Source organism: Calidris pugnax, unplaced genomic scaffold, assembly GCF_001431845.1.
Source record: "Calidris pugnax isolate Ruff unplaced genomic scaffold, ASM143184v1 scaffold516, whole genome shotgun sequence".
NCBI lineage: Eukaryota > Metazoa > Chordata > Aves > Charadriiformes > Scolopacidae > Calidris > Calidris pugnax.
Genome location: NW_015091408.1, coordinates 299078 through 403812, shown reverse-complemented (window position 1 = coordinate 403812; position 104735 = coordinate 299078). Strand labels below are relative to the sequence as shown.

The following is a 104735-nucleotide window of genomic DNA, read 5'->3' as shown; positions in this document are numbered from 1 at the left end:
ACTCAGATGTGCTTTGGGGGAAGTCCCTGGCCACCCTTTGCATACTCAGAAAACTCCATACAACCCACCAAGATCCCATGACTTTTCTAACAACCGTGGCCCCTGAGGGTTGTCAGCTCCTCTGAGCACAACAGAGTTCTACCATTCAACCTTGGCCACCCACCCTTTTTCCCTCCACAGAATCACATTTCTGCTGGACAGCTTGGCTGTGTGTATGAGGTGGGAAGGAGGACGAGGAGACAGCAGGTTACAATGCAACATTGACTTTAATGAGTATAAAGAGTGAAATAAAGCAGCACATGGTGGAAGGGACCTGGTCCAGGCTGCTACAAGGGCAGCTGGCAGTCAGGCACCCCTTCACAGCAGTGGGGAACACGGCTTCCTCACAGACACTTGAAGAGTGGAAGATGAGCTGGATGGCTCTCGACTTGCTTCAGGATGAACCCGTGGCACAGGACAGCAGGAGACAACAGGGACTCATGATGTGGAGAAGAAAGCAGGAGTAGTAGAAGACGTCAGCTGGCCATGTTTCCAGACAACACAGGCTGGCACCTCGCTTCCCTCCCTCCTTTGCAGGAGGGAACAAAGGGGCACAACCCATCTGGAAACCCTGGCCACCAGCTCCATCCTCAGTCCGGCACCTGGCTTTGGGCTTCCTGGTCGATGCACTCACTGGACGTCCAGCCCGGCTTTAGCAGGGCAGGCACCTTCTGCCGTAGTAGCGGCCACCAAGGCCAGAGAGGTTGAAGCCCCCAGAGTTGATGGGCACTCCCTCCTCATTCAGGATGCTGCCAACAGCAGCAGAGGTGGTGGATCCCACAGCGGTGTTCTGGGGGAAGGAGCTGAGGATGGGTCCGGGCAGGGTCACCACCACGGGAGAGGGCTGGATCACCACCCGGGAGTCCTGGCACTGCCTGACACAGGGCTCGTTGCAGCTGTTGGCCAGTGGGGTTGGGCCACAGGGACGGCACAGATCGTAGCAGGACATGGCTGTGGGATGGAGGTGCACCTGGGAGAGAGGGCAGGGAAAGCACAGGCAGTGTTTGAGGTGCAGCCTGACAACCTACTTGGTGAGAGAAAAGGCAGAGGCTGGTGAACAAGGACAAGCTGCACTGGGAGGAAGGGAGACTAAAGATCCCTGATCCCCAAGGTTTCCCTGCAGATAAAGTCCTACACATTCTACCATCTAAGCTGCACGGAGAGTAAGAAGAACAGAGATTATGGGAGCAGTATGAAGGAGTAAGGCTCTCAGCAGAATGTACTTTAAAAAAAAAGACTCTATCAAGTCCAGAAGACAAAGAGGAGAAAAAGAGAAAGAGAAGAGTTAGGCAAAGGCAATTGTAACTCACCTTGTTCACCGTGGAGGAGAAGGCAAGAGAAGTGGATGAGGAAGCCTACAGTTGGACTGCCTTTTATACTGGTCCAGGCCACCCCAGGCCCTAGAGGCACCCTTTGCAGATGGAATGTGTTTACCAACAAGCTCATTTTTCATGCAAATCACAATTAAAGAAATGGGGACGCTGCTTATGTTCTCTGCAACGCTGCCTTTTCATTTCCCTGTTCCTGACATGCTCAGTTCACCACACAGGCTCCTTTCAAGTGATAGAATTTGAGGCCAAAAATGTTTCCATGGAAATGACACAGCAATGAAGGAAGAAGATTAAGACAAAGAGAAGGAGATGGCCTGCCTTGCCATGTAATCACAGCCTCTCACCCTCCTGGGGCTTGTTTTGAGGTTTTCTCTTAATATATGGGTCCTCATTTCCTTCCAAACCTACCATTAAGAACCAGACTTCCAACAAGGTTCCTATGTGAGGACCAGCCGTGGCCTCAGCTGTCCCTATCAACCAGCTCAGGTTGTCTCAGACACCAGTTTTCCAAGCACGTCAGCTCTGCCCTTGGGCTTTAGCTCTTCTGTGATATCGAGCGTTGCTCTCCAGAGTAATGAACCAGGCTGTTTTCTCTCTTCCAAGGCACCCAGACACCAGCATGGGCAAGTTTTAGAAAGAAGGACTTTTCTCTGCCACAACCAAGTATTCCTTTGACACTCCACTGGGATTAAACTGGGATTGCCCCCACAAACCAAGGCACACACTGGGGACCTAACACACCTGCTTTCTTCCTCACCATGGCACATACCTCAGCTTCTGCTTTGGCTCTCCACACTGACAGGACAGCAAATACAGATTAGAAGACTCAGCAAGATTTCCATGCAACACACCACTCTCCCCAGAAGCAAGGGAGGGCTGTGCCAGCAAACACAGCCCGGAGAGCAGTAGGTGTCAGGATCTTCCCAGAGATGCATGCCAAGGGAAGGATTCAGTGCTCGACAATACATTTCCTGGGGCCAGACAGGGACTAAATGTCCCCAGGAGGAATGACAGCCCTGCTTGGGACTCCTCTGACACCCTAGCTGAGTCCTCATTTCAAAGGGTGGACAGAAGCACCTTATCCCATTAGGTTGGGACTCCACCAGAGACAAACATCTCTCTAATCACAGAGGTCGAGGCCAAATTCCTCATTCAGGAAGATGATAAGAAAGCTTAGAAAGTGCACAGTGTTAACTTGCTGATGACAGGAAAAGTCCATCCAAACAGAAACGCTGGCAGGGCTCAGTGAGAGACAACTGGTCCCTGCAGGGTGGGAGCCAGAAGATGAGCGTGATTACAGGGCAAGGAGGGCAGCTGTCTCACTAGCAGTGGCTCCATTGCACCATACCTGAGCAGGGAAAATGCAGGCATGGTAGACAGGAGCAGCCCAGAGTACAGCACAACCATCACATTCATGGTGATGAAGCAGGACATGATGACAAAGGAGGACATGGTGATCAAACAGGTCACTCAGCCCACAGGTCAGGAGCAGATTTAATGATGGTCACTTGGGTCAAGGGAGCCCACTGACTGCTCACCAGAGCCAGAATGACCAGACAGACCCAAGGAGAGGACAAGAAATCAGTGGGAAACTTAGGCTCCAGATTCAGGGGGCTCATGGTCAGGCAGAGGCAAACCTGCAGAAGAACTGGAGCCTTATGCTCCTGCCAGCCACCTGAAGAGAGGGTCAATACCTCAGGAGAGAGCTTAAATAGAGCCCTGGGTCAAGGGGAAGAGGGAGGTGTGAGAAACCCCAGGTGAGGCTCATCAGGGCCATTGGGCCTGTTGTTGCTGCACTCAGGCCACTGATGTGCCAAAAGAGGAAATCTGCTATGCTCCTGGGATGCAGGACACCAGCTCCATCCATCACAACAAAGTAAGGAAGGAATTCTTCCTGCAAGAAGGAAGCTTTCATGTATTTATGAGTAGAAAATCTGTCTTTCCCTCTGAGGCTCCTTTTCATAACATTCCTGCCCCAGAAAATCCACAGGCAGAGTCACGTACCAGACCTTGACAGTCCCTCGGTAAGTGCTTATGGTGGGCATCTGCCCAAAGGCTCCAATGCCCTGTCACTCCTTGCTCCCTCTAATCATGTCCTCAGTGCTGCCTTCCCTCCCTGGTATGAGCTTTTCACCCCACCGTCCTGCTGCTGCCAGCTCAGCACGGCTCATGAGTGAGGATAGAGAGTGCGTTTCCTGAGGGCCTTCTCCTGCAGAGCAGGACACATGGGGTTTGCTGACAGCAGCTGGCTTTCAGACAGGAATTTCACTCTGAGGAAAGGCACTGTAGGGGTTCCCACAGAGTATGGGACAGCACAGGAGGTGCCCCTCACTCTACCTGAAGAAGAACTGGGGGGAACAGGGCAAAACATCACCTGTGGAGGATGAGACCACGTGGGAGGACAGGACAGGCAGCTACATCCCCCGTGGCAGGAGCAACCAGCATGTCTCAGTGGAGTTTACCACACCAATTACATGACAACTCCACAAACAAATGAGTTTACATCCCTCCCTCACATTCGTGGTCTTGCAGTTGAGGGCAGAAAGGCAGGAAGACTCAACAGGTGCATCATGGAGGGTTCACTTCGCTCCTTTCTCTGTTATTCAAGGGAGAGAGAAGGAATTGATAAATTCCCTCACTTCAGTGTCATGGGCCACAGGCCTAGCAAAATCCCCAGCAGGGCTGTGGTGCTCTGCCAACATTGCTGAGTGGTTCAGAAAAGGGCCTGAGAGATACAAAGAGATGGTCTGGGAGAGAAGTGAAGGGATACAACTCCTTGGGCATCTGTCACACACCACACACGTGTCTTGGAGCCAAGGAAAGCGTGACAGAGGATTGCTAAGAGTCACAAGTCTGGCGTTCAGAACATAGGGATATGGGTGACTCTGGATTGCTTTGTCATATGTAAAGGACAGTCCAATCCAAGTGACCTTTTCAGTGAGACTCCCCTCCTCTGAGTCTCACAAGAAACACATGACTCCACCACATCCCTTCAGCCACCCCTTTGCCCTTTGTAGCATTTCATTTCCCCCTAGACAACTCGGCTGGACATTTCAATAAGGCTTTCATTTCCCCCTAGACAACTCGGCTGGACTTTTCAAGAGGGAAGGAAGACAAGGAGACATCAAGCTACAATGCAACATTGACTTTAATGAGTATAAAGAGTGAAATAAAGCAGCACATGGTGGAAGGGACCCGGTCCAGGCTGCTACAGGGGCATCTGGCAGTCAGGCACCCCTTCACAGCAATCGGATACACGGCTTCCTCACAGACATTTGAAGAGTGGGAGATGAGCTGGATGGCTCTCGACTTGCTTCAGGATGAACCCGTGGCACAGGACAGCAGGAGACAACAGGGACTCATGATGTGGAGAAGAAAGCAGGAGTAGTAGAAGACATCAGCTGGCCATGTTTCCAGACAAGACAGGCTGGCACCTCGCTTCCCTCCCTCCTTTGCAGGAGGGAACAAGGATGCTCAACCCATCTGGAAACCCTGGCCACCAGCTCCGTCCTCAGTCCGGCACCTGGCTTTGGGCTTCCTGGTCGATGCACTCACTGGACGTCCAGCCCGGCTTTAGCAGGGCAGGCACCTTCTGCCGTAGTAGCGGCCACCAAGGCCAGAGAGGTTGAAGCCCCCAGAGTTGATGGGCACTCCCTCCTCGTTCAGGATGCTGCCAACAGCAGCGGAGGTGGTGGATCCCACAGCGGTGTTCTGGGGGAAGGAGCTGAGGATGGGTCCGGGCAGGGTCACCACCACGGGAGAGGGCTGGATCACCACCCGGGAGTCCTGGCACTGCCTGACACAGGGCTCGTTGCAGCTGTTGGCCAGTGGGGTTGGGCCACAGGGACGGCACAGATCGTAGCAGGACATGGCTGTGGGATGGAGGTGCACCTGGGAGAGAGAAAAGAAAGCGTTCGGGGAACAGGGACAGGCTGCTTAGGCAGGAAAGGAGATTAAAGAGCCCTGATCCCTAAGCTTTTCTCTGCAAAGAAAGCCCAAGACCTTCTCCTGTCTAAGCTATGTGGAGAACAAGATAGACAAAAGACCATGGGATCAGTATGAAGGAGTAAAGCTCTCAGCAGAACCAACATCCAAATAAAGAAAAATACCCAATCAAGGCCAAAAGACAAAAAAGAGAACAACCAAAAGAGAAGAGTGAGGTAAAGATGGTTAGAGCTCACCTTGTTCACCGAGGAGGAGAAGGCAAGAGAAGTGGATGAGGGAGGCTGCAGCTGGACTGCCTTTTATACTGGTCCAGACCACCCCAGGCACAGAAACACTCTTTGCACATGTAATATTTTTACCAACAAGCTCATATTTCATGCTAAACATCCCACTTAGGCAAATGGGGTGGTTGTTTATGTTCCCTGCAACGCTGCCTTTTCATTTCCCTGTTCATGACATTCCCATTTTGCCACACAAGCTCATTCCAAGCGACACTATTAGAGGCCAAAATGTTTCCCGGAGTATTTACAATAAAAATCAGGCAAATGTTTCAGCCAACTGGGTGAAGTGCTGCCATATTTTCAGGTGATGTCAGCATCTCACCCTCCTGAGGCATGTTTTTAGCCTTTGTTGCAATGACTGCAGTTTTTTTTCATTATAAACCTAGGATTAAAGGGCAGAATTTCTTTACGCAGGGACTGACCAAATCCATTGCTCTCTGTGCCTCCAAGGCCTATTAAACTCTCTTAGACATCATTTTTTTCACAGAGGTGAATATGTTGTTGGGTTTTTCAACTTTCTTTGGTATCTTGCATTGCCCTTAGAACAAATTAGCCTGTCTGTTTTGCCTCCTCACCTCCTACAGCATTGCCTGGAGTTTCCCCATCACCAGAACAAGGATATTTCAGAAGAAATGACGTTTCTTTCCCACAAGTAAGTATTAGTTACCCACTAACTAAGCTTGCAGAAACCACTCCCTAGCCAGAACGTCCTCCGGCTTCAAAAGTCCATTCTTCCATTCCTCATGTCCATACCTCAGCTTCTGCTTTGGCTCTCCACACTGACAGGACAGCAAATACAGATTAGAAGACTCAGCAAGATTTCCATGCAACACACCACTCTCCCCAGAAGCAAGGGAGGGCTGTGCCAGCAAACACAGCCCGGAGAGCAGTAGGTGTCAGGATCTTCCCAGAGATGCATGCCAAGGGAAGGATTCAGTGCTCGACAATACATTTCCTGGGGCCAGACAGGGACTAAATGTCCCCAGGAGGAATGACAGCCCTGCTTGGGACTCCTCTGACACCCTAGCTGAGTCCTCATTTCAAAGGGTGGACAAAAGCACCTTCCCCCATTAGGTTGGGACTCCACCGGAGACAGACAGGTCTCTAATCACAGAGGCCAAGGCCAAATTCCTCATTCAGGAAGATGAAGGGAGCTTTTAGGTTGACAGGAAATGTTGATCTAATCAAATCTGCATGCAGAAGGAATCCCAAGTGTGACTGCAGCCCTGCATGTATGTAATAGATGGATTTCCTTAAAACACAAAAGAGTTTTCATTACTCTCAAGCTATACTGCAGCCCGGTTTCCTACCCATGGCACCTCCACTTGAAATCTTTCCACAAGCAAAACATTAAATGCAAAGAAAGCATTTCATAGAATCATAGAATCATATGGGGTTGGAAGGGACCTCCAGAGATCACCTAGCCCATCAGAGGGACCTCCAGAGATCACCAGAGTGGGCCTAGCTATAGCAGGTTGCACAGGAACTTGTCCAGGCGGGTTTTGAATGTTTCCAAAGAAGGAGACTCCACTGCCTCTATGGGCAGCTTGTTCCAGTGCTCTACCACTCTCACAGTAAAGAAGTTCCTCCTCACATTTAGGTGGAACTTCTTATACTCAAGTTTGTGCCCATTTCCTCTTGTCCTGTCACTGGGCACCACTGAAAAAAGACCAGCCCCATCCTCCTGATACCGTCCCTTTAAGTATTTGTAAGCATTGATTAGATCCCCCCCTAAGTCTTCTCTTCTCAAGACTAGAAAGACTCAAGTCCCTCAGCCTCTTCTCATAGGAGAGATGCTCCAAGCCCTTAATCATCTTTGTGGCCCTTTGCTGTACCCTCTCCAGCAGTTCCCTGTCCTTCTTGAAGTGGAGGGCCCAGAAGTGGACACAGTATTCCAGATGGGGTCTCATCAGGGCAGAGTAGAGGGGCAGGATAACCTTCCTCAACCTGCTGGCCATGCTCTTCTTGATGCACCCCAGGATGCCATTTGCCTTCTTGGCCACAAGGACACATTGCTGGTCATGGGCATCCTGCTGTCCACCAGGACTCCCAGATCTTTCTCCTCAGAGCTGCTCTCCAACAGGTCAGCCCCCAACCCATACTGGTGCTTGGGGTTATTTCTCCCCAGGTGCAGCACCCTACACTTGCCCTTGTTAAATTTCATTTAGGTTTCTCTCTGCCCAACTCTCCAGTCTGTCCAGGTCCCGCTGGATGGCAGCACAGCCTTCTGGGGTGTCATCAGCAAACTTGCTGAGGGTACATTCCATCCCTTCATCCAGGTCATTGATGAATATATTGAAGAGGACTGGACCTAGTACTGAGCCCTGGGGAATACCACTTGTTAAAAATTTCCTACCATCTTTCCATTTTCCCCAACTCAGCCCCCCATGCTGAGGGTCCACATAAAGGCTCAAGCATCCTGACACAGCCTGCACCCTCAGAGCATGTACGGAGGATGTTCTCTTCCTTCTCTCGTTTGATCTTGACTTTGCTTCTGCTAATGGCTCAGTGTGGCTTACAATGGATGGGAGTGCATTTCTACAGGACCTACCAGCAGATAAAAAGCCCCAGTGGTATTTTTGCAAGGACAGCTCTTTTCAGGGAAGACAAGGTAGATATCCGGTGCAAACATATAATTTTAACCACAGGATACTGCAAAAGACTACTTTTGTGCAGCAGCAGAATGGAAAGGCCAGGTGCAAAGCATTCCCCATGGAGAAACATGAAGACTACAGAAAGGAGGGAAAGCGAACAAAACTGAAAATTAGAACTCATGTTTCCTTTTACACAGTTGCTGTGGATGCCACGTGGCCCTTCGATTTCTTTGGGACTCCTTCCCTTTGGAACTCCAGGGTTTGGAAGATGTTCTTGGAGAAGTGCAGGAACACATTGCAAGGGGTAATGTGATCAGAGCCTGGGCCAGGTGGGCATTAGCCTGCAGTAAAATGTCTTGAAGCAGGTCAAAGACTTGCCCCTTCAACTGGAAGCCAGTATCCAACCACAGTTGTTACTCACATGTCATAGAATCATAGAATCATAGAATGGTTTGGGTTGGAAGGGACCTTAAAGATCATCTAGCTCCAATCCCCCTGCCATGGGCAGGGACATGTCCCACTAGGGCAGGTTGCTCAGAACCCTATCCAGCCTGGCCTTGAACACTTCCAGGGACACTTTCTGACAAAGAGTCCCTCTCCGGCTTGCCTATAGGCTCCCTTCAGATACTGAAAGGCCGCTATAAGGTCTCCCCGGAACCTTCTCTTCTCCAGGCTGAACAACCACCGTTCTTTCAGCCTGTCCTCACAGAGGACGGGCTCCATCCCTCTGATCATCTTCGTGGCCCTCCACTGGACCCGTTCCAACAGATCCATGTCCTTCCTCTGTTGAGGACTCCAAAGCTGGACACAGTACTTCAAGTGGAGTCTCCCGAGTGCAGAGTAGAGGGGCAGAATCACCTCCCGTGACCTGCTGGCCATGCTTCTCTTGATGCAGCCCAGGATGCAGTTGGGTTTCTGGGCTGCCAGTGCACATTGACGGCTCATGTTAAGCTTCTCATTCACCAATACCCCTAAGTCCTTCTCATCAGGGCTGCTTTCTAGCCATTCTCCACCCAACCTGTGTGGGTGCCAATATCTAACCACTGTTGTTACTCACATGTCCCTTGGAGGAGATCTTCTGGCCACCCTTTGCATATTCTGACAATGTCAAATAGTCCCCACCATCCCATGTCTCCTCCCATGACCATGAGCCTTGAGGGCACTCAGCTCATCAGGGCACAACAGAGCTCTGCCATTGGCCCTTATCCACCCACGCTTTTTCGCTCCACAGAATCACGTTTCCCCCTGGACAACTTGGCTGGGCTTCTCATGAGGGAAGAAACACAAGGAGACATCAAGCTACAATGCAACATTGACTTTAATGAGTATAAAGAATGAAATAAAGCAGCACATGGTGGAAGGGACCTGGTCCAGGCTGCTACAAGGGCAGCTGGCAGTCAGGCACCCCTTCACAGCAATCGGACACACGGCTTCCTCACAGACACTTGGAGATTGGAAGACGAGCTGAATGGCTCTCAACTTGCTTCAGGATGAACCCGTGGCACAGGACGGCAGGAGACAATAGGAACTCATGATGTGGAGAAGAAAGCAGGAGTAGTAGAAGCCCTCAGCTGGCCATGTTTCCAGACAACACAGGCTGGCACCTCGCTTCCCTCCCTCCTTTGCAGGAGGGAACAAGGATGCTCAACCCATCTGGAAATCATGACCACCAGCACCGTCCTCAGTCCGGCACCTGGCTTTGGGCTTCCTGGTCGATGCACTCACTGGACGTCCAGCCCGGCTTTAGCAGGGCAGGCACCTTCTGCCGTAGTAGCGGCCACCAAGGCCAGAGAGGTTGAAGCCCCCAGAGTTGATGGGCACTCCTTCAGCACTCAGGATGCTGCCAACAGCAGCGGAGGTGGTGGATCCCACAGCGGTGTTCTGGGGGAAGGAGCTGAGGATGGGTCCGGGCAGGGTCACCACCACGGGAGATGGTTCAATAATCACCCGGGAGTCCTGGCACTGCCTGACACAGGGCTCGTTGCAGCTGTTGGCCAGTGGGGTTGGGCCACAGGGACGGCACAGATCGTAGCAGGACATGGCTGTGGGATGGAGGTGCACCTGGGAGAGAGGGCAGAGAAAGCACAGGCATTATGTGCAGCACTGCCTGACAGCCAGCTCGGGGAATAAAAGGCAGAGGCTGGGGAGCAGGGACAGAGTTCATAGGGATGAAGAGAGTATTACAAGCCTTGGCCCCATGGTTTCCCTGCAAAGAGAGTCCAAGACCTTTTCCCATATCTCTCCAGTGTGGCAATAGAGATGCTGGGAGCAGGATAAAGGACCAAAATTTCAGCAAAATCTACTCCAAGGCAACAGCTCAGTTGAAGCCAGAAGAGAAAGAGAAAAGGAGAAAAATAAGAAACAGGGAAAGGCAGTTGCAGCTCACCTTGTTCACCGAGGAGGAGAAGGCAAGAGAAGTGGATGAGGGAGACTGCAGTTGGACTGCCTTTTATACTGGTTCAGACCACCCCAGGCCCACAGGCACCCTTGGCACAGTTAATGTTTTAGCCAACAAGCTCATCTTGCATGCAAAGCATCCCAATTAAAGAATGGGGACACTACTTATGTTCCCTGCAACGCTGCCTTTTCATTTCCCTGTTCATGACGTGCCTGTTCAGCCACACAGGCTCCTTTCAAGTGACTGTATTAGAGGCCATAACGTTTCCAGGAGAAATGACACGTCAGCACAGACAGATGATGCAGGCAATGTTGAGGAGTGTCCTACCTCACCAGGTGATGCCATCCCCTTGCCCTCCAGGCCTTCACTTTAAGAATTCTCATAATGAATGGGGCATGTTTTCTTGCAACTCTAAAATACAGGGCCAGACTTAAAAAGAATTTTCTGTGACAGGATTCCCCATATCCATTGAGTAATTTAATACCTAACTTAATCAAACTTAGTTATAAGCTTCCCGGTCAACGTGGATATCCTGTGAAGTTTCAGGTCCATCACTTTAACTTCAAGAATAATTCATATACTCTTTGCCCTTCCACACCTTTTCTGGGGAGCCTCCGGGAGCTTCCAATCAACAAGAGAAGGATGTTTGAAAAGCAGGGATACTCCTATGCAACACACACTATATCTACTATCCCCACCCTGTTACAGAACCAAAGGTCATTGTTGGAGCTTCCCAACTGTTCCTTCTTCATGCCCAAGGCTACCAGATGCTTCTTCTTTGAGCCTACACACCAGCTCAATAACAGGTGCTGCAAAAAGCTTGGAACGCTTTCCATGAGATATCAAAACTCATCAGAACTAATCATGATCTGAGAATGTCAGCAGGAACATGCTAGAGGCAAGTAGACATCAGGATCTCTGTGTCCTCCTTCCAAGCATCTCAATACATTCAGACAGGCAGCTTCCTGCTGCCCCTTTCCAGTCTCACACTCAGCACCTGTAATGAGGGTCTGCCCAAAGGCTCCAATGTCACTCCCTGCTCCCTCTAATCACGTCCTCAGTGCTGCCTTCCCTCCCTGGTATGAGCTTTTCACCCCACCGTCCTGCTGCTGCCAGCTCAGCACGGCTCATGAGTGAGGATAGAGAGTGCGTTTCCTGAGGGCCTTCTCCTGCAGAGCAGGACACATGGGGTTTGCTGACAGCAGCTGGCTTTCAGCATAGACAGGAATTGCACTCTGGGGAAAGGCCCAGAGTGGGTGCCCCTCACTCTGTCTGAAGCAGGGCTGGGGGCCATGGGGCAAAACATCACCTGTGGAGGACAAGAGTATAAAGGAGGAAGGGATAGGCAGCTTGTCTTCTCTTACATCCCCTGTGGCAGGAACAACCAGCATATCCCAGTGGGGTTTACCACACCAATTACATGACAATGCCACGAACAAACAAGGTTACATCCCTCCCTGATGTCTGTGGTCTTGCAATTGAGGGCAGAAAGGCAGGAAGACTCAACGGGTGCAGCCTGGAGGTTTCCCTTCCCTCCTTTCTCTGGTATGCAAGGAACTAAGAGGGACTTGATAAATTTCCTCACTTCAGTGTCACGGGTCACTATGCAAGGAACTAAGAGGGACTTACTAAATGCCCTCACTTCAGTGTCATGGGTCATGGGTCATGCAAACTCCCCAGCAGTGATTGTGGTCCTCTGCCAACATTGCTGAGTCGTTCAGAAAGGGGCCTGAGAGATACAAAGAGATGGTCTGGGAGAGAAGTGAAGGGATACAACTCCTTGGGCATCTGCCACACACCACACACATGTCTTGGAGCTATGGAAAGCTTTGAAGGGGATTGCTGAGAGACACAAGAAGTCTGGAGTTCAGGACAAGGGATGTGGCTGACTCTAGATTTCTTTGTCACATGTAAAGGACAGTCCCCTTTTGGTGACCATTTCAGTGGGGTGCCCTTAAATGGTGCACCTCAAATACAAGTCTGCCACGTACTTTCAGCCACCCCTTAACTGTGTAAGGAGTCATATTTGCTGATGCAGCTTAATATTGCACCCTGGGCTCCTTTAAACAACATATTTCCAGCAGATTGAAGTAGTTGAACCTTCTCCTTCACTATGCACTCATGAGGACACACTGGGGGTACTGCGTCCAGTTCTGGGCTTCTCAGTGCAAAGGAGACATGAACATATTGGAGAGAGTCAAATGAAAGGCCAAGCAGAAGATTAAGGGACATATACAAGAAAAGACTGAGAGCTGAGAATACCAGGCTCGTCGGAGGAGTGCCTCATTAATATATTTAAATCCCTGAAGGGAACTTGCAGTGAGGAAAGATCTAGGTTCTTCTCAGTGCTGCCCATTGAAAGGACCCGAAACAATGGGCAAAAAGGAAACATCATATGAACATCAGGGAAAACTTTTTCACTATGAGGGTCACCAAGCACTGCAATATGTTGCCCAGAGAGATTATAAAGTTTCCATCTTTGGAGATATCCAAAAACCATCTGTACCCAGAGCAACTGCCTCTACGTAAAGATCAATGAGAGAGGGTTGGACCACATGACCTTTAGAAGTTTCTTCCAACCACAATCAAGCTATTCTTCTCTGATTTCCCATTGAGCAGCTTTGCTGGGCATCCCAGCAGGGAAGGAACACGAGGAGACGTGAAGTTACAATGCAACATTGACTTTAATGAGTATAAAGAATGAAACAAAGCAGCACATGGTGGAAGGGACCTGGTCCAAGCTGCTACAAGGGCAGCTGGCAGTCAGGCACCCCTTCACAGCAGTGGGACACACGGCTTCCTCACACACACAGACAATAGGGCATGAGTGGGGACCCTCTTGACTTTCTTCAGGACAAAGCCATGGCACAGGACAGCAGGAGACAACAGGGACTCATGATGCAGAGAAGAAGGCAAGAGAAGTAGCAGACATAGGTGGCCATGTTTCCAGACAACACAGGCTGGCACCTCCATTCTCTCCCTCCTTTGCAGGAGGGAACAAAGGTGCTCAACCCATCTGGAAATCCTGGCCACCAGCTCCATCCTCAGTCCGGCACCTGGCTTTGGGCTTCCTGGTCGATGCACTCACTGGACGTCCAGCCCGGCTTTAGCAGGGCAGGCACCTTCTGCCGTAGTAGCGGCCACCAAGGCCAGAGAGGTTGAAGCCCCCAGAGTTGATGGGCACTCCTTCAGCATTCAGGATGCTGCCAACAGCAGCGGAGGTGGTGGATCCCACAGCGGTGTTCTGGGGGAAGGAGCTGAGGATGGGTCCGGGCAGGGTCACCACCACGGGAGAGGGCTGGATCACCACCCGGGAGTCCTGGCACTGCCTGACACAGGGCTCGTTGCAGCTGTTGGCCAGTGGGGTTGGGCCACAGGGACGGCACAGATCGTAGCAGGACATGGCTGTGGGATGGAGGTGCACCTGGGAGAGAAGGGAGGGAAAGAAAAGGCATTATGTGCGGCACAGCCTGACAGCCAGCTCAGGAAGAGAAAAGGCAGAAGCTGGGGTGCAAAGACAGGCTGCATTGGGATTAAGAGAGCCTTGGGAGCTGCAGACACCAAGAGCACCCTGCAAACACAGACAAGACCTTCTTCTATCTCCACTCAGTTTGGAAAAGAGAGCAGAGATGTGTGGCAGTGGTCTCAGCTAAGCATGACTGAGAGAAAGAAGCAGTTGAGGCCAGAAGAGAAAGAGAAAAAGGAGAAAGACAAGAAACAGGGAAAGGCAGTTGCAGCTTACCTTGTTCACCGAGGAGGAGAAGGCAAGAGAAGTGGATGAGGGAGACTGCAGTTGGACTGCCTTTTATACTGGTCCAGACCACCCCAGGCCCACAGGCACCCTTGGCACAGGTAATATTTTAGCCAACAAACTCATCTTGCATGCAAAACATTGCAATTAAAGAAATTGGTGCTTTTAACTGTGCCCTGCAACTCTGCCTTTTCATTTCCCTGTTCCACCACACAGGCTCCTTTCAAGTGAAAATATTAGAGGCCAAAATGTTTCCACAAGAAATGACACATCAGCACAGACAGATGACGCAGCCGGTGATGAGGAGTGTCCCACTCCACCAGGTGATGCCATCCCCTTGCCCTCCAGGGCCTCACTTTAAAGTGTTTCCTGATGAATGGGACAGGTCTCCTCACAGCCCTGAAGCTTCAGCCTGGACATGCACACACAAGGGTGGGCACCATCACTCGCTCACTCTCCTGCTCTGCTCACTCACACTGCACTAGGCATTGCCTTTCTATACAGGCCACCTCTGCTCTTGGGTTTCAGTATATTTCTCTTCAAGATTGAGCTTTGCTCTTGGCAGAAGTTTGCCTGGCTCCTTTTCCATCTTCCTTCTCTCCTTCATCCCTTCCTGCCTTAAGCAGCATCTACCAGTGATTAAGAATGAAGCCTATTACCCACCTAACTCTCTACTGGACACCTCTGGCAAAGTCAGAGGCACCCCAGTGACCAAGGCATGTGCTACCCAATCGATACATGTCCGTTTTCCTGCCCTTGTCTTTGCCACAACTGCTCCTTTGGCCACCCAGGCTGCTGGCACACTTGGTACCACCAAATACTTGGCAGGATTTCCACAGGACCCCTACCCCTGCTCAGCAGCAGGAAGGGTCCACAAGTCTTTGCAAGGGCAGTGGGAGGAGCCGAGCAGAAGACGTGCCTCCTACCCTACTTGAAGAGCAACCGGAGCAGACAATCAATGTATTGCCTGCATGGGACAGAGGGACTGAGAATAGAGCTGGCAGGGTACCCCTCCCTCGGTCTTCACACCGTGGGGCCTGATTGGAGGGACAAAAGGATCACTGTTTGGCACCTCTCCAGGAACAGCCTGCGTAGAACCTGAGTGTGGTTTCTGGAGGAATTGCTGTATGTCCACAGCAGTCACTTCCCTTCAGGACGTGGTGACACACAGAGAAAGTCTCCGCAACACTTAATGTTTTTGACCACAAGACTTCTCCAGTGAGGGCAAAGATGTTTTTCCCGCTCCCTTTTAGCCCTCCAGAGAGTTTTAAGGACACATCACAGACACTGCTAATCTCTTTCAGATGAAGGAGGACAATCCCTTTGTGACTTTGTCCCCCCCTTACCCATTTTATACACCTGTGATCAACCCATTCCCATTGTGGCAAAATCTAGCACGGGGCTCACATTTCCCTTTACACAGTTGCCCTGGCTGCCACATCTGGTGCAAACATACACTTTTTTTCCCCAGATAATTGTCATGGTTTTGTCTGGATTGGCCAATCAGAATGACAGATGGCCCCTCCCACCCTCTCTCCAAAGAGAGCAAAGGAAGAGATAAGGAGACTTACAAATTTAGAATGAATTAAACTACTTTAATGAAGTATTAATACTAAAATCAACAAGGAAATAATGAAATTGACACAATATATACAAAACAAGAACAAGTTGGTTCTGTTTTAACTCAAACCAGGACAATAGTTCACAAGAATAGTCTTTGACTCTGTCAGCAGTGGAAGTTCAGTACCAGACATAAGGCATTCCCCACGGAGAACCATGAAGACTACAGAAGGGAGGGAAAGGGAAGAAAATTGAAAATCAGAACTCATATTTCCTTTTACACAGTTGCCCTGGCTACCACAAGGCCCTTCAACTCCTTTGGGACTCCTTCCAGTTCCAGTCTTTAGGAGAATTGTTTGGTGGAGGGAAAGGCTGGGACACGTTGTGAGTGGTAACATGCAAACAGAGCCTTGGCCAGCTGGGCCTTAGCCTGCAGTAAAAGGTCTTGCAGCAGGTCAAAGGTTTGCCTCATCAACTGGAAGCCAGTACCCGACCTCAGCTGTTACTCACATGTCTTTGGGGGAAGTTCTTGGTCACCCTTTGCATACTCAGGCAATACCACACATCCTTACATTGTCCTATGTCTTTTCCAAAGGTCCTTGATGTACTCAGCTCCTCTGGGCACAACGGAGTTTGACCATTGGTCCTTTCCCGCCCACCTTTTTCCCCTCCACAGAATCACGTTTCCCCCTGGACAACTTGGCTGGGCTTCTCATGAGGGAAGAAACACAAGGAGACATCAAGCTACAATGCAACATTGACTTTAATGAGTATAAAGAGTGAAATAAAGCAGCACATGGTGGAAGGGACCTGGTCCAGGCTGCTACAAGGGCAGCTGGCAGTCAGGCACCCCTTCACAGCAATCAGACACATGGCTTCCTCACACACACGGAGAGTGGGGCATGAGTGGGGACCGTCTCGACTTGCTTCAGGATGAACCCATGGCACAGGACAGCAGGAGACAACAGGGACTCATGATGCAGAGAAGAAAGCAGAAGTAGAAGACGTTGGCTGGCCATGTTTCCAGACAACACAGGCTGGCACCTCACTTCCCTCCCTCCTTTGCAGGAGGGAAAAAGGATGCTCAACCCATCTGGAAACCCTGGCCACCAGCTCCATCCTCAGTCCGGCACCTGGCTTTAGGCTTCCTGGTCGATGCACTCACTGGACGTCCAGCCCGGCTTTAGCAGGGCAGGCACCTTCTGCCGTAGTAGCGGCCACCAAGGCCAGAGAGGTTGAAGCCTCCAGAGTTGATGGGCACTCCTTCAGCACTCAGGATGCTGCCAACAGCAGCAGAGGTGGTGGATCCCACAGCGGTGTTCTGGGGGAAGGAGCTGAGGATGGGTCCGGGCAGGGTCACCACCACAGGAGATGGTTCAATAATGACCCGGGAGTCCTGGCACTGCCTGACACAGGGCTCGTTGCAGCTGTTGGCCAGTGGGGTTGGGCCACAGGGACGGCACAGATCGTAGCAGGACATGGCTGTGGGATGGAGGTGCACCTGGGAGAGAAGGGAGGGAAAGAAAAGGCATTATGTGCGGCACAGCCTGACAGCCAGCTCAGGAAGAGAAAAGGCAGAAGCTGGGGAGCAGGGAAAGGGTTTGTAGGGAAGAGGAGAGTATTACAAGCCCTAGCCCCATGTTTTACCTGCAATGAGAGCCCAAACCTTCTCCCACCCCCCCAGGAGCAAGGAGCTTGTGTCTGGAACAGGACAAGGGAACATGGAGTTCGGCAAAATCTACACAGAGGCCAGAAGACAAAGAGAAAATCGCTGGAGAAGAGAAACAGACAAAATCACTTGCAACTTACCTTGTTCACCGAGGAGGAGAAGGCAAGAGAAGTGGATGAGGGAGACTGCAGTTGGACTGCCTTTTATACTGGTCCAGACCGCCCCCGGCACCCTTTACGCACATGATGTCTTACCAACAAGCTCATCTTGTATGGAAAGCACTTCTTGCTACCAAAGCACTTTGATTCGGTACCTGCAATGCTGTGTCCCCATTTTCTTGCTAATGGCACCCCCATTCCACCCTAGAGCCTTGTTTTATGTGACATAATTAGAGATCAAATGAATGCCATGCATAGTGTTCTCAATTCAGGTAATTTAGGCATTTATGGTGTTCTGCTTGGAAAGAAATGCATGTTTCCCCCTCTCTCTGTCATTTCTGTCAGTTGCTTGTCTTTCACAGGGTCATTTAAAAATTAGGATGATGCGAAACTCATCTGAGATAGTTACATACTTGGAAAATTTGCATGTTTTGGGCAAATTTCTTCCCAGTAATTTTCTCTCTTTCTTAGAATTGTGCCACATCTCTAGTTTGAATCTCTCATTAAGAGTGAAATATTTTTTTTTAAAGAAAAGCCTAATTAGGTCACATACCCTGCATAGTGGCACATTTTTGGTTTGTCAGTCATCATTAGCCATTTTATTTCAGAAACCCCACTCTGGTAGCTTACTGTGTCTCTACCTTCTAATCTTGTGGAATCTCCAGCTACTTTTAATTCCCATCAGAAAACATGAGGATGTTTAAAAAAAATCAGAATTTAAAAAAAAAAAAATCAGAATGTTTAAAAAAGTGTGTTTTCCAAGTCAACTTAACACTTCAAGCCATATTTAGAAAAAAATTGCCCCTTGACCAGAAGAAGGATTTCTGTAAGGGCTCAAAAGATGCTTTTTCCTTCCCTTCCTCCAGTAGTAAGCTGCGGTCTGCCTAGATGATATCTTGTGTTCTCACATGGAGTCAGGAAATGGAGCGAGTATTGTAAGGAGAATCCTCTCCTGACATCAACTGATGTTCAGCTTCTTCCTGCCCAGATATTGAATTGCACATTCACGCTATCAATTAAAATCCGTTGCACAACATCAGACAGTCCAGACACCCACAAAGTACAGACAAAACTGTTCTCACACCAGGACCTTGAACCATCCATGTACTGACAACAATGAAGACTGGGATAGTACAAGATACAGAAGCATCCCATCAAATATTTGAGATGAAACTCGATGGAGAGAGTGCTGCAGGCATTGAGAGACACTGATTTCAGAATTCAGCACAGCAAATCAGTGGGATTTTTAAAGCAAACCAGAATTGTTCTACAAAGCTTTTCTCAGTGGAAACGCACTGTTCAGCATCTGGTGGTGGATATGGGCTGTTGGACAAGTTGTTTCCCTGGTCTAATTAGGGGTGTAATATGCTATGGTTGTATGCACTGGCATAACAATTTAGTAACCAGACTGTCCACTTACAGTATTCAGACAACTCTCCTGTAGGAAAGAAATTAAAGCAATTGAGAACACATGAGAAGGTGGCATCAACGCAATTGCTTGGACACATACTTTCAGTCAATTTATTACCATACCCAAACACAGAAAACCAAATGCTTCATTCAGGTGGTGTAGCAAACAATCATTTCTATGACATTCAAATAATTTGAGTTGGTAATTTTGGCTAACCAAATTAAGAAAGACCAAAGCTTAAATTTTTACACCATTGCATGAAACATTTCTGAAGAGAGAAATGTCTAATTTAATTCACTAAAACTTCACGACTGTAGTAAAACAAGAATTAAACTAAACTGGACTAAAATTATCCACACAGCAGCACCTACAAAACATCCCTTCACGACTGTAGTAAAACAAGAATTAAACTGACTGTGATGGACTAAAATTATCCATGCAGCAGCACCTACAAAACATCCTACTCAGTATAGAGAAAAACCAAATTCATCCTGTCGTGATCATCGAGGTGGAATAAGTGATCGGTTCCAGGATGAATGGAAATATTTTTATAAAAACATTCTTTCATTAAAAAAAGTATGTTTCACTTAAAGTTTTCTGCCCAGCAATATCAGAACCTTGATCTTTCATTTACCTCCATTACATATTTAGAAGCCACTGAGGTGTGTCTGTCTGCAGATCCCTAGGGCTGCATAACAATATTGAAGCTTCTCCTTTGGATTCTTGAAAGGAAAGAACTTCAAAGGTAGTCCCAGATATTCATTAATGGTTGAGACATACAAAGTGTCTATACTATGTAAATACTGCAAGTATATGACAAAATTCAAATAGTTGTGTGACTTGGGTAATAACATCACTTTAAAATTGAGGTTCATGGTTACTCCCTAAGCAGGCAATATTTAATAGCTTCAGAAAACAGGTTTATTAATTTTTTCATTAAAAAGCATTTTTGTGTGTGTCATAATAATAACCTTTTATAGAACTTCTGGAGCAGATCCACAGCCACTCTAAGTTCTTATGACTATATAATGCAGCAGCTCTGGGCAACAAAATAAGGCTGGAATATAGAAATTTTGGAAATCACCAATGCAAACCATCCACTTTCTCAGGCATAAGGCTGATGCCACAAGTCCTGTGCCTGTCCCTGCTGTTACCACAAAACCAGGAAGGTTCCAAGTCTTGTCATGACACTTTATTGCACTGAATCACAGAATCACAGAAAGATATGGGGTTGGAAGGGACCTCTGGAGATCATATAGTCCAACCCCCCTGCCAAAGCAGGTCCACTTAGAGCAGGTTACACAGGAACACATCCAGGTGTGTCTTGAATGTCTCCAGAGACACCGGAGCCACCGCATCCCCGGCCTGCCATGCTGCGACCTACGGGGACGTAAAGATGGGGGTCACACATGCTCCACCGGACCCCCGAGGTCACCGCTCCCCCCTGCAGAGCTGCTTCTCTGGGATGTCCTGTAGGACCATAGCGGCAGGATGGTCCTACCGGATGGACCATGGGGTGCAGGGATGGCAGGATGGGGTTTCGTACCATCATAGACCGGTTGGGGTTGGAAGGGACTTCTGGAGATCACCCAGTCCCACCCCTGGCCAGAGCAGGGGCACCCAGAGCAGGTCCCACAGGAACGTGTCCAGGTGGGGTTTGAATGTCTGCAGAGACGGAGACCCCACCACCTCTCTGGGCAGCCTCTTCCAGGGCTTTGCCACCCTCACAGCAAACAAGTTCCTCCTCATGTTGAAATGGAACTTGCCCTGTTCCAGTTTGTGCCCGTTCCCTCTTGTCCTGTCACTGGGCACCACTGGAAAAAGCCTGGCCCCATCCTCCTGACACCCACCCTGGAAGGATTTCCAGGCGTTGATCAGATCCCCCCTCAGCCTTCTCTTCTCCAGACTAAAAAGACCCAAGTCCCTCAGCCTGTACTCATATGAAAAGACCAATATAGTGTAATCACTTCTATTTCAATGTGCTGTCCAGGCAGAAATTGATATTTTGTTTCTTATCCTTTAGAAAAGGACATTTCTGGCCATTCTTAAGCCTTTCTGTCATTCTGTGTCATTCTGCACTCAAGCATTGTTTGTTCCCTGGGACACGTATTTGGGCATCAACCCTGATTAAAGGGTCTGCCAGTAAGAATAAGGGCGAAAAGCTGCAGCCACCAAGATGACAAAGATCTTTTTGTTCCCACGTAGCTTGTCTTGGGGCTCTTGTGCCAAAAGCCATAAAGCCCACAGGAGGAACGAGTCAGGGAAAGTGTCTCTGCTACCCTGAGATCTGCCCTTCCCTACTGACAGATTTCCTGCCTGGAGTTGTTTACCTGCTACTTGTTTGCTTCTCTAATAGAGCAGTAAAAATTCTTCTCTGTAAATCCCTTCTAAATTATCAGGTGTGTTTGAGGCATCCCTAGGGCAATATATCTTATCAGGAAGCCCTGCGTCCTCCTTGGATCAAATGTCATATCACAAGTATTCATTAATGATTTATGCATGCAGAGTGCTGTGTTATTATCGTTGAAATGTGGTATTGGCTTCAGACACCCATGAATTGAGTAATAATATCCTTTTAAGATAAACAGATCAAAGTCACGAATGTCATTCTACTAATCTGCTCCTAAATCAGGTCATGATTCTTGGTCTCATAATGCTTTTTTTTTCCCCTACACTGCAGTTATATGAGATCCCACTCACTTCTTATAGTCTCAGGTGACCCTGGACCCCAGTAGATGCAAATAAACTCCATGCCATCAATTCGCATGTCATTGCAATGATTTCTACCATGAAGGGTAAAGCCTTATAATTTTAATCTTTTTTTTTTTTTTTTTTTACAGGAACCCAATCATCTCAGTGACAGATTATTTTCACAGAATCATGGAATGGTTGGTTTGGAAGGGACCTTAAAGACCATCTCGTTCCACACCTGTCCTGGGCAGGGACACCTGCCACCAGACCAGGTTGCTCAAAGTGCCATTCAGCCTGGCCTTGAACATTTCCGTGGAAGGGGCATCCCCTTTACTTTCTTTTTCTGTGAGCGTATTTCAAGACCCAGCTCCTCTTAGTGGCACAACTGCTAGGGGTTTTGGTTGGCTGCATGTCATTGGTCTGATGATCTTGTTCCCCAGTTATCTTTCCCCTCAAATCATATTTAGCTTTGATACTCGTAAGGACAGAAGACAGATATGATGGGAGCTGGAATGCTTTGCTTGGAAAGCATAAGCAGATTTTCAAAACTACCAGTTACTTCTGGCTTCAAATTTGGAAAAACTCTGATACACCTCATTTACAAGCCAAATGATTTCTAAAAACCTATATCCTTCCTTTGGCAACCAAAATCTCATCATTTTTCCATTGGAGTGAACCTTGGCTTTTGCTGTGAAGCAGGAGTGGTTTGGGTGACTTCTTTTTAATTCTGTCTCCCTGGATATCCCTCACAGCTCACCCAGCTCCAAAACTAGACTCACAGGGATCTCAGAGGAGGGATTACAGGGAATCACTAAGCTCTAGATGAAGCTCAAAAGATCACAGCTCTTACTTTAGTGACCACCATCATTGGCCATACCCAAGGAACTTGCATGCTTAGGAGAGCGAGTTCACATCACCTGATATATAGGGAGAAGAAATTTATTTCTCTGTTCCTTAATTTTGCTACTCCTATACTCAAAAAAAGCCTGATCCTGTCCTCAGAGAGGTGGTGTGATTTTGCAGCTGACAGTCTTAGCAGTTGGCTCTTTGGTCAAGGTCAAGGAGCAGCAAAGAGGACTCTCTCTCCCCTAATGCTGGGATTACGTTTGTAGCTGGGTGTAAAAAAAAATTCCTTTTGCGGATTAAATGTACAAACTGCTGTAACTCTGCAAAGAAATCTCTTTGGGCAAGGGGCTGCCACTGCTGGGTACCATCTTCTCGTGTGGAAGTTTTCAACATAAAAAGAATTCACCCTCCACCACCTTTCTCTGAAAACTAGTTCATTGTCTTAGCTGTGAGTATTTTCCTTTTAGTAATTCATTTAATATTTGATCCTCATCCTCTAAATAATTCCTGTAAAGTCAATGTCTCTCTAAAGATCCCAAAGCATTGACAGTCATTGGGAATAGCCTGCGGAAGTCTCAGATTAAAGGATTTCAAAGCACTTTGCAAACTCTCATTAATGATTTACACATGCAAAATGCTTATTATCATATTTTAAGTATCCAGCCTGATTGCAGTGTTTTAAAACAGAGTTACAAAGTCACCCTGAAATATGTGTCAAGGTTATTAATGTACATTCTCTAGTTATGTATTAAGGAGCTTGCATCATACTACATTTTTGTTTGATTTTCATTAGAAAACTGGTTTTGTGCTGCTGCCAGATTTCTCAGAACAAACAACAGATGAAACTTGCTGCAGAGAAAACCTGAACCTTCTAAGACAGTACTGATTTCTCAGATATTACACAAACGTGCACTTGCTCACAACCTGTGTGTGAAAACAGAAAATATTTGTATAAGCAAGCGCGACCTCCACATTGTGCTTAATTTTGTTTGCATTTAGGGGAGGGGGCTCAGAAAGAGCTGAACTAAAGACCCTTGATTAAGACCCTCCATAAAGACTCAGTGATCTTTTCAGAGGAGTTGGAAGATTGATTTAAACAAAGGATTAGGCTCTTGTCCATCTCTAAGGAAAGAACATGAAATAATGTGAAGGACAGAAAATGTGCAAATCAGGCTGGTGTGACACATGCAGACAGTATGAAGAACTTAGTTTTGGAAAAAAATCCAGACAACTGAGTAGCTATTTAGGACCTCACCCACAAAAGGCTTCTTTAAGCTTTCAAGCAGTTTAAGAAAGTTCACACAACACGGGCTTCCTATTTCTCTTATTCTTTCTTTTATTTCCTTTCTTTATTTTTCCTTCTTTAACTGTTCTCTTCAGAAAAGTAGAAAAATCCATCTTCAGCCTATTGTTCCTCAGTAACCAACCATTACCTAAGGGATGATTTTGATGTAGAATTTTAATTTAAAGGCTATTATTTTTTTAACAAAGATCATTACTGCATCATTAGTAATTTGCAGGTAATTGCAAATTTCTTAAGAGGCAGCTTAGGTTTCAAAATACATAAATGAAGCCATGGATTTTAACTAGGGGTGGTGTCTTAGATACTCTAAGCAGCTTTGAAAAACTTGGTACTTTTTTCTCTGGTTTGTGGAAAGAGAAAAAAATAATTAAAAAAAATAATCAACTTTCACTATTTATTTTAAATAGGGGGGGGGGAAACAACAAACCCACAGTTTGAGAATTTCCAGCCCTGTTGAATTGCTGTTTTGTTCAGACTAAGTGGATCCTCCACTAGGATCTCTTTGGATACCTATCTCGTCAGATTCCACTGCAGGTCTCTTATCCCTCCTCTAAACACGGTTGTCCCAGAAGGAAGGATGTCCTGGGGTCCAAACCCTTGGATCAGTCACAGTTGGGCTCAGTCCTATAGACTGAGCTGTGACACTAAACCCGTGGTTTATTGTGGAAACAGCACCAGGAGAATGTGAATATAATGGGTATTCTTAATATTAAATAATTTACTGTAGCTCAAGTCTGTGTTTACTTCCTGACTGCCACAGATTTCCTTTGTAAAACTGGAGAAGTCATTTCAGGGCATATCAAAAAGTGCTCGCTGTCGTTTTCCACACCGACAGCCCCTCCCTTAATCCCCGTGCATTAATATTGTATTCGTAAAAGAGATAGCAATCCCTTCTCTTTTGTTTCTCAGGTCTAATCAGTTGGAACGCTTGTTGCTCGGTGTGTGGGGACTTGCCCTTTATTTGCCCAATGCAATGCAATCTCAGTTAGGACTTCAAAGAGCCGTTGGAATTCCAATTATAAATAATATGATAAATACCAATGAGGAAAGCCTCTTTTACTCCAGGCTGTTCCATTTGCTCACCAAGTGACCTCTGACAATTCATTTAGCCACTGTGCTTCGCTATTAAACCTAGATAATAACTAGAATTAAAATTTGCCAAAGGCAATGAAAAATTCAGCTGCAAGGGAAGTTCGAGGTAGCATTTTATATAGTGCCCAAAAACTGCAAAAGCAGTAAAAGTCTCAAGGTGTCCCACGAGGGATAAGGGGCTGTAAAAAGAGGGTGGAATGAGTACAAAACACTGTCTCTGGGACAGTATTTAGAACAGAGAAGGAACACAGGCTACGCTAAGCCTGGATTAATGACACAAAAGGATTCAACTACAGAACGTGAGCATAGTTGGGAGCTAAGGTTTTTCCTGCCAGGCATTTCCAGCTACATTCCTGTAGTGTTTGTTAAAGATTGTATCTGATTTGCGATTGTGGAAAGGTCTCCATGGGGCATTGTCCTGGTTCAGGCGATGTCCGGAGCCACTCAGCTCACCCTGGTGCAGGGAAGGAGCTGCCACCTCAAAGCCACCAACCACTCCTGGGCTCCTTCACACCAACCCTCCCACTGCCAGGCTCCATGCCTGGACCATCACCAGGTGTCCCCCTGCTTTATCTATAAAATTGAGCTACTGGGGCGATCCCTGTAATTAGGGGATGTGGTAGCTTTCCTCCCCAAGAACAGTGCCTGTGGTGATTTACAGTCAGTAAAAAATTGGATTTTCCTTTTTTTTATCTACAAGTTTTTCAGGTTTATCTTCACTTGGCTTGTGAGCACCATGTCATGTGAATTTTATACTGATATAACCCATTGTTTTCTCTCACCGTGGTTAAATTGCAAGAACCGGAATCTTACTAAATGATTTCTGAAAGAAAATAAACATGTATGAATCTCCATATACATATATATATATATATGAGACTCTTCAGCCAAATGAATCCTGCAGCACAGCTTTAATGTTACATAGCTCCTCAGTGGCAGAGCAGTGTTTAGGCAGATTAATTAGACTTAAATCTTAGGACCTTCCCATCTGCCTTTACTCCCCTTTTGCTTGGGGCCCTGAAAATGGTCTACTTTAATCAGAAAACTCTACTAATTTTCCCCGTTTCTCACTTTGGCCCTAAAAAACAACCTGGTCAAGGTGCAATAACACTTGACTCAAAAAAGAAAAGTCCAAACATCGCTAAGAGTGAAACACAAATCCACCCTTTTAGTGCAGACTGGGGATTTTTGGCCACCTTCTGGCAAAAAGTGAAACACCTATTTCATTCCTTGGGTTTCCCCCCTAGATCCACATGCTCAAAATCAATAAGAGACAAAAGACAGAGCTCTTACTTTGCAAAATAAAAATAAAAATTATTTGCCTCCCTGAAGAACAGCTGCCTTCAGTGAATAGGAAAGGCTTTATCTGATGTTTCTTATGCAGAAGGAATAGGCAAATTTGTTCTCCATTGCTCTAAGCAGCCTGATTTAATCTTGAAATATTTTAGACAAATCTGTATAAATGCTCTGGTAACCCCCCAGAAGGGTTGAAGGTGTGAGGATGCACAGGAAGGAGCACAATATATCCAGCAGGTGGTCTAAACGTGAATTTTCCTAACTAGAACAGAGCAAAGAGAGGTGGAAAAGGGACCAAAACATGGGAAAAATCAGCTACAAATACATTACGCCAACTTGCACCAGCCTTGGCTCCAGTCATTCTGTGAGGCTGCGAAGTTTTAATGAAATTCTGTATTTCAGCCTTAGAGCTTTACCTTCTCCTGAGGCGCTGGTGCATCTCTGAACAGGGAAGTGCCCTCTGGAGTCCTGTCACCAGGGTCCCTTTTCTCAGTCACACCACTCCCAAAAAGCTTTTTAGTCCCACGCTGAACTTTACCAGCTTCAAGCAACCATCAGGCCTCAGAACCTCATGGCAAAGGCCATCAAAACTGTTATTTCTTTTTCATATTCAAAGTGAAGGGCAGCAGTTGCGCGGCGCTCAGAAGATGACATCCTCCCTTCCTTGCCTTGTGAACAGGGAGGAAGGAGTCCTTTGTTCATAATGATTATTTACTTAAAACTTTCCTTCGTATCAGAAATTATCTATAGCTTGGGAGGATGTTAGCAGGGGTCCTAAGGCAAAAGCATTTATGGAAACTTGTGAGCTGAACAAAAGCTTTCAGGGTGATTCCCAGTCATTTACGCAGACAAAGTATCGTGCGTTGGGTGAGCTAATGCAATACAAGGAGCTGTATTGTACTCGTTAAGTGTGTCCCCAAATATGTAAGTGATCCCTATCCCTGACATTACAATAAGGTTTAAATTAAGAATACCTTTTATGTATTAAAAAAACCCACAACTCTTTCTGTTTTATAAGCTGGCACGTCAGCCAAAACACTCTTGCCTGCACTAACTGGTGGCTTTCTCAGAAACCAGTTTCCACTGAAATAGATTTCTCTGAATACTGATTTCCCTCTTTGTCTTTAACGTGATATCCCTGGGATAAAGATTTCCTCTTTAAAGGGTTTATAGAAACATTTTTAAATCCACATGTCTGGCTTATTCATAAAAATCTTGACAAAGTGACAGCCTTCATTTTCTCCAATTCTTTGGTAGTCTTACATTAAACTTACATCTCTCATTAGTGTTAAATTAAGCGCTCATCAGGATAAACCTATTTCTTGTGTACTTTTTCCCCCCACCACCCCGAATCTTCACCTTAGTAGTGTCACGGGAAACCACAGCTTGGATGGAAACACCAGTTTCAGGGTACAGTCCATTGCAACCTTCCCTTTCCTATGAGATTGTCCTTTTCAACCTGATCAAAAAGCTGGGAGGGAAAAAAAAAAATAATTAAATTTTTTTAAAAAAATGTCAACCCCCAACCCGACTGTGCGATTCTCTGTGACTCCATTTTGAGTCAGTGGCAGAAAAACGTGGGTGGCATCTACCTGCCTTTAATTGCAACACAGTCAAACCCTGCAAAGACACCTGAAACAAATCCACATGCTCCACTTGAACTCTATGCAAGCACTATTTGTAAAGCCTGAAGTGGCTGTTAGATAACACTGAGCTTTCTTCCGAGGAATCTATCCTGTGGGAGATGGGAAAACAGCTACAAATTTAATGAGTTGTTCCCCCCTCCATCAATACTTACTGGGAGGGGTAACAGCTGTATATTGTGAAGTTTAACGCCCTGTAAGGCATTTCAGAGGAAAACTCTCTTCTCTTCCACATTTGGGAAATGAAATTCCAGATTTGGGAAATGAAAATAAAACCCTATTCCCTGACAAAAAATGGTGCTACGGGTGCTCCCTCGAGTCCCTTTCACAGACTGAATTTGAGGGAGGGGAAAAAAAGCAACAAATAACAGGAAGCTTGATCAACTCCTGATATAACTGAAATGTGGTTAATGAATTATATCAAGTTCTTTTTGACCCATGAGATGTTAAAGTGAATCCTGCCTGCGGGGTGTAGGATGTATTTAGCACGCTATGTGAGGATCCAATAGCTCACAAACACAAACAGCGAGCAAAACAGTTTCATTACTCGCAGAAGTTATGTATGCAGCAAAGTTTGTTTTGCAACTAATTAGGACTTCATGCAAAAAGGGTGTCACATCCTCCAGGCAATTTGACTAAGTGTATAAAAGCATTTGCTACGTAGAACTCTTCTAATCACTTTTCTTAAACTCTTCTCCTTGGTGATCCGGGTAAGTCAATTTTGAATCAATTACTTATTGCTGTCTAAATATTATCAAATGATAGGTTAAACTTAGGAAATGGCAAGGGGGTATTCTTCCAGAAGTATACTTTCTATTGTTCTTTAGTTTTAAGTCAATATAAGTTTTACACTTCAGAGGTGAAAGCTGGCATTCGCAAACGACGTCGGTGTTCAGGACAACAGTTCATTTACACCAGGGGCGGCATATAAAACACCCTCAGAACTCTAAAGAGCCTCAATAATTTCGTGCTGGCAAGCATTCTTTTCATGTTATGAAGACTAGGTTTCATTAAAGAAATTATAATTTTAAAAAATTAATTTTTTTTTGTGACGTTCTCACCCTCAGCTCTCTCCAAGCAAGCGACGGTGTCTTTTAACAGTTGGAGAACTTGTCCTAAATATTTTCAAAATCCTAGAGACTGGAACTCAGGCTTCTCTTCCTAAAAAGCCACTTTACTACTGGTTTAGTTTAAAATCTGTTTTTAGTGCCGAATTCCAAATCTAGAAGGAATGTACAAGAAGGAATGTTCCTCCTTCACCTCTTTTCTTGAGGACTAGGACAAGCTCTGACAAATTGCCCGCCTGTGTTGGACCACTCAAAGATCTCTGCCCTTAACACTGATCTATGGTAGCAATTCTTTTTCCAAAGGCAAATTTAGTCCTTTCTGATCTAGCTCTTTACCTGGTCAAAATATTCTGTTGTTGCCTTTTTTTTTACCTTCAACTCAAAGGCATAGGATCAATTGGAAAAAGCTGAAGGTGCAGCCCTGAGGTCTGGAGAAGGCAACGATGGCGTACGGATGAGATTTTTAGAAGGAAACACAAGAAATTTGCCCTGAATTTTCTTTCTCCTGCAGACTCCTGGCGTAAACATTGGGACTCATTTAGGAAATCACTTCAAGCCCATCCTTTATGCCAGCCCTTAATCTCTTCCACATCAGTTTCATGCTGATAAAGTGAAGAAAATTATCACTTCTCCCTCACTCTGTTTCCCTTGCCTAATTACTGTGGGCACGATTGAGGGCAAGGATAGCCTGTTAATCTATAATTATACAATGCCCAAGAAAATCTGGCCTTGATATCAGTTACAGTTTTAAAGAGCTGTGTGATTTCAAATATAAGATAATGTAATCAAGGTGATATTTAATGAGACTAATAAAAGATGGGTGGATCTCCATCCCAGCTCCTACTGTTCCAATTCTAACCAGGTGAGATGAGGTAACTGGCTTCACCCCCATGTTTTGATTTTTCCAGCTCCATGAGGATTAAAATTGAAGTTCAAAACATGGAGTTGAGTTGGGGTTACAGCAAGGTTGGACTTGGCAATAGGAGTGAGAGCAGCGCAACACGTTGAAAATCCTGGGAAGAGGGCAAAAGAGGCAATAGCATAAGAGCATTTTAGGATAAAAATAGTGATGATGTAGAAAATACCATCAGATATTGAGACAATGAAGTTCAAAGGGGTAACCTAGGAAAGAGAAGAGTTACTGGATGGGGAAAGGAAATTGGACAAACATTTAACTATCACGTGAGCTATTTGCACCTTGTAATTTCCCCTTTTGCCAACAATCGCAATATCCAGCACACAACCCAATCTTCCCAAAATCTCGATTTCTACCGTGTAAGCATCTTGCTGAGCTAACGACTGCCTTTTCTCCCCCTTCCTCCTGTCTTTCAGGTCTGGATCTCTCACATGTCTCCCTACGAGTGCTGCCTGCCGCCGGGGGTGATATGTCCCGAGCCATTTGCCCTCACCTCCAACGAGACCTGTGTCATTAAATACCCCGACACAATAGTGGACATAGTGGAACCTGACTCGCCACCATATTCCGTGATATATCCCGGCCCAACTCTCACCACTTTCCCTCAGCAAACTATAGTGGGATCTACTGCGCTGTTCGATATGAGAAATTTATTCGGTTTCAAGGGATCTCCCAGTTTTAGGGGTATGTGTGGTTCTGGGACAGCGTGTAATTCAGGATTACCATTTTATGAGACGGGAAACTTTAACCCTTTTTATCCTTACTTCTCCAATCCGTTTCGTTATAGAACTTGCAGGCCAACCTAATTCCAACATGGATATCTGTGGATAAAGGGAAAAGCAGAACTGAACAGTAAGGACAGATCACGGCTAAGTCTATGGATAATGGATTACAGAAGTGCTGAGCTCCCACGGTTCCCAGTGGAGTCCATAAAAGCATGGCTTCCTGACATTAGACCTGCACGAGGACTAGAATTTCCAATCTGCAAGAAATTTAAATTCCACTGACCTCATTCAAAATTAGGATGAAATAAAATTTAAAAAAAAAAAAATAGAATTTTACCAAGAAACAAGATTTTCAAAAATATATTTTTGGTTCGATAAAACAGTGTCTCTCAATAAATTTAAGTTTTTATGCCAACATTGACTTTTTATTATCAATTTCTCTCAAAATAAAACACGTAAAATATTTCAAAAATTATATGACTGAAAATCTTGGGTTCCAAAAAGAAATTTTATCAAATTTCGTATTCACTTGTGTATTTTGCTGAACCAGCATTTACCATTAAAAAAATAAATCAGCTCTACTTAGCATTTCTTAAAATTAGGCATTCATAAGTCTTTTTTGTGCTTTATTTCTGCTTAGACCCATGAAGTGATGGCTTCCCAGCTTCTTTTTTTCTGCCTATATCTTGTTTGATTCAAGCCAGGGCAAAAAAAAAAAAACAACAAAACTTCAAGCAATTGTAATAGCAGATTTCTCTGTAAAATACATCTGATCAAGGAAGAACAATCATGCAAAATCATAGAACTGGAGATTCATTATAGACCCTCATGAAGTCCTGGAACTCTTCTGATTATATCCTATCCATCTAATTTTGTGCATGTATATTCAGCTTCTCAATTCCCATTAAATACTGTCATGCAGCATGCAGGTTTTGGGTTTCCTTTTTTCTCTCCACTTCATTTTTGAACCCTTGTGAGTCCCACCAGAGGTGGCATTGTCACCTTACTGAGGCTCAACACCCCCGCTGACATTAACTAATCACCACCCAATATTTATAACGTCAGTATTTTTCAAAAGTTCGTGCAAACTGCATTTCTGCATGCAAGAAAGACGCTGCTCTTCCTTGCCTAGGGCAGAGCCAGTCCACCTCCAAAGAGATTCACAGAAACCTGCATGGAGCACCATGAAAGCTCCTCCACACTCCTTCCCAGGCAGGTTCACACACAGCAGGTGGAATTTTTTGGATTAACTAAAGTACTAGAATGAATTTGACGGCTTGCTCACAAGGTTATTCCCCAAAAATAGGACAAAAATCATTGAGTAAGCATGGAGGGACAGCAACAGGGTACTATAACCCTCTCTCTGGGTCACATCGTTGCGCAAGAAGAACCTGCAACGTGAATACGTGCAACTTAATAGTGTGAAGCAAAGACATATATATATTGGCCAACACATGGCAATAGCTAGGACTAATGAGTTATTAGGCTGAGCATTAATGTGCTCATGTTCCTCCCCAGGAGACACTACGGACCCCACAGGGAGTGATTCCGCTTTTAATTATCTAAGTTTCGTGACTCAGAAGGATCATTCACTTCTCCCTCTCACTCAGTATTCTGTGTTTTCAAGTTTTATTTTTTTTAAAAAAAAGGACAAATATAAGTGGATCATTTTTGGCTGGGCCAGTAGCAGTAAATCCATGAAACTACATCAAAGTTCACAGCCTTAAGTCAGAGACAGAAGCTGCTGCCTCACAAGATTTTAAGAGATCTTTTCCCCACTGTAATTTCTAGGGGACTCTTTCCAAATATCCGCAGCAAATCCATGAAACTACATCAAAGTTCACAGCCTTAAGTCAGAGACAGAAGCTGCTGCCTCACAAGATTTTAAGAGATCTTTTCCCCACTGTAATTTCCAGGGGACTCTGTTTCCAAATATATCCCAGGATATTTTCTCCATCCTAATCTACTCAAGTTCCAAAGTCTGCAAATTAAATCCACAATGTCTTTTTCCATAAATCAAACCCAACTTCAGATGGCTCCTGTGTGATCCTTTCAGTAATAACAAATACAGTTTTCAGAATGCTTCATAAACATTAATTATATTTGTACACGTGCAGAGCATTGCAAAACTAAGCCTCTGCCTTTGGATTTAGACACCCAAATGTTGAGCAACACTTACACTTCAAAAATACTTGTATAAGGATTGCAAGCAGCATTTTCCAGGTGAGATCATTATTTTACATTTTTTCCATTTTTTTTATTTTAAGCAAATTGCCCCAGGCATAACCCAGTGTTTTTTTAAAGTGCGTGAGACAAATCCCAACACAGTGGAAGCCAAAGATCTCTCTTCCTTTCAGCAATCCGGTACAAATCATGCTCGGTTTGCCTTGTGCATGAAGACATACTCATAGAATGGTTGGGCTGGAAGGGACCTTAAGGATCATCTAGTTCCAACCCCCTGCCATGGGCAGGGACACCTCCCACTAGACCAGGTTGCTCAAATATATTCATGTATTTTAAATATCAGTACCCTGTAAGAGTCTAACCCCATGAAGGTGTCTCCAGTAGTGGTCTATTCAATAACAGATCAGCAAGTCAATAATTCGTAGCCACCTTCCACCACTAAAGACACCCCAACGTTTACTACCACCTCATCTACACATTTAGCCACAATACTTGTCCTCGTGCCTGCGGTGGAGGATCCTTCCTCACTTGGACCAAAGCCTGCAACCAGAGGATGGTGTCTGTCCTTTTTTTCTCCTTCCCCAAGGTTCTGTGGAAAACCTGTGTTGGTCAACATTACCATAAGTGACATTACATATGAGACACGGGTAATTTTGCTGTGAATACCCTCAGCCACGATGTGGCCCAGGCCTTTGGGCAATAGCCATGCTATAAAGGAGGGCAGGCACACGTGGCACTGGTGTGAGCACTGGGAAGCTCCACATGGCTGTGGTCTGCAGGAAGGGGAAGGACTACTCGGGCACAGATTGTGTACTAAAAGTCTGTGCTTATTCTCTTGCACAGTTTCCGTACAGCCTGGGTTTTGATTTAATCAGATTTCCACTCCCAACTCCCTCTAGCAATGGGAAGTGCCTCTCTGAGGGTCGGCCGGGGCAAAGTCATTCACTGGGAAATATCCAAGTGTCCTCAAGGAAAGAGTTTCGAAATATTTCTTAAGTGCTTTGTATTGATTTACATAGGCAAAGTGCCTATTATAAAGTTAATATCAGGTAACTCAATTTACAGGTCCTGGAAACAGATCTTTGCTGTCAAGTAGCTATTCATCTGGCTCAGGTGCATCTGATAATAAGCCTTGAATGTGCAAAGGGATTGTTCATCACTTTCAAAACTTTCCCATGCAGCAGACTCTGTGTTCCTGATTCTCCCAAACACCCTTCTCTTCCCCTCTTCAGTTTCAGAGAGTTTCTCCAATGTGCAGGACCAGTACAGACCACTCTCACCGTGTACGTTCTTGTTCTTTCCTTATTTCCTGAGTTTGCAAGTTTTACGTTGTTCATACCAAGTTTTTGGTGTGCCCTCTCAAGGAACTTTTGAGCAATAACACCTACGTACAGTTATTTAGCAAGAAACAAGTTGAAAATCCTCCTGTGAAACCTGTTTTTACTTTTCCTGCAAAGAACACTGGAAGAAATGAATAGGATGAATCAAAGCATATCTTATCAGACTCCTTACATTCAAATATTAAGTAATACCATAATTTTAAGTTATGCATAAAAGTTTCATTCATGATACTTTGTCAATATATCATTAGTTCTAGCCCTTGAGCTTTGAGCACTCCAGTGTCCATTAGAAGTCGCTCCCCCAGGGTGTGTGGGAGCAGAGGTCCGAGTGCTGGGCAGCGTTTCTCACCCTCTAACCGTCCCAGGTCTGCCAGGGATCCTGTCCTCACAGGATGATTCACATCAGATTTAGCTGCCTCACCCACAGATTGCTAAAAATACTTCCTTCGTTCTCCTGCATAATGTGTTTACATTCCTGTGGTTTGTTCCTGATTAAATAACTTCAGGTTTCCGTGCCATAAATTGTCTTTAAAATTCGAGATGAATGTGTGGGATTCCCCTGGGGGGAAAATTCACTTGTTAAATATATCCTGTTGAGGGCTGAGCTCAAATACTTTCAAAGAACTTTGGGAAGGCTGTACATCATCTTCTACAGTATTTCAAATCAGTCTTTCGGCAAGCTCTGATGCCACACAACAGAAAACTATCCTTCCTTTTTATATCCCAAGACGGATGTTGTATGTCCTCTACTCATTAAGGAACAACTAAACTCTATATCAAAGGTTCAGATCTGCACATGACATTTTAGATAAAATGACTGAAAATTATAGAGAGATGTTAAAGCTTGATAAAGCAAACCTGCACCAGCTGAGGGTCTAATTCTGTATTTCTAACGTTTTCTTAGGTCTCTCATCCCAACCTCTTGTTCAAAACATTCAAACTATGATGCTGAGGATCCCCTTCATGGGTAATTCTTTTACTTTTTTTTTTTTTTCCCCTCCTTTTTAGGAGGATGCTGAGGATCCCCTTCATGGGTAATTCTTTTACTTTTTTTTTTCCCCCCCCTCCTTTTTAGGTCAATCTGAACCTCTCATTTCAGTTTATACCCATCACCTTTCATCCCCCTGCCATACACCTCTACCAATGACTTGGCTCCATCTTCTCCTTAACTTGTGCTTGCCTGGAATGACAGTTCAGCCTTTTACTTTCCTGCATTCGTTCCTGATCTATAAAGGGTGACAACAGCTCCTTCCCCACCCTTCAACAGGTCAGACAGATGATCCTAGATGTGATCCTGTTCAGGGACTGTCCCTTATGTTGGTATTTCATAGCCAACACAATGTAGCCTTCAGTTTGATTATGACATTCCAGGTAATATAAAGCTGATGTACATAGTTATAATGAGACTGATCTGGTCCTCATCTAACTCTAGGAAACCAATCAGCATCTTCAGCATCGATTTTTATATACGTATTGAAGAAAGATAACAATTCACTTCAGGCAAGGGCTGATAACATTACACACGACAGAAGTTTGTTACCTACACGCTGCTGCCTGATGCTGTAGTGAAGAGCTGGGGTGGGTGAGAAAAAGGAAAACTCAAGACTGAAATGGAAAATGAGGCTGGTTGTGTAATACTGTGTGGGACAACCAGAGGGAGCTGTGGAGGCCAAACATGACAGAGGTAACTCGGCATCTTGTGTCCGCGTGACTCTGGTTTCCACCTACACAGCAACAAACAGGATTAACCAAAAAAAAAAAAAAACCAAACAAACAACCTGCTGGGATCAGGGAGAGAATGTAACGTAGGCACAAACCAAACAGATTGCAGGTAATTTAAATAACTTAATTTGCTTTCCTGCCCTGAACGAGCCAGCATTTTAATTTTATGGTATTGTGATATCTTTCAGAACGGTTCTGGTCAGCACGTGGTGAGGGAGATGTCTTTCTTCTACCCAACTCCCTTAATTCCCTTTCCTTCTGTGGTCCTCCAAAAATTAGTTCCTCTAAGTTTATAGCGCCAGCCAATATTTTGTGGACAGCTCTTTGTTATTTTTCTATATTCAAAAATCTAGTTTAGCTAGAAGTAAACAAAGAAGTACAAGTCCTGGGTTCTCCTACTGCACTCAGGGGTTTTTCACTGCTCTGCTAAGCCCTAGAAATGTGTTGGTAAAGACAAAGAAAAGCCAGTGAACCCCAGCCTCCCCCAAAATTGTAGGAGTCCTGGCAAGGCTGGTAAGCAAGAAGCCAGCCAGCACACACCATGAGGCCATCATACCATCGTCTCTCCTTTTTACCCACCAAATCTTATCAAAAGACCTTCAAAAAAGGGTCTGTCCCTTCACCCTGTCATATACCCAGTCCATGGATTTATATTTTTTTTTCCAGTAGCTGAAGAGATTTGTTAAATCATCTGCCATCAATTAGGATTTATGGGGTGTTTCTGGAAACACCCTGCATAATTAAACACCATGGGAATGTTCTGAAGACTGCAAATGTTTCACAAACACTTATTAATACGTTACCTATGCAAATAGCTGCATTATGATAATAGCTGGAGGTGACGCCTAGTGTTGGGCAATAGCATCACCTTTAAGGAGATATATCAAGGTCATTTCTGGCATTGTCCTAATTATACTGTGATTCATTGCCTCAAACTTCGGATTATTCAACTTTCACTTGTAGTTTGTACAAAAATCAGAGCGCCACAGTTTCTGACAGTGTAAAAAAGCAGTGGATCTATACATTAATACAGAATTAACTCTTGCTACTGTTCTGCACCTGTTTCAGTTTATACTTGCCTAATGAGCAGAATTCTTGCTGATATAAAACATGTTGAGATGATGTAAGCAAGTAGAGCCTCTTTGAAGTGAAGAGACTGAATGTTGCAGACCTGCATCAGCAGAGCATCCATCCCCAAGCATTTTCCTTTGATTATTTCTTCATTAGCAAGCGCTCCTGACTCAGCTTTACAAACAAAACTTCTGTGCTCTGAAGTTGAACAGAACTGGTTTGGCCACATAAACCATATCTGAGTGAGGCAAGAGGTGTTATTACCCCATCCCTGCCTTCCACAAGGATATAATTTTCTAAAACAATTTAAAATTAATAGGCACTGACAATATTAACCTTCTATATTGTGGTGTATGCAGTCTGCATTACTCTTTGCCCTGTATTCCCTTTGTTAGTCACTCTAGACAAGACAAAAACTGGGGGGGGGAAAAAGACAACTCTGTATAGTTTTGCTACATTATGGGAGAATTTTGAAGAGTTAATTATGTTGTAGTTTAGGGACTGCATGTTAATACGACAGCCAGGATTCAGTTCCTAGTTCTGTCAGGGATCTCCCAAACACCACAGAGATCAACTGGGAGGAAAATCTGGAGTGCAGATCTCGAATCCTTTTGCAGGGGAGAATTTCATACTTCTTGTATGTGCTTTAATATCCATGTTTTGAAAGAGCAATTTTGGGGTGCATCCTCGGAGGGGAGTGGTCTTCCAGTTAGGAATCACCAAAGAGAGCCAAGAGATACTGAAAACGTAGGGAGGAGAAGAAACAAAGAAATCTAGAAGCTGTATTTTTTCAGCTGAATTGAGGGCTCCTCTGACATATATGATGTTCATCTGGCCTTCCTAGGACCAACTCATGAAAATCTGATGCTGCCTCTGCCACGGCACCTTCCCACAGGCTGAGCACTGCCCCAGCCAGGACGGAGGGATTCAATTCTGCCCCTGTGTGCGGGGAGGTGCTGTGCATGATGGGAGGCTCCATGGACACAGAAGCTCCCATGGACACAGAGGCTCCCTCCGGTGGCAGAGGCCACCAAGAGAACCTTGTCCAAGTGTGCCTGCAGCACACCCATTTTCCCAGAAATCAATTCACTCTTCCCCTCTGGAGGGAATAAAAAGGCAGGCACATTTAAATGCATGTGTTTATGACACGATGCATTGGTGGCATTAATTATTCTTACTTTATGAGGCATCCCTAAAGATCCCCTGGGCTGTGGAGCTTATCAGGAATATTCTGGAGACATCAGGAAGCAAGATTTCAAAGAAGTTCACAAACATTTGTTAGTATGTCATACTTGGAAATTATTTTATGTTAATAGTAATAGCATCCCAGTGGATTTAGACTGCTCTGACCTCATGCGGAATGAAATATGTAAAGCATTTATTTAATCAACTCCTCATTTAAAGCCTCATAATTGGAGATGGCTACATTTTTCTTTAAAAGATAACTCTGTGACAGTTTTGCTCTTTAAAGTTTCTGCACCCGATACTTCCTCTGGCGTAGGCAAGAACACATCTGTATCCTCATTAACGAGCTATCAGATGAAAAACAAGCCCTGTGTTTCTAGAGTTTTATCTCGGCCAGGAGACAAGTGCTAGATGATAGCTGGTATTTCCAATAAGGAAAGTAAATCCTGTGTGTGCTGACACACTGTGCCACTGACATCTCGGAGACTCCCTTTAGCAAAGATAAGTCCCCAGGAGTCTATTAATTCTCAGCGTATTTTTAATCCTTAATGAAATCAGTGGAGCAAAACCAGGAAATTTCAAGATGAAAGAACCTGCAAGTTCCCATCTGCATTTTGGATTATTACCTAACTCAGCTCTAGATAATCATAAACAGTGAGCAAAACAATTACTGCAACTACAGGAGTAATGCATGCAACAAAGTTTGCTTCATAAGTAATTAAAGCCCTTTACACAAAGGGTGTCTCAGCTCCTCCGGGCGATCTGAGAAAAGGTATAAATACTCTCTCCCGCGCAAGGCTTTTCAAGCTACTTCTCTTGACTTGTTCTCTCCGGTACACTGAGTAAGTCTGATTTGACCACTATAAAAACCTTGAGTTTAATTTTGCTTTAGCATGATTTTTTTTTTTTTTTAAATCGGGACTAAATCTGGCATAAAAGTTCTGACTCTCAGAGACATTAGTAAGCATCTTTCTATAGATGCTCTCTATGCTGGATAAAGGATGTAAAAATAAAAGCAAGGGCTTTTCAAGACTGCTTTGAGCTGTTAATTTTACGGGGAGAATTAGGAATTTCATTCTATTAATTCTGAAAAATTTTCAGAGGGGCTCCGAGGATAGATTTCAACATTGGTTTTGCATATATGGCATGATATGGGGATTCAGCAGCTGTTAGGTGGGGGGATTTGATAGATAATTATCCTATGATTCTATAACTATTGAAGTCAAATCCTTGCTGGAAGTCAGTTCTGTGTAGCTATAGGCATACAACGTTGCTGCTATTGGTAATCTACCCATCCTCAGCTCATTTAATTGGAGTCACGACGAGCTACACCAAGTGATTATTAGATATTATTACTTAACGTAACTGGAAATAAGCTTTCATGTCTAACTATTAAAACTTTGCTATTATTTCAATGTGTTTTTACAGAAATTAATTTACACATTTTTTCAGATCAAAGCTACATTCTAACCTAAGGGTGTTTGGGGGGAAATGCTATGCATGGGGTTTTTGCCTTTCTTTTTTTTTTTTTCCCCAGAATGATGCATTTAAGGATACTTTTGCTTTCCTCTGAATATAGTTGAGACAAGTAAATAGCCCAAAAAGCTCATTGCTTTGCCCATTTCCCTGTGCCAACGTGTTGCTGGCCCCAGGGCAAAACAGCACCGAGCTCCTCAAGTGAAGAAAAGTCACTTTCAGGATATTTCTACTTGCTGCTTGGCAATATAATAGTTTATTTATAGAAAGTGTTGCTGGCTGCATATTTTAGGATCCTGTATATTACTCCTCCGTAGATGAGATTTACTGATTTCAGAGATCAGCTCCAAATCACCCACCATCTGCCTTCCAAACATTCTGCATTTTCTGTAAGGATCCTGCAAAGCTGCCATCTCCCCTAGTCCTCATCTTCCGCATGTTCCCAAGGACAGCATTTCCAGTGCCTGCAGCACACAGGACTTAACTGAGAATAAAATGCTATTTTTGCCTTATTCCTTGCTATAAGCTATCTTTGATTTACAATTTTTTTTTAAAAAAAGCACAATGCTATACCATGGAGAATTAGCTTTTATGTGAAAATTTAATCTGGAGACAGAAATAAACACTATTAAACGCATATACTCCAGCTGAAGCTGTGATTTTCTTATTTGGGTTGACAATATGACCGACAACATAAATATTTCAAGTGATGTGTCTTACTTACTAAACCAGTATTTTTAACCCTCCATTTATTCTTAACCCTTCACTTTTTTGTGTTTTAGTGGAACATTTTAATGCCTGGTAATAACAGGCATCCGCAAGGAAAAGGATAAAGGAAATTAAGCAGACTGCTAAACAGATTACCCAACTCTTAAATCTATTACAAATACAGATATATATCCCCCCCTCTCCCTTACACCCCAGCTGTAAATCACAGGCACTGCTCTGAGAAGCTGCGTGTGGGAGGAAGGGAGATGCTTTGAGAACTAGTTCAGACCTGTCTCCAGGAAATATTACACGGGACTGGAAGGTTTCAGAGCAGACGGCTGTTTGGGAGGCAGCACACAAAGAAAGGGGAGGATTTTTACTCCAAGAGGAAGAAAAGCAAAAAAAGAAAGCTTAAAGCAACAAATTAGAAAGGACAAATAGGCGTCAGCTAAGTAAAAGGTGACAGATACAAGGAAAGGAGCTCAGCTGCTGTCTTTATCCAAATATGTCTGTCTAAAGATCACTTACAGCCAAGCTTAGAAGCGTCAATAACCAAGTGCATGTTTTTGAGGTGGGTTGGGGTTTTTTTTCTTCTAATTCTGGACATAAATTGCAGGCACTCCCCTACTACAACCAGGCGATGGCCTCCAACCAGCTGGCATGCACCAACCCCTGCGAGGCCAAGTGTCCCCAGCCCCTGGCCACCAGCAGCAACGAGCCCTGCGTGGTGACCTGCGGTGACTCCCGGGTGATTATCTACCCACCGCCCGTCGTTGTCACCTTCCCAGGGCCCATCCTCACCACCTACCCCCAGCAAACCGTCGTGGGAGCCTCTGAGCCCTCCGAGGTGACCCTGGCAGAGCCCCCAGCTGCAGCACCTCTGCCAGCAGAGGTGACAGGGAGGCTGGAGGCAGCAGCAGAGAAAATTGCCCCCAAGATCATTGCCCGACCAGAGCCGCGGTGTGCCCCAAAATACTCCTACACCTATTCTTCCCAATGGACACATCCATGCAATTCGTACCGCTCCGGGAAACGGTGGACATACTGAAGCCCAGCTGTGGCGTGCACAGAGTAATTTAAAGCAGCAGCAAAGGAAACTCGAGATGTAAATTGGGGGTGGAGCTCATAGACGCCAGCCCCAGTGCTGGGTTCTGCCTGGCTCCAGCTGAAAAGAATGAGAGCTGTAAATGCTGAGCACCTGGGAAAGGCAGGCTCATGTGTGCACTTTCTCATTTTGTCTTTAGTTTAGATCTGTTAGCCTCTTGGCTTCCCAATTTAGTCATCTGCTTACGTTGTGCTTTGTTTTATTTCGGTTATACTATTGGCACTGAACTTAGAGAGGTGACTTAGGATGCTAGAAATTGCACACAGCAACTGCACCAAAGGAGAAAAACCATTTTTTTTATAGACTGTAACACGTTGACCCTGGTGATTAGCCAGAGCCTCACTGAACCCCTGGAAAGATGGTGTTTATACTCTGCATGATTTTGTTCCAGAATTGTAGAAAAGCTGTCTCTTTCCAAATAAATTTTCTGTACCAAAGTATGTCTTCTAGTTTTCATTACTGCATAATCATTCTCTTCTTTATCAATTGAATTTGTGGAATATTTATCCTCAGTCATAGGTATTCCATGTTTCTTCTTTGAGTGCAAATGTCACAAAAACCCAGGAATACTGTTCTACACAATGTCATTAAACACGTGCTGAACAATTGACACTCTCCAGGACCAAGCTGAGTCGCTGGCAGTTGCTGCTTGTAAGAGCAGTCCCTGCAAGTACTTGGGCAATGCTCAGCTCCAAATTTAGCATGTCCATCTCAGTACAGAGCAACTTTTCATCTCTTTGACCCAAACCCAAATCAAGACATGAATACCTGGGTGCAGCTGGCAGGCTGGAGAAACGTGCAGCCCATGCAGGGCCCTCTGACACATAGAATCATAGAATTTTCTAGGTTGGAAGGAACCTTTAAGATCATCAAGTCCAACCATCAACCTAACGCTGCCATAAACACCCCTACATGGTGCAGAGCTTCCCTGAGGTCACGAGAGAAGGTTGCCCTCAGGCTACCTAAAGGTGATAGCACTGGTGAATGCACTGGCCACCTTGCAGGGTGCAAGCTCTGTGTGTCACCTGGAGCATCATCACTCTCCAGTGGGAACAGGGTGCAGAGTATGAATGGGGAAGAAATACGCCACGAATTTAGCTTTCATTCCTGTACAAACCTCACATAACAAAAAGTAGTACTTCACCTTTGAAATCTCTCTTTCGTAATAAAGCTAATCATTCGCTAGTAACTCCCCTACCTTGAAGTTGAAAAGCTTTTTTCTGAGAGAAATTCAGAGCTTCCACAGCTGTTTTTAGCAAATGGATTGCCATCTAGGGGCCTGGACACAAGTCTTATGAGGAGTGGCTGAAGGAGCTGGGGATGTTCAGCCTGGAGAAAAAGAGGCTGAGAGGAGACCTTCTCCCTCTCTACAGCTCCCTGAAAGGAGGGTGTAGCCGGGGGAGGGTCAGTCTCTTCTCCCAAGGAACAGGCAATGGAACAAGATGAAAAGGCCTGAAGTAGTGCCAGGGGAAGTTTAGGATGGATATTAGGAAAAATTGCTTCACTGAAAGGGTTATCAGACATTGGAACCAACTGCCCAGGGCAGTAGTACAGTCCCCAACACTGGCTATATTTAAAAGCTGGGCAGACATGGTGCTGAGGGACATGGTTTAGTGGTGGTTTTGACAGTATTGGGTTGATGGTTGGACTTGATGATCTTAAAGGTCTCTTCCAGTCTCAACCATTCTATGATTCTGGGATTCAATCTGACGTTTCACATCATTGCTCACTTGTTGACACAATTGCAGCCACAGTGAGGAACAAATTCAGACCCAAAAAAATTGTTCATGGAATGCAGATTCTTTAATGTAGATGGAACATACAACGGACAGCGACAACAGAAAACGAAACAACACAGAAACAATTAATTGGAAACACGACAATCATAAGGCTGCAGCAAGGTATCACCCAGGGTTCCACCTCAGAGATTTCCCCTCCTATCACATGTTGGGGGTCTCAGAGCCAGGAAGAGCAGAGAAGACTCATCCAAGGATGAGAAAAGTTCCGTTGTATGGCAGATAGAGGGGAGTTTTTGGAGGTAGAGCTGGAAACCCTAAAGCCTCCAGCTGGAGACCAGTAAAGTTACTCTGTGCAAATAAACAAGGACCATAGAGTTCAAGTAGCTGCTTTCTCACAGCCTAAAGAAGGGTTGAAAGCTGTGTTCTACATCTGGTGGTAAAGGAAAAGAGGTGCTATCTGTGGAGACCGAGAGCAGAGGCAGCGCTGAACTCCGTGGATCTTTGGGATTTAGCAGGGCCCGCAGTTGCCACTGAGGTACCTGTGGCCTCGGCGCAGGCCACCGAATCCGCAGCTCCCAAAGCCTCCATAGCCCCCAGAAAGACCATAGCCTCCAAAGCCTCCATAGCCCCCTTGGCCTCCAAAGCCTCCATAGCCTCCATAGCCCCCAAGGCCTCCGGACAGCCCAGAGCCACCAAAGCCTCCAAAACCACCACGGCCTCCAAAAGAGCCACCGTAGCCCCCGGCAACGGCAGGGGCTCCCAGCGAGCCAACAACGCTGGACTGTGGGAAGGAGCTGAGGATGGGTCCAGGGTGGGTGACCACCGTGGCCGGGGGCTGGATCACCACCGTGGAGTCGGGGCACTGGCGCACACAGGGCTCATTGCAAGAGTCAGCCACGGGGGCCGGGACGGCCACCCCACAGGAAGGGATGCACAGGCTGGCACAGGACATCTTTTGGTTCAGGAGATGAAGCTGCAAGACAAGGAAGAGCCACAACTCAGTGCAAGCTTGGAACCAAGGCTCATGCATGTGTACCAGGACATGCTCTGTGTCATCTCTGGTGGTCAGAGGAGAAGGCATTCCAGAGCTGAAATGCTGCTGTAAACCCCCTGCTCTCCCTCATGGTCCTTCAGCCTGACTTGCCAATGGGAGAGAGGGAAAACGCCCTCCTCCAAAGCAGATGGAAAATCTCCCAGCTCCCAAAGGACCCGAGCATATGGACATACTCAGGATATCATAAGTTTAAAGACAAGTTTAAATTTCCTTCTTTACATAGTTCTGAAAAAGCCCCATCACATCCCAACTCTGCACTATGAAAGCGTGGTGGAACAGGTAGCAAAGATGCCTTGAGAAATCCACCACTGAGGAAAGAAAGATGGAGGTCCGACTCGGACTTACCACGATGATCAGGAGAGTCAAGCGGAGGAAGGTGGATAGAGGGCTGTGGAGCCCTCAGCTCTTTTATACTTGTCCCAGACTGCCTGGGGCAGTGGCCAGGGGGTGGGGACAGAAACCCCAGGTAATCATGAAATCCAGTGGAGAAGCCTCATGAAAGGAATTACCATGCAGAACAATTATATCTGTCATAATTGTGTATAACAGTGACCAAACGTGCCCTGGAGAATGAGCAGGTAATTGGAAGGATAAACTCTGACACAACATTGCATGAAAGAAATGGCACTGTTGTAGCTGACCTGGCGGCACCAATAAATCCTGATGTGTCCCTAATCCCCCAGCTTTTCCTTACCTGAAAAAGTCTTGGGCATCTTGCAGAAGTGTTTTGCAATCCTGCACACAGCCATCATGCCAGTCATTACCTCCCTTTTACAAGCTGGTAAACTGAGGCATCAGGAGGTTGGGCAAAAGAAGAAATCATTCCGCGTGCTCTGAGTGACTCCCAAATGCCAACTGTGTCCCCATGCTGGGGCCTCAAAGCAAGACAGAATGGCCGAGGAGACCGCAGTACTGGGTGCAAGGGGCATCCCTAAGCCTAGGACATTTTCCTGCCACTGCGTGACTGGTTGATTTTCAACTCCCCGATTCACTTGATGGTCCTGCAAAGAGCAGAGCAGATGGATCCCATGTGAGAGGAAGCTCCGTGTTTGAATAGTGCTGGCCCAGAGGTGGGAAGGAGGGCAATGGGATCAGGAATTGGGGAGCTGAGTGAGTGGAGACGTGCACAGAGGTGCAAGGGGGCAAGAACAGGACCAAGACATTCTCAGATCCTTCAGCTATGTGTCTGTGAGCATGGTCATCCCTGAATCCTCTCAGGAGAGATTCAATTACTCAGCTGGGCAATGAGGGATGTGCCAGGAGATGGTGGCCAAGTACCCACAGACCACCAGGCTGCATGTGGCCACACTACCTACAGGCACAGGTACATTGGGTGCTGCAGGCTCCGCGTGCATGGGTGGCTGCTGATGCTGAGTGTGACGCAGTTGAACACAGCAATTTTCTGCAAGATGCTCAGGATTCTTCTAAGTAAGCAAAGTGAGGGATTAGGGACAGATCAGTGTTTATTGGTGCCATGAGTTCAGCTACAGCAGCGTCTTGGCTTTCATGTAGCGCTGTGTGAGTTTATCCCTCCCATCAACTCTTCCTTCTCCAGAGCACAGCAGCAGGGCAATGTCCTCAATGGAAGAGATTTGAATGTCTCTCATCACAGTCAGTGTCATGAAGCTTGTCCGCTTGATCCCATGATTACCTGGGGTTTCTGTCCCCACCCCCAGGCCACTGCCCCAGGCAGTCTGGGACAAGTATAAAAGAGCTGAGGGCTCCACAGCCCTCTATCCAGCTTCCTCCGCTTGACTCTCCTGATCATCGTGGTAAGTCCGAGTCTGACCTCCATCTTTCCTTCCTCAGTGGTGGCTTTCTCAAGGCATCTTTGCTACCTGTTCCACCACTCTTTCATAGTGCAGAGTTGGGATGTGATGGGGCTGTTTCAGAACTATGTAAAGAAGGAAATTTAAAATTGCATGTACAATATCCTGAGTATGTCCATATGCTCGGGTCCTTTGGGAGCTGGGTGATGTTCCATCTGTTTTGGAGAAGGGGGTTTTCCCTCTCTCCTGTTTTTCTCTGACCATCTGAGATGACGCAGAGCATGTCCTGGGACAAAGGGTCCAAGTGTGATGAGAGCCAGGAGGGATTCGTCATCAGGCCTTGCACTGAATTGTGGCTCTTCCTTGTCTTGCAGCTTCACCTCCTGAACCAAAAGATGTCCTGTGCCAGCCTGTGCATCCCTTCCTGTGGGGTGGCCGTCCCGGCCCCCGTGGCTGACTCTTGCAATGAGCCCTGTGTGCGCCAGTGCCCCGACACCACGGTGGTGATCCAGCCCCCGGCCACGGTGGTCACCCACCCGGGACCCATCCTCAGCTCCTTCCCACAGTCCAGCGTTGTTGGCTCGCTGGGAGCCCCTGCCGTTGCCGGGGGCTACGGTGGCTCTTTTGGAGGCCGTGGTGGTTTTGGAGGCTTTGGTGGCTCTGGGCTGTCCGGAGGCCTTGGGGGCTATGGAGGCTATGGAGGCTTTGGAGGCCAAGGGGGCTATGGAGGCTTTGGAGGCTATGGTCTTTCTGGGGGCTATGGAGGCTTTGGGAGCTGCGGATTCGGTGGCCTGCGCCGAGGCCACAGGTACCTCAGTGGCAACTGTGGGCCCTGTTAAGTGGCACACCGTGTCTAGCAACTGATAGAAACCTCTGGAAAATACCCTGGCACATCCCAACGCATCATCTGACAAAAGGATATCCCTTTGTCTTTGGTGGACCTCTGAACTTGAATGGCTGATTCCTGCTCAGGGTCTAACTCTATCTTCCTCCTTCACTGCTGATCATTATTCCTTCAAAGCTCGTTGACTCCTGATGACAGAGACCCACACTTGGTGCCTACTCCTGCAGTGCGGCTGATGCTCACTGTCGCTCTGCCCATTGCCAGGAGATGTGGCTGCCCTTGGCCGGGACTGTGCTTTTCTCCCAACTCCCCCCTCCCCTGGAAGTGAAATAAAAGCTGTCTTGCATCGCAATGTTGACTCATGGTATTTCTTGATCCTTCCTTCTTCTTTGCCACTTCCCCCAAACCTCAAGCAGTCTGGGCTGCTTGACTCTCCCACGGTGATGCCCTTGGAGCCTTTGGGCAGTTTGCTCAGGGTGTAACAAGTGATGATGATGGTCCCAGCGGGGTCTTGTAGAGCACATCCCCCTGAGCTTTCTCTGCTCTCCCATCATCCACAAACACAACACAGCCCCAAAGTCCACTTCAAATATGTGAAAGGGCCACAGGTGTCTTGCAGCAGCTCTTGCAAATCCTCTGCTAAGCCATTGTGCCTGGCACCATCTCCTTTTCTTGGCTTGTTAGAGGTAACCTCTGAAGGTCCTGGGAAATGGAGAGACACACACTGCATGTACAGGACACTTGGACATGCCCCTGTGACCAACTAAATTTGGGGGCCACTGGGAAGGGGTAAGATAGACATAACTAAATTCCCTGGCAGAGCTGAGGAATGGCCATTGGTATCCAGTGACAGGAAGCACACAGCTCTTTGAGGAGGAGGTTGGACTTCCTGCCCTCCTGAGGTCCCTCCCTTCTCCATGAATCTTCTGATCTTATGATCCTGGTACTGCAATGAGGTCTTGGTCGGAGATAGTTCTGGCAAGAGGTATCAGCAAGGGTAGTGTGGCAGCACATTAGTCACTGCTGGGGAGCTCAGGAAAAGATGGGTTGTCCATCCCCACATCTTCCCAGGTTCTCCTACATTGACTCTGGGCCATCTGCTGGGGTCTGGCTCACATGTCCTCTCCCCTATGTGTCCTCTGATGACTCAGTTGTGGAATGGGGTTCTGATGACCCCATCATGGCTGCTGTGGGTTGTTGTTTTGAGGGTGTGTGGCAGTGTAGGCTACTTTGTGCGCTGGTTTGTGAGGAAGCACAGCAAAGGGCCAGTAAAATCTGATCCAGAGCACCAGGCTGTGGGAATCTCTCCTGTTGTTCCTGGGCAGAACTGTCTGAATTCCTGGAAGAGCTTCTCTTCAAGCAGTGGGGGAAAGAGGGCTGAAAGTGCTCCAAGGAGCAGTGGGAGAGGGAGAAAATTAGGACAAGGATGTGTAGGGGTGCAATAATGTGGAGGAGACGATAGAAATGTAGTTGGGGAGGTACTTGCAGTTTCTCTCCCTCTACACTATCAGCCTGTGATGTCTCAAGTGGTTCTGACCTGGGCCTTTGGCCCTGGGGTGACTCCAGTGATGACCTAGTCCCCGCAGCCCTGGGGTGGCGGGGGGAAAGACAAAGGGCGAAGAGGAAGAAGCTTTTGTAGAAGGAGACAAGCACTGTCTTGCTCCGGGTGAACACCTGGCAAAGGGATGTTATGTCCAAGGGCAGGCAGAAGGGAGCTATGCAGCTCTTGCACATGCCCCTGATAAGGCCCTGGGTGGGAGATGGCTGAGACACTCCTGGGAACTCAGGATGCCACTCTGACTATTAGGTATGGAGGAAGGACTAAATAAATCAAGGTTCAAGATTGTGATGCAAGACAGCTTTTATTGCAGTTCCAGGGGAGGAGGGAGTTGGGAGAAGAGCAGGGCCCACACCAAGTGCAACACATATGTCCTGGCAGTGGCCAGATGATAGCAAGTATTAGCTGTGCTGCAGGAGCAGCCACCCAGAAAGGGGCTGTGTCTTCAGGGGGCTGCAAATCCTGGAGTGAAGCTCATGTGGGGCAGGAGGAAGGGAGAGTTGAGCCCCGAGCAGACATGAGGTGTCCGTATTCTGCAGCCCAGCAATGCCAACGGGATGTCCTTCCTTGAGGCGTTGTGTGGGAATGTGTCGGGGTCTTTTCCAGAGCTCTCCTTCATCTCTGGCCTGACCCAGTGTGGTGTTTAGCAGGGCCCACAGTTGCCACTGAGGTACCTGTGGCCTCGGCGCAGGCCACCGAATCCGCAGCTCCCAAAGCCTCCATAGCCCCCAGAAAGACCATAGCCTCCAAAGCCTCCATAGCCCCCTTGGCCTCCAAAGCCTCCATAGCCTCCATAGCCCCCAAGGCCTCCGGACAGCCCAGAGCCACCAAAGCCTCCAAAACCACCACGGCCTCCAAAAGAGCCACCGTAGCCCCCGGCAACGGCAGGGGCTCCCAGCGAGCCAACAACGCTGGACTGTGGGAAGGAGCTGAGGATGGGTCCAGGGTGGGTGACCACCGTGGCCGGGGGCTGGATCACCACCGTGGTGTCGGGGCACTGGCGCACACAGGGCTCATTGTAAGAGTCAGCCACGGGGGCCGGGACGGCCACTCCACAGGAAGGGATGCACAGGCTGGCACAGGACATCTTTCAGGCAGGCAAGGAGTCCTGGAAAAGACACCAGGGATTAGGAAAAGGCCCGGGGAAGGGGCTGTATTGGGGGAGGCAGGGAGAGATTCCCAAGAGGCTTGCAGGAGCTGGACTTACCCAGTTGATCAGGAGAGTCAAGTGGAGGAAGGTGGATAGAGGGCTCTGAAACCCTCAGCTCTTTTATACATGTCCCAGACTGCCTGGGGCATTGGTCCCAGGGTGGTGGCGGAAACCTCATGTGATCATGAAATCCAGCGCACAAGCTTCATGACACGGATTTCGTGTGATTTGAGAAAATTACATGACTCTTTAATTGGGACAATGGCATGCTACTGTTCCAAGAAGAAAAAAGAGGCAATGGGAGGGGCAGATCATGATAGATTACTACAGGAAAGACAAGGCAATGCTCCAGCACCAATAAATGTAAATGTTTCTCTAATCCCCATTTTGCCTACGAAGAAACAAGCTGTGGATTTTGCAGAAGATTGCTGTGTTCAACGCGCGTCACACACAGCAGCACCAAAACGTGCGTCCAGAGTCAGCAGTTCCCAGGGAGCCTGTGCCTCTGGGGAATGTGGCCACGTGCGGCCTGTTGTTCTCTGAGTGCTCGACCACCATCTCCTGGCACAGTCCTCAATGCCCTGCCAAGTATTTTCGTCCCTCCAGAGAGGGCTCGGAGAGGACCATACTCACAGACATATGATCAAGGAAGCTGAGAGGGTCCTGGTCCCCTCCCTTCCTGCCCTCCAGCTCCCCTGTGCATGTCCCCCCTCACACATCACCTTGCCAACTGACCTCACTGCTCCCCACCCATGTCTCTGTTGAGACCCTGTGTATTTGGTTCTTTGACCCACACAGCAAAGAGTTCCCCTGCTCTTTACATGACAGTGAATCGGGGAGCCCCAAAGAAACCCTCTCAAGAAGGGGCATGGAGATGGCCAAGACTTAGGGATGTTGCTGACCTGTTTCCCCATAACGCCCACAGCCCTCCTAGGCACTGGGAGATGGTGAGTTTTTGGGAGTCACTCAGAGTGTATGGAATGGCTTCTCACTTTGAACAACCTCCCAGAGCCTCAGTTTACCAGCTTGTAAAAGGGCGGTAATGACAGGCGTGATGGCTTTGCACAGGATTGCAAAGTGCTTCTGCAAGATGCTCAGGACTCTGCGACAAAGGTGGGGGGATTAGGGACAGATTGGCATTTATTGGTAATGCCATGTCAGCTACAACAACAATTTCTCTTTCATGTAATGATGTGTCACGGAGGAGGCAGGTAATCCTCTCACAACATAATCTCTGGCATGAAGTTTGTATCCTGGATTTCATGATTACCTGCAAGTTTCCGTCACCACCTTGTGACCAATGCCCCAGGCACTCTGGGACATGTATAAAAGAGCCGAGGCTTTCACAGCCCTCTATCCACCTTCCTCCACTTGACTCTCCTGATCAACTGGGTAAGTCCAGCTCCTGCAAGCCTCTTGGGAATCTCTCCCTGACTCCCCAACCCAGCCCCTTCCCCGGGCCTTTTCCTAATCCCTGGTGTCTTTTCCAGGACTCCTTGCCTGCCTGAAAGATGTCCTGTGCCAGCCTGTGCATCCCTTCCTGTGGGGTGGCCGTCCCGGCCCCCGTGGCTGACTCTTGCAATGAGCCCTGTGTGCGCCAGTGCCCCGACTCCACGGTGGTGATCCAGCCCCCGGCCACGGTGGTCACCCACCCTGGACCCATCCTCAGCTCCTTCCCACAGTCCAGCGTTGTTGGCTCGCTGGGAGCCCCTGCCGTTGCCGGGGGCTACGGTGGCTCTTTTGGAGGCCGTGGTGGTTTTGGAGGCTTTGGTGGCTCTGGGCTGTCCGGAGGCCTTGGGGGCTATGGAGGCTATGGAGGCTTTGGAGGCCAAGGGGGCTATGGAGGCTTTGGAGGCTATGGTCTTTCTGGGGGCTATGGAGGCTTTGGGAGCTGCGGATTCGGTGGCCTGCGCCGAGGCCACAGGTACCTCAGTGGCAACTGTGGGCCCTGTTAAGTGGCACACCGTGTCTAGCAACTGATAGAAACCTCTGGAAAATACCCTGGCACATCCCAACGCATCATCTGACAAAAGGATATCCCTTTGTCTTTGGTGGACCTCTGAACTTGAATGGCTGATTCCTGCTCAGGGTCTAACTCTATCTTCCTCCTTCACTGCTGATCATTATTCCTTCAAAGCTCGTTGACTCCTGATGACAGAGACCCACACTTGGTGCCTACTCCTGCAGCGCGGCTGATGCTCAGGAGAGCTTTGCCCGGTGTCACAAGACAGGGCAAGGTCCTGGCCAGGACTCTGATCTTCTTCCAAATCTCTTCTCCCCTGGAAGTGAAATAAAAGCTGTCTTGCATCGCAATGTTGACTCATGGTATTTCTTGATCCTTCCTTCTTCTTTGCCACTTCCCCCAAACCTCAAGCAGTCTGGGCTGCTTGACTCTCCCACGGTGGTGCCCTTGGAGCCTTTGGGCAGTTTGCTCAGGGTGTAACAAGTGATGGTGATGGTCCCAGTGGGGTCTTGTAGGTCCCAGCGGGGTCTTGTAAAGCACATCCCCCTGAGCTTCCTCTGCTCTCCCATCATCCACAAACACAACACAGCCCCAAAGTCCACTTCAAATATGTGAAAGGGCCACAGGTGTCTTGCAGCACCTCTTCCAAATCCTCTGCTAAGCCATTGTGCCTGGCACCATCTCCTTTTCTTGGCTTTTTAGAGGTAACCTCTGGAGGTCCTGGGAAATGGAGGGACACACACTGCATGTACAGGACACCTGGCCATGCCCCAGTGCCTAGCTAGATTGGTGGCCACCGGGAAGGTGCTGAGGTAGACACAGCCAAGTCTTCCCACGGTTCCTTATCGTGCCGTGGAATGGCCATTGGTATCCAGCCACATGAAAAAGCTCTTTGAGGAGGAGGTTGGACTATCTGCCCTCCTGAGGTCCCTCTTGAGGTCCCTCCCCAGGTAGCCTCTGAACCTGTGATCCCAGCACTGCAAGGAGGTCTTGGGAGAGACAATAGTGGCAAGAGGCATCAGAAGGGCAGTGTGGCCGCACATTGGTCACTGCTGGGGAGCTCAAGAAAGGTGTCTCATCTGCAATTGTGAACACAGAGGGTGCAGAAAAAGGCAGCAAAATGGCAAGAGCAAGGCATTCTGTTTTTGTGCACCCCATGAAGCCTGTACATCTTCTCTTCTCCTTCTGGGTATTTCCATCTCTGCCCATCCCCATGCATGCCAGGTTTCCTTGTGCTGACTCTCAGCCACCCACCAGGTCCTGCCTCACGTGCTGTCCCTTGTGTCTCTGCTGAGGGCTCTCTACAAGAAGAGAGTTGGGGTGACCCCATCCCGCCTGCTGTGGGTTGGTTCTTTGGGGGCGTGTGACAGTGCGGGCTACTTTGCAGGCTGATGTGTGAGGAAGGACAGTAAAGGTCCATAAAGTCTGGTCCAGAGCCCCTGGGCTGTGGGAAGCTCTCCTGTCGTGCCCGAGCAGAGCTGAGTCTCCAGGCACCCACTGTGCGTGACACAGGGAATCCTGGGAAGATCTTCTGTTGAAGTAGTGGGGGAAGACAGGGCCAAAAGTGCTCCAAGGAGCAGTGGGAGAGGGAGGACAAACAGCGGGAGGACGAAGAGGGATGCAGGAATGTGTGCAAGGCAATTGGGGAAGTGCTGGGTGTTGCTCACCCTCTGACCTATCGACCTGTAGCCTCCCACATGGCCCTGAGCTGGGCCTTTGCCCCTGGGGTGGCTCCTTTGGTGTCCCAATCCCCACAGCCCTCGGAATTCAGGCAGCCCCTGGGGAATGGCCAGAGTAGGCAGAAAACTCCCTGCGGGGCCCAACAGCTCTTCTTGGACGTCAGAGCACAGGATGCCAAAGCGGGGAGAAGATGGGGAGGGCAAAGGGGGAGAAGCTCTTAGAGAAGATGAACATGGCCCCACTGAAGGAGGCAGGCTGGTGTAAGAACATGCTGCCAAGGGCAGGCAGGAGGAAACAAGATGCCTCCCAAAGGTGCCCTGGGTGGCATCTGACAAGGACGGCCTACGAGCTAAGGATGTCACTCGGGGTGTTGAGTATGGAGGAAGCATGAAGAAGAAATCAGAGGTCAACATTGCAATGCAAAACAACTTTTATTGCAGTTCAAGGGGAGGAGGGAGTTGGATGAAGAGCTGGGCCCTGCGAGAATCCAATGTGAAGCAGGAGCAGGCACTCTGTGAGGGCCTCTGTCGTCAGGGGTCAGGGAGCTTTGAAGGGACGATCAGCAGGGCAGGAGGAAGGCACAGATGGGGCCGGATTAGGCATCAGGCATCAGGGATCTGCCTCCCAACGGTGTCAAAGGCATGTCCTTCTGCTGAGTGCCATGTGGGGATGTGCCAGGGTATTTTCCAGAGCTCTCCTTCATCTGTGGCTTGACACGGTGTGGTGTTTAGCAGGGCCCATAGTTGCTACTGAGGTACCTGTGGCCTCGGCGCAGGCCACCGAATCCGCAGCTCCCAAAGCCTCCATAGCCCCCAGAAAGACCATAGCCTCCAAAGCCTCCATAGCCCCCTTGGCCTCCAAAGCCTCCATAGCCTCCATAGCCCCCAAGGCCTCCGGACAGCCCAGAGCCACCAAAGCCTCCAAAACCACCACGGCCTCCAAAAGAGCCACCGTAGCCCCCGGCAACGGCAGGGGCTCCCAGCGAGCCAACAACGCTGGACTGTGGGAAGGAGCTGAGGATGGGTCCAGGGTGGGTGACCACCGTGGCCGGGGGCTGGATCACCACCGTGGAGTCGGGGCACTGGCGCACACAGGGCTCATTGCAAGAGTCAGCCACGGGGGCCGGGACGGCCACCCCACAGGAAGGGATGCACAGGCTGGCACAGGACATCTTTCAGGCAGGCAAGGAGTCCTGGAAAAGACACCAGGGATTAGGAAAAGGCCCGGGGAAGGGGCTGTATTGGGGAGGCAGGGAGAGATTCCCAAGAGGCTTGCAGGAGCTGGACTTACCCAGTTGATCAGGAGAGTCAAGTGGAGGAAGGTGGATAGAGGGCTGTGAAACCCTCAGCTCTTTTATACATGTCCCAGACTGCCTGGGGCATTGGCCAAGGGGTGGTGGCGGAAACCTCAGGTGATCATGAAATCCAGCAAACTAGTGTCATGATACAGGTTGTGATGCGAGACAATTATTTGCCTCCTGTGTGGGGTTATTCATGTACAAATGTGCGCCAGAGAAGAAAGAGTTGATGGGAGGGACAAACCCTGACAAATCATTACATGAAAGAGAAATTGTTGTTGTAGCTGACCTGGGATCACCAATAAACCACGATCTGTCCTTAATCCCCCTCTTTACTTCCATGGGATAATCCTGAGCGTCTTACAGAATGCTTTGCAATCCTGTGCAAAGCCATCACGCCTGTCATTACCGCCCTTTTACAAGCTGGTAAACTGAGGCACTGGGAGCTTGTTCAAAGTGAGAAGCCATTCCATACACTCTGAGTGACTCCCAAAAACTCACCATCTCCCAGTGCCTAGGAGGGCTGTGGGCGTTATGGGGAAACAGGTCAGCAACATCCCTAAGTCTTGGCCATCTCCATGCCCCTTCTTGAGAGGGTTTCTTTGGGGCTCCCCGATTCACTGTCATGTAAAGAGCAGGGGAACTCTTTGCTATGTGGGTCAAAGAACCAAATACACCGGGTCTCAACAGAGACATGGGTGGGGAGCAGTGAGGTCAGGTGGCAAGGTGGTGTGTGAGGGGGGACATGCACAGGGGAGCTGGAGGGCAGGAAGGGAGGGGACCAGGACCCTCTCAGCTTCCTTGATCATATGTCTGTGAGTATGGTCCTCTCCGAGCCCTCTCTGGAGGGACGAAAATACTTGGCAGGGCATTGAGGACTGTGCCAGGAGATGGTGGTCGAGCACTCAGAGAGCAACAGGCCGCACGTGGCCACATTCCAGCTGACTCTGGACACATGTTTTAGTGCTGCTGTGTGTGACACGCGTTGAACACAGCAATCTTCTGCAAGATGCGCAAGATTCTTCCTCATAAGCAAAATGGAGGGATTAGGGACGGATCAGCGTTTATTTGTGATGCCAAGTCAGCTACAATAGTTTATCTTTCATGTAATGATATGTCACAGTCAGTCCCTCCCATCACCTCTTTCTTCTCCAGGGCAGGTTGTACACCAATGTCCCCAGCGAGAAGGCATATAATTTTCTTGAATGACACGAAATCAGTGTCATGAAGATTGTGTGCTGGATTTCATGATCACATGAGGTTTCCGCCACCACCCCTTGGCCGATGCCACAGGCACTCTGGGACATGTATAAAAGAGCTGAGGCTTTCACAGCCCTCTATCCACCTTCCTCCACTTGACTCTCCTGATCAACTGGGTAAGTCCAGCTCCTGCAAGCCTCTTGGCAATCTCTCCCTGCCTCCCCAAGACAGCCCCTTCCCCGGGCCTTTTCCTAATCCCTGGTGTCTTTTCCAGGACTCCTTGCCTGCCTGAAAGATGTCCTGTGCCAGCCTGTGCATCCCTTCCTGTGGGGTGGCCGTCCCGGCCCCCGTGGCTGACTCTTACAATGAGCCCTGTGTGCGCCAGTGCCCCGACTCCACGGTGGTGATCCAGCCCCCGGCCACGGTGGTCACCCACCCTGGACCCATCCTCAGCTCCTTCCCACAGTCCAGCGTTGTTGGCTCGCTGGGAGCCCCTGCCGTTGCCGGGGGCTACGGTGGCTCTTTTGGAGGCCGTGGTGGTTTTGGAGGCTTTGGTGGCTCTGGGCTGTCCGGAGGCCTTGGGGGCTATGGAGGCTATGGAGGCTTTGGAGGCCAAGGGGGCTATGGAGGCTTTGGAGGCTATGGTCTTTCTGGGGGCTATGGAGGCTTTGGGAGCTGCGGATTCGGTGGCCTGCGCCGAGGCCACAGGTACCTCAGTGGCAACTGTGGGCCCTGCTAAACACCACACCGTGTCAAGCCACAGATGAAGGAGAGCTCTGGAAAATACCCTGGCACATCCCCACATGGCACTCAGCAGAAGGACATGCCTTTGACACCGTTGGGAGGCAGATCCCTGATGCCTGAGGCCTAATCCGGCCCCATCTGTGCCTTCCTCCTGCCCTGCTGATCGTCCCTTCAAAGCTCCCTGACCCCTGACGACAGAGGCCCTCACAGAGTGCCTGCTCCTGCTTCACATTGGATTCTCGCAGGGCCCAGCTCTTCATCCAACTCCCTCCTCCCCTTGAACTGCAATAAAAGTTGTTTTGCATTGCAATGTTGACCTCTGATTTCTCCTTCATGCTTCCTCCATACTCAACACCCCGAGTGACATCCTTAGCTCCGTAGGCCGTCCTTGTCAGATGGCACCCAGGGCACCTTTGGGAGGCATCTTGTTTCCTCCTGCCTGCCCTTGGCAGCATGTTCTTACACCAGCCTGCCTCCTTCAGTGGGGCCATGTTCATCTTCACTAAGAGCTTCTCCCCCTTTGCCCTCCCCATCTTCTCCCCGCTTTGGCATCCTGTGCTCTGACGTCCAAGAAGAGCTGTTGGGCCCCGCAGGGAGTTTTCTGCCTACTCTGGCCATTCCCCAGGGGCTGCCTGAATTCCAAGGGCTGTGGGGATTGGGACACCAAAGGAGCCACCCCAGGGGCAAAGGCCCAGCTCAGGGCCATGTGGGAGGCTACAGGTCGATAGGTCAGAGGGTGAGCAACACCCAGCACTTCCCCAATTGCCTTGCACACATTCCTGCATCCCTCTTCGTCCTCGTGCTGTTTGTCCTCCCTCTCCCACTGCTCCTTGGAGCACTTTTGGCCCTGTCTTCCCCCACTACTTCAACAGAAGATCTTCCCAGGATTCCCTGTGTCACGCACCCACAGCCTGGACACTCAGCTCTGCCCGGGCACAACAGGAGAGCTTCCCACAGCCCAGGGGCTCTGGACCAGACTTTATGGACCTTTACTGTCCTTCCTCACACATCAGCCTGCAAAGTAGCCCGCACTGTCACACGCGGGCCACCCAAAGTACCAACCCACAGCAGGCGGGATGGGGTCACCCCAACTCTCTTCTTGTAGAGAGCCCTCAGCAGAGACACAAGGGATAGCACGTGAGGCAGGACCTGATGGGTGGCTGAGAGTCAGCGCAAGGAAACCTGGCATGCATGGGGATGGGCAGAGATGGAACTACCCAGAAGGAGAAGACGTGCAAGCTTCATGGGGTGCACAAAAGCAGAATGCCTTGCTCTTGCCATTTTGCTGCCTTTTTCTGCACCCTCTGTGTTCACAATTGCAGATGAGACACCTTTCTTGAGCTCCCCAGCAGTGACCAATGTGCGGCCACACTGCCCTTCTGATGCCTCTTGCCAGTATTGTCTCTCCCAAGACCTCCTTGCAGTGCTGGGATCACAAGTTCAGAGGCTACCTGGGGAGGGGAGGAAGCTCGGGAGGGACCTCAGGAGGACAGACAGTCCAACCTCCTGCTCAAAGAGCTTTTTCATGTGGCTGGATACCAATGGCCATTCCACGGCACTGTAAGGAACCATGGTAAGACTTGGCTGTGTCTACCTTAGCACCTTCCCGGTTGCCACCAATCTAGGTAGGCACTGGGGCATGGCCAGGTGTCCTGTACATGCAGTGTCTCTCCATTTCCCAGGACCTCAAGAGGTTACTTCTAACAAGCCAATAATAGGAGATGGTGCCAGGCACAATGGCTTAGCAGAGGATTTGGAAGAGCTGCTGCAAGACACCTGTAGCCCTTTCACATATTTGAAGTGGACTTTGGGGCTGTGTTGTGTCCGTGGATGATGGGAGAGCAGCGGAAGCTCAGGAGGATGTGCTCTACAAGACCCCGCTGGGACCATCATCATCACTTGTTACACCCTGAGCAAACTGCCCAAAGGCTCCAAGGGCACCACCGTGGGAGAGTCAAGCAGCCCAGACTGCTTGAGATTTGGGGGAAGTGGCAAAGAAGAAGGAAGGATCAAGAAATACCATGAGTCAACATTGCGATGCAAGACAGCTTTTATTTCACTTCCAGGGGAGAAGAGATTTGGAAGAAGATCAGAGTCCTGGCCAGGACCTTGCCCTGTCTTGTGACACCGGGCAAAGCTCTCCTGAGCATCAGCCGCGCTGCAGGAGTAGGCACCAAGTGTGGGTCTCTGCCATCAGAAGTCAACGGGTCTTGAAGCGATGCTCAAGTGGGGCAAGCAGGCATGAGGCATGAGAGTTGAGGAGCCCAGCAATGCCACAGTGACAGTTTTCCTTCGGGTGCTGTGTAGGGATGTGTCTGGGCTTATTCCGGAGATGTCGTTCGTCTGTGGCTTGACACGGTGTGGTGTTTAGCAGGGCCCACAGTTGCCACTGAGGTACCTGTGGCCTCGGCGCAGGCCACCGAATCCACAGCTCCCAAAGCCTCCATAGCCCCCAGAAAGACCATAGCCTCCAAAGCCTCCATAGCCCCCTTGGCCTCCAAAGCCTCCATAGCCTCCATAGCCCCCAAGGCCTCCGGACAGCCCAGAGCCACCAAAGCCTCCAAAACCACCACGGCCTCCAAAAGAGCCACCGTAGCCCCCGGCAACGGCAGGGGCTCCCAGCGAGCCAACAACGCTGGACTGTGGGAAGGAGCTGAGGATGGGTCCAGGGTGGGTGACCACCGTGGCCGGGGGCTGGATCACCACCGTGGAGTCGGGGCACTGGCGCACACAGGGCTCATTGCAAGAGTCAGCCACGGGGGCCGGGACGGCCACTCCACAGGAAGGGATGCACAGGCTGGCACAGGACATCTTTTGGTTCAGGAGGTGAAGCTGCAAGAGAAGGCAAAGCAACAACTCAGTGCAAGGCTTGATGACAAACCCCTCCTGGCTCTCATCACACCCCAACTCTGCACTATGAAAGAGTGGTGGAACAGGTAGCAAAGGCACTCCAGAGCTGAAATGCTGCTGTAAACCCCCTGCTCTCCCTCATGCTCCTTCAGCCTGACTTGCCCATGGGAGAGAGGGAAAACACCCTCCTCCAAAGCAGATGGAAAATCACCCAGCTCCCAAAGGACCCGAGCGTATGGACATACTCAGGATATCATAAGTTTAAAGGCAAGTTTAAATTTCCTTCTTTACATAGTTCTGAAAAAGCCCCATCACATCCCAATTCTGCACTATGAAAGAGTGGTGGAACAGGTAGCAAAGATGCCTTGAGAGAGCCACCACTGAGGAAGGAACGATGGAGGTCAGACTCGGACTTACCACGATGATCAGGAGAGTCAAGCGGAGGAAGCTGGATAGAGGGCTGTGGAGCCCTCAGCTCTTTTATACTTGTCCCAGACTGCCTGGGGCAGTGGCCTGGGGGTGGGGACAGAAACCCCAGGTAATCATGGGATCAAGCGGACAAGCTTCATGACACTGACTGTGATGAGAGACATTCAAATCTCTTTCATTGAGGACATTGCCCTGCTGCTGTGCTCTGGAGAAGGAAGAGTTGATGGGAGGGATAAACTCACACAGCGCTACATGAAAGCCAAGGTGCTGCAGCAGCTGAACTCATGGCACCAATAAACACTGATCTGTCCCTAATCCCTCACTTTGCTTACTTAGAAGAATCCTGAGCATCTTGCAGATGATTGCTGTGCCCAACCACGCCAGACCCAGCAGAAACCCAGCCACGTGCCTAGAGTGCCTGCGGGGAGCGTGACCACGTGCAGCCTTGTGGTTTGTGGGCGCTCGACCACCATCTCCCAGCAAAGCCCTGAGTGTCCAGCTGAGTAATCCAGTCCCTCCAGAAATGGGCTCCTGGAGGGCCAGGCTCACAGGCATGAGGATGTAGGATCTGGCAGTTACCTGTTCCCATTGCTCTCCTTCTGCTCCTCCATAGATGTCCCCATTGTCAGAGGTCTCCCTTGCTCTATCCCAATGCCATGTCCGTTGCACCTCTACCATTGCCCTGTGCACTTGGGCTTTCGTTGTGCAGGGGACCTATCTCCTCTAGTCTTTGTACAGCATCAAGTGAAACCAGGGCCCCAATAATCCCAATCTTGTCAGAATCTTATATGTGGGCAATTAAGAGAGATGTCTATGGACCCCAAGACCATGAGATGCGCAGCTTTTACTGGCAATCGGAGGTGGTGGATGTTTGGGAGTCAGTCAGAGGATGTGCAACAGCATCTCCCTTTGAACTACCTCCCAGAGCCTCAGTTTACCAGCTTGTAAAAGGGCGGTAATGACGGGTGTGAGGGTTGTGCCCAGGATTGCAAAGTGCTTCTGCAAGATGCTCAGGACTCTCCTACAAGGGTGGGGGGATTAGGGACAGATCGGTGTTTATTGGTGATGCCAGGTCAGCTACAAGAACAATTTCTTGTAATGATGTGTCCCTGAGAAGGCAAATAATTGTCTTGCATCACAACCTGTATCATGACACTAGTTTGCTGGATTTCATGAGGACATGGGGCTTCCACCACCACACCTTTGCTGATGCCCCGGGCAGTCTGGGACAAGTATAAAAGAGCTGAGGGTTTCACAGCCCTCTATCCACCTTCCTCCACTTGACTCTCCTGATCAACTGGGTAAGTCCAGCTCCTGCAAGCCTCTTGGGAATCTCTCCCTGCCTCCCCAATACAGCCCCTTCCCCGGGCCTTTTCCTAATCCCTGGTGTCTTTTCCAGGACTCCTTGCCTGCCTGAAAGATGTCCTGTGCCAGCCTGTGCATCCCTTCCTGTGGGGTGGCCGTCCCGGCCCCCGTGGCTGATTCTTGCAATGAGCCCTGTGTGCGCCAGTGCCCCGACTCCGTGGTGGTGATCCAGCCCCCGGCCACGGTGGTCACCCACCCTGGACCCATCCTCAGCTCCTTCCCACAGTCCAGCGTTGTTGGCTCGCTGGGAGCCCCTGCCGTTGCCGGGGGCTACGGTGGCTCTTTTGGAGGCCGTGGTGGTTTTGGAGGCTTTGGTGGCTCTGGGCTGTCCGGAGGCCTTGGGGGCTATGGAGGCTATGGAGGCTTTGGAGGCCAAGGGGGCTATGGAGGCTTTGGAGGCTATGGTCTTTCTGGGGGCTATGGAGGCTTTGGGAGCTGCGGATTCGGTGGCCTGCGCCGAGGCCACAGGTACCTCAGTGGCAACTGTGGGCCCTGCTAAACACCACACCGTGTCAAGCCACAGACGAACGACATCTCCGGAATAAGCCCAGACACATCCCTACACAGCACCCGAAGGAAAACTGTCACTGTGGCGTTGCTGGGCTCCTCAACTCTCATGCCTCATGCCTGCTTGCCCCACTTGAGCATCGCTTCAAGACCCGTTGACTTCTGATGGCAGAGACCCACACTTGGTGCCTACTCCTGCAGCGCGGCTGATGCTCAGGAGAGCTTTGCCCGGTGTCACAAGACAGGGCAAGGTCCTGGCCAGGACTCTGATCTTCTTCCAAATCTCTTCTCCCCTGGAAGTGAAATAAAAGCTGTCTTGCATCGCAATGTTGACTCATGGTATTTCTTGATCCTTCCTTCTTCTTTGCCACTTCCCCCAAACCTCAAGCAGTCTGGGCTGCTTGACTCTCCCACGGTGGTGCCCTTGGAGCCTTTGGGCAGTTTGCTCAGGGTGTAACAAGTGATGATGATGGTCCCAGCGGGGTCTTGTAAAGCACATCCCCCTGAGCTTCCTCTGCTCTCCCATCATCCACAAACACAACACAGCCCCAAAGTCCACTTCAAATATGTGAAAGGGCCACAGGTGTCTTGCAGCACCTCTTCCAAATCCTCTGCTAAGCCATTGTGCCTGGCACCATCTCCTTTTCTTGGCTTGTTAGAGGTAACCTCTGGAGGTCCTGGGAAATGGAGGGACACACACTGCATGTACAGGACACCTGGCCATGTCCCAGTGCCTAGCTAGATTGGTGGCCACCGGGAAGGTGCTGAGGTAGACACAGCCAAGTCTTTCCACGGTTCCTTATCGTGCCGTGGAATGGCCATTGGTATCCAGCCACATGAAAAAGCTCTTTGAGGAGGAGGTTGGACTATCTGCCCTCCTGAGGTCCCTCTTGAGGTCCCTCCCCAGGTAGCCTCTGAACCTGTGATCCCAGCACTGCAAGGAGGTCTTGGGAGAGACAATAGTGGCAAGAGGCATCAGAAGGGCAGTGTGGCCGCACATTGGTCACTGCTGGGGAGCTCAAGAAAGGTGTCTCATCTGCAATTGTGAACACAGAGGGTGCAGAAAAAGGCAGCAAAATGGCAAGAGCAAGGCATTCTGTTTTTGTGCACCCCATGAAGCCTGTACATCTTCTCTTCTCCTTCTGGGTATTTCCATCTCTGCCCATCCCCATGCATGCCAGGTTTCCTTGTGCTGACTCTCAGCCACCCACCAGGTCCTGCCTCACGTGCTGTCCCTTGTGTCTCTGCTGAGGGCTCTCTACAAGAAGAGAGTTGGGGTGACCCCATCCCGCCTGCTGTGGGTTGGTTCTTTGGGGGCGTGTGACAGTGCGGGCTACTTTGCAGGCTGATGTGTGAGGAAGGACAGTAAAGGTCCATAAAGTCTGGTCCAGAGCCCCTGGGCTGTGGGAAGCTCTCCTGTCGTGCCCGAGCAGAGCTGAGTCTCCAGGCACCCACTGTGCGTGACACAGGGAATCCTGGGAAGATCTTCTGTTGAAGTAGTGGGGGAAGACAGGGCCAAAAGTGCTCCAAGGAGCAGTGGGAGAGGGAGGACAAACAGCACGAGGACGAAGAGGGATGCAGGAATGTGTGCAAGGCAATTGGGGAAGTGCTGGGTGTTGCTCACCCTCTGACCTATCGACCTGTAGCCTCCCACATGGCCCTGAGCTGGGCCTTTGCCCCTGGGGTGGCTCCTTTGGTGTCCCAATCCCCACAGCCCTCGGAATTCAGGCAGCCCCTGGGGAATGGCCAGAGTAGGCAGAAAACTCCCTGCGGGGCCCAACAGCTCTTCTTGGACGTCAGAGCACAGGATGCCAAAGCGGGGAGAAGATGGGGAGGGCAAAGGGGGAGAAGCTCTTAGAGAAGATGAACATGGCCCCACTGAAGGAGGCAGGCTGGTGTAAGAACATGCTGCCAAGGGCAGGCAGGAGGAAACAAGATGCCTCCCAAAGGTGCCCTGGGTGGCATCTGACAAGGACGGCCTACGGAGCTAAGGATGTCACTCGGGGTGTTGAGTATGGAGGAAGCATGAAGGAGAAATCAGAGGTCAACATTGCAATGCAAAACAGCTTTTATTGCAGTTCAAGGGGAGGAGGGAGTTGGATGAAGAGCTGGGCCCTGCGAGAATCCAATGTGAAGCAGGAGCAGGCACTCTGTGAGGGCCTCTGTCGTCAGGGGTCAGGGAGCTTTGAAGGGACGATCAGCAGGGCAGGAGGAAGGCACAGATGGGGCCGGATTAGGCATCAGGCATCAGGGATCTGCCTCCCAACGGTGTCAAAGGCATGTCCTTCTGCTGAGTGCCATGTGGGGATGTGCCAGGGTATTTTCCAGAGCTCTCCTTCATCTGTGGCTTGACACGGTGTGGTGTTTAGCAGGGCCCATAGTTGCTACTGAGGTACCTGTGGCCTCGGCGCAGGCCACCGAATCCGCAGCTCCCAAAGCCTCCATAGCCCCCAGAAAGACCATAGCCTCCAAAGCCTCCATAGCCCCCTTGGCCTCCAAAGCCTCCATAGCCTCCATAGCCCCCAAGGCCTCCGGACAGCCCAGAGCCACCAAAGCCTCCAAAACCACCACGGCCTCCAAAAGAGCCACCGTAGCCCCCGGCAACGGCAGGGGCTCCCAGCGAGCCAACAACGCTGGACTGTGGGAAGGAGCTGAGGATGGGTCCAGGGTGGGTGACCACCGTGGCCGGGGGCTGGATCACCACCGTGGAGTCGGGGCACTGGCGCACACAGGGCTCATTGCAAGAGTCAGCCACGGGGGCCGGGACGGCCACCCCACAGGAAGGGATGCACAGGCTGGCACAGGACATCTTTCAGGCAGGCAAGGAGTCCTGGAAAAGACACCAGGGATTAGGAAAAGGCCCGGGGAAGGGGCTGTATTGGGGAGGCAGGGAGAGATTCCCAAGGGGCTTGCAGGAGCTGGACTTACCCAGTTGATCAGGAGAGTCAAGTGGAGGAAGGTGGATAGAGGGCTGTGAAACCCTCAGCTCTTTTATACTTGTCCCAGACTGCCTGGGGCATTGGCAAAGGTGTGGTGGTGGAAGCCCCATGTCCTCATGAAATCCAGCAAACTAGTGTCATGATACAGGTTGTGATGCAAGACAATTTTTTGCCTTCTCAGGGACACATCATTACAAGAAATTGTTCTTGTAGCTGACCTGGCATCACCAATAAACACCGATCTGTCCCTAATCCCCCCACCCTTGTAGGAGAGTCCTGAGCATCTTGCAGAAGCACTTTGCAATCCTGGGCACAACCCTCACACCTGTCATTACCGCCCTTTTACAAGCTGGTAAACTGAGGCTCTGGGAGGTAGTTCAAAGGGAGATGCTGTTGCACATCCTCTGACTGACTCCCAAACATCCACCATCTCCGATTGCCAGTAAAAGCTGCGCATCTCATGGTCTTGGGGTCCATAGACATCTCTCTTAATTGCCCACATATAAGATTCTGACAAGATTGGGATTATTGGGGCCCTGGTTTCACTTGATGCTGTACAAAGACTAGAGGAGATAGGTCCCCTGCACAACGAAAGCCCAAGTGCACAGGGCAATGGTAGAGGTGCAACGGACATGGCATTGGGATAGAGCAAGGGAGACCTCTGACAATGGGGACATCTATGGAGGAGCAGAAGGAGAGCAATGGGACCAGGTAACTGCCAGATCCTACATCCTCATGCCTGTGAGCCTGGCCCTCCAGGAGCCCATTTCTGGAGGGACTGGATTACTCAGCTGGACACTCAGGGCTTTGCTGGGAGATGGTGGTCGAGCGCCCACAAACCACAAGGCTGCACGTGGTCACGCTCCCCGCAGGCACTCTAGGCACGTGGCTGGGTTTCTGCTGGGTCTGGCGTGGTTGGGCACAGCAATCATCTGCAAGATGCTCAGGATTCTTCTAAGTAAGCAAAGTGAGGGATTAGGGACAGATCAGTGTTTATTGGTGCCATGAGTTCAGCTGCTGCAGCACCTTGGCTTTCATGTAGCGCTGTGTGAGTTTATCCCTCCCATCAACTCTTCCTTCTCCAGAGCACAGCAGCAGGGCAATGTCCTCAATGGAAGAGATTTGAATGTCTCTCATCACAGTCAGTGTCATGAAGCTTGTCTGCTTGATCCCATGATTACCTGGGGTTTCTGTCCCCACCCCCAGGCCACTGCCCCAGGCAGTCTGGGACAAGTATAAAAGAGCTGAGGGCTCCACAGCCCTCTATCCAGCTTCCTCCGCTTGACTCTCCTGATCATCGTGGTAAGTCCGAGTCGGACCTCCATCTTTCCTTCCTCAGTGGTGGCTTTCTCAAGGCATCTTTGCTACCTGTTCCACCACTCTTTCATAGTGCAGAGTTGGGATGTGATGGGGCTGTTTCAGAACTATGTAAAGAAGGAAATTTAAACTTGCCTTTAAAGTTATGATATCCTGAGTATGTCCATATGGTCGGGTCCTTTGGGAGCTGGGTGATTTTCCATCTGCTTTGGAGGAGGGTGTTTTCCCTCTCTCCCATGGGCAAGTCAGGCTGAAGGAGCATGAGGGAGAGCAGGGGGTTTACAGCAGCATTTCAGCTCTGGAGTGCCTTTGCTACCTGTTCCACCACTCTTTCATAGTGCAGAGTTGGGGTGTGATGAGAGCCAGGAGGGGTTTGTCATCAAGCCTTGCACTGAGTTGTTGCTCTGCCTTCTCTTGCAGCTTCACCTCCTGAACCAAAAGATGTCCTGTGCCAGCCTGTGCATCCCTTCCTGTGGGGTGGCCGTCCCGGCCCCCGTGGCTGATTCTTGCAATGAGCCCTGTGTGCGCCAGTGCCCCGACTCCGTGGTGGTGATCCAGCCCCCGGCCACGGTGGTCACCCACCCTGGACCCATCCTCAGCTCCTTCCCACAGTCCAGCGTTGTTGGCTCGCTGGGAGCCCCTGCCGTTGCCGGGGGCTACGGTGGCTCTTTTGGAGGCCGTGGTGGTTTTGGAGGCTTTGGTGGCTCTGGGCTGTCCGGAGGCCTTGGGGGCTATGGAGGCTATGGAGGCTTTGGAGGCCAAGGGGGCTATGGAGGCTTTGGAGGCTATGGTCTTTCTGGGGGCTATGGAGGCTTTGGGAGCTGTGGATTCGGTGGCCTGAGCCGAGGCCACAGGTACCTCAGTGGCAACTGTGGGCCCTGCTAAATCCCAAAGATCCACCGAATTCAGCGCTGCCTCTGCTCTCGGTCTCCACAGGTATCATCTCTTGTCTTCTACCACCAGACACTGAACAAAGCTTTCAAGTCTTCTTTAGGCTGTGACAAAGTGGCTACCTGAACTTTATGGTCCTTGTTTATTTGCACAGAGTAACTTTACTGGTCTCCAGCTGGAGGCTTTAGGGTTTCCAGCTCTGCCTCTAAAAGCTCTCGTCCATCTGCCATACACTGGAGCTGTTCTCATCCTCAGATGAGTGTCCTCTGCTCTCCTCAGCTCAAGACCCCCAACTTACAAAAAAGTGGTAATCTCTGGGGTGGGCCCCTGGGTTTTGCCTTGCTTCAGCCTTATTATTTTTATGTTTCCAATTAATTGTTCCTTTTTTGTTTTATCTTACTGTTGTCACTGTCTGTTGAATTTTCCATCTACATTAAAGACTTCACATTGCATCAATAACTTGGCTTTTGGTTGGCGTTTATGCGTTCACTTTTCTGATTTTCCATTGTGGCCAGGGATATGTTGATAATGAAGCTCAAGCCACACGGTTAGATATCAGGTGGCACTTGTGTTAGTGAACAGGGTTGGTGGGAGGTTCACCAGCTTGTGATGGACACCCTTGTGTTGTAGCAAACAACAGATACAAAGGAGTTATCAACCCAGGCGTAAGGGTCAGCTTTTGAAGGAAAAGTATCCTCCTTTGAAGGAAAAAGTATCAGTGAGTTTATTTGTTACTTTGCGGTCCTTTTCTCAAAGCAGAAATATACAATGTCTTCATATTTTTCCACCCTAGATAGTTCAAAGCACTTCTCAGACACTCGTAACTATTGTGCATGTTTATAGTGTGTTATTACCCCATTAAAAGCTTAGTGCCCGTGTTAGGTGCTTCATTATTGAATAATAGTCACTTCAAAAGTACGTGTTGAGACATTTCAATATATGCTTTACTCAGAATGGGATTTTATAGCCTTCATATTTTCCATTCAAATGTGGCTCCGTACAAACAGCCGTGACAGACCCTACAATTAGTTATTTCGCCTTCTCACCCCAGAAACGTGGAATTCCTTCTAGTCTTATCTTAAGATTTCCTGGAGTGGAAGCAACCTATATGTGTGTGGCACTCCGTGTATTTCTAACTCTTTCTTATAACTCGGTCTCCTGTTAAAGCAGCTAAATCCGCAAACAGTCTGTAGAACTTCTGAGATATTAGTAATTATTTTAAGCTGACATTGTCTCTTACTTGTGCACTCTGAGACACTTAATCCTTTCCAGCTTTTACCTAGTAATTTATAACTTTCCAGATTTGTCTTAATAGATTTAACTAATGAAAAAAAAAATGAAATTATGCCCAGTCTCAGCAGAATTTATAGACCTTAATGTCAAGATACAGGTTGAACAACAACTTGCACTGTGCTGCTGTGGGGACCACATCAGGTGCCAGAGTTGGTGAGTGCTTCCCTGGGAATAAAGCTCCTCGGAATCCAGGAGAAAACTCCATCCCTGAAGCTGCTGGAAGTGTAACCCTCAGCGTTACTCCCAGAGTTTTTCGAGGAGTTTTGGCACTTTTATTTTGTACTGTCGCATGAGAATGGAGCTCTGTTGCTCTTGTGAGACTGCTCTCAAGGCACCTCTGTGTGTGTTCTTCAAAGGACAGCAATTACACTCACAATAAGGGTTCTAGGGTTTAGTAGAGATTTCAAAGCACTTCTCTGGCTGTTTTATGCCTGGACTGTGTTACAGCAGCGCGCTATTAAGAGGTTTCTGCTGCTGCCTGTTAGGTACTTCAGTCATGAATAATAGACTCCCTTCAGACTTGCGTCAAAGGATCTTGCCCTAATAACCATGGTGTGATTGTGCAGGCTGGGAAATTCATGGTGTTTCTTTGTCATTCAAATGGAGCCTCGCAATAACACTTGCAACCACTTCTCCTCACCAGCACTTAATAAAGTGAATGGAAAGTGTGCAATTTTCTGCTCTGTAACAGATCAGAATCCAGAAAGTATCCTCCCAGACACTGCCAGCACAAAAGCTCTTGAGAAAAAAAGAGATTTTTTTCCCAACTTCTTGGCTTATTCCCCAGTGAAATTGGGTTTGCCTACAGGCAGTCTGTGCATCTACAAATCACTACGATGTGGTGCTGTTACGTCCAACGTCTGCACATGTACTGGGATGCTGGGGCAAATTTGAAGGAATATATCCACATCCTTCCTAGGAAATTCCGGAATGGGTGAATTCATTTTCTGAGATACTATTAAATTATTCATTTGCAAATGCTGGGCTCAGGTTCAGCTGAAATTCATAACAGCTACAGGGTGCAGTATGTCCCCATAAAATACACCAAGCAGGGGACAAAAATCAGTGTACATCCACATCAGAAAACAAAAAACAGAGACATGTGATGATGCTATAACATTTTTAATAAGAATAAAGCTCACAATAAGGATCTAAAATAACACAGAAAGCAGAAGCAGAAAGAAAGCCTACAAAGATTAAACTACATCTGCAGAAAATCTCCCAGGGTCATTTTTGCTGCTACAGCTGTAGCATTTGGCTATCAATTTCCATTTTCAAACTTTTCCACTTGTTTAAGTCCAATGATACAAATTCGATCAGATGATTTGTTCTTTCTTTGGTATAGCTTCAAAATCAGTTAAGTCAGAAACATATCCATAGGAAGACTAGTAGGGTTAAGAAATCAGTAGGAAAAGAAGGAAGACAAAACATTTTGGAAGAATGTGGAAGGAGTTTTACAGAAATACTGAGCTCCCCAAAATACTACGGCTTTCAGCCGCAGTCCTGGACTCAGGGCACCTGCAAACTCTCCCCCTGACGGCAGCCGTGAATTCCGTAATTAATTCATTCTCAGTCCTCGTTTCCCATTAAATCCATCTGGATTTAGCAGGGGTAGCAGGGGTAGCAGCTCCCATAGCTGTATCTACGGGTGTAGCAAGAAGAGTAGGGGTAGCAGTAGCGGGAGCTGTAGGAGGGGTAGCAGTCCCGGTAACCGCACAGGCTCCCGTAGCCCCGGTAGCCGCAGGGGCTCCCGCAGTCGTAGGTCCTGTAGCTGTACACGGTCCCGTAGCTGCAGGGACTGCAGGGGGAGTAGCAGGAATCCTCACACTGGTTCTGGTAGCAGAAAGTCATCTTGGCGAGATGGAGGGAGGTAAGCCTAAAACAGAGCAGGGAAGACAAAACCTGTAAAACAATGCCCCCCAACAGCAAGTAAATCTCAAATGGTGCCAATGTGCAGGGAGGGAAGGAGAGGCAGCAAACCCAGGCACACTGCTGGACACCCTCTGGGCTCATCTATTGTTCTGTCCTGGTTTTTAAAGCCAGGTCTTCCCCCTAATCCTCCATCCCGACCAGCCTTTCTGATCTCTCCCACACCAGCCCCACCAGCTGCACCCGTGGATCATGATGGGAGGACGGGATTGTGAACCATGACCCCTGTGTCAAAAGGGAGACGTCAGGAAATAAAGTGAAAAATCCTTCATAGCCGTACCAAGATAAAGACTTTAAGGGAGAAGAGGGAAACGTGCAGGACTGACACAGTTTTAAACACTTAAATATTAATGAAAATCCAAGGAGGAAAGAATACCTTACACATAAATAATTCTCATCAAATCACAACCTTAATTCCCAATGCTTTAATCTAGATGAGAAACTAAGAGGGAGGGTAAAAGAGAGGGGGGAAACCGTATCGAATATATATCTTCATCATTCACTAGGTTTTCTAAATGTATTCCGACTTACCCACTTCTGTGAGGAGGACAAGGCAGGAGAAGCGAATGCCTGATTCTCAGCAGCGAGGGTTTTTATAGAGCGCCCAGTCCCGCCCAGCGCGTGAAAGACATGTCTGAGCCCTGGGTTGGCTCCAATTACCAACCACATTTTACTTCCTCCATGATTCCTTCTCATTGAGATACTGGTTCTCCACGGGGTTTCTGATTATTGGTCCAGCACTGTGACATGCAGGAAACACCCTCCGGGTTCCTTTGATCTCCAGACTATTGAGGGCAATTAAGCTTTGGTATCATTCTGCTGAATTCACTCCTTCCATAGAGCAACAAATCGACAGAATTTGCAAAGACGTCCAAATTACCAAATATGCCACTTTTGGAAGACAAGCCCCACCATCCATGTACTTTGTTGTATGGTTTTTTTCTGAAATACTTGTGGAAAATACTTGTAGCCTCTCCTTTTCACGTATTTCATAACTTTAATGACACAGGAAACACCACGGTCTTACCAATCCCTTCCAACATTTCCTATGACCAGCAAAGGGGGAAAGACCTTGTCTTTGATTTGATGCCGTCACGCAATAGGATATTGCTGTGTTTATTGATTCAGTGAGAAAATTGTCCTAGAAGCATTGAAATGGTATGTATATGACGTATTTGCAGAGAAAAAACTTCCAGGGACCCAATTCTGAAGCTATAATTTACAACCTTAATAAAGTATAAAACAGGATAACCCGATACACGTTTTTAGAAACTGTGTTACATAACACCGGGGTGGTTTCCACTAACATAGTATTAATATTTAAATAATAAATCTCTTTGTACGTTTAAATCTTTAATAAGTATTAATGAAGGCTTTGATATTCAAAATTTAGAGAAAGGGCCAGAACATCTGACATGCCTGTTATTATCCTGCCTTTAGCTGCGAGTAAACAGCAGTGTTTTGAGCTGAAGGTCACCAGGGAAGACCGGGATGTTGCTTCTTACCAGGTCACATTCACAGGGCTCTGCATTATTCACTGTCATTAACAACATTAAGGTAAACACCTCAACAACATTAAGAACATGTCATGTTGAGCCATATTTAGCATTTGAGGGACTTGTCAGGAAAACTACAGTTATTACGGAGATATGTTCCGCGTTGTTTTATCTTGTTCCTTGTAATGAACCCCTGAGTGAACAATTTTCTGATCTGAGTGTAAGCAATCACTAAGCAGTTTTATTTTGGTGCAATTAAATTTGCGTCGCTTGGGCTGGTTCTCCAGAAGACTTGAGTTTGGAAGTTTATTTCACCTATGGTGCAAAGCCTGGAAATTTCAAATATCGTTATTTCTACTTGAAAGCCTTTAGATTTATTGATTGCTCCCTGCTTTATGGTTCTCATAAAGCCTTGTCACTGACTCTTTACCTTATTCAAAAATATTTCCACTGTTCTTACATGAAAAAGGACCCCATTGTACTTCTGTGTAGACTTAGGAGATGGCTGTTGAATTTTGGTAAAAGATAGAGCACAGCAAGAAAATAAATCGGATTTTCTAAAGAATGACTTTCCTGTGTCAGGTTACAGTATACAATTCACTCATCCATGTATATCTGAGTGCAGCAATGTACAGACCCATCTCGTCCTCTAATCCAAACACTCTTCTTCCACTTCTGCTTTTGATCTGGATAAAATACGAACAAAATTATAAATAGAAATAATGCCAATGTTCTGACCTAAAAATGCAATTTTGAAATAAAAAGAAACAAGAAATGCTTTCTAGAGATTATCATTTCCGTAAAAATTTTGAAATTCTTTCTTCCTCAAACCATTGCAAGCGTCGTATGCTGATATTTGTCCATTGTTCCAAAATTGGCATTGTGAACATGTATCAATCCTGTTCTCATTATCCTTCCTTCCCTTTCCTGTTATAACTCAGATTTCACCACACTAATTCTACAAATATAATTGACCAGGAAGTCCGAACATGAAAGAAAACTGCAACGCAATGTCATGCTTTTGGAAGCCAAGAACTGACTAATTATCACAAACTATGAAAAACAATTACATCAACTGAAGGAATGACGTGCACAAGTGAATTTGTTTTGTGATGAATAAGAGTTTAAAGCACAGTAGGTTTGGTCAGATAAATATATAAAAGGGAGAGAAACTCAAGGTTCTCCACTCGCATCTCCAGACTTACGTTCTCACCGAACTTGGTAAGTCAATATCTTACTAAAATGTCCTTATTGCTGTGTAGATGCTCTGGGTTTGCTATATTGCTGTACAGATGGCAGTTGTATTTTAAAACCAAAGGCTGTGATTTTACAGCCACGCCAGTACAATTCTTTGTTTTGTTAAAAATGGGATATTAAGTTGCTCATATAAGCTTAGGAGATTGTCTCGTCTAGCCATGCACTATGAGAAGTTACCTTATTTTATGATATATTGAAGCATTTCAGGATTCTTTATTTTAAAGCTGACAATGCATTGCAATTTTTCAATTATTTTGAACAAAAAGCAAGTATATATTCAACTGGTAATTAAGACAAGGACACAGGTCCAAACAAACAAGCTGGCTTTTTCAGCAGAGCGCTGCTGACTTGCACAGGGAGGGGATTTCTTCTGTGGTGTCTTGTATCAATAGCAAAAACTGGCAGAATTCATTCCTGATCTACTGTCTGTTCACTTATGGTTTTTAGAGAACCATCAGACAATGATATAGACAACCTAATCATAAAAATATCCTCTCTAAAATACTATTTGCATCCAAACTGCCAATTTTAAGCAACAGCAACAAAAAAAAGTAGCATAAAATATTTTTAGCAAGGAAAAAAAAAAGGAGAGAAAACAGAAAGGAGTGAGTCGAGCAAGACGGGAGCTGGGATATAGCCTTTAATGGAGATGTTGGATTGGTTCACAGAATCATAGAATTACAGACCAACTGGGGTTGGAAGGGACCTCTGGACACCACCTTGTCCCACCCTGTGCCCAAGCAGATCGCACCAAGAGCAGGTTGCACAGGATGGTGTCCAGGCAGGTTTGGAATCTCTCCAGAGAAGGAGACTCCACACGCTCTCTGAGCAGCCTATTCCAGGGCTCTGACACCCTCAAAAGAGAGAACTTTTTCTTCATGTTCACATGGAATTTGCCATGTTCTACTTTGTGCCTGTTGCCCCTTGTCCTGTCCCCGGGCACCACTGAGAAGAGCCTGGCCCCATCCTCTTGCCCCCCGTCTTTTAGCTATTGCTCAGCATCGATGGGATCCCCTCTCAGTCTGGTCTGCTCCAGAACAGCCCCAGGTCCCTCAGCCTTTCTTCACGAGAGGTTCCCATGTTCATCTTTCTCTCCTCTCCCTCTTCCCCGTGGTTACTCAAGAGTCTGCTAGAAGCAGCGAGCTGCCGCTTGGTCTCTGGGGCCAGACTTTATCTTCTTCTCTTCTGTTGTGTTTCAGACTTGCCTCCCTCCATCTCGCCAAGATGACTTTCTGCTACCAGAACCAGTGTGAGGATTCCTGCTACTCCCCCTGCAACTACGGGACCGTGTACAGCTACCGGACCTACGACTGCGGGAGCCCCTGCGGCTACCGGGGCTACGGGAGCCTGTGCGGTTACCGGGACTGCTACCCCTCCTACAGCTCCCGTTACTGCTACCCCTACTCTTCTTGCTACACCCGTAGATACAGCTATGGGAGCTGCTACCCCTGCTACCCCTGCTAAATCCAGCCACGTAACGACCAGATAGGAAACAAAAGGCAAAATAGCGATTTATGGCTCCTCTACGAATTTTTACCTTTGCTAAGCTCCTGTGACAGCAGTTGCAGTTCAGGGGTGATCCTGAGTGCTTAGCATCGCTCTTCAATCTCTGCAGCTATTTCAGATAACCTGCTTTTAGGGAAAACTCTTCCTTCATAGCCTCTGTTGGTGGACATACTGTGTGTTTCAAGGTGTAGCTTTGCAACAGGAGATGCAGACCTGGAGCAGATGCCTCGTCTAGCCACGTGCTGCACTGACAGCCCTGCTCTTCACCAAATACCACCGTAGTCCCAAAAAGCATCTGCTGTGAAATGTAGTAACTCTTTGTTTAAAGAATGTATGAATCTATGGATACTCCTATTTTCTTCTACTGCAATCTCTATCTGTACAGTGCTTCTTACTCTCATTAAAAGATCTTGCATCGCAGTACTGCTTCTTGTTATATTTTTATGGGAATATTTTTTTTATATATTTTTTAATGGGAATTTTTTTTTTCTTTTATGTTTGACTTTATTAATTATTTACCCAACACATGGCAAAAAAAGGAGGCCTTAGCTTTTCAGGTGTGTGATTTTAAACATCTTGTGGAGTCTGAGGTGACTGAGGACACATTAAACACTTCATTTTCTCTCTCCTCCAAGACAGTCCTGAAATCTCACATCTGCTGTGTCTTAACTCTGCCTCTCTGCCACCAAACATGCCAAAACACCGCTTATTTGCAAAACACTAGCTTAGAAAAGTGAAGATTTAAGAAAATTAAATCAGTGCTTGCGGACTGTGTTCCAGCCCAAGTTATGCCACATTTGAGGATCCCAAAGGCACCAAATGCCAGACTCCCTAAGATTTCCACAGCTCTGAAATAAATACCTGGTGCAAGAAGACACAGGAGCTCACACTCGCCTCTTCCCAATGCACATCAAAGTTTAAATATCTCCATTTCTCCACCGGAGATTACTTTTTGCGGTTGATATTCTATGTGTGAACCCTGAGCTTAGTCCTTCCCGTTGCTACCGTGGCAGGGCTGGCTTTTGGGCACGCGTCCTGCAAGCGTCTCCCAGCCCTTGCCATCAGGAAAAACTGTTCTACAAAGGAAGACAAGAAGCATGCAGATTCCAGATAAGGAGAGGCTTTGAGAGGAAGCCTCTTCTTCCCCGTAATTAACAGGAGAGCACGTGACAGGGCGGGAGAAGAGTTGCTGGAAGTAAAAGTGACTGTCAGCTTGATGACGAAAGGATGAACCTACCAGGACGGTTCCCAGGCTGGAGCCATCCGGAGCACTGGAAGATTGAGTTTTGGAAGTGATTTCCGAGAGGAAACGTTTCTCCTCCCAGTCTTCAGGAGCTTCAGCTTCCCAGCAAACCCTGATCTGTGTGTAGGAGGCAGAATTATGGACTTCGGCGCTGAGGTTTTCCCTGATGGGTAGACCACGAGGGAAGGGATGGCTGTAGGGTTTCTTGCCTCATTCCGTAAGTGCCAGGTGCAACCAATTCCCAGCAGAAATTCATGTTCATGTGAATTTGCATCCGGTTAAAAGCACGGCATAGAAATGAAGCAGAACCGAGAGACTTATTCGACAGGTTATTCAAGAGGTTGGCAGAGGAGGCTGCAAAAGAGAAATGTGAAGAAAAGAAGCCTGTGAGTCCCGGGTTGAGCCGCGAAAAAACATCCACCAAACCCTGCTTTGAAAATTCTGGTCTACGGTAGCACACCAGGCAATTCTGGGAAATTATTTCAAACAAAGTTACCTACTAACAGAGGCTTTTTGTGTTCACTACACTAAAGTGTTGTTTTATTAGTTTCCTTCTACTGAAAACGTTCTCATCTGATATAACAGTCTAGAAATCGCAATCAATGTTTCCCTCAACTGGTCATGAAGTGCAAATTCATCATCTGAAGGTATTCATTTCTTATTTAAAAGTAGCTCAGGTTTATGCATGAATTTGTTTTAAAAATTTAAGAGAAGTTATCAGTTGACGCAGTATATCGTAGACTTTCCTATTTCAGAGTAACGAAAAGAAATTAGAACTGAATTGTCTTTTAACTAGTACAGTTTATTTTTTCACTTGTTAAAAATGTTCAGATGTAAATTTTGTATCTAATGCAAAAAAAAACACAATAAAAAAACTTATATGAAATACTCTTCATTATTAAAAAAAGAAATTCCTAGAATTTTTTCAATAAATATTGTCAGTCATAGGACATTGTCACAAGAAACAGGGAAAAGTGAATTGCGTCTCAAGAAATTATGGTGGTTTTTTTCTGTACACATACAAACAAACAGAAATATACCCTATCTGTATTTAAGAATTACATGTATTATTTTTATATAATCTTATTACTGATGGAGATAAAATATTACTTATTACTGGACAGGAGATGAAATAACTATGCACTTGATAAAATAAAAGTTAAAGAGAAAACATAATAGTCCACCTTGAGAGAAAATACCAACATTTTCATTAACTTTTTCAGACTTTCTTTTTAATACACACTTCTAAAAAAATTATGTTAATTCTGATATCAACTCTACCCACTACAGCTGGAAAAATACATCAAAGGAAGGAACAACATAGGAAAAATAATTTGACAAATGAAGATGACAAAACACAATTGAAATCTTATAGGGATTAACACGCTTAAATCTGCAATATTCTCATGAGTCAGGGCTTTTAACTAAATGTCTTAATATATTTTCCTCTGTGAATTCGACGCCATCTTTCTATAATTACCAAGATATTTTTATAAATTGTATTTCCAGTTAGTGACTGAACACTGCCCTGTGCCTTGAAGCCTATTTAGGGCACTTCCCTATATTACTTTTGTTTGTAGGTACAGAAGTGCAGGCTTTAGTGAATTCACACTTCTCACGTTCAATTTCTGATTTTCAATATTTGGGACATCAAAATATTCTATTCATTTTGAGCAGTTGAAAAATTTCATGCACGTATTTAATTTTCCAAGACAATTAATGGTCATTTCAGTGTTTTGTGAGGGACCTCATCTCAGCTGCCATGAAGGTTCCTCGGTCACTCGGAAATTACGATCTTCTGACCTGCGCAAACAGCAACAAAACTAAATTTTTTTGCACACGTCACAACTTGAATTAATATAATTGGTTTCTTCAACATCAAGGATCATTAGCTTGTTCTCACCTCCACATGACATTGCAAATGTTGCCAGCCTCTTTCATCTTAAAACTTTTTGGGTCATCCTCCATTTTAATTATTGAATTGAGATACCAGAATGGACAAGAGAATGACAGAGACATAGATTAGAGATGACTGAGAATAATATTTAATATATTTGGGATATTTTTAACTTATTAAACTTGTATGCAACTTGAATTATGTCAGCATTTCCTAGAGGAAAAAAAATGGTCTGTACACTTATTTATTCCTACTATACATTTAAAAATAAAACCAGGTGCACCTTCTCTTCCTCATAGAATAAAAATTCCTACTGCCAGAGTAGCAGGGGAAGCAAAAATATTTTGTGCCACTTTTCTTTGTTTCCTATTTATGCCCGTAAATTTGAGTTTTGTATTTGAGAAAAAAATATATATTTTCTCCTCTTCTTCTGAAATACCTTTATTTTACATCTTTAATATTTCCTTTCAGTCTGGTTCACTAAACTAACTAAAACCAGAAAGTTTATAAAATTTCATCATTCCTTTGGTAATTTTTACATACACATACATATACCTATCAAAAAGGAGGGAGGAAAAATTAATCACATAGTTTATACCTCACCATTGCACCTGCTTATAAAAAAATTCTTTCAGAATGTCACCAAAGAAAATGTAAATTACATTCTGTAACACTGATGTTAGCAGAATATTTAGAAGTTAAAAATTATAAATATTATTTTACAGCAAATCTTATTGATGCTGGTTTTCAACCTCATCAACCATTTCCCAAAGCCCAAACGAAGCAGAGAACAACACAAAAAGTCAAGAACCGCCTTTTTTTTTCTTTCCTCAACAAACATCTCCTTGTGTGACCTTCACTCAGTGAGCCATGCCTCATTTGCATATTAAATGAGGATAATAACAGACATTCTAGGAGTGCTGAGCTTCATCAGAATTTATGGTATCAATGCTCTTCCAAAACAGTCATTAAAGTCTTACTTTAGCAATGTTTGGATTATTTAAATATTAATGGTTTGTTACTTTAAGGTGCCTCAATGTTGTATAATAAACAACCAAACGGGGAAGGGAGCCCCTGGGGTAAGCAATGCTTCTCTTTATTAAAACTAAGTCATTACAGTCATTATCCCCACACGGTGCAGACGGGCAGAGATACAGCCATATCTCGCCGGGTAACACCGCCACGAAAAATCAAAGCAGTGATTTCTCCTTTCCTGGCTTGGAAAAAAATCCCTTCTGCAGTGGGCAACTTGCAGCACTTCCCCAGTTACTTTTTATTCTGCTGAAGCCCATGGCAAAGCAAATTATTCCGTAGGGCACCTCTCCAGCTCCCATCCCCAGTAAATGCTTCCCACCGGTCAGAAATGGTCTCCATCCTACTGGCTTCCACCACCACCTTCCTAAAAAAAATGCTCTCCCCCTTTTCTCTGCTCCTGTCCCTGTGATAGATCAATGGGAAACCCAGATTCTGCACTACCAGATCCTGCAGAAATACTTGCCCCAGTATTATAAATGCATATATAAATCTCATACAGCTTTATCTCTCATATAAGTAGGTCATGTGCGTGTGACATCATGAGACACTCATTCAAGCGATATTTTCTAACCATTTTATCCAGAAAAGAGAGAGAAAAACCTAAAAAAACACAGACCATAAGGCTTAAGACACGTTGCTCAGGTGCACATTTAATTGATCCTGTGCCTTGGCCTGAGCGTCTCATAGTGCGTGTGCCAAATTATAGGCAGTAGATGGACCTAGAGGAATCAATGGAATGCCTGTCATTAATTGTGACGGAAATGAATCAAAACGGCTGGTAGAAGCCTGAAGCACATAGTATAATGCCTTTTTCCTCCTCAGGTATTTTACATCACACCGCAACGTGCAGAATTCACCTCCCTTTTAGGGCCATAACATGAAGAAATAGTCCACGGAGTCCCCAGCTAGGCAGGCAGCGTAGCTGGAACTGTTCCGTGCATCCTCCAGTTTCGTTCCCAGTTGCCCTCTGGGTGAATTTCCCAGAAATCCATTTGTCCTGGAAAGTTTTAAACTGGAAGAATCTCACAGGGTGTAATCACACCACCATAGGAATTTGAAAATTGTCCTAAATGTGGAGGAAAACAATTATAGCAATTGGACCGGTGATGTACTTCCGAAATTTGGTGTGTGACTAACAGGCAATGGAAGCACATGGAGAATTGTGTTGACTTCCCCTGGTCTCAGAAACCGTATAAAAGCCCTCGCAACCCCACACTCCTCACACCGCTCTCCTCTTGGATTACTCTTCTCAGTGAACTCGGTAAGTACAGCTCCTGTTCTCATGGAGATTTCTTTAACTTGGGAGCAAGTCCTTTACCAGCATTCTCTGATTCATAACGATGGTAGAAGCATTTTATCCTTTGTGCTTTTAATATGGTAAAAAAAAAGCGGGGACATTGATAAATTCGGGTATCTTTGGTAGGATGTGAAGCCTAGTTACGAGTTTTGCCGTCATGTAAGATATTGCAACAGCTCTATTTCTTTGGCTTTTTAAATGGAATGGAAATATTCTTTTTCTACTTTGTGATGCTTAACACTGTAATTTGGGTTCGTGGGCAGAAATGTATATTACGCAAAGTGGAAATGGCTTTTGATGGAAAGATGTTGCAATGCTGAATATGGACAGGTATTGCTTTAGTCTCTTTGAAGTCACTGGAGCAGCTCTGAGCAGCAACAGAGAATTTAAACTTTTGCGCTTCCCTGCACAAGAGAGTATTTTTGGTATTTGCTAGAACTGGCACTTAACAAAATGTGTGAACCAATATTTCAAAGGAAAAGAATAGTTTCTTAAAACCAGGCAAGGAGGCTGACTTTAATGAACTTGCCAGGTTGTGTATGAATGCTTCTGAGAATGTTTGAAAACATGGCATGGGATTCAGGTCCAACATTAGGAGACCTCATGTGCCTATCCTGAGCCACGGACTAGCTGTCAAGGATTGATCTCATCTGGGAAGTCAGACACCCAACACAAACATGTCCATTTGGATGTGTATCTGCAAGCTGAACCTCCTGGATCCAAAGTCCAAAAGTACAGGGTATTTTGAGAGTGATGAGAGCCTGGCCCAGGTTGCCCAGAGAAGCTGTGGCTGCCCCATCCCTGGAGGGGTTCAAGGCCAGGTTGGACGGGGCTTGGAGCAACCTGGTCTGGTGGAAGGTGTCCCTGCCCAGGGCAGGGAGGTTGAAAGGAGATGATCTTTAAGGTTCCTTTCAGCCCAAACCATTCTTTGATTCTATGTCGAATTTTAAGAGGAGAAGGTAAAGAATAGAAACTGTGTCTCAGGGCTCAATCTAGCAAGGAGGAAGCACTTGGAGGAAAGGGGCTCTATAAAATGGAAGCCAAAATCACATCCAAAGACTGAGGGGATCTGCTCAATATTTCTTTCCAAACCCACCATGCTCATGCCACCAAGCCACCTCTACTGCTCTTCCCTGCAAGCTGAACCTTTTACCCTCTGCTTTCTTTCAGGTTCGCCCACCTCCCTCCACCACCCCAAAGATGTCCTGCTGCTACCCCTGCTGCTACAGCGTGTGCTACACACCCTGCTACAGGACCGTCTGCCGCTCCCGCAGCTACAGCTACTGCAACCCATGCAGCTACAGCTGCTGCAGCCCCTGTAGCTACAGCTGCTGCAGCCCCTGCAGCTACCGCAGCTACTACCGCCGCCGGTACAGCTGTGGAGACTGCTGCAGCACCCGCTACTGCTACCCTTCCTGCTGTAACTACAGCTACAGGTGCTGCTACCCTTGCTGCTAAACCCATCGGCAACATCCCCGCAACAAGAATCCACCCCGACCCGGCAAGCGAAGACGAATGGCTCATCATCATCATCAGCGGTGATGTTTCCAGAAGCGCTGAGCCCCTGTGATGGCAACCGAAGTTCCTGAGAACGGGGAGCTTGGCTTCTCTCTCTCCAGTTTCTTGGCTTTTGTATTTTTTGTCATTCTCTCCATCTTCTCCTTCCTGTCTTTCCCAACTATGAGTTTTCACTTGACGTTCTCCTGCATTTAAAACCCCTTTGCACCCCTTCAGCAACGGCAACAACAACCTGCAGTTCATCTGAAGCTTCTTACAGCACCTGCAGTGGTGCTAAAGGACTTCTGCAAAATTAGCTTTTGTGTAATCTGCATTTTCAATAACTACTTCCAGTAAGGTGCTGTAATGGAGAAGTATTACATCTGTCTCTCCTTTGATCTGGATTTACAAGGACCTAAAGGCTGAACAACATGGCTTCAACAGAAAAGAATGTTCTGTACAGCACGGTGCAATGACTCATCTTCTGTAGCTCTTTCTAGTATCCCAAAACTATAATCTTTCTGTATCTGTGCCAACTTCTTTTCTTACTGCATTAAAAGTTTTCTGCACCAAAAAAAACCCCCTGGAATTCCAGTTGTCTTCTTTCCTTCAGCTTTGGAGTTTTTAGCATAGGAAGGACATGAACCTGTTGGAACGGGTCCAATGGAGAGCCACGAAAATGATCAGAGGGCTGGAGCACCTCTCAGGCTGGGAGAATTGGGGTTGTTCAGCCTGGAGAAGAGAAGGTTCCAGGGAGACATTATAACAGCCTTCCAGTAGCTGAAGGGTGCTACTGGAGGATGGGGAGGGACACTTGGGACATCAGGGATGGGAGCAATGGGACGAGGGTGAAAGGTGTTAACCTGAAAGAGGGGAGATTGAGATGAGATCTCAGGAAGAAATTCTTTCTTGTGAGAGTGGTGAGAGCCTGGCCCAGGTTGCCCAGAGAAGCTGTGGCTGCCCCATCCCTGGAGGGGTTCAAGGCCAGGCTGGATGGGGCTTGGAGCAACCTGGTTTGGTGGGAGGTGTCCCTGCCCAGGGCAGGGGGGTTGGAACTCGATGGTCTTTACGGTCCCTTCCAACTCAAACCATTCTGTGATTCTGTGGTTCTATAATTCTCTGTCCATCGTCTACATGAATATACTGACTGGTGGCATCCTGGAGGGACTTTGTGTCCCTGTTGCTGACAGAGCACTTCACAACCCTTGTCCCCAAAAATACACTCTTTTCTTCCCTTCTAGCCCTCAGAAATTTGGGAAAGGCCACAAAAGGCCCTTTACTTGATTGAAACTGTTATCAGATTCTAAGATTAATATATTTCAGCTTAATTGGGCTGTAATAGTCTTTATTATAATGTTTTAAAATGGAAAAAAAAATAGTCCCAGGTCTCTATAGAGAGTATATAAAAATGTTCCAGTGAGCAGAATATTGCCCTACTCCTGGAAACCAAATGCAAATGTTCTTATTCCAGAATCACAATTTTCTATCACATTCCAATTTAACAGATGAATTTCATTACCAGCCAGTGGAACATAAGAAAAAATAAAAGCCTGTATTAAAAGCAATGGGAAAAAGCATCAAGGACAACGTGGTGGCTTTTCCTCTCTTGATGTTGGTCTTGAAAACTCAAAACACTGCCTTGATCTTCCACACAGACACCAGGTAGAACAAAATCCATTTCTACAGGTGTGGTTTAATAATTAGCTAAATCCGGGGACTAAAAGCTGGAAGACAGAATGAAAAGTAGGAAAAAAGAGAGGCAAATAGTCCTTAAAATAAAAATAGGGTGAAACAGTACTCGGTCTCCCCAGGGTGTTTTGGTAGCTCTTGTCTGCCAGCTGCCCCTGGCCAGGGAAGCAGTGAGAAAGCGCTATCATCTTCCTCCTCATACAGCCACAGCTTCTCAGTTGTAGAATCAAGAGGTTCTATAGCCTCTACCCATAATATTCAGGGGGAGGAAAAGTCAGTAAAAATCAGTTGTGGCTCTGCTTCCTTCCAAAATGAGGGCTCTGAGTACATTTCCCTGAACTGACAGGCAAAAATGCCCCGCTGCTGCTGTGCCTCAGAGGTGCTGGCCACTGGATATTCATTTCTCCTACCAAATTCCTTAGGTCCAAAGGGCAAATTCCTCCCACTTCTCCATCAGGGAACCCCTAATCTTTCAACCCTGATCTTTCCAAGTCCCTTCCAACCAGGGCTGTTTAATGATTCTATGATAATATATAAAACACGAACTTCTTTCAAAACTTAAAGCCTGATGAGTCCACGATTGCCTATGACCTCAATATCAAATCACAGCCAGTGATGGATCATGTCCTAATCACATCACAACAGCAGCACTAAATTATTCTTAATGAACCATCTATTTGGAACACACCAAGTGAAAGCCCAGAGTTGTAGAAACGTGCATAACCAGAGCTACAGCTGAAGTTTCTCACAGCTACAAAAGTCCATGTTTCTCAGCTTGAGGAGGGCAAGTCTCTACAAGAAAATCCTTGAATACACAAAGTTAACGACTTTGTCACCTGATCCATGCGAGGCTATTGATTTCAAAATATTTAAGGAAATGCAAGTGAGAAATAAAACCAGAAATACAGTATTGATGCAGCATATTTTTTTAATGAGTGAAAGGCAGATATACTTTTAGAAGCATACAGAACTGAAAGACTACATTCCAAAAGACACATTACACCCCACCTACACCATTCAGACTTAATGTTTTGTACGTTGTTGCAACAAACATAAAAGCCAGCTTGCAAAGAACTGCAGTACCAACAAGCAAGCTTTTGATCAAGAGGAGAGTTCCGGTGGCAAGAGAGGAAGCAGACACATGGGCAGAGTAAAGACAAATCACTGCAAGCACTTCAAGAGCAGCGCAGAGCACTCAACACCTCGATGGGAGGTGGCTGCTGTCACCAGGGCTCTTGCACATCAGGGACCGCTGCTGCCGAGGTTCCCCGTCAATCCGTGCTCGCCAGGCCAGGGTTGATCTTCACTTCAGGGATGTTCTCACTGGGTTTAGCAGGGGTAGCAGCTCCCGTAGCCGAACCTTTGGCCGTATCGTGAACTGAAGGGGTAGCGTCCAGAGTAAAAGCCTGGGTAGCCATAGCAGTCCCCAGAGCCATAGAAGCCCCTATAGCCACCATACAGGCCCCCATAACCGTAGCAGTCCCCAGAGCCATAAATGCCCCGGTAACCGTACAGTCCACCATAGCCGTACCGGTCCCCGAAGCCGTAAAGGCCCCGGTAGCCGTAGAGGCCCCCATAGCCCCGGTAGCCACAAGGGCTCCCACAGTCGTAGCCTCCTCGGTAGCCATACAGGCCCCCGTAATTGCAGGGAGAATAGCAGTCATCCTCGCACTGGCCTTGGAGGAAAGTCATCTTTCTGCGATGGAGGTAAATCTGAAAGGCAGCAGCAGGGAGGAAAGCAAAAGGAATAAATACTTGCAGTGGCAGTAACAGCCTTGGAGCCCAAAGACTTCTTCACTGGCCCCGGGAAGGACGGAAACAACATTAGAACCAAATCCTTCAACTCCTTATTACATCCCTTTTCTATTACATTTCATTTACCCACTGTTTTTAAACTATTTTTTTTTTTTCTTCTCACTTACAAAGATTGTTGAAGGCACTATGGAATAAACCTGCTACAGATCAAAACCTCCTTGCTGGTGTTCCAGGATTTTTCTTAAAGAATACTGTTAGGAGTTAATAATCCTAAATTTAACCTCCTTGCTGGTGTTCCAGGAGAGCTTAGGATATCAGCTTTACATAGAGCTCTGTGTTTCCAAATCCTCCAAGAAAGCTTAAAGTGTCTGATGTTTGCCATGATAACACACTTCAGCTTTTGGGCCCGTTGTTGCAAATCCCATTTCAGCAATTTACACCAATTTTTGGCATCTGGAGAGCCTGACAGCACATGCAAGAAGTTATGGAGAGTTAACACACTTGAGAAATCTGCTGTCTTGCCAAGCAGACCTGAAGACACCCCTTAAAATAAAAGAGATTTATGGAAGAGACCACTGAGGGCCACGGTGGGGAACATCTTCTCTAGCTCTGCAGATCCACCAGCCAGTGATCTGTACTGGGGAGCCAGATACCCCAGGTACCAACAGGACCAGGAAAGTTTCAGCCCTGGCTTTTAAAGCCACCAGTTCCTGCAGGGCAGCAGGAGCAGGTGCAAGGCAGAGAGAAAGAAATCTTACATTTCAGAGAAGCCACAATCCCAACATAAACCATTAAACAGCAATTTCTAATCCTTACGACGAGACCAAATGGAGAAAAGACTTACCAAGTTCACCTGGAGGAGGAAGGCAAGAGAGCTGATGAGGAGTCTAGAGCTCCGAGCCCTTTTTATACTGGTTCTTTGCCTGCCCGGCTTATCTAAGACGCCCTTTGTATTCAAAAGGTTTGTAGCCTTATTGGTTGGAAAACAAATTTGCCTGTACACGTCATATCTTCAATTAATATAATTTTCTTCATTGTTTGGGATTATTAGTGTGTTCCCAGCCTTCCATATGTCACATATATTACAGGTTTCTTTCATCTTAAAATTTTCTGGGCCAACTGCATTCCTGATACCATTTTATTGTCTTCACTGTCAAAACTGAAGTTTATTTTATATACTATAAAAGTGTTTATAACTTCCCAAAGACATTGGAGGGAGAGAAATTTTAAGTAACAGAGGAAAACCTTCCTGCATGTTTGAAAACACCTGTTCTTCACCCGAAACTCTGGTAAACCGTGGAACCGGCTTCCCATTTAAGGGAAACATTAACACCTTTTTAGGTATTTTATAATAAACTACGTAGCAACTTCAGGAAACACGACCAGCAGAAACTACAAAAAAATCTTAATTGCATTTCTCCGAAGTGTTCATGGTGAATAAAAGTCGTGCTGCTGCATGAGCAGAAAGAATGTTTTCAGCAGAAATATGACTACAGCTTTGTTTGCAGTTTAGTTCACTAGAGGGCTTGACCGCGAGTTCAGTGGAACAAAGTTGAGAAAGCAAGTACAAACTTGGTCTGGAAAACAAGAAACGGTAAGAATTTTGTGAGATTTACTAAATGTTATTTTCCAAGGAGCCAGGTTAATATTTTCTTTGCAAAGGATCAACCACAGGTATCAAATGCGGTACAATAGTGAGGAATGGTGGAGTTTGCCGCAAAACTCCTTGCATGACCTTCACCTAATTTCTGGCATTAATTTGAATATAAAATAAGGGTAATAATGAGCAAGCAGGATGTTGAGGCTTCCTCCAAATTTTGAATACCAAAGCACTTCATAAACACTCATTAATGTTTTCAATTTGCAAAGTGTTGCACTATTTAAATATTAATAGTTTGTCACCGAAAGACACCCCCAGATTTAATAATATGGTCACTTACAAAGACACATCTTGTTTCTAAGTCCTAATAAGGTAATGCATTATGTTATATGAAAGTCAAAAACAATTAGAAAAAAAACTCTTCTAAAATAAGAAGAAATATTTGGGAACTTTCATAAGGCACTTGAAAAATTTCTTCCAAATCACTGGTTTAGAACCTGAGACCCAAAAAATCAAGCAAAGCTGTTGGCAGGAGATCCCCACCAGTATCAGAGTACAGAGAGGTCATGACAATGCTGAATAGAAGTGCTACTACATTTCGGCACACCAAAGACAAGCCTACTCCTTTACTCCCTCATGCATTGCACCAGAGATGCAAAAGCCAAGTGAACGGAGTACCTACAAGGAGATTGCGCAACCGGTAATGGTCTGAATATCTTCCAAAATTATTCCTATCCGTCCAACTACAAAGAATTCCGTGCAATTTTACTAGAAATGTGCTGAGCCCGTTTCTTCTTGTTTTAAGATGAAAGAAATTCTGAAGGTGTTAGACGTGTGTCATACCATCAAACTTTGAAAATATGAAAATCACTGACTCCAATTACATCAATTGACGGAATAATGCACGCAACAAGATACGTTGTATAACTAACACCTCAGTTTTAGAAGGTATATATATGGACCCACAACTCCGAAGTTCTATCCACTTCTCTTGAGCTACTCCCTTCGGTGAACCAGGTAAGTCAATACTGACTTTACTCTCTGATATACGTACATTTGCGTGTATATATGTCTATATGTCCGTATACTACTCCCTTCGGTGAACCAGGTAAGTCAATATCGACTTTACTCTCTGATATACGTATATTTGCGTGTATATATGTCTATGTGTCTGTCCGTATAAATAATTCTCTCTGTGTGCATGGATATAAGAAAAAATGCATACATATATACGACAGATGCATCATCTGTCTATATGTACAGATGTTCTGTAAGATTTCTTTTGACATTTTGGAGCTAGTCGCAAGCATAAAATTCTCTGCAACCTCAAAGAATTCCTTCACAGAAATTTTTTTGCTCCTCCTGCTCTTATTTAAATGTAGGCTTTAACGCACCGAAAATTTGAAGCTTACTGCTACAATTTTGAATTCATAAGTAATTTCCAGTTCCAGATTATTTCGATTGGGTTTTCAGAATTCAAATCCTTAGATAAAAAAACTGTAGGAAACATTTACTACTTAAGTAGACATCATGGAAGGAAATTCCTCCATTTCATTGCATTCTTGGAGCTTATCCCACACTGAGTGGCACCACTACGAGACATAAGGGGATGCATGGAATAGGCTGTTGGACTCATCTGAATAAGCATCAGTGTCTGAACTGGCATATTTTTTGTTAATTTATTCAAATTTCTCCAAACTTTGGGGTGGGAAAGTTCAGTTCTCAGTTGGTAAAACCTGTATTTTCTATGTATAATCCACCGTTTTCAAAAGATGAGGGGAAAAAAAACAGAAGAGTTCTTTAGGATTCAGGAAAATAAATGAGGTAGTTAAGAGGAAGAAAAATACCTGCAGTTGCATTTCTTTGGCTCTGTCCAAGCTTTGAGCCTTTCTTCCCGCTGTCAGCATCCCATAAACTCACCTGGCTTCTGGCTGTGTGTTTCAGGTTTACCTGCATCAACGAACCATGACTTTCTACAGGGACCTCTATGACGATGGTTTCTACTCCCAGTATGGCTATGAAGACCTCTATGGTTTGGGGGGCCTGAATGGCTTCCGATTTGGGAGCCCATATGGCTACTACCGGGACCAGTACCGATATGGGAGCCCATATGGCTTCAGAAGCTTTGGGAACCTGTATGGGAACAGAGGCTTGAACAGTTATGGGGGCTACTATGGGAACGGGGATCTGTACGGATTCGGGTCTGGCTACCCCTTCTTTTCTCATTTTGGAAACAGATACAACTATTGAAGCTGCCATCCATGCTGAACCAGCAGAAATAGCACCCAAGGAATGAAATGCAGGACACAGATTCATGGCTACGGTTACGGTGCTGAGAAACGCCAAGCACCCGTACCTCTGTCTGAGCTCAGGGGGACACATGGGTGCCAGGCTGTGTAAGACTACCCCATAGTTACCCTCTCTAACACCTCCTGTCTCTTCAACTATTACTCTAAAGGGCAACTTGAATTACGGCAAGTACTGAGGAACCTTTGCAGCATGTTGATGGAGGAAAGCAAGACTTTTAGGTGTGAGTAAGGTGCCTTCTGAGTTAATTCATGGCACTTCGTATTGCCATAGTAATAGAAGTTTCTGCAACCACCATGAACAAGTCCACTTTGCTCAGCTATAAACTTCACCAAAGATGACACCTCGTAGAGAAGCTCCTGCTGTATAACCATGCTGTCCCTCATCCATCAGTGATTTACAACCAACTCTGCAAGCAAGAAACACGTCTGGACCATCAAACTCCACCATTTCCCCAAGCAGGGAGCACAGTCCAGCATTGGACACACTCTGCTTGCAGAAGACCCTTTTGTAGAACTACAAACTTATCCTTTCTGTTACTCACTGTTTCTCATTTTCATTAAAATTATTCTGTTTAATAGTACCAGATGTCCAGTCTTCTCCTTTTGCTTGTGCCCATGTGCCACTGTAAAGGGATGAGCAGCACGTCCACTCTAACCAACCGTACAACAAAAGGGAGGTCTAGACTCTAGATGTTAGCGAGTTTCACCACATCTCCATCTGAAATGCTCCAGCCCAGACTCATTTCCCAGAGCAGGAAGAAGTTCTACTTCATTTTAACTAACCTGTGAGCCTGGGTTTACACAAATACTTCTCCAGGAAAGGGCAGCCCCTGACTGTCTGTGTTACCAAAACACTTCTGGAGCAGGCTGGGGTTTGTGCTTGAAAAATAACTTTCCAAAGCAAGAGGCTGAGTAGAAGTCTCATGGGCTGCCAAGGAAAGATAGCAATGACACTCAAGGTTAAAGACACCTAAGAGAAAAGACCACAGGCAACAAAGTCATGACCATCTGCTGGGGAGAACATCTCCTTTGCAAACTGAACAGCCAGGTTATTCAGGGAGTACCTGTCAGAGCCTCTACCATGTCACCTTAGGAGATTGAGTAGTCCTGATTTAGATTTAAAATACTAAAGATTATAATCTGGCACAGAACAAGGTGGTTCAACAAGCATAGCCCAGACAAAACTGCACGGATCCCATGCAAGCCCAGTTATACATCAAAGACATCACCAGGAGTCAAAAATCTGGTTGCAGAAGTGACTGTGAGGGGACATCTCTGGGATGATTTCCAAGAGATACCCTACACGACTACCCCTTCTTTTCTCGTGGTGGCCACCTGCACAAGCATTTCTGTATCCCTCAGCTGACAGAGCCAAGTGGAGGAAAGGGTAAAGAAAATAACTAGGGGAGCAGATTGGAGAAGCATTTCCATAGGCAGAAAATCAGTGACAGCAGAATAGTCCCCAAGATGTAAATGCTATTCCTCCAATCCATTTTTTCACATCCACGTCATGGCTTCCACTGAAACCATTTGACCTTGAACTGGACTATAGGAGATGAAGAGCCCCACAGATCCATTTCCTTGTCTGGGAAGGAGCACACACAGCCACGAGATGGGCTTGGTCTGCTGCCTCATTGCTCAGAGCTCACCTTGTCGTGTCCTAGTTTGAGCAAGACAGAGCCAGATCAGGATGCCCTAGAAAGAGGGTAAGGGCAGAAACCTCCACCCAAGCCTCCTCGCAGGGCACAGTCGGCAGCAAATCAGTACAACTCTTTGAACCTAGTAAAGCTATTAAGATGCCTTTTGTAATCCTTATGCTGGCTGCTGTCAGCAGCAATAAGGGCTGGGTCCCCCCAGGAAAAACATTGAGAAACAGTAGAGTTTCCCACCACAATAAATTCAGCTTATCTCCCTTGGACATCCTGTGGCACGCAAGGCTTCTCCCCACTGCATGTACAGTGCAGAAGGGTTCACACAGAGATAGATGCACAGGAAGAGAGACAAAACAAAACACAGAAAGCCAAAGATTTGGGTGAAATTCTCAGCCTGCCCAAGGTCCTTTGGCCCCAGTATCAGGTCCCTGTCTCTGTTTGCCAACGCAACAGTATTTATGATGTTTCTTCCCATCACCATATCCCACCCAGTTCATTACCAGAGGGACTATTCCTTCCGACTGTGGGTGCAATCACCACCTGATGCCTGGGGAACATCTCCCACAGGCTGTAATTGCCTTCCAGTCCTAGCCTTCCCAGACCTGTCACCTCCCTCCAGCATGCTGTCCCAGAGCCACCCGGGCACCACTTCCCTCCCCTGTTGCTCTGAAGATGCCACTGCTCTAGTTCCAGCTCCAGCTTTGTGTAGAGCACTGGGGGTGCCCCAATGGCCCTCACTGCTGCCTCCCAGATAAACCACCTCAGCCCTCCCTTTGTCTTTCCCCACTCCAGGGATCCTGGGCACACTGGGGACCTCCTGCCCTGATGCAGGTTCACCTTACAGAATGAGGATGATCAAGGGAATTACGAAAAAAGGCTGAGAGACCTGGGGCTGTTCAGCTGGAGAAGACTGAGAGGGGTTCTCATCGACGTTGAGCAGTAACTAAAGTGTGGGTGTCAAGAGGATGGCCAGGCTCTTCCCAGTGGTGCCCAGGGACAGGACAAGGATCAATGGGAACAAACTGGAACACAGGAAATTTCATCTGAACATAAGACTGAGAGGGGTTCTCATCGACGTTGAGCAGTAACTAAAGTGTGGGTGTCAAGAGGATGGCCAGGCTCTTCCCAGTGGTGCCCAGGGACAGGACAAGGATCAATGGGAACAAACTGGAACACAGGAAATTTCATCTGAACATGAAAATCTTCTTTCCTGTGAGGGTGGCAGAGCCCTGGAACAGGCTGCCCAGGGAGGGTTTAGAGTCTCCTTCTCTGGAGAGATTCCAAACTCACCTGGACACATTCCTGTCCAGCTTCCTCTGGGTAAGCCTGCTTTGGCAGCGGGTTGGACTGGATGATCTCCAGAGGTCCCTTCCAACCCCTACAATTTTATGAAACACTGGAGCCCAACCACCACAGAAGGAGGAAAAACAATTTCCCACCTCTGGTGTCCCTACCACAGAGCTCTCAGCCTTTAGTTATCCAACAGGGACTGGATCATTTTATCTCCTATTCTTTTTTGAATCACCCTGATGTTCTTGAAGTCCCAAGAGTCTGGAGTCCAGAATTATGGTCCATACCACTCCCTGGCCTCCCAAGCATCAGCCAATAGCACTGCTGTTCGTTTCCTATAGATCCATCTTAACATCTCAGGAAGCTCTGAGTTTCTCCTACACCTGTTCAGTGGTATGTGAAGAGCTTTTTTTCCTGTTTCATAGGGTTTTGCACCCTAAGGCTTAAGAAAAGTCGAATGATTAGAGGAACTTTGTGCCTGCCTATGAGATATTATCATAATAGATGACAGATGGCTAATTTAGCTAACAGAAAACTAACTCCTGTAATTTTATTTAAAGCTCTGGATGCCAGTCTGAAGCAGGATGTATTTACTGCATGCATGTGGGAAATTACCAATTTAAATGCACCTCGTGAACAGCCCACACATGAGGTACGCTGCAGGACATGCCTCCAGCACTAAGATTCACTGCAAGAGTGAGAATCGTTTTTAAAGAGTAAACTTATCCCAGCCTCTGACTATTGTTGACTGTTGCACAAACTGGATTAGAACACTTTTCAAAATATTTCTTAAAGAGTGCAATATCATAACAAAACCTTTTAAGAGAAGGAAAAGTGGACAAATAGGAAAAAGGACCTTACTGGAAGCAACAAGAGAAACAACCAGCAATTCAAAATCCACCATATTCAGATGAATATTCCTGTCCCATAGTGCAATAATGAACCCAAGAGACATTAACAATCCTTTTACTATTTTAAAAAGACATTGGTAGCTTCTTTGTAAGACACTTGATATCTTTAATCCTCTGAAAGCCTCAGAGCATTTCACATGAGCGGCTTTTATATCAAAATGAATATCCCATGAGTACCTTTTATATCGAAATGAAGAAAGGTGTTCTAAAGTTCCACAAAAATCCACTGGCAACATTTCCTAATTTTACCACAAAACACCAGGTGTCAGGAACAGCAAGTCTCAACTTATTATATGGGAAGTACAATTTGAGAGGCCTCAAGAAGAAACTTCGGTTCATTTCCAAAGACACCATTAGCATAACAATAAAGATTCCTTCCGCTGGCTTTTGAGGTTTGGGGGATTTCGTTTTTGTAGAGAAGGATTTCTGTGGTTGGTGAGGATCTCATTTAATCACCTTGTCTGAGGCTTGCCAACAGTAAATTACACACTATTACAATGCCTGGCCAACTATGTTTTCCTTACACATAAGGATAATAATTCTCCAAAGAGTGACTGCTATGAAATAATCCAGTATTCTCATGTCAGCTTGTGATACTGAATTATATTGTTTCTGTTACAGTGTATTAACATGCTACATAACCTTTCAAACACAGCAGCATGGGAAGCTTGTAAAATGTTTATTATCAATATATTCCTGAACAAAATCAAAATTCCATGGACGAACATCACCATCAATTTTCACATACATGGTTGTAAAACATCACGTGGAGCAGTAAGTCCAGAAAGTTAATTTTTACACTCAAAAAATACCTGCTCTTGATTAACACTTGGCTTCAGATTCACCTTAGTAACACCAACTCTCCATGTGTTGTCCCAAATTTGCATTCTTCACCCAGTGTGCAAAAACCAATCAACAGAGTCAATATACATGTTTTATTCCAGTTCTGCGCAGAAAAGGGCAATAGTTTGCAAAGCTAACACACCTTTTGAGAAGTTCTTAATACCAAATAACAATAAAGAAGAAACTACAGTAAAGAACTGGTCATTCTTCACTCCTAACTTTACCTACAGAAGCAGAAATTTATTATTCTCTTATCTCTTGGTTCCTGCTGTCCTTGAGATCATTTTGGCATCATCAAGGGCCACCCTGGGGCCATGTCTTCTTCTACCCACATTCACCTACTACACAAACCCACCTGGTCACAAAAGCTGGGATTTTTGTGACTGTTTACCCTTTTCTTTCAATAACAAACACACCTCTGCTCTGATGCATTGTGTCATTGTCTGGGTGGGGAGGTCAGGGAGGTCAGTGACACACCGTGTGCCAGAAAAAGCCAATATTGGAGAAAATGCTCCACAGAGCTGAGACCAGGAACAATGAAAGCCAAAATGTGGGCAGCAGTTTGATGAAGGGAACAGCTACAGCATAGATTTCGCTGCAGAAAGGAGATGTACACACAACCCACAACCAAATCTCTCAAGAAGATCATTGTCCTGAAGCAGAGCGATAAGATCATCTCGGTGCAGTGGGACAAAGGTACCTGAATTAGGAGGAGCGGAGGGGAACAGACGTGTGCACACACACTTAGAGGCCAATAACATGTTGCAATGTCATGTTTAATGCGAAAGAAGCAGATCATACAGAGGCGGGATTATATACTACAGATTACAAATTGCCAACAACCCTGTGGTTTGATGCAAGATGATTCATGTAATAACTGATGTTGCTTCCCTGTTGCAGCTCTGAGTCGATGCTCAGCCCTGGTCACAGCAAGATGTACAGAGCACAGGAACAGGAGCACAGGCTGGTTGACTCCAGGGTCCTTTTTTAATGCATCAGTAGCCACAGGAAGAGCCTACAAAGGGATCTAAAATGGATATCATACCAGATCCCTTCACATTGCCACAGTGATAGATAGCCACAACCCCCCAAGGAATTAGCAATACAGTCCATAGCATCAAGATAGGAGCACTTAGACATTAGAAAAAGAAAATCAGAAAGAGAAATGATGTAAATAAATTTTTCAGAAGATCTGAGCATCTACAGGTGCATTTAAGGGCAGCCCCAGATGCTCAGCCCTTCCTAAACGCTATGTCCCACAGTTCAGCCACGTATCTACATCCTGCTTGTCATCTCCTGGACATTCCTTTGTCAGCAGCAGCTCTCATTAGGTTTAGCATGGTCTGCAGCTTCCAACTGGGTACCCCCTTCTCCATCTGGCCCCACCATAGATGCTTGAGCCCCCAGGAGCACTGGCAGCACCAGAGCCGGTTCCAACTTGAGGGGCTCCTGCAGATCCCACGACGCTCTGCTGGGGGAAGGTGCTGAGGATGGGGCCAGGGAAGGTCACAACCACTGGTGGAGGGTAGATGACCACCGTGGAGTCGGGACACTGCTGAACACAAGGCTCGTTGCAGCTGTCAGCGATGGGCTGTGGCACTGCCACCCCGCACGGGGAGGGGCTGCCCTCAGTGCATGGGCTTAGAGAGTGCAGCATTTTTCAGGGATTGTTGATCTGAAGTGCAAGGAAATAACATAAAAATCAGGCATAAATTTTTCCAAGTTTCACAGTCAAACATTAAAATAGAAGGGTGGAGGGAAAGGTAGAATTTTCATAGCTCAGTTCTTAGAAGATACCTATAAATCTCATATTGAACACAGTAACATCTGGAAATGAGTTTTCCTAAGAAATTGGAGTTCATCATCCAGATCTGCTTTTACCAAAGCCAACAGCTGAACAGCCACAAATGTATTAGTTTACATCCAGAAAACTTCAGATTGATATCAGACTATTCGCACGTGAGTCACCCTGACTTAAAACTACAAACAAAGGCTTCGTTAGAAAGAGGAATTCAGATGGAACTTACCTACTTCACAAGAGAAGTAAGACAAGACAAATGGTTCTATGAGATGTGTTGTTGAGCCCTTTTATACTCGCCCTTGGACTGCCCACAACATGAATCACTGATGTGTATAACACCTTAATCGATTACTAAACACTTTTCTTTCAAGACTTAACTTTGTTAATGAGTGTCAATTGCTTTAAATAAATCACTCTTGGTAATTATTAGCTTGTCCTTCTGCTCCCTATGACCTGTACTTTACTGCCTTCCAGTCTCTGCTATTTCAAAACTTTATATAGAGGGGATACTCTGCCTCAGCATGTTGGAGAAAGACAAAAATGTTTATATGGTTCATCTTGATGTCCTCCATGAATAGACTTGCTCCTGGACAGGTGGTAAACAGCCATTTTCTTGGAAGAAAATGTATTTGACTCAACCCAGGAAAAGTTGCAAAAGTGAGGGATAACTTGTGTTCTTGGCCTAAGGGTAGCCAAGTTCATGGTTTTGCAGTGAAATTAGATTAAGAGTCTGTTCAAAGCTCTGGCACACTGCAGAAATCCTGAATTTTATAGAGTTGTATATCCAAATAAGCCAGTGCAGCTCTTCCAATTAGACACCAAGCACGCATTTCTTTAAACATACAAGCTTTAACAATAAAAAAAAAGGAAAAAAGGCTAAGGCCATGTTTTATATGAAATTAAATATCCCATACAGTGAGGCTATAAATCATGACCTGGTTTGGGTAATGCCAAAAAGGCAATAAATAGGGTGGGGCTTAGGCAAGACCTTGTCAGGCATTTTTTCCAGCGAGTCGTTTCTTCAGTAAATGGACACCTCAAGCTACTATAATAACGCATGTCGCACATGTAGAAAGACAAAAGGAAGATGTATTTTGGAAGCCAAATCACTGATGAATTGCAACTGCCAGTGCAGGGTTATCATCCATGGTAAAGAGCAGCATGAGGTGGTGGCTTTCTGACGCTCAGCAGTAGTCAGCAAGTGATGCCAAGGGTGACAATGGCATGTGCCACGCAGACACTCCCACCAGGCCACGCAGGGTAGAAACTTGTCTATTCCTCTTTATACTTCACTTAAAAAAAAAAAGAAAAAAAATCCATGGTAAAGAGCAGCATGAGGTGGTGGCTTTCTGACGCTCAGCAGTAGAGTCAGCAAGTGATGCCAAGGGTGACAACGGCGTGTGCCACGCAGACACTCCCACCAGGCCACGCAGGGTAGAAACTTGTCTATTCCTCTTTATACTTCACTTAAAAAAAAAAAGAAAAAAAAAAGATATTTACTACTTCTGTAGTAATAGAGAGGACTTGTTTGGACTATCTGTTACAGCAAGCATCACCTCAAAGCCTTCTCCCTCTCTCCCAGCAGCAGCACGTATTTGCAAGGAAAAGGCTTCCTTTGGTGGAGTTAGAGGTTGATGTGTTAACACTGCAGAATAAAGTTTACCCCTTCCAAGGGATCTCAGGATAAAAATCTTATGTATAATCAGATTGGCCGCAAAATTACTTTGAAGGGCAGGACTAGACCTCAATGCATTATGTGCTACTGTGGAGTAAAAGTCTCAATCAAGATTTCCACAGCAATAGAAAACAGTTGGAATGCTTTCCTGCTTTAATTGCATACTGACATTTATCTTCATAGTGTCATAATGTTTGAGGATGACGTAAGAGATTTGCAATTCCTTCAGAAAATTGGCTTGTGCCTTTTCTATAATTGCAGATAACCGTGTGAATTGCAACATATGCCTTTATCACAGCTTAGGCTGGGTAGTAATTTATGCCTACAGTAATTCCTCAAAAACATTGGCATTAAATATCTAATTATTATTTTCAAGTTAATCAACTGAAGATGCAACTAAACGTTAAGTCTTATTTCAAAAATATGTTCATAATCCTGTCTTGAAAAGTCAAGACCTTCCATCCAATGTGACAGGAGCCCACAGTGACAGGGCTTCTTTTCTTCTCTGTTGCAGCCTATTTGGGGTTAATGTCATTGCAGGGTCCCTTCATCTGAACATAAAGGTTAACAACACCTACAGAAGGCACGCCAGTGCTTTCTAAAATCATTGTCAAAGCACATCGTAAAAGCTAATTTGTGTTCTACACAACTGATGCTGTCATAATTTTTTTTTTTTTTTTAACAAGGGTATTACAACTGCCAGCTCAAGCGCTGCTAGAGAAGACAAGGAAATAAAAGTGATGAGTCAACCAGGGAACCACAGCCAGAACTTGGTACCTAACAAGTGTGTCCACAAGTAATGCAACAAAACAGGGTACGTCAGTTCAATTTACCAATTAAATCAAGCTTAAGAATCAAATTTCAGCACCTTAAACATGAAAGATACTAAACACGATGATCATCACCTTTGTATCCACCAGGAGACAGGATGAACACTTGAGCTGCAGACAAGCCACCAACACCTTCAAGCACTCAAAATGCTGTCAGGACATGTTTATTCTGCATTTAACTCAAATGTGAAGATTCTTCAAAATATTTTAATTCTCTTCTGTCTGTAAGGATATGTGCATATGTATATGCAGGAAAAAATGTATAAAACCTTAAAAAATCAAGCCAGAGCTCAACACAAGAGTAGGGAGCTCTCTGAAGATGTCCATTTGATTATACTGTTTCAGAAGAATCAAATCCATCCCCGAGACCAGTGAAACATCCCAGCAAATAGATTTATGAAGGTTAAAACTCAAAAAACCCTGTGTGGTTTGGTGTGCACACCACAGCAGGTGAGGCAAGAACCTTACAAATAATTACATCAATTATCTGGTGGCTTTGGCTAATAAGGACTTGGTGCCCAAAAAGGTGTCCCTCTCCACAGGCTGACGAGGAAAGTGTATAAAAGTAATTTGAGGCTCAGAGAGGAAATACCCATTTTTTCCACTGCCATGGGTTATTACCCAGCAGTTGAGGGTCTTCATGCTGTGTTATGAGATCTGCAATGGGAAGGTGAAGAGCAATGACCTGCTGCACATCTGTACTGCAACAAGGTAAATGCAGAGATGGAATTGCTCCCACCACTGAGAATTACCTCTAAGATAACCTTAGCCAATCAGGCACTGCTTTATCTGCATGCCTACTGGGAAAAATATTTTCCCCTGAAGACGACAACATTGGCTACTGCTTCACATCCAATATCAACATGTAGGACTAGCCTTGCTGCCTGTACCTAACATTTTGTCCCAAAACAAGGGGTTGGTTGCAACACAAGTTACCTAACATTTTGTCCCAAAACAAGGGGTTGCGACACAAGTCAGCGTTCAGGGTTATAACTATACTCCCTTTTCTAATATACATGCCTGTATTATATTTACTAGGCATGTAAAATGAGGGAGGTCAACCACTAAAATCAGCTGGCCTCTTTCTAAAGAGTGTTCTGAGCTGGGGGGAAAAGCGACAAGAACATTGAACTTTATTGAACCATTGAACTTCGTGGCATGACCCATCTCGGAGCCAATTCTCACCCCACACCTCAGCTTTGCTCTACTGATAAATTGAGCCAGTCCTTCCAGGTACCATGCTTCTGCAGACCTGTGTTTATCCACACGTAAAACAAGAAGAGTACTGACAGAGGCTATTAAATGGCATCCTTGTAACAAGACCTCTTAAAACTCCTTACAAATGCTCATTAATATTTCACATGAGCAACACTCTTGAAGCTGGACTCCCTTATAATGAATGCCAGCACATCCCCAATTTAAAGGATGTGTCTCAAGATGTCAAAGGCTACTAATTACATCACGTGTAGGGAGCAGTTTACATCCTGATGGACAAGCACAAGGCACATGGACAGGTGGCATCTCCACGGGCACAGCTGAGGTCTAGGTGCAAACCAGCAGTTGTTGGGATGGTCCCAGAGTGAGATAATGGAGGTCATTAAAAAAAACACTCCCCCTTTTACGTGTAGGGAGCAGTTTACATCCTGATGGACAAGCACAAGGCACATGGACAGGTGGCATCTCCACGGGCACAGCTGAGGTCTAGGTGCAAACCAGCAGTTGTTGGGATGGTCCCAGAGTAAGATAATGGAGGTCATGGCTGTCACTGAGATGCCATAATCTAGTCCAGACTGATAATTCCTTGTTTTTCACCCAAGGAATCCAGCCAGATGTCACAAACACAATTAACTAATTAAGTCTGATCAAATCAGGGTGCCCATAGGACCACAGCCACCTGTATTAAGCACTGTCCCCATAACCAGCTTCTAAATCCTTGGCAAAGCCATGATTCCTTGCAAATTCAGCTGTGCCAGTCTCCAAGAAGATTTCCATTTGTCCCAGGAGATGCCCTGGACACAACCCTGATTTTAACACCCCACCAAAAAGTGATATGGCCTTGACTACACATCTTCCCCCAACCTTGTTCCCAGCCACAAAAAACCAAAAAAACCCACAAAAAAACCCCCAACCAAATCCAAAGCCTAATAAAATCAGGGAATGACTCTCATTAAGTTTGAAGAGCACTAGATCAGCCATACAATGAGTCACCACCTTTGGGTACATCTCTCCCAGCCTTGCAAACCCAGATTCCTAGCTGAATTTAAATGACAAAAGGGGAAAAATGAGCAAGGATTATCATTGCCCACTCCTCCCTGACGCTTCCTCACTGTCCATCTGCTAAAAGAAGCTTTAAGAGGAGAGGATAGATTTATTTACGTCACTAATTAGGTCAATGGAATAAAAAGTGGCTTTTGCTCTTCCCATAAGGATTTAAAATGGAAACTCAGAGGGCGTGAGGAACATTTCGTGGCGTTTGGGGATAACAATATACTAATAGTCACAAGGGAGTAAAATAAGTACAGCCAATGAAGAGTTGCATATGAACTAATCCTCTCCTGTATTAACTGGGATTTGATACACAGTGGCTCAGATTTTCCACGCAGTCTAAAAGACCATATAAAACCACACTTTTCCAAGCATTCAATCCATTTCTTACCCTCTGCTGGGAGCTCGGTAAGTTATTTGCCTATTTCTAACTAGCAAAATAAGCTTTTGTTGGTGCTTTGAACTTGAATCTAGATCCTGCAGAAATTATCTGACACTGCGAATTAAGGGTGGCGTTTGAAGAGCACTAGATCAGCCATACAATGAGTCACCACCTTTGGGTACATCTCTCCCAGCCTTGCAAACCCAGATTCCTAGCTGAATTTAAATGACAAAAGGGGAAAAATGAGCAAGGATTATCATTGCCCACTCCTCCCTGACGCTTCCTCACTGTCCATCTGCTAAAAGAAGCTTTAAGAGGAGAGGATAGATTTATTTACGTCACTAATTAGGTCAATGGAATAAAAAGTGGCTTTTGGTCTTCCCATAAGGATTTAAAATGGAAACTCAGAGGGCGTGAGGAGCATTTCGTGGCGTTTGGGGATAACAATATACTAATAGTCACAAGGGAGTAAAATAAGTACAGCCAATGAAGAGTTGCATATGAACTAATCCTCTCCTGTATTAACTGGGATTTGATACACAGTGGCTCAGATTTTCCACGCAGTCTAAAAGACCATATAAAACCACACTTTTCCAAGCATTCAATCCATTTCTTACCCTCTGCTGGGAGCTCGGTAAGTTATTTGCCTATTTCTAACTAGCAAAATAAGCTTTTGTTGGTGCTTTGAACTTGAATTTAGATCCTGCAGAAATTCTCTGACACTGCAAATTAAGGGTGGTGTTTCTTTTAAAGGATCTTTCTTGGGTATTATGTTTTTTCAGACATGCAGAAACAGATACAGGCTTTTAAACGTGAGTCGAGATTTAGAGATTTACAGAACCTCATCCAGTTTAGAGTGCGATATTTCCACTTTGATTTGGCCATTTACATACCCTTATCTTTAATTTGCTTTGAAAAAAGGTGAATTCTAGATTTCTCCTATATTAGTGGCCGCTTATTTTCGTAGTTCAAGTAACTATCTCTATTGGCAGCTGACCTTTACCATCCTAATTCGACTGAGGTAGATTTCTTCTGTAATACAGAAGCCAATTTTAATCTGGATTAACTGAAGGAAAGTTTGATTTCTGTGTATTTGAGACTTTTATACAAACCTGGGGGAGTTCTTGATCAGATCTGATATTACCTTCCCGCTTTCAAAACATGGCAAGAAAACCCTGATCCAGTCCTGCCTGGTGTTTCTCCTGTGTCTGCACTTAATTGTCAGCTGAAATCTTTGTAGACCAACATGATTTGTTTACAGTAGCTGGGACCTGACCCTTGAGAGCTTGTTCTTAGAGTAGCCCAGCACATCTGCAAGAGCAACTGCCACCAAATTGCAAAGTACAGACGCCCAAGTGCCATTTGCTGATGCTGAGCAAAGCTGATTTGCAGCCAGATTTTAAATTTTAATTAGGAAATCCAAGGTCTCAGCACTCCTCTGTGCTCAATCACATCTTTGGAATGGACACCCCATGTTATGGCAGAGGCAGTGCTGACACCCCACAGCTCAGCAGTGCCTCTTCACAGCAGCTGGGACAGATCCTGCACCTTCCTGCCTTCAAGGAGCATCATTTCCATGCCAGGAGTGAGCCATCCCTGGCTCCACAGGGTGCTCCACGAGCTAATTCTGGGGTCCAGATGTGAGCAGACACCTCCTGGGATTCTCACAACCCTTCAGTCCCCAGTTTCTCCTGGAGCAAACTCAGGATAGAAAGAGCAAGAGACAGCAGAGCAGCCAGTAAAGCAAATACACACATGCATCCTGAGATGCAGAGTGTTACATTTGACTTTTTCTACTCAATATGGGACACTGAGCCAGACTTTCAAAACTCCCTCTGTCCCTAATGAGCATCAGGCTTTTAAAAATAGAGCCCTGCTACATCACCCTGCCAATTACAAAGATAGCAATCCTCTGTTCTGCAATTCAAATTAGCATAAAGAAAGGCAATACTTTCTTTTGCTTTACCTAGTGCCAGCGAAAAGTAATTCCGGTTTCAACTGAAGCGTCTGGAAAGCAAATAAATGATAGCCCTTGTCACAAAAAGATGAGAACCTCAGCACTAATCCCAGATATGGCATTGCCTCACTCGCTGAAGCACGCAGGTCACTTCCCAGCTACGCCTGGAACTCCCCTCTTCTTCCTCGGGCTAATAGGTACCTGCCTCACATGGCATCGGAGGCTCTCAAAGAGCTCATTAGTTAAGTGCAATGCTGCACAATTTCTGCAAGGGAGAGGAGGGCTGCGAGTCAGAGCAACAAGCTCCAGCAGCAGAAAGGCAACTCGTCCCATCCAAGCGGTGATCTACAGGGAATTCACTCATCTTTCCTCCCCGTCTTGTTTTTTTAGGTTCATCTCCACCCCAGAGCAATGGCTTATTACGGATACCAGTACAAGCAGCAGTGCTATATCCCAAGTGGGGTGAAGCACAACACACCCGTCTTCACGCAGTGCCACAGCCCCAGTGCAGTGAAGTGCACGTCGTGCACACCGTGTGACCCCAAAGGTGCCAAGCTGTGCACCGTGAGGAAGACCATGCAGACCAGCCCCAAGTGCTCCGTGCCATGTCCATCAGGGTGTGTTGAGACACACCTTGTGGAAGGCCCATCTTCCTCCTGTTGTCCCATGTCTCCTGATCCATGCGCCATGGCGTTTCCTCAGCCCCAGCTGCAGGGCATGGAACATCTCTGCATCCCACACTGTGGACAGTCAGGCCTTATGAGATTCCCTCAGATCTGTGCTCCAGCTCAGGTGTCCCAAAACAGCTCATATCCTTATTCATACCAGTGGTCCAAAAGCTACCAGTACAACTGTGGGCCACAATAAGCTCCATGGAGGTGCCCACAGAACAACCAGGTAACGACGAGCAAGATGAAAGCCCACAGTGAAGTTCACAGGAAACGCAACTCTTTTCCTGCTGCAATCACCGGGGCTTGTGGACAACTCGTACCTCTTCAAACCAGCCCTTATTTAATCCTCTCCATGTTATATTCTGCTTTAGATTTAGAGGTCTCACAGCTTCATTCCTACAGTCTCCTGTCACCTATAGCAGGCATCGGATCTCAACTGCATGAGGACAGTTTTTCCATGACTTCCAGTGTAAAGGATATGTGAGTTGTACCGTTGGCATTATCACTCACATGGATGACATTGCATCAGAGTGGCCTCAGCTAGACCAGTGCCAACAAAAACTAGATCCTTCCATGCTATACCACTACATTATCACTCACATGGATGACATTGCATCAAAGTGGCCTCAGCTAGACCAGTGCCAAGAAAAACTAGATCCTTCCATGATATACCACTAAAAATACACATTCCTTTCTGCTTTCAACTTCGTTCCAGAGGAGATTTTGTGAAGAAACCAGTTTTAAATTCTATGCTTTGTTCTATATGCAACCAACAGAAACAAGACAAGTAAATGTAAAATGATGGAAAACAGGACTTGACTTTCAAGTCAAGGGGTCCACTGTGTGAAGCAACTCACTCTGGAAGCTCTCACTACTTAAATATCCACCTCTGATGTACCAGCTGGAAGCCAGAGTGTACTTGACTCACTCTGGAAGCTCTCACTACTTAAATACCAGCTGGAAGCCAGAGTGTACTTACAATATAGTCTGCATTATTTTATTTGGTATATAACCAACATCTCACATAATAAAGCTTCTACTGTATCAAACTACTCACTTTCTATTTTGTTTTAGTTTTTTTTTTTTCCCCCTCCATCCCTATTCACACTTGACTTGGAGCTAAAAATCCCCACTTGTGCAGCAGCCATGTTAAAATAAGCAATGGTTCCTCCTGGGCTGGTAACAAATACTCAGCTCCCCACAGTGGATCTCAAAACAACTTGCAGAAGAGCTGAGCCAGCTGTAAATGTGACTAACACAGTGAATCAACGAGCTGCCAGAAAGAACTGACATTCTCAGGGCAGAGCTCTAACCCCTAGACCACACTGCTGCGTGTGGTAGGACATTAAGCTATTCCCAATTTGAGGTGTTGTGACCCCATTTACCAATAAATCCCAATTAAATTTACCCCAAATCATGCCCATTTGTAGGCTAGACACCAGCAATCCCTTGTGCTCCCTCATGTGGCCAATGGATTCGGGGAGCATGAGGGAGCCCCAGCAAGATGAACCCCAGATAAACTCAGCACAGCAGCCAAGGGCTCAACACAAAATTCCCAGGCTAGAAAGGACCCCCAGTGCCACAAACACCCAGCTATTCAGAGTAACACAGACCAAGGCTTAGCAGAAATTGGTAAAGTCACAGTGATTTTTTTCTTTTCTATCAACCATGAAATGCATTGAAATTGATGCTCCCAAATATGTCACCGGTGACAAGGTTAGACAGGTTACAGGACTCCAAATTCAGTTTCATTTGCAGAGCAAGGCACTATTTAAAAGAACAAAAGGTTTGAAGCTAAAAAAAAAAAAAAAGGAAAGAATACTGCTTTGGAGCCAAAAAAAAAAAAAAAAAA

General features: G+C 46.6%; 21 protein-coding genes and 1 long non-coding RNA gene across 22 annotated transcripts; 9 read left to right on the top strand and 13 right to left on the bottom strand.

The window, feature by feature from the left end:
* Positions 1-247: 247 nt before the first annotated feature.
* LOC106899599 (feather beta keratin-like) lies at positions 248-988 on the bottom strand. Its single transcript, XM_014961481.1, has one exon. It carries the CDS (start codon positions 986-988, stop codon positions 692-694), a length of 297 nt encoding a protein of 98 aa, XP_014816967.1. The 3' UTR covers positions 248-691.
* Positions 989-4500: 3512 nt separating this feature from the next.
* On the bottom strand, positions 4501-5249 carry LOC106899600 (feather beta keratin-like). Its single transcript, XM_014961483.1, has one exon. It carries the CDS (start codon positions 5238-5240, stop codon positions 4944-4946), a length of 297 nt encoding a protein of 98 aa, XP_014816969.1. The 5' UTR covers positions 5241-5249; the 3' UTR covers positions 4501-4943.
* A 4243-nt stretch (positions 5250-9492) lies between these two features.
* Positions 9493-10607, bottom strand: LOC106899597 (feather beta keratin). The gene is made up of 2 exons (XM_014961479.1): positions 10577-10607; positions 9493-10251 (listed from the first exon to the last, which is right to left on the bottom strand). Exon 2 carries the CDS (start codon positions 10228-10230, stop codon positions 9934-9936), a length of 297 nt encoding a protein of 98 aa, XP_014816965.1. The 5' UTR covers positions 10231-10251; positions 10577-10607; the 3' UTR covers positions 9493-9933.
* Positions 10608-13253: 2646 nt separating this feature from the next.
* Positions 13254-14361, bottom strand: LOC106899558 (feather beta keratin-like). Its single transcript, XM_014961435.1, has 2 exons — positions 14331-14361; positions 13254-14012 (listed from the first exon to the last, which is right to left on the bottom strand). The coding sequence occupies exon 2, from the start codon at positions 13989-13991 to the stop codon at positions 13695-13697; it is 297 nt and encodes a 98-aa protein (XP_014816921.1). The 5' UTR covers positions 13992-14012; positions 14331-14361; the 3' UTR covers positions 13254-13694.
* A 2285-nt stretch (positions 14362-16646) lies between these two features.
* Positions 16647-17739, bottom strand: LOC106899556 (feather beta keratin). Its single transcript, XM_014961431.1, has 2 exons — positions 17709-17739; positions 16647-17400 (listed from the first exon to the last, which is right to left on the bottom strand). Exon 2 carries the CDS (start codon positions 17377-17379, stop codon positions 17083-17085), a length of 297 nt encoding a protein of 98 aa, XP_014816917.1. The 5' UTR covers positions 17380-17400; positions 17709-17739; the 3' UTR covers positions 16647-17082.
* A 10947-nt stretch (positions 17740-28686) lies between these two features.
* Positions 28687-30985, top strand: LOC106899591 (feather beta keratin-like). Its single transcript, XM_014961468.1, has 3 exons — positions 28687-28718; positions 30408-30675; positions 30779-30985. The coding sequence occupies exons 2-3, from the start codon at positions 30423-30425 to the stop codon at positions 30820-30822; spliced, it is 297 nt and encodes a 98-aa protein (XP_014816954.1). The 5' UTR covers positions 28687-28718; positions 30408-30422; the 3' UTR covers positions 30823-30985.
* A 12769-nt stretch (positions 30986-43754) lies between these two features.
* LOC106899571 (claw keratin-like) lies at positions 43755-44198 on the bottom strand. Its single transcript, XM_014961447.1, has one exon. It carries the CDS (start codon positions 44196-44198, stop codon positions 43755-43757), a length of 444 nt encoding a protein of 147 aa, XP_014816933.1.
* Positions 44199-46464: 2266 nt separating this feature from the next.
* On the top strand, positions 46465-46908 carry LOC106899577 (claw keratin-like). The gene has a single exon (XM_014961454.1). The coding sequence runs from the start codon at positions 46465-46467 to the stop codon at positions 46906-46908; it is 444 nt and encodes a 147-aa protein (XP_014816940.1).
* Positions 46909-49114: 2206 nt separating this feature from the next.
* Positions 49115-49558, bottom strand: LOC106899581 (claw keratin-like). Its single transcript, XM_014961458.1, has one exon. It carries the CDS (start codon positions 49556-49558, stop codon positions 49115-49117), a length of 444 nt encoding a protein of 147 aa, XP_014816944.1.
* A 1574-nt stretch (positions 49559-51132) lies between these two features.
* On the top strand, positions 51133-51576 carry LOC106899573 (claw keratin-like). The gene has a single exon (XM_014961450.1). The coding sequence runs from the start codon at positions 51133-51135 to the stop codon at positions 51574-51576; it is 444 nt and encodes a 147-aa protein (XP_014816936.1).
* A 2415-nt stretch (positions 51577-53991) lies between these two features.
* LOC106899575 (claw keratin-like) lies at positions 53992-54435 on the bottom strand. Its single transcript, XM_014961452.1, has one exon. It carries the CDS (start codon positions 54433-54435, stop codon positions 53992-53994), a length of 444 nt encoding a protein of 147 aa, XP_014816938.1.
* A 1621-nt stretch (positions 54436-56056) lies between these two features.
* LOC106899574 (claw keratin-like) lies at positions 56057-56500 on the top strand. Its single transcript, XM_014961451.1, has one exon. The coding sequence runs from the start codon at positions 56057-56059 to the stop codon at positions 56498-56500; it is 444 nt and encodes a 147-aa protein (XP_014816937.1).
* Positions 56501-58872: 2372 nt separating this feature from the next.
* LOC106899572 (claw keratin-like) lies at positions 58873-59316 on the bottom strand. The gene has a single exon (XM_014961449.1). The coding sequence runs from the start codon at positions 59314-59316 to the stop codon at positions 58873-58875; it is 444 nt and encodes a 147-aa protein (XP_014816935.1).
* A 1888-nt stretch (positions 59317-61204) lies between these two features.
* LOC106899578 (claw keratin-like) lies at positions 61205-61648 on the top strand. Its single transcript, XM_014961455.1, has one exon. The coding sequence runs from the start codon at positions 61205-61207 to the stop codon at positions 61646-61648; it is 444 nt and encodes a 147-aa protein (XP_014816941.1).
* A 2373-nt stretch (positions 61649-64021) lies between these two features.
* On the bottom strand, positions 64022-64465 carry LOC106899576 (claw keratin-like). The gene has a single exon (XM_014961453.1). It carries the CDS (start codon positions 64463-64465, stop codon positions 64022-64024), a length of 444 nt encoding a protein of 147 aa, XP_014816939.1.
* A 1888-nt stretch (positions 64466-66353) lies between these two features.
* On the top strand, positions 66354-66797 carry LOC106899580 (claw keratin-like). Its single transcript, XM_014961456.1, has one exon. The coding sequence runs from the start codon at positions 66354-66356 to the stop codon at positions 66795-66797; it is 444 nt and encodes a 147-aa protein (XP_014816942.1).
* Positions 66798-69202: 2405 nt separating this feature from the next.
* On the bottom strand, positions 69203-70592 carry LOC106899567 (keratin-associated protein 20-1-like). The gene is made up of 2 exons (XM_014961445.1): positions 70557-70592; positions 69203-69972 (listed from the first exon to the last, which is right to left on the bottom strand). The coding sequence occupies exon 2, from the start codon at positions 69945-69947 to the stop codon at positions 69699-69701; it is 249 nt and encodes an 82-aa protein (XP_014816931.1). The 5' UTR covers positions 69948-69972; positions 70557-70592; the 3' UTR covers positions 69203-69698.
* Positions 70593-72668: 2076 nt separating this feature from the next.
* On the top strand, positions 72669-74704 carry LOC106899570 (keratin-associated protein 20-1-like). Its single transcript, XM_014961446.1, has 2 exons — positions 72669-72742; positions 73978-74704. The coding sequence occupies exon 2, from the start codon at positions 74003-74005 to the stop codon at positions 74240-74242; it is 240 nt and encodes a 79-aa protein (XP_014816932.1). The 5' UTR covers positions 72669-72742; positions 73978-74002; the 3' UTR covers positions 74243-74704.
* A 9151-nt stretch (positions 74705-83855) lies between these two features.
* On the bottom strand, positions 83856-88253 carry LOC106899539 (scale keratin-like). Its single transcript, XM_014961415.1, has 3 exons — positions 88218-88253; positions 85542-85550; positions 83856-84655 (listed from the first exon to the last, which is right to left on the bottom strand). The coding sequence occupies exons 1-3, from the start codon at positions 88251-88253 to the stop codon at positions 84272-84274; spliced, it is 429 nt and encodes a 142-aa protein (XP_014816901.1). The 3' UTR covers positions 83856-84271.
* Positions 88254-88262: 9 nt separating this feature from the next.
* Positions 88263-89178, top strand: LOC106899564 (probable peroxisomal membrane protein PEX13). The gene has a single exon (XM_014961443.1). The coding sequence runs from the start codon at positions 88263-88265 to the stop codon at positions 88545-88547; it is 285 nt and encodes a 94-aa protein (XP_014816929.1). The 3' UTR covers positions 88548-89178.
* A 4879-nt stretch (positions 89179-94057) lies between these two features.
* On the bottom strand, positions 94058-95365 carry LOC106899565. The gene is made up of 2 exons (XR_001414061.1): positions 95330-95365; positions 94058-94977 (listed from the first exon to the last, which is right to left on the bottom strand). It is a non-coding gene; the product is annotated as an uncharacterized LOC106899565 (long non-coding RNA).
* Positions 95366-102623: 7258 nt separating this feature from the next.
* On the top strand, positions 102624-103079 carry LOC106899538 (cornifin alpha-like). The gene has a single exon (XM_014961414.1). The coding sequence runs from the start codon at positions 102624-102626 to the stop codon at positions 103077-103079; it is 456 nt and encodes a 151-aa protein (XP_014816900.1).
* The last annotated feature ends 1656 nt before the right edge of the window (positions 103080-104735 follow it).

What these genes read in the sequence shown, in the direction of transcription:
- LOC106899599 (XM_014961481.1), bottom strand. Translation starts at nt 988, where the DNA reads ATGTCCTGCTACGATCTGTGCCGTCCCTGTGGCCCAACCCCACTGGCC.
- LOC106899600 (XM_014961483.1), bottom strand. Translation starts at nt 5,240, where the DNA reads ATGTCCTGCTACGATCTGTGCCGTCCCTGTGGCCCAACCCCACTGGCC.
- LOC106899597 (XM_014961479.1), bottom strand. Translation starts at nt 10,230, where the DNA reads ATGTCCTGCTACGATCTGTGCCGTCCCTGTGGCCCAACCCCACTGGCC.
- LOC106899558 (XM_014961435.1), bottom strand. Translation starts at nt 13,991, where the DNA reads ATGTCCTGCTACGATCTGTGCCGTCCCTGTGGCCCAACCCCACTGGCC.
- LOC106899556 (XM_014961431.1), bottom strand. Translation starts at nt 17,379, where the DNA reads ATGTCCTGCTACGATCTGTGCCGTCCCTGTGGCCCAACCCCACTGGCC.
- LOC106899591 (XM_014961468.1), top strand. Translation starts at nt 30,423, where the DNA reads ATGTCTCCCTACGAGTGCTGCCTGCCGCCGGGGGTGATATGTCCCGAG. An exon ending in GGGATCTCCCAGTTTTAGGG is followed by an intron (nt 30,676 to 30,778) that starts GTATGTGTGGTT and finishes GTTTCGTTATAG; the next exon opens with AACTTGCAGGCCAACCTAAT.
- LOC106899571 (XM_014961447.1), bottom strand. Translation starts at nt 44,198, where the DNA reads ATGTCCTGTGCCAGCCTGTGCATCCCTTCCTGTGGGGTGGCCGTCCCG.
- LOC106899577 (XM_014961454.1), top strand. Translation starts at nt 46,465, where the DNA reads ATGTCCTGTGCCAGCCTGTGCATCCCTTCCTGTGGGGTGGCCGTCCCG.
- LOC106899581 (XM_014961458.1), bottom strand. Translation starts at nt 49,558, where the DNA reads ATGTCCTGTGCCAGCCTGTGCATCCCTTCCTGTGGAGTGGCCGTCCCG.
- LOC106899573 (XM_014961450.1), top strand. Translation starts at nt 51,133, where the DNA reads ATGTCCTGTGCCAGCCTGTGCATCCCTTCCTGTGGGGTGGCCGTCCCG.
- LOC106899575 (XM_014961452.1), bottom strand. Translation starts at nt 54,435, where the DNA reads ATGTCCTGTGCCAGCCTGTGCATCCCTTCCTGTGGGGTGGCCGTCCCG.
- LOC106899574 (XM_014961451.1), top strand. Translation starts at nt 56,057, where the DNA reads ATGTCCTGTGCCAGCCTGTGCATCCCTTCCTGTGGGGTGGCCGTCCCG.
- LOC106899572 (XM_014961449.1), bottom strand. Translation starts at nt 59,316, where the DNA reads ATGTCCTGTGCCAGCCTGTGCATCCCTTCCTGTGGAGTGGCCGTCCCG.
- LOC106899578 (XM_014961455.1), top strand. Translation starts at nt 61,205, where the DNA reads ATGTCCTGTGCCAGCCTGTGCATCCCTTCCTGTGGGGTGGCCGTCCCG.
- LOC106899576 (XM_014961453.1), bottom strand. Translation starts at nt 64,465, where the DNA reads ATGTCCTGTGCCAGCCTGTGCATCCCTTCCTGTGGGGTGGCCGTCCCG.
- LOC106899580 (XM_014961456.1), top strand. Translation starts at nt 66,354, where the DNA reads ATGTCCTGTGCCAGCCTGTGCATCCCTTCCTGTGGGGTGGCCGTCCCG.
- LOC106899567 (XM_014961445.1), bottom strand. Translation starts at nt 69,947, where the DNA reads ATGACTTTCTGCTACCAGAACCAGTGTGAGGATTCCTGCTACTCCCCC.
- LOC106899570 (XM_014961446.1), top strand. Translation starts at nt 74,003, where the DNA reads ATGACTTTCTGCTACCAGAACCAGTGTGAGGATTCCTGCTACTCCCCC.
- LOC106899539 (XM_014961415.1), bottom strand. Translation starts at nt 88,253, where the DNA reads ATGCAGGTAAACCTGAAACACACAGCCAGAAGCCAG.
- LOC106899564 (XM_014961443.1), top strand. Translation starts at nt 88,263, where the DNA reads ATGACTTTCTACAGGGACCTCTATGACGATGGTTTCTACTCCCAGTAT.
- LOC106899538 (XM_014961414.1), top strand. Translation starts at nt 102,624, where the DNA reads ATGGCTTATTACGGATACCAGTACAAGCAGCAGTGCTATATCCCAAGT.